This window comes from Anabrus simplex, chromosome 6, assembly GCF_040414725.1.
Source record: "Anabrus simplex isolate iqAnaSimp1 chromosome 6, ASM4041472v1, whole genome shotgun sequence".
In the NCBI taxonomy this organism is placed as follows: domain Eukaryota; kingdom Metazoa; phylum Arthropoda; class Insecta; order Orthoptera; family Tettigoniidae; genus Anabrus; species Anabrus simplex.
Window position 1 is genome coordinate 350,430,632 of NC_090270.1, and position 144,179 is coordinate 350,574,810.

Here is a 144,179-nt window from a genome sequence, read left to right on the forward strand (position 1 = left end):
GCATACCGTGGAGGCCACTGCGTAGGCTAACTGGAGCCACCGGCAGTGCCAATGCACCAAGAGACTCTGTCTCATCACTAAAAATTGATGCCTGCTTGGCCATCAGATGATATAGATGTTGATTCCCATAGGGAATCTGAAATATTTGTCCTGAATGAGCAAATTTATAATACCAATATAAATGGTCCGTTATTGGACATTATAAATTTTCCAGCTAGCTCATTCTTGGTTGCCAGCGTTTCGCCCTCGTGTGCTAGGGTGGGCTCATCAGTTGGTACCTAGCACACCTACCAATACGCTGGCTAGTGCATACCGTGGAGGCCACTGCGTAGGCTAACTGGAGCCACCGGCAGTGCCAATGCACCAAGAGACTCTGTCTCATCACTAAAAATTGATGCCTGCTTGGCCATCAGATGATATAGATGTTGATTCCCATAGGGAATCTGAAATATTTGTCCTGAATGAGCAAATTTATAATACCAATATAAATGGTCCGTTATTGGACATTATAAATTTTCCAGCTAGCTCATTCTTGGTTGCCAGCGTTTCGCCCTCGTGTGCTAGGGTGGGCTCATCAGTTGGTACCTAGCACACCTACCAATACGCTGGCTAGTGCATACCGTGGAGGCCACTGCGTAGGCTAACTGGAGCCACCGGCAGTGCCAATGCACCAAGAGACTCTGTCTCATCACTAAAAATTGATGCCTGCTTGGCCATCAGATGATATAGATGTTGATTCCCATAGGGAATCTGAAATATTTGTCCTGAATGAGCAAATTTATAATACCAATATAAATGGTCCGTTATTGGACATTATAAATTTTCCAGCTAGCTCATTCTTGGTTGCCAGCGTTTCGCCCTCGTGTGCTAGGGTGGGCTCATCAGTTGGTACCTAGCACACCTACCAATACGCTGGCTAGTGCATACCGTGGAGGCCACTGCGTAGGCTAACTGGAGCCACCGGCAGTGCCAATGCACCAAGAGACTCTGTCTCATCACTAAAAATTGATGCCTGCTTGGCCATCAGATGATATAGATGTTGATTCCCATAGGGAATCTGAAATATTTGTCCTGAATGAGCAAATTTATAATACCAATATAAATGGTCCGTTATTGGACATTATAAATTTTCCAGCTAGCTCATTCTTGGTTGCCAGCGTTTCGCCCTCGTGTGCTAGGGTGGGCTCATCAGTTGGTACCTAGCACACCTACCAATACGCTGGCTAGTGCATACCGTGGAGGCCACTGCGTAGGCTAACTGGAGCCACCGGCAGTGCCAATGCACCAAGAGACTCTGTCTCATCACTAAAAATTGATGCCTGCTTGGCCATCAGATGATATAGATGTTGATTCCCATAGGGAATCTGAAATATTTGTCCTGAATGAGCAAATTTATAATACCAATATAAATGGTCCGTTATTGGACATTATAAATTTTCCAGCTAGCTCATTCTTGGTTGCCAGCGTTTCGCCCTCGTGTGCTAGGGTGGGCTCATCAGTTGGTACCTAGCACACCTACCAATACGCTGGCTAGTGCATACCGTGGAGGCCAACTGATGAGCCCACCCTAGCACACGAGGGCGAAACGCTGGCAACCAAGAATGAGCTAGCTGGAAAATTTATAATGTCCAATAACGGACCATTTATATTGGTATTATAAATTTGCTCATTCAGGACAAATATTTCAGATTCCCTATGGGAATCAACATCTATATCATCTGATGGCCAAGCAGGCATCAATTTTTAGTGATGAGACAGAGTCTCTTGGTGCATTGGCACTGCCGGTGGCTCCAGTTAGCCTACGCAGTGGCCTCCACGGTATGCACTAGCCAGCGTATTGGTAGGTGTGCTAGGTACCAACTGATGAGCCCACCCTAGCACACGAGGGCGAAACGCTGGCAACCAAGAATGAGCTAGCTGGAAAATTTATAATGTCCAATAACGGACCATTTATATTGGTATTATAAATTTGCTCATTCAGGACAAATATTTCAGATTCCCTATGGGAATCAACATCTATATCATCTGATGGCCAAGCAGGCATCAATTTTTAGTGATGAGACAGAGTCTCTTGGTGCATTGGCACTGCCGGTGGCTCCAGTTAGCCTACGCAGTGGCCTCCACGGTATGCACTAGCCAGCGTATTGGTAGGTGTGCTAGGTACCAACTGATGAGCCCACCCTAGCACACGAGGGCGAAACGCTGGCAACCAAGAATGAGCTAGCTGGAAAATTTATAATGTCCAATAACGGACCATTTATATTGGTATTATAAATTTGCTCATTCAGGACAAATATTTCAGATTCCCTATGGGAATCAACATCTATATCATCTGATGGCCAAGCAGGCATCAATTTTTAGTGATGAGACAGAGTCTCTTGGTGCATTGGCACTGCCGGTGGCTCCAGTTAGCCTACGCAGTGGCCTCCACGGTATGCACTAGCCAGCGTATTGGTAGGTGTGCTAGGTACCAACTGATGAGCCCACCCTAGCACACGAGGGCGAAACGCTGGCAACCAAGAATGAGCTAGCTGGAAAATTTATAATGTCCAATAACGGACCATTTATATTGGTATTATAAATTTGCTCATTCAGGACAAATATTTCAGATTCCCTATGGGAATCAACATCTATATCATCTGATGGCCAAGCAGGCATCAATTTTTAGTGATGAGACAGAGTCTCTTGGTGCATTGGCACTGCCGGTGGCTCCAGTTAGCCTACGCAGTGGCCTCCACGGTATGCACTAGCCAGCGTATTGGTAGGTGTGCTAGGTACCAACTGATGAGCCCACCCTAGCACACGAGGGCGAAACGCTGGCAACCAAGAATGAGCTAGCTGGAAAATTTATAATGTCCAATAACGGACCATTTATATTGGTATTATAAATTTGCTCATTCAGGACAAATATTTCAGATTCCCTATGGGAATCAACATCTATATCATCTGATGGCCAAGCAGGCATCAATTTTTAGTGATGAGACAGAGTCTCTTGGTGCATTGGCACTGCCGGTGGCTCCAGTTAGCCTACGCAGTGGCCTCCACGGTATGCACTAGCCAGCGTATTGGTAGGTGTGCTAGGTACCAACTGATGAGCCCACCCTAGCACACGAGGGCGAAACGCTGGCAACCAAGAATGAGCTAGCTGGAAAATTTATAATGTCCAATAACGGACCATTTATATTGGTATTATAAATTTGCTCATTCAGGACAAATATTTCAGATTCCCTATGGGAATCAACATCTATATCATCTGATGGCCAAGCAGGCATCAATTTTTAGTGATGAGACAGAGTCTCTTGGTGCATTGGCACTGCCGGTGGCTCCAGTTAGCCTACGCAGTGGCCTCCACGGTATGCACTAGCCAGCGTATTGGTAGGTGTGCTAGGTACCAACTGATGAGCCCACCCTAGCACACGAGGGCGAAACGCTGGCAACCAAGAATGAGCTAGCTGGAAAATTTATAATGTCCAATAACGGACCATTTATACTGGAGTGTGTATCGTAGAGATTGGATAGAATGGTGGGAGGGGGAGTATTCATTCTGGTGAAAGAAGAATTTGTAAGCTACGAAAAAGTTAAAGATGAGACACATGAAATTCTAGGTGTAAGGCTCATTTCTAAAGATAATAGGCAACTTGATGTATTTGGAGAGTACAGACCGGGAAAGGGTAGCACTGACACAGATTCAGAATTATTTGATAGGATAGTCAGCTATGTGGGAAACGACATGGAAAGAAATGTGATTGTAGCGGGAGATCTGAATTTGCCAGACGTCAATTGGGAAGGAAATGCGAACGACAGGAAACATGACCAACAAATGGCAAATAAGTTAATATGGGAAGGACAGCTGATTCAGAAAGTGATGGAACCAACCAGAGGGAAAAATATCCTGGATGTGGTACTGATAAAACCAGATGAGCTCTATAGAGAAACTGAAGTAATAGATGGTATTAGTGATCATGAAGCTGTTTTTGTCATAGTTAAAAATAAATGTGATAGAAAGGAAGGTCTTAAATGTAGGACTGTTAGGCAGTACCATATGGCTGATAAAGCAAGCATGAGGCAGTTTCTAAAAAGTAACTATGATCGGTGGAAAACGGTAAATAAAAATGTAAACAGACTCTGGGATGGATTTAAAGAAATTGTTGAGGAATGCAAAAACAGGTTTGTAGCCTTAAGGGTGGTAAGGATTGGTAAAGACCCACCATATTATGATAGAGAAATAAAGAGACTAAGTAGGAGGTGCAGACTGGAAAGAAATAAAGTTAGAAATGGCTGTGGAAGTAAGAAGAAATTGAAGGAACTTACTAGAAAATTGAATTTAGCAAAGAAGTCAGCTAAGGATAACATGATGGCAAGCATAATTGGCAGTCATAAACATTTTTAGTGAAAAATGGAAGGGTATGTATAGGTATTTTAAGGCAGGAACAGGTTCCAAGAAGGACATTCCAGGAATAATTAATGAACAAGGGGAGTGTGTATGTGAGGATCTTCAAAAGGCAGAAGTATTCAGTCAGCAGTATGTAAAGATTGTTGGTTACAAGGAAAATGTCCAGGTAGAGGAGGAAACTAAGACTTAAAATTTACATATGATAAAATTCACATTTACAATAAGATACATGAGTTGAAAACTAGAAAAGTAGCTGGAATTGATAAGATTTCTGGGGATATACTAAAGACAATGGGTTGCGATATGTACCGTACCATATCTGAAGTACTTATTTGATTATTGTTTGGCCGAAGGAGCTATACCAGATGAATGGAGAGTTGCTATAGAAGCCCCTGTGTATAAAGGAAAGGGTGATAGACATAAAGCTGAAAATTACAGGCCAGTAAGTTTGACATGCATTGTATGTAAGCTTTGGGAAGGCATACTTTCTGATTATATTAGACATGTTTGTGAAATTAATAACTGGTTTGATAGCAAGTAGTTCAGTTTTACGAGAGGTTATTCCACTGAATCTCAACTTGTAAGTTTCCACCAAGATATAGCAGATATTTTGGATTCAGGAGGTCAAATGGACTGTATCGTGACTGACCTGTCTAAAGCATTTGATAGGGTGGATCATGGGAGACTACTGGCAAAAATAAGTGCAATTGGACTAGACAAAAGAGTGACTGAATGGGTTGCTATATTTTGAGAAAATAGATGTCAGAGAATTAGGGTAGGGGAAGCTTTATCTGACCCTGTAACAATTAAGAGAGGAATTCCTCAAGGCAGTATTATTGGACCTTTACGTTTTCTTATATATATAAATGAAATGAGTAAAGAAGTGGAATCAGAGGTAAGGCTTTTTGCAGATTATGTTATTCTCTATAGAGTACCGGTATTCATTTATAGGAAGGGGAGTTACCAAGGGAGATGTTCAATACGTTTCCGGTTTCTTAGAAATCATTTAGGAAAAGGCTAGGAATCTGCCACCTGGGCGACTGGTGTGTAGAGAAGAGAGAGTCATTGTGTCATCCTGAAATAAAACAGATTTATTGCGGATCATAGTTGCGACGAGTAGCCACCGCTCTGTGAGAAGTACACCTTGATGCAGGATCGGATACGAGGTGAGGCACATTTTTACGACCGGATGCCCTTCCTCACGCCACACTCATTGAAGATGAAATTTGGTATCACCTGTGGTCTGTGCATAGGACCTGTCCCGGCATTTGCCTGCAAGTGAAAATGGGAAATCACGCAAAACCCTTCTCAGGACAGCTGACGGCGGGGTTCGAACCCATCTCCACACAAGAAATACGAACGATGCTTCACATTCAAAGTAGGACGAACATCGCTAAATATTTCTTTGCTTTCAGTGTATACATTTCAGAGCATTTGGTAACCCTGAGTAGTATTTACAATAGCGGTAAATTGCACTTTTTGAATTGCTAATCACCTTCCTTGGCGAAATTCTGCGCAGGCTACCGTGCAGTTTAGTACTTTCTCTCAAACTGACACTAGAGTTTAGCTCACAGGTAGGATGTCTTCTTGATTATGGGCAAAATACTTGCTTAAAAAAAAAAAAAAAAAAAAAAAAAAGTCTGCGTCGAGTTCCCCTATTTGCTTTGTAACATGTGTTGGTGGCAGTGAATCACATTGACTGTTGATGCAGGTGTGATATACTCAACGTACTCAGCTGTACCTCAGGGTGAGGCAAGTCGTAAATATACTTCATATTACTAAGCTTAATGAGGGATTTCGAATACTTGTTCGGAAGTGAACGGGAATCTCCGCAAGCGTCGTTTTTCTCACATCAAAATGCCACAAAATACATTGCGAAGGAGAGTTGCCATGCCCGAATGAAGTAAGGCCTATGCTAATCCTGATGTATCGAGTGTATCAAGTTGTATTTATTTCCTTTCTTCCGCAAATTGTTATTCTCGTTTCCTATCGAGTGAAACATCCGAGACGTACGTGGATACCGTCATAAGTATTGCCCTGCTTTTGTAATTTTAGCGTTACAATTACGAGATATTGTTTGCGTTGTCTTTATTATGGACGAAAGTGCTGTAATTGTTTCTCCGGACTTCTTGCGCCATCTGAAAGAATATGCGAGTCGATATTGAAGTAGGCGTCCTGTAATATGGGAGTGAACTAGAGACTCGTGATCGTCAGGTCAGTGTACTAGCGTTACTGATCCCAGATGCTTTTCGCAGAATGCTCTAAAATGTAGGGCATCGAGAAATTGTACACTAAAAGTATACCAACACAACATTACAGTATCTCGTGGGGATAGACGAGGTGTGATCTTCGTTTGGATGATCAGTTTAACGAGGTCGTTACAGATCTCTGCACATGGTTATGATGGTATGTAGAAATTGTAGTAGGGATGTAAAGGAGAGGGCATATAAGTCTCTGGTAAGAGCCAAATTAGGGCATGGTCCGAGTTTATGCACCCATACAAGGACTACTTCATATCAGAACTGGACCCCCCCCCCCCCTCCCACTAAAAGCAGCTCACTTTGTTCTGGGTGATTTCCAACAAAGAGTAGCATTACAGAAATGTTGCAAATGTTTTGTTGGGAAGACTTGGGAGAAAGCGGACGAGCTACTCAACTAAGTGGTATGTTGTTACAGATGTTGATTCCCATAGGGAACCTGAAATATTTGTCCCAAATGAGTAAATTGATAATACCAATATAGTTGGCCCATTATTGTACGTTATAAATATTCCAGCTAACTCATTCCTGGGTGCCAGCGTTTTGCCCCAGTGTGCTAAGTTGGGCTCATTGGTTGGTAAATAGCACACCTACCAAGACGCATGGCTAGTGCATACCTAGTCTACTTGGAGCACCGGCAGTACTGATGCACTATGAGAGACTTCGTCTCATTTTCAAAAATTGATGCCTGTCTGGCCAGCAGATGATCCAGATAGACATGATATAGTCTTTTGGGCTTATGCCATGTCAAGAAAGTAAGCTGAAATTCTTAGAGTATAGATAAGAAATGTGTTTTTCCACCATTCAATACACAATTTATTTTAATATATTAAGCTAGTACCGGTTTCGGCCCTTTAACGGCCATCATCAGCTAGTACATGTTTTGTTTAGCCATTAGACAATACACAAGTTGTTATATTAGGCATCCGGATGTCTAATGGGGGATGGAAATGTATATAATAACATATAATTAAAATATCAGTGGTTAGGGTAAAAAGTTACAAATAGAGTATGAGTATGTAAAACATATTAAAAAACACACAGGCCACAATATACAACATTTAAAAAAGTTTCAACACATTAAAATGGTGCGTATGGGTAGACACTTGTTAAAATCTTCAGTTCATGCTATGTAGATTCCATTCTTCTGTCCTCTGTGCAGTTACTTCTAAGTTATGTTGATTATATTGCGTAAGGTAATCTTCAAGGACATTTTGAAACTAGTGTATGTCTTATTGATGTGGGCCTTTGTCGTGATGAAATTTTGTTGTGTTATATATCCCAACTTGTGATATGCTATGGCAGGTTTCAATATAGCAAACAGCAGGTCTCGAGCTTGTATTTAGAAGTGGTCGGTGGTAACACCTCTCTCGTCTATGTTTGTTCTTGTAGTCTGTAAAGATAAAGTGATGTGAGTATGCCGGTAGTGTGTGTATGAAGGAATGCCTAGTGTGTGTATGGATAGAGTACTTACTATGGTTGTTGTGGAGGTCTTGTGCCGATGTGTTTGAAGGCTTGTTGTGTGTGTGTGTGTTGTGTTGTAGGGCATCGGCACAAGACCTCCACAACAACCATAGTAAGTACTCTATCCATACACACACTAGGCATTCCTTCATACACACACTACCGGCATACTCACATCACTTTATCTTTACAGACTACAAGAACAAACATAGACGAGAGAGGTGTTACCACCGACCACTTCTAAATACAAGCTCGAGACCTGCTGTTTGCTATATTGAAACCTGCCATAGCATATCACAAGTTGGGATATATAACACAACAAAATTTCATCACGACAAAGGCCCACATCAATAAGACATACACTAGTTTCAAAATGTCCTTGAAGATTACCTTACGCAATATAATCAACATAACTTAGAAGTAACTGCACAGAGGACAGAAGAATGGAATCTACATAGCATGAACTGAAGATTTTAACAAGTGTCTACCCATACGCACCATTTTAATGTGTTGAAACTTTTTTAAATGTTGTATATTGTGGCCTGTGTGTTTTTTAATATGTTTTACATACTCATACTCTATTTGTAACTTTTTACCCTAACCACTGATATTTTAATTATATGTTATTATATACATTTCCATCCCCCATTAGACATCCGGATGCCTAATATAACAACTTGTGTATTGTCTAATGGCTAAACAAAACATGTACTAGCTGATGATGGCCGTTAAAGGGCCGAAACCGGTACTAGCTTAATATATTAAAATAAATTGTGTATTGAATGGTGGAAAAACACATTTCTTATCTATACTTTGAGTCTGTCAATACGGAAAATGAAATTTATAAATAATAATAAAAGCTGAAATTCTTTACGTTTTGCAGGGAACTTTGCTCTGCGTCCTCAGAAAAAAATCTTGACTGTACACGAGGAAGGCTTCTAAAACAATGAGGTTTGAATTTAGACGTTACCCAATAAAAGTGGAAATGGTACGTTCATTCATCACCAGATGGCTCCCCGGATGCGGTACAGCGCTAGCGTTCGAAGCGGAAGCTGACGGAACCATCAGAATCAGTCTGAGAGGGTCACATAACATAACGGGTATATGCACATATGTAGGTACGACATTGATACAAGCCTGGAATGAAACATCTGGTGATGAGGCATATATGAATTTGGAAAACACCGAAAAGAAATAACAATAGAGAAGGGAACTACCTATGTAAATCGTTAATGGCTGGACACCAGGTATTGCTTAATTAATAGCCAGTGTCCCTGTTGAAATTGTTAGAATTTTTACGTATTTCCACAGCTTCCCGTATAATCCTGGACCTGTAGTGTCTAGTGTGGGTAGGAGCTTGAGCATCTTGGAACATGACGTCACGACTCGACAATAGAGCGTGCTCAGCTATTGCTGATTTATCTCGCAGTTGAGATGAATATTCCATTCATGTTCCTTGATACGAGCATTAATGGACCGGCATGTTTGGCCAATGTCTAACTTACCGCAAATACAGGGAATTTCGTATTCCCCCAGGATATAAAAGTGGGGACAATTTGTCCTTGGTTTTACCCAGATTGTGAGCAGTTTTATTGATGGTGCCAAACACAGTTTTTATATTGTGTTTGCGGAGGACCTTGGCACTTCGATCTGTGGTGTTATGAATGTAGGGCAGGTAGGCACTTCTTCCTCCTGTGAGCTTTGCTTGGTTGTTTCTCTGGGATTCAGGGCTCTGTGAATCTGCAAATCACTGTAACCATTACCCTTGAATGTGACTTTGTGTGTATCCATCTCCACTTAGATGTTTGATGGCTCACAAATTCGTCTTGCCCTCTTGGTGAGTGTCGTGAGAATGCCTTGTTTTTGTGCTGGATGGTGGTGAGAATCTGCGATTAGTGTGGGTAGGCTTACGATAGATGGTATGTCCTAAGGAGCTGTCCGGTTTCTTTCTTACTACAACATCCAAGAAAATAAGGCATCTGCCTGACTCCATCTCCGTATTGAATTTTATTGACGGATGTTGCTGATTTAGGTGGTTTAGAAATAGATGAAGTTTCTCAGGACCTTCTGTCCAGACCACAAACTTGTCATCAACATACCTCCATCATATCATAGGTTTGACAGGCGCTGAAGCAATAGCCTCCTCAAAATGCTCCATAAAGGAATTAGCCACTACGGGCGAAAGTGGACTTCCCATAGCCAATCCGTCCGTCTGTTCGTAAAAATTCCCACCCCACAAGAAATAGCTCGAAGTCATGCAGTGGTAAAATAGCTTAGTAATGTCCTCAGGGAACAGGTGTTCAATGAGAGACATGAGCAATTCTGTCGACGTTTTCGTGTTTTAGTGAACAAGGACTCCACTTCGAAACTCACCAAACGTGCATTAGGTTGAAGGCTTATTGTTGACAGCTTGTTGATGAAATACCGAGAGACCGGGCGAGTTGGCCGTGCGCGTAGAGGCGCTCGGCTGTGAGCTTGCATCCGGGAGATAGTAGGTTCGAATCCCACTATCGGCAGCCCTGAAGATGGTTTTCTGTGGTTTCCCATTTTCATACCAGGCAAATGCTGGGGCTGTACCTGAAAAGAGGCCACGGCTGCTTCCTTCCATCTCCTAGGCCTTTCCTATCCCATCGTCGCCATAAGACCTATCTGTGTCGGTGCGACGTAAAGCCCCTAGCAAAAAAATGAAATAAAATAAATACACCCGAGAGTTCCTGACATATGATTCAGTACGTCCTATGTGTGGCTGAAGCAATTTGCTTAGGTATTTAGACAGAGCATATGTAGGAGAACCTATCACACTAACAACAGATCTGAGAGGAACATCTATTTTATGGATCTTAGGAAGTCCATATAATCTAGGTGGCACTGCTTCCCCCGGGGACAGATGTTCAGCCTCCTCTTTTGGAATTGAAGATTGCCTTAAGAGCTTCATACTGGCATTGGGCACACGAGTCTTAGGGTCATGTGAACTCAGTCTGTAAACAGGCTCTGACAATATAGCCGAGATCTTATTATACTCGTCAGTGTCCATAATCACTATCGCATTGTAACGGTTCAAATCCCGTTACAAGATGATATCTGTATTTTTATTATTGTATGATTTTATCTGTATTTTATTATTATTATTATTATTATTATTATTATTATTATTATTATTATTATTATTATTATTATTATTATGTTATTTGTGATATTGTTACTATTATTGTAATTATCAGTCTTATTTAATTCAATTTTGCAATGCCTGTTGCTTGCAAGATTGTACTTAGATGTATGCATATATACGTATATGTAGATTATCATTAAAAATTGTGACTTGCCTTACTGTCTGACAAACTTTTGAAACATATAAATCTGAATTTAATTTGAAAAATCTGAATATCTGCATTTAATATGAAAATTATGAAAATTAATATTCATTAAATAAAATACACACTCGTCGGACCTTGTACTCACACTTACTTGTTACCTGCTTACTTACACATACATTATTTGAAGGGCGCCAGCTACCACTCAGTGCAGCAATAATAGAATGACACTCTTGACTATTTCTAGGGTGTGGGGTAATAAGCTTACTTTTGACAACATACCATATAAGTTCTGGGAAAAGGAGATTGGCGTTCGGTTTCCCCATTAATTTTGAGGTTAAGATATTTTACTGTCAAAGAAATGAAACTATGAATTCGTTTGATAGAACAAAATATATTCTTTAAATAATATATAAAAAATAGTGAGTCTTGTTGCGATAAAACAGATGAGAATATGAAATTATGACATTGCAACTGAAAGAAACTAGGCATGAATTTGAATTCTTCTTGACCGGACATTTAACACTTTATACGAAATATTTCCCTCACTGATTCACTTGACTGTACCTTCAACACTTTGAGTGTAATTACGACGTATTCCTTTGATCTGGTGTTTACTGTAGATGTGTCACGCCTAACTTGGTGATACATCCTTGTGACTGCTTCTTCTCCGTATAATCTGACTTCTTTGTAAGTCAATATGGTATTACCTCTTGGCAGGTCCAGGGTTGCCCTCTCTGACTCCATGGTAAGCTCTTGCGTCCGTGTCTTCAACTAAGTGACCAACTAACTTTTGGCCTCACTCTCTCAATGACCAATTATTAATGGCTCACTAAGTCTTCACCATCTCTCGTTCACACTCGTTGACTGACCAACTAAGGCCTCTTGATCTAGTAGACTTGTTCACTGTACTGCTTCCGTTTAAATAATGACTGACGCTACAATATGCACCCACCTTTTATAGACGTTGGTTGACACAGCTACGTAATCTCCAGAAATAACAATGACATACTCTCACCTACGCGACAGATATTACATATAGTTGTGAAATAGCCCGGGGCGGCTGACTCTCTGAGCGCATATTCTAAAAGCTCACGATGACGTAGCCATGACTTGGCGATGACTTGGCAGAATCGCCACCAATCTTGCACAATGTACCAACGTCACATCCAATCTCTGATATATACAACAATTCTCACTGTACAGGTATTGAGTGTTATTCTACACATACGTATATATGCATACATCTAAGTACAATCTTGCAAGCAACAGGCATTGCAAAATCGAATTAAATAAGACTGATAATTACAATAATAGTAACAATATCACAGATGGAAGATAGGAAAAACTAGAAAGGTTCCACCTTTTCAATACAAAAATGTTATAGGTTTATTTATAACATGTATTTGCACTTGGGACTAGTTTCGACGCTGTGTTGGCGTCATCATCAGCCAAAAAATGGGAAAATAGGCCAGTGTGTAGGCATTCATATTACACAAGGTGTTACATTAAACAATACAAATCTTGCAAGGAGATAAAAACATGGATGAATATAGAAACAAATGAATCGTTGAGAAAGCAAAAGTTATACATGTTAAAAAATAACCTTAACCACACATCTTGCAGTGCGAAAATATTCTTCTTGAATGATTCCTGAGTGTAAAACACACGCGCACACATTTCTGAAGAGCCAGCAGGCAGGACAAAGTAAAGTGAAACCTTAAGGGATCTTCTGAGAAGAGTTCATCATTTTTCTATGTTCCGATTAAATAATGAAGTCTCCCTTGAGTTCCTGATAAACATACACAACAGGAAATTCTCCTTCACTCTCAACAATAGCTATAAAGACCAACGGTAAATTTCATTTTTCAAAGACGTGAAAGCATGATCTTGAACGTGATGTAACTCCTTTCATTTAACCCATTTTTTACACAAGGTGTTACATTAAATAATATATCTCACGAGGAGATAAAAACAGGGACGAATGTAGAAACACATGCACCGTTGAGAGAGCAAAAGTTGTACATATTAAAATAAGCTTAAGCACATAACTTGCAGTGCGAAAATATTTGAATTTGAAAGATTCTTGAATAAAAGACACACGCGCACACACTTCTAAAGAGCCAGCAGGCAGGAAAAAGTAAGGTGAAACCTTAAGAGTTCTTCTGAGAAGAGTTCATCATACTTTAAATGTTCCGACTAACTAATGAAGTCTCGTTTTGAGTTCCTGATAAACATACACAACAGGAAATTAAACAATATACATCTTACAAGGAGATAAAAACAGGGAAAGTTATACATATTAAAAATAGTCTTAACCACAAATCTTGCAGTGTGAAAATATTCGTCTTGAATGATTCCTGAATACAAAACACACGCGCATACAATTCCGAAGAGCCAGCAGGCAGGAAAAAGTAAAGTGAAACCTTAAGAGTTCTTCTGAGAAGAGTTCATCATTTTTTCTATGTTCCGACTAGCTAGTGAAGTCTCCCTTGAGTTCCTGATAAACATATACAACAGGAAATTCTCCTTCACTTTCAACAATAGCTATAAAGACCAACGGTAAATTTCATTTTAAATATTGTGCAGAGACGTGAAAGCATGATTATGAACATGATATAACTCCTTCATTTAACCCAATTTTTACACAAGGTGTTACATTAAACAATACACATCTTACGAGGAGATGAAAACAGGGCCGAATGTAGAAACAAATGCATCGTTATGCATATTAAAAAATGAGCTTAACCACACAACTTGCAGTGCGAAAATATTTGCCTTGAATGATACATGAATACAAAAACGCACGCGCACACATTTCTAAAGAGCCAGCAGGCAGGAAAGAGTAAGGTGAAACCTTAAGAATTCTTCTGAGAAGAGTTGTATTTTAAATACTGTGTAGAGATGTGAAAGGATGATCTTGAACATGATATAACTTCTTCATTTAACCACCTATGAAAGTCTCTCTCTATATTACATAGCTTCAATAACAACCATTCTGTAGATGCACAAAATAATCTTGTAATCTTCACAGGTCCGGTATTCAGCTCAACAAGAATATAAAATTGGTATTCAGGAATACGTATTCAGGAAAACGTATTCCTGAATACCAATTTTATATTCTTGTTGAGCTGAATACCGGACCTGTGAAGATTACAAGATTATTTTGTGCATCTACAGAATGGTTGTTATTGAAGCTATGTAATATAGAGAGAGACTTTCATAGGTGGTTAAATGAAGAAGTTATATCATGTTCAAGATCATCCTTTCACATCTCTACACAGTATTTAAAATACAACTCTTCTCAGAAGAATTCTTAAGGTTTCACCTTACTCTTTCCTGCCTGCTGGCTCTTTAGAAATGTGTGCGCGTGCGTTTTTGTATTCATGTATCATTCAAGGCAAATATTTTCGCACTGCAAGTTGTGTGGTTAAGCTCATTTTTTAATATGCATAACGATGCATTTGTTTCTACATTCGGCCCTGTTTTCATCTCCTCGTAAGATGTGTATTGTTTAATGTAACACCTTGTGTAAAAATTGGGTTAAATGAAGGAGTTATATCATGTTCATAATCATGCTTTCACGTCTCTGCACAATATTTAAAATGAAATTTACCGTTGGTCTTTATAGCTATTGTTGAAAGTGAAGGAGAATTTCCTGTTGTATATGTTTATCAGGAACTCAAGGGAGACTTCACTAGCTAGTCGGAACATAGAAAAAATGATGAACTCTTCTCAGAAGAACTCTTAAGGTTTCACTTTACTTTTTCCTGCCTGCTGGCTCTTCGGAATTGTATGCGCGTGTGTTTTGTATTCAGGAATCATTCAAGACGAATATTTTCACACTGCAAGATTTGTGGTTAAGCCTATTTTTAATATGTATAACTTTCCCTGTTTTTATCTCCTTGTAAGATGTATATTGTTTAATTTCCTGTTGTGTATGTTTATCAGGAACTCAAAACGAGACTTCATTAGTTAGTCGGAACATTTAAAGTATGATGAACTCTTCTCAGAAGAACTCTTAAGGTTTCACCTTACTTTTTCCTGCCTGCTGGCTCTTTAGAAGTGTGTGCGCGTGCGTCTTTTATTCAAGAATCTTTCAAATTCAAATATTTTCGCACTGCAAGTTATGTGCTTAAGCTTATTTTAATATGTACAACTTTTGCTCTCTCAACGGTGCATGTGTTTCTACATTCGTCCCTGTTTTTATCTCCTCGTGAGATATATTATTTAATGTAACACCTTGTGTAAAAAATGGGTTAAATGAAAGGAGTTACATCACGTTCAAGATCATGCTTTCACGTCTTTGAAAAATGAAATTTACCGTTGGTCTTTATAGCTATTGTTGAGAGTGAAGGAGAATTTCCTGTTGTGTATGTTTATCAGGAACTCAAGGGAGACTTCATTATTTAATCGGAACATAGAAAAATGATGAACTCTTCTCAGAAGATCCCTTAAGGTTTCACTTTACTTTGTCCTGCCTGCTGGCTCTTCAGAAATGTGTGCGCGTGTGTTTTACACTCAGGAATCATTCAAGAAGAATATTTTCGCACTGCAAGATGTGTGGTTAAGGTTATTTTTTAACATGTATAACTTTTGCTTTCTCAACGATTCATTTGTTTCTATATTCATCCATGTTTTTATCTCCTTGCAAGATTTGTATTGTTTAATGTAACACCTTGTGTAATATGAATGCCTACACACTGGCCTATTTTCCCATTTTTTGGCTGATGATGACGCCAACACAGCGTCGAAACTAGTCCCAAGTGCAAATACATGTTATAAATAAACCTATAACATTTTTGTATTGAAAAGGTGGAACCTTTCTAGTTTTTCCTATCTTCCATTCTCAGTTCAATACGGACCAAAAATGAAACTCTTATGTTTAAATATCACAGATAACATAATAATAATAATAATAATAATAATAATAATAATAATAATAAAAAAATACAGATAAAATCATACAATAATAAAAATACAGATATCATCTTGTAATGGGATTTGAACCGTTACAGCATTAACCTTATCAGCTGAGAAAATGGCCAGTTCAGAATCATCTCTAAGTTCCTTCAGAGCTTACCTCTCGTCTTTTGTTAAACTGGGCGTGGGTACAACAGCGGACCTAACGAGTCTTACACATTTCTGTCTTAACTCCTCAGCCTCATCCGTAGGTAGTTAGTAGATGGCTGCCTTTAGAGAAAAAAAAACAAACAAAAAAAAACAGAATTAACTCCTCAGTGGGAATTTTAGAGGGAGTGACAGCGAAATTAAGACCCCTAGCTAGAACTGCCGTTTGGTTCTCATCCAAGGATTTCTTGAAAAGATTGACTACAGTTTTACTAGCATCCAGGTTCATGAGAGAGACTGTCTGTTTATGAGCTAGTTGGAGGAACTTAAAAATTTCTGTCTGAATGACACCTGATTGAATTTGCGTTCAGCCTGTATAGTAGTAATGCAATTGAAAGACAACCACAATTCCTGCTAGAGAGTGTTACTTAACAGGAGGTGTAAACAAAACAACTGTCGGGAGACTGAGCCCTGTTCCTTACGAGTGTAATGCACTCTCTTGATCGCAAGAGCCTAAGTAGCACGTTGATATGTTTTCCTGGCCTTCGGAGTATTTAACGTGTGCTTCAGCTTCACACAGTTGGGAATGATGTTATGGTCCCTGCATCTCAGCTGAAAGCATAAAGAAGAAAGAAAAGTTGACTTCTTCCTCCTTAATTTACTGAATTTTGTAGCCTTCTTACAAGTATCCTCCCCATAGAGGTTTTTAATGTTGCCATTGATGCTATCCCTGTCCCTTCACTATTGTCACTTCATACATTCCTCATTGCCAGATGTTTCACTGCAGGCTTGTATCAATGTCATACCCTCATATGTGCGTACGCCTGTTATGTTATGTGACCCTCTCGGACTAATTCTGATGGTTCCGCCAGCTTCCACTTTGAACGCTAGCGTTGTACCGTGTCCAGGAATCCATCTGGTGATGAATGAACGTACCATTTCCAATTCTGTTGGGTAATGTCTAAATTCAAACTTAGTCTTTCTCATGGACAGTGAAGACTTTCTTGTGATGATGCAGAGCAAAGTTCTCTGCGAAACGTAAAGAATTTCACCTAATTTTCTTGACATGGCGTAAGCCCAAAAGCCTATATCATGTCTTACAAGTACGGGCTGTGAAAGCATCAATGGCAAGATGATACAGATATTGATTCCCATAGGGAACCTGAAATATGTCCATCTCACAACATTGTTGAGGTTATTTTGCAGTTGCTCACAATCTTGCAACTTATTTATAACTCTATACAGAATAACATCATCTGCAAAAAGCCTGGATCTCTAACTCCTCTTTTACTCATATAATATATATACGATATATATATAAGGAAACATGGTCTATTTAGGTCTCCAGATTTAGTTTCCTTATTCCCCCTCCATGTCCCGTAGTACGAGAATGAAGACCATATTCCATATTCCTTACTTCCGGCTTTCTCTCACACAAAGGTCCCTTTCTGTACGTATTCCAGCAACGTTTAATACTGGAATGGTTATAGTGTCTGCCATGCCAAGTCACTACACGCCGGGGGCGTCATCGTATCGGTCCCACCCCCCCTTACGCTCGAGCACGCCAATCATGAGCAACACTTGGTGCTAGGCTGGTCCTCTTGCCTCTGTCCGCGGTCCCACAGCAGAGGACGACGGAAATTACTTGACTTTTAATCTGGAGTCTTCTATCTCGCGAGGTTCCTGGGTACATCTAGCATCCGGACTGTTCTGGAAGGCCCGGAGCAGGTATATAAGGAGAGGAGTAAGTTGGGGTGACAGTCAGTGAGAATCAGTTAGAGAGTGAGTGAGCGAGAGCGAGATTGAGTTCGCTGGTGTGGGTTAGCGAAGAGCGCAGTCAGTGATATCTTGGGCTGAGATGTCAGCCCAATCAACAGTGTCGGTCTGTTGGAGCCGAGGACTCGTTCCTGTTTCCCTGATGTCGTGTGTGTGTTCCTTGAGGCCGGCTGTTGGAGAAGAATCTTGGGTGTTCTGGAGCAGAGCGAAGGGAACACTGGGTGCCGACATGCGAACGGGGTTTGACGGATCGAGTGAACAGCGGATACTATTCCGACCTGCGAGACTGACATGTAGGCTGTGGACTGTGACAGCGCTAACGAGTGTGACCGAGTGGCTGAGTGAGTGTAGTGTACATAATTGATGACTGTGTGTGTGTGTGTCATTGTAGATGGAACATGAGAAACTAAAAGAGAGAGCGCGAACCGTGTAAGTGTGTAACCGTGTACTTGTGTAAGTTGTGGCTCGGTTATCGTCTGTGTGTGTGTAAATCTGTAATTGTAGTGCGTAGTTAATAAATCTACCAGGTCCTGTTCTCACTATTTACCCTGCCAACACGTTACAGTACCTTACCTATCAACAAGAACCTAACGTTTCCTTCCTTCTGTCATGATATTTCTCATATAACTTAATTTTCCTTTTTGTTCGTTCCTGTTCTGCTCCTGTATTTACTGTAGATGTATTTCTCTTTGTTAATGTTGTTGTTCATGTAAATGTGTATTATGTATGATTATACGGTTTTTATTGTGTATATTTGTGTCCTTTGTAAATATTTATAAATCTTTCATTTTAGATTCATATCTATTGTACATAGCTCGGATCTTTGTAATTCGGCATTGTGCTGTTGCTGATTCTGAATAAATATGTAAATAAATAAAAATAAATAAAGGTCCAATAAACTGCCTTGAGGAATTTGCCTCTTAATTATTGCAGGGTCAAATAAAGCTTTACCTGCTCTAATATTCGGAGTTCTATTTTCTAGAAATATAGACACCCATTAAGTCACTCGTTTGTCTAGTCCAGTTATGTTCATTTTTGCCAGTAGTCTGCCATGATCTACCCTATGAAATGCCTTAGACAGGTCAATTGCAATAGAGTCCATTTGACCTCCTGAATCCAAGATATCTGCTATATCTTGCTGGAATCCTGTAAGTTGAGCTTCGGTGGAATAACCTTTTGAGGATGGTTGCCCAGTTGTACTTCCTCTTAAAACAATAATCACCACCACCGTCACCACCGAATAACTTTTCCTAAACCTGAACTGCCTTCTGTCCAACTGGTTATTAATTTTGCAAACATGTCTCATATAATCAGAAAGAATGCTTTTCAATTGCTTGCATGCAATGCGTGTCAAACTGACTGGTCTATAATTTTCAGCTTTATGTCTATCACCCTTTTCTTTATATACAGGGGCTACTATAGTAACTCTCTATTCATTTGGTATAGCTCCTTCATGCAAACAATACTTGAATAAGTATTTCAGATATTGTACTATATCTCAACGTATTGTCTCTAGGATGTCACACAGAAATCTTATCAATTCCAGCCGCCGTTCTAGTTTTCAACTTTTATATCTTATTGTCCATGTCCTTATCATATGTTAGTCACCTCCTCTCTCTGGACATTATGCTTGTAACCAACAATCTTTTCACTGTTACGTCTTTCCTGCAGAACCTCGTATGTGACATTTTTGTCCATTTTCAGGTAATTGCTTTGTTAAACAGCAGGAGTCATGACCCATCACATGGAAAATCTATGTGAAAATAAATATCTTACAAAAGAAATTTGAGGAAAAATTACTGATGTGCTAGTGTCGCATATTAGGCCTGCAGTATTTTCTGTGTGACATTGTATTCTAGGTCTGAGTGTCACGTAGGAGATTTTGCTTTACTCTAAGGCTTGAGTTGTGAACTGTCTGATGTGAGATTTGTGGTATTTTTATGCGTATTGTGGAATGTCAAACCTCAGTACCTTCCATTATCCATGTGTTTTGACTGCTTTATTGGGTAGAAATTCAGTAAGACTTACATTACTTTTATAGCACGATAAGGATGTAATATGTTGGAAATCTTAATTGGAATACCTTGTGGAGGAGCGATGTGTTCACTGCGACAGTTAAGAACCCACCCGCCGTCCCCCAGAAATAATTTTGTTTTTATAACCTAATAGAAGTTATTACGCGCCATAGTCCATCGCCTAACTACGTACCAGCATTTCCATTGGGTGAGACGCTACGGGATATGACGTCACGTTTCAAGAGAGAATAATAAGTTCATTTTTCAAATATTTAGAAAGCCTTCTTGTGCCCCCATCACTATAAGAAACGATTCCTTACATCCGCAATCTCATAAACAGGCTGCATTTTTTAGTCTTGTCTATAGAGCATTAAAAATCCCGCTGACAACTGAAAATCGCAAAAAAGAACTAAACTATATTAAGGATTTGGCCAGAATTAACGGCTATAACCCCTTAATGATTAATAAAATCATTAACAAGATAAAATTAAAAACCACAACGAATTTGATTCCGGACAAGCCTAAAAAAACGAAATATGCTCCCTTCACCTACACAAATCCAGGCCTATTTCAAGTTACTAACCCTTTAAAGAAATACGATATTAATATTGCTTATAGAACCCGATATACGAACCGTAATATATTCTTCAATTCAAATATAGTTAACATTCATCACAATAAATTCTCGAACTCTGGTATCTATAGGCTTAAATGCACCCATTGTGGATTCTCCTACATCGGACAGACTGGACGTAGCTTTTTGACCAGATACCTTGAACACTACAATGCTTCGAAACATAAAAAGTATTCCGCCATGAGCACCCATATGGAAGAGACTGGCCACAGTTTTACTACAATTGAAAAAGACCTTCAAATCTTGAAATACGTCAATAAAAGTAAACTTATGACAGAGTTTGAGAACATTTACATATTCCTAGACCAGCATTTTAACGGGCATCAAAATTTAAATGATACTTCAGAAATTAAAAGTCCAATAATCGAGAAAATTCCGGAACTACTCTCTCTTTTCAATATAAATAATAATAACTTTACGAGAATCTTTAATTATACAACTGTTAATAATACAACAACTACTACTCTACTGCCCTCTCATGCGACACCCCCTCCACGAATACCCGACCCGCCTAAGGAATCGGTCACCCCTCCTCCTCACATGACTCACTCCCCGCCGTTACGTATACATACATACAATACTAGAAGGAGCAATAAGGTTACTCGCCAGTTTGATTTGCGCAGCCAACGTTAGCGAACACCTCACACTAGTCCCAAGGGTAAGCCTCTTTTTTTTTTTTTTTTTTTTTTTTTTCATTATAACATAACTTTATTTTTCCTCCCTTTTCTTTCTTTCCAGATTTCTAACTCCAATTGTGCCATAATCTGCTCCATTCATCTCTGGTTTGCTGGAACTCTCCCTACTTTCAAGTTATAGTTACTTAACGAGTCCACATTGGTGTCCTACGTTGTATAAGATTAATTCTACTGCTAGCGTGTAAATACGGACTAGTTCAACTGGTATTTCCTTCTGGCATTGTGTTGGCTCTCCTACAGAATTCCTAACTACTGAAGTTCACGTCATTTTAACCTTAGTTTCATCGCCATACGCCTTTTAACTGACTCAGTTTGACTCGTAATATTCAATAAACTCTATTTCAACTTTTGTTTTGCTCAATTTAAGAACTCCATAGTCAATAATTAATCCATGCTTCACGCATTGACATATATTTTAAGATCCACTATATCTATATCTTTTTACTTTAACAACCTCATGTTTGTTTTAACTTTATAGACTACCATCATTCAAAGAATTTCTCTACATACTTGCGGTTAATCTGTACATATTGTTATAATTTCATGTCTAATGTTATCATCTTACTTTTTATTATGGCTTTGTCACTCTTTTAACAATTTTTATCATTCAGTTCAGGGCCCTGACCTAATCTTTGTAAATTAAGGCTGATGATGTTCGCTATGTCGAACGAAACATGTTCCTTTATTTAAGACACCTCATGATTATTTTATAATTCAATGAGTAATATAATGTATTGAGTAGGTGGTTGTTATTAAAAGGATTTTATAATTTTAATATATGACGTCACTCCTAGCAATGAAGTAAGTGAATTCCGTTACCAACCCGCGCACAAGAAATACACAACTGCCCAGACCAATGGAGGTGTCACGCGGGATACTAGAGGCCTAGGGCCGCTTCGCGGCTTCTAACCTGGACGCCCCCAGGCCCAATGGCTTTGTGACTGACCAATGGTCTAACCAATCGAGACCAATGGCTTTGTCACGCCGGATACTAGAGGCCTAGGGCCGCTTCGAGGCTTCTAACCTCCCCTTTGCTTGATCCAGACCAATGGTCTAACCAATCCAGACCAATGGCTTTGTCACGCCGGATACTAGAGGCCTAGGGCCACTTCGAGGCTTTTAACCTCCCCTTTGCTTGATCCAGACCAATGGTCTAACCAGTCCAGACCAATGGCTTTGTCACTGACCAATGGTCTAACCAATCCAGACCAATGGTCTAACCAATCCAGACCAATGGCTTTGTCACGCGGGACACTAGAGGCCTAAGGCCGCTTCGCAGCTTCTAACCTGGGGGCTTACGCCCCCAGACCCCCTTTGCTTGATCCAGACCAATGGTCTACCCAATCCAGACCAATGGCTTTGTCACGCGGGATATTAGAGGCCTAAGGCCGCTTCTAACCTGGGGGCTTACGCCCCCAGACCCCCTTTGCTTCATCCAGACCAATGGCCTAACCAATCCAGACCAATGGCTTTGTCACGAGACTTTACAATGGCGAAAAATGAAAGTATCCTCCTATTCAATACATCATATATTCCGTCATTAGACGGAGTAAACAAGTTCAGACATGTTTCGGCTCGTTTGAGCCATCTTCAGTGAAAAAATTAGGGGGGTTGGAATAATTATTTACATAATATGAGTTGAAAAAATCCTAAAAAACATAATGAAAGCGTAAATGAAAAAACAAACAAAAGAGAGCCTAGACGGAAACAAAATAGCACAAATATACAATATTTACATCAATATGCAGAGCAAAACAACTTATTGCGACAAAATTCAGTGAAACAGGTGTTAATTTGAAATAATAATTGATACTAAAAACTGCGTTAACCTAACCTCAAAATGTTAGTAATGTTGGGGATATAGGTGAGGACAACAATGTGGCTGGTAGCTGTGACATGGAATAAACTATTCAAACATCTGGCAATAATGAACTTGGTTTACAAGTTATTGGTGAACTGGATACCCAAACGCAGTTTTTAGTATCAATTATTATTTCAAATTAACACCTGTTTCACTGAATTTTGTCGCAATAAGTTGTTTTGCTCTGCATATTGATGTAAATATTGTATATTTGTGCTATTTTGTTTCCATCTAGGCTCTCTTTTGTTTGTTTTTTCATTTACGCTTTCATTATGTTTTTTAGCATTTTTTCAACTCATATTATGTAAATAATTATTCCAACCCCCCTAATTTTTTCACTGAAGATGGCTCAAACGAGCCGAAACATGTCTGAACTTGTTTACTCCGTCTAATGACGGAATATATGATGTATTGAATAGGAGGATACTTTCATTTTTCGCCATTGTAAAGTGAAAACCGTCAATACGGAATGATTCTAATATCTTGTAATGTAATTTGTCACGAGATTCGTAAATAAAAGTAGCGCCGCTGCACTAATCAGATTCGTAAATAAAAGTAGCGCCGCTGCACTAGGACTAGTTCTTTATATGAACAGTTGGCAGCTCTGTCCACCGCACGATCAAGTCCTTCGCGAGAAGCGAGCGAGAGAGAAACAAGTGACAGTGCAATCGCGCCTGGATGCGTAGCGCTGGAAAATGTAAGGTGTTTTGAACTTTTGCCCTTTATTGTTGTGAGCGAAACTGCCATATTTTGTCACTGTATGTGCTAAAGTGGCCCCTCAGCTGAGAGTGTGTGGGAAATTTAAGTCTTGGATCATTGTAATACAACATCAGAAGTCAATTATTACTGCTGCAATGTGATGCATAGCTAAACAATTCAGTCTAAATTGTATTTTTTTTTGCCAGAATACTTTCCCGAGGAAGTTAATGGTGCAGATGGTCCAGAAGCAGAATCAGCAAAGTACCAGTAACACAGTGACAGTCTATGACTTACAGCATTGACCCAATGAAAGTATTATTTTTGACCTCGGTCATGAGATTACTGAATTATTAAATATTCCACCTCAAAATGTTAGTGATGTAGGGGATATAGGTGAGGACAACAATGTGGCTGGTAGCTGTGACATGGAATAAACTATTCAAACATCTGGCAATAATGAACTTGGTTTACAAGTTATTGGTGAACTGGATACCCAAGTGAAGAGCGTGGCATAGAAGAAAGAAATACGCAGGATGCTATGGGGAAAGGCGAAAGAAGCCATTATATGAAGATGCAGAACTGTAAGGTATATATAGCATTATAAAATGTGATTCGAAGAGGAAGAAAAATGAAAATAAAAGACTCATGGGGCTAGAATACGTGGGATTTCAGAAGACTGTGGATAGAGGTGATTCAAAATCGTTTGAGGGAATCCAAGCAAGTTCTCCGTAGATACAAACACTACTAAGAAATCTGAGCGCAGTTTTTGGTGCACTGAAATAAGACATGAAGAGGGAAATAAAGTATTTAGCACATTCTGGAACTTAAATTCTTGGAGTGAAAAGAAAATATCCATTCGTGGTTTTGAAGGGAAGGAAATCAACAGAGTAAGAAACTAGGAAGAACACAGGCCATGATGTATTTTTAAGAAAACCATCAAGTGAAAAAGTTAGAGTATTTTTCGTATGCAGAACACACTAATGATTGGCAAGTTACATTTGAACGTTGGACAACTGTTCTCAGTTTAATGTCAGTGGGCATGCAGTAGACTCAAAGGAAACGGTTGCAAAGAGAAAACACTTTAGTGAGTGTTGCAAAGTGAAAGAGAGTCACTACTGCAGGGCCAGTTTCGAGAGTCCCCGTTCGGTTTGATCCTTCGCATGTACGAAGTGTAAGGGTAATAGTGTACAGCGTGTTGGAAGGACGTCTTTTTCCGAGCGATGCATTCTCCGAGGAAAGACCAATGCGACATATGCTGTGGTTATAAAACTAAAATGCTCAGTGAGGAAGATCATGAGGCACATATGAAGAGGAATAATGAAGCCAGAGAATCAGATGAGAGAAACTGGTGATCACAATAGACTAGCTGCTTCCAACGTCTGTTACAAAAAAAAACTGCAACTTCATAACTTTACTATTTCCGTTACACTCTGGACAGGGTCGGCATACGGTTCCTCGTTGAAATTCATGACAACAGTTTATCTTGCAAAACCTAGTCCCACCAATAGGTTGAATAGAAATGCGAGTTAAGAAATGAGGCTCTGGCAATGCTGTAACGGCGCGCAGCGTGGCCAAGTACAGGTTGCGTGAACTCGGCGCTCTGCCAGAGCTGTCTCATTAGCTCAGTGAGACGAGGTAATGTTCGAGTCACATTCATGCGAATTTTTTTTCAGTTGATGTATCAAATTGTATCCAATGTGCACCTCCACAATGCAATGTCTGACCGTTACAGTTACCTGTATTCAAACATTCAAACATTCCTACAGACGTAAACGACCACTTTGTTTCGTCCATGGCACAAATAAAGCTAGTAAGTAGAACATAATAGTGAATAGAGTAACATCGTCTCTATCCAGTGTGGTACAAGGAAACACAATACAGTACAGTAGGTAGGCTACAACTGGATTGCCCATTATGCTATGCACAATAATTCCATAGTGTACGTGTCACGTCCATTTACGAACAATGTTCACTTCACAGCAGATGTTCAAAGCGACCACCTTGCATTTGCAAACACTTCGCCACTCACTGAAGCATACTTTACCGGACCCTACACAACACACCTGCATCCACCATTGCCAATGCAGCATGCACATGCACTATTAGGTCTTCTACATCCATGGTTGGAGTACTATAAACATGTTCCTTTAAGTGTCCCCACAAATAAAAATCTAGTGGATTAAGGTCCGGGGAACGTGCAGGCCAGAACATTTTACCTCCATGACAATCCATTTCCCTGGAAATGCTTCATTTAACCAGTCAGGCACAGTCATTCCAAAGTGTGGCGGTGCACCATCATGGTGAAAGCATAGCTGTCGCCGAGCACCAAGTGGAACGTTTTCTAAAGCATCAGGCAATGTATTACCCAGAAACATACGATAATGGGGTGCATTCAGCTTGTCCGGCAATAGGTAAGGGCCTGAAAGCACTCCTCCCATGATTCCAGCCCACAGGTTTATGCCAAAGCGTGTCTGAAAGCCACGTTCACAGGTGACGTGGGTTGTAGTCAGACCAATAATGGCTGTTGTGTTGGTTGAAAATACCTTCCCGAGTGAAGCTACAGTCATCACTCCATATCACATTCTTTATAAAATGTTTGTTATCTTCAGCTTGTTGCAAAAACCATTCACAGAACTGTACTCATTGAATGTGGTCTTCTGGCCACTGGTGTTGAGCTAACGTGTAATGATATGGGTGCAGTTTTTCGTCATGCAACACGTCAAAAACTAGTGTTCGTTATACCTGGAACTGCCTTGCAATATCATGGGTACTTCACCGAGGTAATTGGTGAACGGCTTCAAGAATGTCGTCCTCTGTTTGTAGAGTACGTATAGTCCTTGGACAAACTCTGTCCACTACTTGTGGACGAAGATTACTGGTTTCACGCAGGCGTTGCTCAGGGCTACAAGAAACATTCTTATCGGGATGGCACCTTTGAGGCTACCGTGCTGCATACTCATGAGCAGCAGCAGAAGCTTGGTCATCGGATGCACCCAACACTAAAAGCCGTTTGTGTAATCCATCAGGAAGCCGTCCTGTATGCACTTGACAGGACCAGTTATGGTTGTGCACTGCGTGGTTAGTCAACTCATGCATTCAGTTGAATAAATCGCACTGTCATGTGTTCGACTATTGTCATGTGTCAACAGGTTGTCATGCTTACAAACACAGTTACATGGGGACTAGGGACCTGATGTCTCACACACAAAAGAAAAAACCCAACCTGACGTAGATTCAAGCTGTAGCTCCATGGTGCATGTGGATTTGATAACCCAGCCATCTAGTCAGTGAGCTGCGATGGCAGGTACGATAGAGCAGGATGTTGCACATTTCTCTATTACATTCCGATGCGCTGCAGGATGTAACAGTGTTGCCAGTTTTTCGTTTTCAACTTGTTTACCAACAGCACCAGATCTGATTTGGCTATAGAAACTTTTGTCTTGCACTGAGATGAGGAATCGCATGCCGAACTCCAAGTGTGGCATTTTTTGTTCACCTTGTATATGGCATGAAGGTAATGGGGATGTGTCATCAAATGAGTTTGTGTCTTGCGTAGTCCATTTCTTCGAAAATATACCGAAACAGTACAAGCATATTGTCTTAATTTCTGATGGATGCACCAGAACAGAACCCTGGCCAGTGCACTGAGCGATGTTTCCATTATCAAGCATGTCTTCCGTAGAAAGGGCCATACAATGGTGGAAGCAGGTAGTGTACATTCTACTCGAGAACAGAACTTCAAACCTCCAATATATTCAAATCAAATAAATCAACATTGATCTTTATTTAGGGCATTTGCCCAGGCAGCAGATGATCTATCTGTTGTTTTCCTAGTCTTTTCTTAAATAATTGCAAAGAATTTGGAAATCTATTGAACATCTCGCTTGATAAGTTATTCCAACCCTTAACTCCCCTTCATTTAAACAAATATTTTCCCTAATTTGTTCTCTTGAATTCCAACTTTATCTTCATATTTTGATCTTCCGTACTTTTAAAGACACCACTCAAACTTATTCTTCTACTAATGTCGTTCCAGCTGGGCTGAGTGGCTCAGATGGTTAAGGCGCTGGCCTTCTGACCCCAATTTGGCAGGTTTGATCCTGGTTCAGTCCGCTGGTATTTGAAGGTGCTCAAATACGTCCGCCTCGTGTCGGTAGATTTACTGGCACGTAAAAAGAACTCTTGCGGGACTAAATTCCAGCACCTCGGCGTCTTCGAAAACCGTAAAAGAGTACTTAGTGAGACGTAAAACAAATAACATTATTATTATTAATGTTGTTCCACATCATCCCTCCACCGACAGCTCGGAACATAAGTTGAGCAGCTCGTCCCCTTTCTCCTAAGCCTTCCCAGCCCAAACCCTGCAACATTTTTGTAACGCTACTCTTTTGTCAGAAATCACCCAGAATAAATCGTACTGCTTTACTTTGGATTTCTTCCAGTTCTTGAATCAAGTCAAGGACCCCATACCCTTGAACCATACTGTTGTTGGGGTCTTACCAGAGATGTATATGCCCTCTCCTGTACATCCTTACTACAACCCCTAAACACCCTCATAACCATGTGCAGAGATCTGTACACTTTATGTACAATCCCATTTATGTGATTACCCCAATGAAGGTCTTTCCTTATATTAACACCTAGATACTTATAATGATTCTCACAAGGAACTTTCACCCCATCAATGCAGTAATAAAAGTGAGAGGACTTTTCCTATTTCTGAAACTCACAACATGACTATTAACTCCGTTTATCATCGTACCATTGTGTACTGACCATCTCACAATATTGTAGAGGTCATTTTGCAGTTGCTCACAATCCTGTAACATATTTATTACTCCACACAGAATACCACCATCTTCAAACATAAAGGTCCAAGGTTTTCCGAATTCGCACGTTCCTCATTGCCAGTTGTTTCATTCCGGGCTTGTGTCAATGCCATCCGCCTGTCAATGTCATATGTTACGTACAGATATTATATGACCCCTTTAGACTGATTCTGATGGTTAGGTCACCTGTGCCATGTCCAGGGAACCATCTGGTGATGAATGAACGTACCATTTCTACTTCTGTTGTGACGTCTAAATCCCAAAATATCATTGTTTAAGAAGCCTTTTTCGTGGACAGTCAAGATTTTCCTCTGATGATGCAGAGCACAGTTCTCTGTGAAACATAAAGTATTTCACCTTATTTTCTTGACACATCCTAAGCCTAAAAGCCTATAGAGTATCATGTTTTAAATCTTATTTACCGATGTTAGGCCCCTTAAAACAATAAGCATCAAGCAATCTTATTTACCAGTTTCCATTGATCATAATTGCTTTTCAAAAATGTCCCCTTTGTGCTCTTATCAGCCACATGGTGTTGCCTAATAGGCTTCCTTTTACAACATTCCTTCCTAACACATTTATTTTTAACTCTGCCAAAAATTATATCCGCTCAAATTATCTCATTCATGTCCGTCTCCATGGCTAAATGGTTAGCATGCTGGCCTTTGGCCACAGGGGTCCCGGTTTCGATTCCCGGCAGGGTTGGGAATTTTAACCTTAATTGGTTAATTTCGCTGGCACGGGGGCTGGGTGTATGTGTCGTCTTCATTATCATTTCATCCTCATTATGACGCGCAGGTCACCTATGGGAGTCAATATGATATAGATGTTGATTCCCATAGGGAATCTGAAATATTTGTCCTGAATGAAACGCTGGCAACCAAGAATGAGTTAGCTGGAAAATTTATAATGTCCAATAACGGACCATTTATATTGGTATTACGGGAGTCAAATCAAAAAACCTGCATCTGGTGAGCCGAACTTGTCCCCGGACACTCCCGGCACTAAAAGCCACACGCCATTTTTTTATCTCATTCATTTCATTAAATAACATATATGCCTGTAATCTTTGATTTTAAAAAGAAGTTAAAGAGAATATATGTTATTTCACTGGAGAATTACTTAGCATTCTTTGGATTACACAAGTATGAAGGATGAGTTCTCCATCTAACCAATACGTTATTTTACACAGTGTCAATATTATTTACATAAAAGGACAGTACCGGTTTCGGCCTGTAAATAGGTCATCTTCAGCTGTTGAAGAACCTGCTTAATAGCGACTGTACAGAATAAATACTTCTGAAATGAAAATTAAACAAGAATGCCATTAAAATGAACATGAATGCCACTATCACTTAACGTTAAGATATATACACATTGTACAGTTTGGGGTTTAGAGGGCTTTTACCCTGGCCCTATGATTTCTACATATTACAAAAATTATATTTGTTGAGGTTGAAATTGGATACAATTCTTAGAGTTTTTCAAGAATCACTGACATTCTGGTGGCAGGCTTGGATATCTAATGTTAAATGCCAACACTATATCCAATGGATTTATGAGATGATTCAAAGTGCCTTGTTGGGCTGCAAATATGAGGAGACATCGTGTTCATTAGAATAAGAGGTTTAGTAACCTGTTTACAGATACATAGCTCATTCTCAGTCTATATCAATGCTGAAAATCATGCTAGTTTATATTATACTTCATTGTTGAGGTTTACGTTGCTCTGTGTGACATATTGAAATCAATGAAAGTTAGTTGTGGGTGCTCCCCTCTTCATACTTGCGTTTCCTCAGGTAAATTTAAAAAATCTGAGAAAGAAGGAAAGGAAGGTAAGTATTAGAATAACTGAGAGCTCTCAAATGTTTGAACTCTGTTTCTGGCTCAAAATCTAAATTGATGTGATGGGCTCTGTTAATCGCAGAATTTGATTTTGATGTATGTAACGTCCCAGAACCGATGAACATAGGAGCAGACATCTTACCTAGGCACCCGACGAGGGAGCCTCAAGCTAGGGACCCCATTGTTGAGAGGGAGTTCCTACAGAAACACCAGAGTGAGCCTAAGGAACTTGTTCTTATGACCATCAAGAAGGAACTTGATCTGGGAGTAATCAAACAGTGCCAGGAACAAGACAAGCCCTGTAGGATCATGATGCAGTGGATTAGGAGACAGAACACTGATGGTCGGCTCGTCCCGAGGGAACTCAAGATGTGCTACAAGATTTTTCGGGTTGATGGAGGTCTCTTAATATACAGATCGCACCTCTCTGACGTGCCTGCAGTAGTGGTGATCCCTAGACAACACACAACGGACACCCTCGAGAAGTTGCACGGCACCACTGAAGCCGGACGCCTAGGAGGTAAAAAGACATATCATTCTATCCGACGAAGATTCTTCTGGGTCAACATGCACAAAGACACCCTGGACTACGTGAAGGGGTGCTACTTCTGTGCCTGCACCAAAGCGAGCAACAGGAAGGCAGATTCCTGCCAACGAGGAAGATGCCCACAATGCCTGTGGGAGGTCATAGCCCTGGACTTGATGGGTCCTTACCATAGAACACCACGGTGTAAAACAGGACTCCTAGTAATCACTGACCTCTTTACAAGATGGATTAAGGCCTTTCCGATACCTGAAGCCATCACCAGTCTGCTACAAGACGAGGTGTTCAGGCGCTAAGGTAATGGGAGTCAGTTCACATCAAAGAAGCGGCAGCAAATTACGACAGAATAGGGTGTGGAGCACTGGACCACCCTATCTACAACCAGCAGAACGACAGAATAGGGTGTGGAGCACTGGACCACCCTATCTACAACCAGCAGAACGACAGAATGGGGTGTGGAGCACTGGACCACCGCTATCTACAACCAGCGGAACGACAGAATGGGGTGTGGAGCACTGGACCACCGCTATCTACAACCAGCGGAACGACAGAATGGGGTGTGGAGCACAGGATCACCCCTATCTACAACCAGTGTAATGACAGAATGGGGTGTGGAGCACTGGACCACCCCTATCTACAACCAGCGGAACAACAGAATGGGGTGTGGAGCACAGGACCACCCTATCTACAACCAGTGTAATGACAGAATGGGGTGTGGAGCACTGGACCACCCCTATCTACAACCAGCGGAACGACAGAATGGGGTGTGGACCACCCCTATCTACAACCAGCGGAACGACAGAATGGGGTGTGGAGCACTGGACCACCCCTATCTACAACCAGCAGAACGACAGAATGGGGTGTGGAGCACTGGACCACCCCTATCTACAACCAGCGGAACGACAGAATGGGGTGTGGAGCACTGGACCACCCCTATCTACAACCAGCGGAACGACAGAATGGGGTGTGGAGCACTGGACCACCCCTATCTACAACCAGCGGAATGACAGAATGGGGTGTGGAGCACTGGACCACCCTATCTACAACCAGCGGAACGACAGAATGGGGTGTGGAGCACTGGACCACCCTATCTACAACCAGCGGAACGACAGAATGGGGTGTGGAGCACTGGACCACCCCTATCTACAACCAGCGGAACGACAGAATGGGGTGTGGAGCACTGGACCACCCCTATCTACAACCAGCGGAATGACAGAATGGGGTGTGGAGCACTGGACCACCCCTATCTACAACCAGCGGAATGACAGAATGGGGTGTGGAGCACTGGACCACCCCTATCTACAACCAGCGGAATGACAGAGTGGGGTGTGGAGCACTGGACCACCCCTATCTACAACCAGCGGAATGACAGAGTGGGGTGTGGAGCACTGGAGCACCCTAGACAGAATGGGGTGTGGAGCACTGGACCACCCCTATCTACAACCAGCGGAATGACAGAATGGGGTGTGGAGCACTGGACCACCCCTATCTACAACCAGCGGAATGACAGAATGGGGTGTGGAGCACTGGACCACCCCTATCTACAACCAGCGGAATGACAGAATGGGGTGTGGAGCACTGGACCACCCCTATCTACAACCAGCGGAATGACAGAGTGGGGTGTGGAGCACTGGAGCACCCTATCTACAACTCAAGGGTCAATCCAGTGGAACGACAGAATGGGGTGTGGAGCACTGGACCACCCCTATCTACAACCCAAGGGTCAATCCAGCGGAACCACAGAATGGGGTGTGGAGCACTGGACCACCCCTATCTACAACCCAAGGGTCAATCCAGCGGAACGACAGAATGGGGTGTGGAGCACTGGACCACCCCTATCTACAACCCAAGGGTCAATCCAGCGGAAAGACCAAATTTTTTTTTTTTTTTTTTTTTGCTATTTGCTTTAAGTCACACCGACACAGATAAGTCTTATGGCGACAATGGGACAGGAAAGGCCTAGGAATGAGAAGGAAGCGGCCATGGCCTTAATTAAGGTACAGCCCCAGCATTTGCCTGGTGTGAAAATGGGAAATCACGGAAAACCATCTTCATGGCTGCCAGCAGTTGGGTTTGAAACCACTATCTCCCGGATGCAAGCTCACAGTTGCGCGCTTCTAACGGCACGGCCAACTCGCCCGGTAACGATTGAATCAGGAGCTGAAAAGGATGCTACGGGTCCACCTGATAGAAATGAACATTGACTGTGGGACCGTCAGATGCCGCAGTCACTCTTTACCCTGCAACGACACATCAACCGTGTCGCCGACTATTCCCCAGCAGAGCTGTTCCTTGCTTGACAGCTATACGGTACTGGATTTTGGGTGATTCGTCCACCACCCACTTCTGGTCAAGGTGATGCAGCTGTTTCCCTGGCAGAGTGGCAGCAGCAGCAGCAGGACATCAAGGAGAAACAAGCTTTGGCCGAAAAGAGATCCCTTACCCAGGCCAAGGCTCAAGATATAGAAGAGACCCAGATCTTCCTACCAGGCCAACAAGTACTGAGACGTAACCACCCAGCCAGTAATAAGATTGGAGGGTTTCATGCAGGTCTTGCACCTAAGTGGGTTGGTCCCATCGAGGTGGATGAACAGCTGGGCCATGGGGTCTACTTACTAAAGACCAACTCTCCTGTCGAGGTCCACGCATCAAAGTTGCGGCGAGTCACCCAACCGCTGCGCATACAGTGTAAGCCTGGAGGAGAGGCTACTAATGACACAGCACAGTCTGGTCATGAGGAGAATGCATCGACTATCATCGGGAAAGAGGCCGGCAGCATGGCAACCCTGACATCCGACACGGCACGAACCGGTCTAGAGGAGGAGAGCACATCCAGCAACGTCAAGGAAGAGAGAAGATACCGACTGAGTGTCACAGACTGTTTCAAGTTATAGGGGAATATTGACACAAGTGCGATGAATTGAAAACACTATTCTCTCACCTACAGGCAAGTATTGAGCTCAAATTATTATTATTATTATTATTATTATTATTATTATTATTATTATTATTATTATTATTATTATTATTATTATTATTTGTGTTGTACATCCATTTAGAATTAGTATTATTATTATTTACATAGTCGAATGATCGTATTATGTGTGAGGTTATGTCATGAAACATGTACTATATATAGACATTTATATGTTTAGTTAATGTAAGAACCTGTAATTAATTTATTCTTACCTATATATATAATTTGTAATCCACTGCAGAATTGTATAACACACTGTACAACCAGAATGGTAATAAGTAGACGAGAACGATGGAGAATATTCTGTACACTATATCTATGTATTGAGCACTCTAGAATTTACAAGAAGGTATTGTGTGATATATCTTCTAGAAGCCGGGCCAGACACTATATAAAGAGGCGATCGTGATGGTAAAAGAGTTATTGTTTAGTAGGAGTTTCACTGGTGAACACTTTTATGTGGTTGACATGCAGGGGTGCAGTCTCCATGTTGAAGTGATAGGCAGTTGTTAAAAATGATGGCTTCTTGATATTCTTGAAGTGAAGTGTTTTGTTTGTGATACATTGATTAAGGGTACATGTATTAATTGTGAATAGATTCGTGTACGCATCATTTTGTGTGCGTCATTGTGGACACATTAAGGAATACCCATATCGAAACTATGATCTCTTATCCATACAGATGAGCCGTACATCAAGAATTTCATATACCTCTTCCATGATGGTGTTCTTTAACTGTATGAAAAATAGACAAAATTGATATTCTTTTTGCACCATTTTTGTAAAATGCTCCACATTTCAGAAAGTTTTTAGCCCATATGTATGAATATAATTAGCCATTTTTATTTTGAATTATTATTATTATTATTATTATTATTATTATTATTATTATTATTATTATTATTATTATTATTATTATTATTATTATTATGTGAGTAGATCTTGGTTAATTTAAACATAAAGAATCATGAAAAATATTTGAATTAAGAACAAATTCAAATGGAACAATCTTTCCTTCTTTTCAGTGGTTCCTCGAATGCAATGGAATATGATGCAACACAGCATTTTGTCCTAAAGAATGTTACCTGCAATTAAAGGCAGAATTTTCCAAAGTATCTCCAGTCTCCACTTTCTAAGCCAGTGGAATGTCTCGTATTGTCAATCAACTCACATAGGGTACTTGGTTTACTGTTCTCAGCCTGCAAGCCTCTGTGAATCGTGTACTTGTGTGAAGCTCTTTGGTCCTGTCTTGTTCTACACCTCTTGTCTAACCATTGTCATCTCGGTCTGCCTCTACTCCTCTTACCCCTCATGACTGAGTCCATTATTCTCCTAACTAGCTGCCCCTGTGGATCAGAGTAGTCAGATTTTGAAGGGCGGAGTAAGTCCATGTCCTATGATGTTGGCATGTAAAAGATCTCTGGTGACACATTTGTTGTTTGCCCGGTAAAATTCATTAAATCTCAGCCACACACACGCAGCAGAGTTTTGGTTTACACTGTGTGCCATCTAGTGGGCCTAGAGGAAAATGGAACGTCAAAATTGATGAGCAGACAACCAGATTGCATAAAATTGAAATGTCTGCTCATGGTAGCTGAGGCCATTGTTCTGGGTAACCTATCCTCCTGCATGACCTCGACCATTCTAGCGGGTTTATATGTACCACTTCATCCGTCAAGTTCATTCCTTAGCTTTGATTTTATCCAGTCTGATAACCTCCCGCCATTGTTTCCACCTGTTTATACCAGTGATCATTCTCCTTACTTTCATTTCTGACACATCCAACTTCATAATAAGATCTCCTGAGATCACCTAACTTTCATTCCCATTCAGCAAGTAAATATAGTTTGGTCCGGGAGCTGAATACTTTTGATTGCAACGGCAAGGTCTCTGCATTCACTTTACTGCACCTTGATTCAATACTACCATCCTGGGAGAAAACACACCCCAACCTGACGTTCTCCCCTACTGATATCACTTTAGTCCTAGGAATGCTGATTTTTGTATCACACTTACACTGCACACTTACTGCAGTATTGATCATGGTGTGGGTTACTGTAGTCACGTCCTAGTTCGTGAACCATGGGCAACGGCTGAGTGGCCTAGTAAGTGGTCCTGAGACTTGGGATACCAGATGCGGAATGGGACTGGGCATCTCGGACATTTTCTGAGCCTTGGCCCTCCTTGTGCTCAGGCAGCTAGGACTATACAATTCACCGGTGGTCCTTAACCCGTTAGAGGAGAGATCCTCACTTGGACTATGTGCAAGTAGGGTAGCATCCTGCTTCATGAATTTACCGAGCTCAGAACATTTTAAGCAAGCCTTGGACCTATGGGAGTAATGGAGTCCCACTCCCATTTGACAGGCGAGGGACTCCTTGGAAACAACTTGGCAAACAAAATGGAATTCGATGGGGAACTATCAATATTAATGGGGCCTATGGAAGAAAGAAAGTAGAACTGGCTGAATCAGCAAAGAGGATGCATCTGGATGTGCTAGGAGTAAGTGATATTTGGGTAAGGGAAAATAACAAGGAAGAGATAGGATGTTAAAGTAGACTTGACGGGTGTCAGAAATGGGGTAGGCCTCTTTATCAGGAATACCATTGCACGCAACATAGTTTCTGTTAGGCACGTAAATGAGCAAATGATGTGGGTAGATTTGTCAGTTGGAGGAATTAGGACAAGAATTGTATCCGTGTATTCACCATGTGAGGGTTCAGATGAGGATGAAGGTGACAAGTTTTATGAAGCATTAAGTGACATCGTGGTCAGGATCAACAGCAAGGATAGAATAGTGCTAATGGGCGATTTCAATGCGAGAGTTGGGAATAGAACTGAAGGATACGAAAGAGTGATTGGTAAATGTGGGGAAGATATGGAAGCTAATGGGAATGGGAAGCATTTGCTGGACTTCTGTGCTAGTATGGGTTTAGCAGTTACGAATACATTCTTCAAGCATAAGGCTATTCACTGCTACACATGGGAGGCTAGGGGTACCAGATCCATAATAGACTATATCTTAACAGACTTTGAATTCAGGAAATCTGTTAGGAATGTGGGAGTTTTCTGGGGATTTTTTGATGATACAGACCACTATCTGATCTGTAATGAACTAAATATCTCTGGGCCTAGTGTAGAGAAAGTGAAATCTGCTGCAAACGAATAAGGGAAGAAAATATCCAGGACGAGGAAATGAGACAGAAGTACATGGATATGATTAGTGAGATGTTTTGAACAGTAGACAGTAAGCAGGTTCAGGATATAGAAAGTGAATAGGTGGCATACAGGGATGCTGTAGTAGAAACAGCAAGGGAATGCCTAGGAACAACTGTGTGTAAAGATGGGAAAGGGCGAATATCTTGGTGGAATGATGAAGCGAGAGCAGCTTGTAAACTTAAAAGGAAGGCTTATCAGAAGTGGCTCCAAACAAGGGCGGAGGCAGACAGGGATTTGTACGTAGATGAAAGAAACAGAGAGAAACAAATAGTCGTTGAATCCAAAAAGAAGTTGTGGGAAGATATTGGTAACAACCTGGAAAGGTTAGTTCAAGCAGCTGGGAAACCTTTCTGGACAGTAATAAAGAATCTTGGGAAGGGAGGGAAAAAGGAAATGAACAGTGTTTTGAGTAATTCAAGTGAACTCATAATAGATCCCAGGGAATAACTGGAGAGGTGGAGGGAATATTTTGAACATCTTCTCAATGTAAATGGATATCATCATGGTGGTGTTGCGAACAGCCAAGCTGATGGGGAGGAGGAAAGTGATGAATTTACGCTTGAGGAAGTGGAAGGGTTAGGAAATAAACTCCATTGTCATAAAGCAGCTGGAATAGATGAAATTAGACCTGAAATGGTTAAGTATAGTGGGAAAGCAGGGATGAAATGGCTTCATAGAATAGTAAAATTAGCGTGGAGTGTTGGTAATATACCTTCAGATTGGACAAAAGCAGTAATTGCACCTATCTATGAGCAAGGGAACAGGAAGGATTGCAACAACTATCGAGGTATCTCATTGATTAGTATACCAGGCAAAGTATTCACTGGCTTCTTGGAAGGGAGGGTGCGATCTGTCTTTGAGAGGAAGTTGGATGAAAACCAGTGTGGTTTCAGACCACAGAGGGGCTGTCAGGATCAGATTTTCAGTATGCGCCAGGTAATTGAAAAATGCTACGAGAGGAATAGGCAGTTCTGTTTATGTTTCGTAGTTCTAGGGAAAGCATATGACAGGGTACTGAGGGAAAAGATGTTCGCCATACTGGGGGACGATGGAATTAAATGTGGATTATTAAAAGCAATCAGAGGCATTTATGTTGACAATTGGGCTTCAGTGAGAATTGATGGTAGAATGAGTTCTTAGTTCAGGGTACTTACAGGAGTTAGACAAGGCTGTAATCTTTCACCTTTGCTGTTTGTAGTTTACATGGATCATCTGCTGAAAGGTATAAAATGGCAGGGAGGGATTCAGTTAGGGGGAAATGTAGTAAGTAAGGGAGATGTTCAATAAATTTCCAATTTCTTTTAAATCATTTCGGAAAAGGCTAGGAAAGCAACAGATAGGGAATCTGCCACCTGGGCAACTGCCCTAAATGCAGATCAGTATTGATTGATTGATTGATTCTGGCCTATGCTGACAATTTGGTCTTAATGACAGATTGTGCCAAAAGCCTGCAGTCTAATATCTTGGAACCTGAAAATAGGTGCAATAAGTACAGTATGAAAATTAGCCTTTCGGAGACTAAATTGATTTCAGTAGGTAAGAAATTAAACAGAATTGAATGTCAGATTGGTGATACAAAGCTAGAAGAGGTCGATAATTTCAAGTATTTAGGTTGTGTGTTCTCCGAGGATGGTAATATAGTAAGTGAGATTGAATCAAGGTGTCGTAAAGCTAATGCAGTGAGCTCGCACTTGCGATCAGTAGTATTCTGTAAGAAGGAAGTCACATCCCAGACGAAGCTATCTTTACATCGGTCTGTTTTCAGACCAACTTTGCTTTATGGGAGCAAAAGCTCGGTGGACTCAGGATATCTTATTCATAAGTTAGAAGTAACAGACATGAAAGTAGCAAGAATGATTGTTGATACAAACAGGTGGGTACAATGGCAGGAGGGTACTCAGAATGAGGAGATAGAAGCTAATTTAGGAATGAACTGTATGGATGAAGCTGTACGCATAAACCGTCTTTGGTGGAGGGATCATGTGAGGCAAATGGAGGAGGATAGGTTACCTAGGAGAATAATGGACTCTGTTATGGAGGTTAAGAGAAGTGGGGGTAGACCAAGACGACGATGGTTAGACTCAGTTTCTAACGATTTAAAGATAAGAGATATAGAACTGAATGAGGCCACAACACTAGTTGCAAATCGAGTATTGTGGTGACATTTAGTGAATTCACAGAGGCTTGCAGACTGAACGCTGAAAGGTATAACAGTCTATAATGATAATGTATGTATGTAGTTACTGCAGCTACGCTCGTTTGATTCACAAGCGATGTCCATCATTACACATGTCGCAGTAAAGGGTGCCCAAAGAGACTCATCAGTACACAGTGTGCCCCCCTCTGGTGCAGATACTTGCACCTCTTGATGGAATTCGGCAATGGTTTTTGGAGGCTCATGTCCCATACATGTTTCATCGGCGAGATGTCTGGTCACGTAGAGCATGTCGCATCACAGCAGGTGTCTGTGGACGTGCGAAGACCTGGCCACAGCCTGTGCAGTATAGGGTGGGACCGGGGTGTCATGGGCGAATGCTCACCGTGGCATTTGAAGGTTCTGAAATACGTCGGTTGATTTACTGCCACGTAAAAGAACTCCTGCGGGACTAAATGCCAACTTCTGTTAATCTTTGTGTAATTAGTCTACTATCCTTACATCTCTTGTGTGCACCATCTAGCCCCAACCCTCTGAGCCTTGTGTACTTGTTCTAAGGGTTGGTAGCCCTTCCAGAATTAGTAAGGTGGCACTAACTGAGTCCAATCAGCTGCCTATTAAAGGGCATCTCATGGTCTTCCCTGCACATGGAACAGAGTATCCCAGCTGGTGGACTCCTCTCCTGGTGGTGGTCATGATTATTATTTTTAAGAGAAAGTACAACAATAATCAGAGAAAAAAATGGAGGTGATTCGACAATTCAAAAAATGAAGGTATCGGCCAAAGGAAGAGAAGGGCGTGAAATTGAAAGGCCTTGGGAACCTAATAACGTTGGGGTGGAAAAGAATAAGAGTTGACCAAGGGAGGTAGATGAAGGTGAGGAGCCTGTCACAAGTAAGTGGAAGCAATGCCAGGACTTGGCTAAGGGCCCCACGTTTCACACGTTGAGAGCCGCTGGAGGCCCCGTTTCGTCACCTCTCACAATAGGCAAGGGATACCATGGGTGTTATTCTACCGCCCCCACTCAGAGATATTTTAGCTGTAAAATATGTATTTCAGATTTGGAATTTTTTTAATTTCCAATTTTTTTTTGGCGAAATTGACGTGTTGTTGTGTTTCTCTCTACTCCAGGTTCTTGTCCATTATGGATGAAACTCAGTCCATCAAGAAGGAACCATCTTGGCCTCCTGACGTAGAGGAATCTTCTAACTTGGTGAGTAAGCAGCAGGGCCTGTCCTCACTTCTGTCTTGAATGTGAAACTTGCTTGTTCTACCAACCTCTGCTCACCTGTCCATATTTCTGAGTTTGTAAATATGCATGCAAAGAGCAAAGAAATAATTTTTTGAACATTCGGATTTAGGTATAATTTTCACGTAAGATGCTTTGGTTCCCTTGTGCTTCGTATCTCTATCACTTTCTATCTGGTGCTTCTGTCATGGGGAGTCCTCTCTCCTGCAGTGCCTCGTTCACTATGTCCTTCTTGCGGGGTGTCGCTATTTGCTGGACAGGGACGCTCTCCAGCTCCTTAACACATAGTTCCACGAATTGACGTGTTTCTGATCCTCATCTTGTTCTGTATTTTGTGGAGGTGTTGCGTCTTTGCCACCTGTATATGCTCTTTGTTCTTCCATCCGATCTGCTGCAACGACTTTGGTGTAATCATTTACAGTGCACCTTGTGATAATCATGGTCTTTGTGTGTTCTGCATTCACTTCTCCACCGAGCTGCCTCTGTGGATCAGAGGTAGAGTGCCGGCCTTCAGATGCCAAGAAAGTGGGTTCAAACCCGGCAGAGGTAGTCGGATTTTTGAAGGGCAGACAAAGTCCATTTGATACTCCATGTCGTACAATGTCGGCATGTAAAAGATCTCTGCTGACACATTTGGTGTTTACCCAACAAAATTCATTAAATCTCAGCCAGAGACACCAGTGAGAGTTTTGGTTTACTCTGTCTGCCATCTAGTGGGCCTAGAGTAAAAGAGAACGTTGAAAATGATGAGCAGACAGCCAAATCACAATTATAATTAGTAAAATTATGTAATGGTTCCACAGTTTCAATACATGTTGTAAGGTTACATCACTAGTTGATCGTAAACCTTACCGGTTTTGACCCTGAGCATAAATTTGAAACAATTAAGTTTATTGAAGTGGTCCACTTATTCAATACAATACGTTCATGAGAATGCTTATAACTTAAGCATGACACTTAAATTGGGATGTTTCGCCCTTGCTCTTGGCATCATCAGCCTATCTCTCAGCCTCAAAATCAATTCAACTTAGAAAAATACGACTATGATTAGGTTTTATAACATCCTTTGAGTATGATTAATAGATGTTATCAGATATCAAACATTGTAATCAGCATCCAGACAACTTTCACTTAAATCTTTATCCTGTGACTGTACTTAGTGTCTTAACAGATGTTTATTCTATATCCGGTGTTAATGAATTGTACAGAGACTCTTATATTTTGTATCAAGTGTTAATGTAAACGTTAAACAAGACTGAGAGTGCCTGACCACTATTTTAATATTTGCCAACACCAGATATCTTACGAATTAAGACTCTTTCATGAACTCCACTAAATCTTCTTTACCTGTCAGTAAAGGACCGTCACATTGTATCTTTAACCCTTTCCGGCCCTTAGCGCCCGAAAGCGCCCGACTGTTCATTTAGCCTTCCGGTCCTTAGCGCCCGAAAGCGCCCGGCTGCATTATCTGCATTCGTCTGCGATCTGCGTGATAGTTTTTTTATTTTTCTCATCAGTGAAGTGTTTATAAGGCATTTATGAACACGCAGTGCAATCTACAAGTCTTAGGGAATAAAGGAAGAGAGATAATCTGTCTTGACGTTGCCTAGGCAACGGTCTTGAACTTCCGTGAGCGCGGGTCAGCTGTTTCGTCCGTAAACATGGCGGGATTGAATATCGCGTATATTGAAACTGAGCTGAATATGGGCGAAAAAAGTGACACAGAATCCTTGAGTAGGGGAGCAGGTGAATTTTTAATGAGTGAATAATGTATCAACGAAGATAATTTTAGTGATAACAGTGATATGAATGAAAACTAATATCGATAAATCGGACCTGATGGCGATGCCACGGCAATTCAAGTAACACAAATATTACGTTTCGTTGCTCCGAATGATTAAATGGATGATGTTGAACCTGCGCACAATTCGGAAAGAGTATTAGGGGAAAGAGATTGTTTTTACGTATGTTAGGAGGAGAAAAACTATTCAGTGGCATAGCCTATTGCGCATATAACAATGCAGCCTTCAAACAGTCGCATTCCGGTAAGATAAAAACAGAATAGGAAGACCCTTGCCAAGATGAAATAAAATCTTATATACATGGGCATCATTCCACTTCCAAAATCACGTGATTATTGGTTTTGAGGGATTCAGACAACATGGGAATGTGACAAATGCAGACTGTCTCTGTGTCGAGTATCACGAGGAGTGGGGGGGGGAACATATTATGACTCAATAAACAGAGAAATGGATGTGATGGTATATTTTCTAATGTTATTGAAAATTTGAATTCATTGTGACCAATAGTTTTTACTGCATTTAACTTTTTCTGAAACAATACGGTCTGTTTCAGTTTTTGCTAAATAATAGGTTGAAACCTGGGGATAAGCGGAGTGAAAATGCGGGCAGGAAAGGGTTAACTCATACTACTATTTTAGTTATATGATGGTTTAATACGAATGTATCGGGATGCCGATGACAATTGATTTTTAGGCTGAGAGATAGGCTGATGATGCCCACAACAAGGGTGAAACATGTCCCAATTTAAGTGTCATGCTTAAGTTATAAACATTCTCATGAATGTATCTTATTGAATAGGTTGACCACTTCCATAAACTTAATTGTTTCAAATTTATATATAGTTTTCAATACGGACCAACCATAAAGTTTATTAAAGGCAATTCGACCTTGAATTTCGAGTCATCATCATCCGATCACTTAAAAACGGAAAAAACAATGCACAGGTAAATAACCAGTAATGTAGAAGGTATAGTTTTTTCACCAGATGTAAGAACGTGTGGAGCAGTGCTGTAGCACTGTGTCTTAAAATCTTGAAGAGGAGAAGAGAAAGAGCTCGAGGATCAGTCTTGTAATGCTCAACAGTTGTCATTGAAGAACAAATGTGAAGAGAAATAAGTAAACAAGTGCAGTAATAGAACAACTGAGAATCACAATTGACAAACGAAGGTTTCCTGGAGATCAGTTCTCAGGAAGTTCTTGAGGTGGCGAAGAGAATAAATTAGAAGGTCATATTAATCTGAACCAAAAATTAAATTATATTTACCAGTTCAATGCATCTAAAGAAAGGAATTAAGAGGTTAATAGAAGCCAAAATAGGTAGAAGAAATCTGAAACCTTATGAGACCGCCTGTCACATGGCAAAAACCAGCGCTGCATGACTACCATATTCGTATCTTAAATCCTAAGAATAATCCTTTTTGAAAAAGGACAAGTCTGGAAAGAAAGAGATATCTAAGAGAGTTATCTAAGGATTTTAAACCAATTAATTTTTATATCTCTTTCTTTCCAGATCTTGTCCTTTTCAAAAAGGATTATTCTTAGGAATTAAGCCATAAATATGGTGGTCATGCAACGCTGGTTTTTGCCACACGACAGGCGGTCTCATAAGGCTTCAGATTTCTTCTACCAAATTAGCTAAATTTGAAAGAATATTCTACAAGTCAGTGGTTTTAATTGTTCTGATATGGATTTAGTTCCAGTCCGTTTCTGATATCTCCCCAGTCAACACACTGAAACTACCAGATTCTAACAATGCTTGCAACATTTTTCAAGTAAGATCATTCATATTTAACTTGGCTGAAAGATTGTTTGCAAGAAGTTTTAAGCTACCTCTCTAAATATATGTATATTTGTTCTGCTTTGTTTTCTCAATAGTTTAGAAAGGAACTTCCGTCTTAAATGCGGACAGCAACAATGGACATTGATTCCATACGAGACGTTATGGCAGGCTAGTCAATTTCAAGTTAATTTCATTTTTTAACATTGAAGTCAAAAGTTTCTGCAAGAAGTGGTCAATTTGTGTAAATAATGTACACATATTTATATCTTTTGCATTTCCCAAATGGTCCTCAACAAGGCATTGGCTTCTTCAATTTTTTTAATATATTTTTTTCAGTTTCCGATTTGAGTTTTGTAATCTACCACCTCATTTTATGGCTGATGAAGTCTCAAATAGAGACAAAACATGTCCCTAAATATTTTTGATACGGTACGTTTTTAATTAAATAATTCACTTGTAAAGTGATGTGTATTGATTGGGTGGACGAAAACCTAATATTGTTTCTTAGTTTTAAGTGTATCAATACGGATCTACACGTACATTGTACCATAGTCATTGCCTTTCTCATATTTGATGATGATAAGGTCATTGTCATTAATTTTCTTTTTAAGTTCAAAGATACGTTTATGGTCAGTGATTAAATCCTTTTTATTATTATTATTATTATTATTATTATTATTATTATTATGAGGGGTGTTTTTGTTATTAGTAGTGAAAATTTCTTCTAGTTTTCTTTTCATGTCATATATTATTTCGTCTTCTTGTTCTGATGGCATTTTATTGATGGCTATCTTTTATTTAATTACTCAATTGGTGACTATGTTGAGAGTGGTTAGATTTGGCCAATTGTGTTTGAGGCCTTTCGATAGAATCAACTTATCATCATCAGTCAAGATTGTTTTAGATAAATTAACAAGAGGGGGATGGAATTGTTCAGTTCTTGTGTCAGGTATCTTCTTCTTATTGACAAGAATTTTATGTGGAGAGGAATTGTTTTTGAGGTTTTAAGTTTTTCTTTAAAATTTGTTGTTTTATTCATAAAACAATCTATTGTCAACTTGGTTTTGGAAAAGGTTCTATTGTGCACTTGGAAGTACGTTAGCTGTTTCAAGGTGATTTTCATCTAATCGATTATTTTAGAAGGAATTTTTTCTTGTATAAACGATGGATTTCATTTCTCAACTGAATTCTGTTGGTTAATTTTTGGATTTTTAGGCAATGAGAAGAAGAATGATGTTCCTTGACACTGCCTTGAAGAAATTTAGGAGTTAGATTGTTTTAGAAAGTTAATGTCCTTTCCCAACTTAGCAATATTAATTCTTAAGCCCATATAATAGAAGGCTTTACGTTTTGCTTGGTTAGCAAGTTCATTGAAAGATAACAATTTCATTATGGTCCTATTGAACTGAGATCACTAATAAAATTATGTAATGTTTCCATCTTTTCAATACATGTAAACTTAGCATATATAAGATTACATCACTAGTTGATCAAAAAACGGTACCGGTTTTGACCCTGAATTCCGAGTCATCATCGGCCGATCACTTAAAACCAGAGAAAACAATGCACAGATAAATAACCAGTAATGTAGAAGGTATAGTTTTTTTCACCAGATGTAAGAACGTGTGGAGCAGTGCTGTAGCACTGTGTCTTAAAACCTTGAAGAGGAGAAGAGAAAGAGCTCGAGGATCAGTCTTGTACGGCTGTCATTGAAGAACAAATGTGAAGAGAAATAAGTAAACAAGAGCAACTGCGAATCACAATTGACAAACAAAGGTTTCTTGAAGATGAGTTCTCAGGAAGTTCTTGAGGTGGCGAAGAAAATAAATTAAAAGGTCATATTAATCTGAACCAAAGATTAAATTATATTTCCCAGTTCAGTGCGGAAAAAGAAAGAAATGAAGAGGTTAATAGAAGCCAAAATAGGTGGAGATAGACTTTTGAAAGGCAATGAAGTAAGCAGGTAAAAAATATAGTATATAATATGTACTGTATTCTATTATATATAGTAGGGCGTTGAATTTGGAAATGAATAACAGAGCGGAAAGTGTGATGGAGAGTGAAAAGAGGCAAGAGGGAAATAATGGAGGAGTAGTAGATTTAAGGCAGGGCAGGTGGGTGAGGTATTGGTGGTAAAAGATGTGGGTAGGAGCTATGCAAGGCATGAAAAATCGAATTCGATTTTAAAGATTTAACATTTTTTAAAAATTAGGATGAGAAAATCGAAGAGAATTTTAGGTTTCTCAGAAATGTCGTTTAAATTGAAATTAGGGTTAAAATACTGGTCAAGGTGAATGAAACAATTTTCGGTTGTGTTAAGTAGGGGGCCTTTCTTAATTATTTCAAGTATTTGCTTGTCCTGTTCTATTTTGGTGAACTTCATGTTAAATCTTTAAACTTGAACTCAATTTTTCATGCCTTGCATAGTTCCTGCCCACATGTTTTACCACCAGTACCCTGAAAGTTGCTACAAACCCTTCGAAAGGCTTATTTACTACAGGATTGGATCAACCATTTTAGAACTCATTCCTGTGGAGCATAACCGAAACTGCTGCAATCAGGTACATCTTACACTGAGGCCAGATACCAGCAAAAGCTTAAAACATCTGCTGCCTTTGATACCATATGGAAGGAAGGATTGGTTTATTGCAGAACGATTGCAACAACAGGCAACTCCCGGTCTGTTTATGTGAAAAGACAAGCTCAGTGGGATCAGTTGTGTTGCCACTACTGTTTAATCTGATCGTCCACAAACAATATCCAGAAAGTTCTGCTATGCTGATGACTTGACCCTGGCCACACAACACAAGATCTTTGAGAAAAATGAAGATATTTTGACTCAGGACTTATCCACATTGGCAGAATATTTCAGGAAATGGAGACTCAGATCCAGTACAGCCAAGACGGAGGTTTCTTGCTTCCATTTGAGCAACCGGCTTGCTAACTTAAAACTAAATATTACCTTCTCCAATCGAGTACTTAATCACAATAGGTATTCAAAATATCTCGGTGTTACCTTGGACTGGACTTTATCATTCAAGCAACATCTTTTGAACTTGTCGAAGAAATTGAAAACCCGAAACAATATTATTCAGAAGCTGACTGGTACTTCTTGGGGATCTACTGCAAACATCCTACGCTCTTCAGCCTTAGCACTGCTGACTACTGTGCTCCACTGTGGATTAATAGTCCGTATACAAAGTATATTGACCCACAATTGAATACCAGCATGCGTCTTATATCTGGCACCATCAGATCAACTCCAGTTCACTGGCTCCCTCTGTTGTCAGGAATAATGCCACCTGACTTACAAAGATCCAGAGCTCTTGTTCGAGAGTACAACAAGATCTGCAAGAATACTCCGCTACCTGTTCTAAATGACATACCAGCTCTTAGTCTCCAAAGACTGAAATCACGACATCCACCCCTTTGTGATGCTGCTCTGAAGACGTTCCCCAACTTCAGGAGTGGAAAGGCCGCTGGAATAACTCTCCTGACTTGCCCCTGCATAACATCTTTAGAGGGGAAAAAATCGCAAAAGGATTCCAACTGCCACGTGCAACTTGGTCCAGACTGAACAGGATCAGGACAGGTCATGGAAGGTGCAGGGATTCTCTCTACAGGTGGAACTATGTACCATCTTCGGAATGTGACAGTGCAGCCCCTCGCCAGACTATTCCCCACATTGTAAACAAGTGTCAACTACGGGTTTATCCAGGTAGATTTGAAGACTTCCTATCTCCAACAGCGGAATCACTACAGTGGATTCAAACATAACAGATTACACTAAAGCCTGTAGTGAAGCAATGTTTTTTGTTATTGTGTATTATGTATATAATTTCCTAGCCATATGCTAAAAATAATAATAATAACCACCAATACCTCACCCAACCTGCCCCCACCTTAAATCTACTACTGCTCCCTTATTTCCCTCTTGCCTCTTTTCCTCTTTTCACTCTCCATCACACTTTCCGCTCTGTTATTCATTTCCAAATTCAACGCCTTACTATATATAATAGAATACATATTATATACTTTTTTTTTTTTATCTGCTTACTTCATTGCCTTTCAAAAGTCTATCTCCACCTATTTTGGCTTCTATTAACCTCTGCATTTCTTTCTTTTTCCACACTGAACTCGGAAATATAATTTAATCTTTGGTTCAGATTAATATGACCTTCTAATTTATTTTCTTCGCCACCTCAAGAACTTCCTGAGAACTCATCTTCAAGAAACCTTTGTTTGTCAATTGTGATTCGCAGTTGCTCTTGTTTACTTATTTCTCTTCACATTTGTCCTTCAATGACAGCCGTACAAGACTGATCCTCGAGCTCTTTCTCTTCTCCTCTTCAAGGTTTTAAGACACAGTGCTACAGCACTGCTCCACACGTTCTTACATCTGGTGAAAAAACTATACCTTCTACATTACTGGTTATTTATCTGTGCATTGTTTTCTCTGTTTTTAAGTGATCGGCCGATGATGACTCGGAATTCAGGGTCAAAACCGGTACCGTTTGTTTACATGTATTGAGAAGGTGGAATCATTACATAATTGTGATGTCAATTCAATACGGACCATATCCTTCAACAGTCAGCCAGATGGCGTCAAATTGAAATGCCTGCATACGGTAGCTGAGGTCATATGATTATTATTATTACTTCTACACATCTCTTCTTCAGCTCCTCATCCCATTTGCTGGAGGCTAAAAGGTTCAGGTTATCAGCAAATGCTAGTTCAGTGAGTTCTTTCTTGTCTGAAAACATGATGAAGTACAGAGGAATCTCATCACAAACTCGACTGATCTGTTTGTACATAGTTTCAGGTCCAGGCTTTTTATAGAGCTGATCAGTGTTTTACTGACTTCACACTTTTCCAGAGATTTTCATAGTTGACCTCTTGAGACCCTGTCAAATGTATAACTAAGGTCTGTGAAAACAACAGTTTTTCACTTGCCGTTGTTATTGTGGAAGTGTAGTGCTGCTATTTCCGTGGAGTCTGTACTTGGCTCCTTGTTGGAGTGTGCTTTCCATCTCCTTCTTCAGTCCGGCTTCCAGGATTCCTGAAAGGATTTTTCTAGGTATGGATAACACGGAGATGCCTCAGTGGTTGATGAATTCAAATTGGGATAATGAGAGCTACTTCCCAGTCAAGGCTGCTTTCTTCCCCAAATTCTTGCCATGTGGGCTTTTTAACAGCTAGCTACAACTTCAGATCTCCCCCTTTTTTTTTGCCTTCCTGTGCTACGGCAGTTTCACTTTCGCACCCGCACGATAGTCTGTTATGCCGACCTTTTCTTTTAGAGTTAAAAACTTCCCCAGAGTCGTGTTATAATACACCAACTTACTAAATCACATCAAAAGCCTACGTGTCTATTAAAAGTAAAAAGTAGTGTCGAGCGTGTCGGATCACACGACTTCCTGCCATCTCTCCTTTCCTTCTGTTAATATTCTGTATGTTACGCTTTTAAAAGGGGCTCTCAGAAGGAAAGTGTTTATTGCGGTGGTTGGTGCTACACATACGGTAAAACCTGCCTTAACGGACATCTTTTTACCAGTGGACACCCCTCCTTAGCGGACGATTTTCTAGGTCCATAATCCCATGTTGTGTATGAGTAGTTTACCTCTCTTATACGGACACCCTCTATTACGGATGAGGACACACCATAGCCACTAGAAACTCCAATTAAACCTCTCCTAACAGACACTTTTTCAAAAAGTATTTGTGTCCTGTACAGTATTTGCTTACATTTTGCACAGGCGTACTTCCAAGAATTTCAGGCTCCATAACTTTGGTGCAGGCAGTACATATTCTTGGATGACGACACTAAGCTTTGTGTCACTCCCGGAACTCGTGTGATCCGACATGCTCTACAGTGCTGGAATTCTTAACTTTCACTGTCAGGTTACTGTTAATAGACTCGTAGGCTTTTGATGTGTTTTAGTAAGTTGGTGTATTTTAACACAACTCTGGGGCAGTTTTTAACTCTCAAAGAAAAGGTAGTCAGGCGCAGGATGTCCACATGCAGCAAACTCGTGTTCGTTCATCCAATTTCACCGTTAGGAAATAAAATAATCCAGGCCATCAAAGTAATCTGTATAACATTCACAGAACAACAGATAAGTTGAAATTCCTTTTTTGTTTACATAATGTGATACATCACCCTCACATTATTATTATTATTATTATTATTATTATTATTATTATTATTATTATTATTATTATTATTACGGAGCTCTCCGTGGTAGTTAGAGGTGAAAGAAGGTGCTGGTATGAACAGGTCTCAACTTACAAAATTAAAGTTAATTTAAAATTCAACACGGTTATATTTTCTTTTCAAGATCAAGAACTAACAAGTACAACAGGAACTTGGTTATATAGCAACAAAATAAGAATGTACAATTACAGTTTATTAATATATATTGGGCTTCGAGTTCCAAAACACAATCCCTGAGCAATGAGCCCAACTTTACTTATACACAAGGGTTAACAAAGGGGCAGAAAACCCCAATCATGTCAAGGAGCACTCGCTCCCTATTACTCAGTAAAGCCTGCTCGAGGCACACAGAAACCGATTTAAAAAAGAGCAACCCGCTCTCAAAGTTCAAGCCTATCAAAGGCCACACCAAACTCCACCTTCAAGTTGACCTCCAAGCACATGAAAACAGGGGTGAAAATACCCATCCTACTGAGGCCTACTCAATAAAGAAACAGGACAATTACATGGCCTCCAAAATACCAACTTGAGAGGAGGCGTACTTGCACTCCTAATACACTTTATTAAAACCTAATTTGGCCCTAGGCCGCTTATGCAAGGGCTAATCCCATACTACGGAGGTGACACGATAGAAAACTTTATGACATTACGAGTAGAAGGGAAACAGTTATGAAAACGTAGTCACCTCAAAACAAACTGAATGGGAGCTCGAGAGGGTTAGGCACTCTCTATCCCAATTTGTAGATTAAAGAGATAGAATTTATGCCAAGAGTCTATTACATTTTAGAGGAAAGTTACATGGTAAAAGGTATCGAACCTGCCCCGAGAGTTAAACTGCTGAGCTAGCAAGAAAAGAAGTTATTAAAAGGCCATTACCTTATTGATGAACCGCTGCCCAAAGAAAGAGGCGCTTCCCGCCCCCTGCTACATAATTTACACAATGATAGATATTACTGAAGTGGCGAGGAGACCAGAAAATCAGCAGTTTATATACCCTCGCGGAAGATTCGAGACGTTTCATGAATGATTACAACCCGCCCACAAAATTTTATTGGTTACCGAACACAGTTACAGAGTAGGTTGGGGAAGAAAGCCCCGATTGGTCGAAAACTAATTTAAGAAATTCGGGATTGGCTAATTTCAAAACTGGCGGAACGAACGGATTAAAATTGCCAACTCAAACAATGACAGAAAGAAATTTAACAAAGAGCAAACTTATGACTACAAAAATTCTTCAAAGAAAGGTTCCTTCACTTTGCACTAGGGTGCACAATTGTAGTTCTTAAGTGGTGCCATCTAGAAGAGAATGTTCACACTTCTTGCTACAGAGAAAACAAATATAAATCGAAAAGACACAGTTCAGAACTCTTCAAAATTTACAATAGCGACATCTTCTGAGAAACTTTAGAATTAACATGGTTGTTAAAGTTCAGGCTTCCTCCAGAAGAGGAATTTCAACAGGCGCAAATTTTGAATTACCGGCGTGGAGGTGTACCGCCCGGTACAGACCTCCCCGCCCCCCAAAGTCCCTCCAAGGGGTAACAGAGAAGAGCATAAACTTTTGTGTTAAAATAAGGTCCAAGTTATGATGTTGATATAGAAGTTAATTGCAGAAGTATTTACAACCAAATTTTCGTAAATGATTGGATCTAGTTTCAAAATTCTTTGTAGTTAGTTTTGATGTAATGTCTTTAAGCTTGTAGAAGTTGAATTCAGAAGGAAAAACTTTTAATCCTTGAAAGGGAAGAAAAATTTTCTACGTCCACCAAATATTGCAGTTGAATCCAAAAATGTAGTAATTGTTGATATTAAATGTCCATGTAGCTGATTAAGTACATTCAATGTTGATTAAGTTTGACGGCCAGACCAGCCGCCGTTGCTTGTGTCCAGAGGAGACCGCTCGTACCCCTCAAGTACCCTGAGATACCGCTTGTCCGCACTGTGAGAGGAGCCGTGGAGTTGAAGCACGCCGCGCCCGCGGCGAACATACAGGTCGCGGGCAAGTTGCAGGTTGTGCGCCGCACATCAGCCTTGGCCGGGAGGAGGACTCCGGCTCGCCGTACACTGGTTGGCCTCACTGGAGAGGGGCGGGCCCGTACCCCACCTCAGTGGCGGTACGGCGCCGCGCGGCTGCGGGGGCACTGAAACATTAAAATCTCGGCGGCAGAATTTTGTTGGACCAGATGATTTTATGGTACAGTCTTTGTGGTGAGGTTGAGGGGCCAGCGGCGTGGAGGTTTTGCTTTTCATTTCACTTAACCACTGTTTTATGTGAGCAGGAGACGGGAGCATGGTAATGACCATGGCAAGGACAGGATGGCAGTTTAACTGTTCCGGCAAGGTTTTACAATAAATACTTAAATACAAAGAACCAGATTCCAAGGGCAGAAGGCCTTAAAATGACCCCCCCCCCAAAAAAAATATAACCTTCTGAATACTTCCAAAATGTTAAAACAAATATACAGTCAGCTACCTTAGCGCGGAAGTTACACAGGTTTCACCTGCGACAGGTGAACCCTAAATATCCTCTCGGTGGCTGGATTGCTTAATAACAACGTAACCGGCGTAAGAAAATCTAGGATTATGCACGGCCCATGAAATCTGGGGGCAAGCTTGCCCGCGGGAACAAAATTTTTGACTATCACCTGGTCACCTACCTTCAAATTGGTGGGTCTCCGTCCACGATCATATCTTTCCTTAACCTTTTCATGAGACACAATAAGATTGGCTTTAGCCTTCTTCCAAAGATCGTTAATATTATCTGGATCTATTGTCTCGGGTAGAATGTCACTCAGAGACCAGAGGTTAGAGAGCGGCGTGTTGGGAACAAACTTGAACATCAAAGAAGCTGGAGTAAACTTATCAGATTCATGAACCGCCGAATTCAAAGCAAAAGCTAACCAATGCAGGGACGTGTCCCACCTAGAATGATCTTCATGATGATAGGCAATAAGCGCGGACCTGAGATTACGATTAACTCTTTCACCCAGAGATGGTTGAGGGTAATAAGCAGAAGTTGTCACATGAGATATGGACAGGTCAAAACAGAATTTACGAAAGAGATTGGAGGTGAATGCTTTAGCATTGTCGGACACGATATATTGACAAGGACCAAAAGACGCAAAGATAGAATTTAAACAAGTAATGGTGGACTGAGCGGTAGCCAGCTTAGTCGGAAATAACCAAGAAAATCTAGTAAAACCATCTACACATAAAAGGATGAACTTGTTGGCATTCCCCTTTGACTGGGGGAAGGGTCCTACGTAATCGACGTAGAGACGTTCCATGGGGCGCGACGCTTGATGAGAAGACAAAAGGCCTACCTTGGTGGACATGGTTGGTTTACTAAGCAAACAAGATTTACAAGCTTTAACTAGTTCACGAATTTCACCGTCCATACCCTTCCAGATAAACATTTCCCGGATCTTTTCCCGGGTTTTGAAGATGCCTAAATGCCCCCCTAATGGGGTCTCATGATAGTACTTGAAGATCATTGGCACAAGAACAGCTGGAACCACTACCTTCATCTTCTTATCATGCCTCGACGGGCAACATACAACACCATTCCTCAAGACATAAGGGACAACATGTTCCCCAGAAGAAAGGGTTTCCATGATCGGAGCCAGCGTCGGATCTTCACGTTGATATTTCTCAAGATCCCTAAAGAGCATGGGAGCATCTGTTAAGATGGCATTAACCTCCGATAGTATGCACTCGGGAGGTGATGAACTATCGACCGGTTCATGGGTCACGACGTCGTTGGAAAACATACGGCTGAGTCCGCCTGCGACAACATTTTCAGTACCTCTGATATGTCTAACGTCAAATTGGAAGGCAGAAATTCTGATGGCCCACCGGGCTATACGACCAGTACGACGCGGCCTACCTAAGACCCAGCTTACGGCTTGATTATCAGTCTCCAGGTCGAATTTGACATGTTCCAGATAGAGACGGAACTTTTCTAAGGCAAATAAGACTGCCAAACCTTCGAGCTCATAGATGGAATACTTGGCTTTTTGAGCCGATAGAGTCCTAGATGCATAGGCGATGGGTCGCCTCCCTAGTTCAGTCTCTTGAAGAAGGACTGCAGCTACCGCCGACGACGACGCGTCGGTTTGGACGATGAATTTCTTCGAGAAATCAGGCATAGCAAGGACAGGGGCATTACAGAGAGCTAATTTCAGGTCTTCAAAAGCGGCTTGTTGCGAAGGCCCCCACTCGAATTTTATGCCTTTCCTACGAAGAAGGTTCAAGGGCGCCGCTCTATTGGCGAAATTTTGAATAAATTTCCTGAAGAAATTCACCATACCAATGAACCTAGCAATACCTTTGATGTCCTTGGGAGGCTTGAAATCACGGATGGCCTGTGTTCTAGAGTGATCGACTGCAACACCATCGGGCGACACAATATGCCCTAGGAATGACATGGAGGGTTTTTCGAAGGCAACCTTGGACAACTTCACAGTTAACCCAGCCTTACGAAGGCGATTGAGAACTTCTCGCAGATGATCTAGGTGTTCTTCGAAAGTCTCCGAAATACGACATCATCAGGATAGTGGTACAAGTACTCGAATTTGATGTCGGAGAAGACCCTATCTAGCAGTCTAGTGAGTACAGCTGCTGCCGTGGGGAGCCCAAAAGGCACGCGGTTGTATTCATACAAATTCCAATCCGTGACAAACGCTGTAAGATGTTTCGATTCTTCAGCCTGATTCAGATCCAAGATGGTGAAGAACTTAGCTTTACGAAACCATGAAGAACAAGAATGAAGGTCAGGAAGGGGCACAGATTGTAACACTACCTTACGATTGAAAGCCCTATAATCAATGACAGGCCTGAAGCCACCTTGGGGTTTCGGGACTAGAAAAATAGGCGAAGAATACGCCGACTTAGAGGGCCGAATAATACCATCCTTTAACATTTGATCGATGATTTCTTTCAATGCCTTCATTTTAGGTGGAGATAGTCTATAAGGTGGAAAACGGACAGGAATCGAATCCGTGACCTCAATTTTGTATTCAATAAGGTCAGTAACACCAAGGGTATCAGAGAACACCTCTGGAAACGACTGACACAGCTTACGAATACTATCATCCTGCTCCTCAGGTAGATGTCTAAGGTCTAACAACATCTCATCCTGGGTAGGCGAAACAGATGCACATGATACAGAATTATATTTCAATAAGGGGATTTTACAATTAGAAGCAAATTTGAACGTGCACGACTTACTTTGAAGGTCGAGCACTAGACCCGTATGGGACATGAAGTCGGCTCCCAATATAATGGGGCAAGATAAGTGCTTTGCCACAAACAATTTAACTTTCCAAGTAAATTTAGAAATACGAATTTTGGCTTTTAAGGAACCTAAAATATCTAATAGAGAAGAATTAGCCGAAACATATTGAACAGAAGATGAGCAATAGTCAGGAAGTTTACAAATAGATTTCAATTTCGAATACCATTCAGCCGAAATAATAGAACAAACACTGCCAGAGTCTAATAGAGCTGTTACAGGTTCATTATTCACCTCAATTTTAAGAAAAGGTACAGGTGCGGGGGAATCCGCCGCAATCCTAAGACATTCCTTAGGGCCTTCAAAAGATAAATTTGAAGCGTGAGTTTTCCCTGAAATTTTGGTATGTTTACATAGGGCTGAGCCTCGAGAAGAAGCGTTCGCCGACTCAGCCGAAGCCACTAGTCACTAATTATTATTGGCATTGGTGGAAGTTGCACCAGAAGTTGAGCAGGAGGGGGTGCTATTAGAATTTGGGCAATTCTTGGCGATATGGGAAAACGCGCCGCATTTAAAACAGCCTGGAGATGAACTGGCTCCATTATTTGTCCTACTTGATTTGATCAATGGACATTTGTTGCGAAGATGGTCAGGCGACCCGCAAGCGTAACATTTACGGGCAGTGACGGTTCGGCGAGGAGGAAGCCGAAAACTACTAGAGGATGGAGGGCGTTCTTTCGCGACACGCAGTGGATCGGCGTATCTAACTCCTTCGGCTGAGACAGCCATAGCCTCAAGCTCAGCGAAGGTTTGCGGACGCGACGCAAAACACAAGTATGATCTGTAAGGTGGTGAAATACCTTCTACAATAGCCTGAACAATTTGATCTTCAGGAAAATGAAGAGCAAACACCCTTGTATAAAATTTGATGTCCTGGATGAAGTCGGCAAGACTTTCGTCCAGACGCTGTACCCGATGTAGTGTTTTAGAATAAGCGATGACCAAGCTCGAGCCGGAATGAAGTTTGCGAGAAGGTGTGCATGAAAGTCTTCAATAGATGACTGTTCAGCAATTGCCCTGACTATTTTGTCTGAGAGAACACCAATTGCATAGGGATAAATGATCTGCAAAATTTGACACGGAGAAAGAGAAAAAACAAGGGCATGATCCTGAAATGCAACTAAAAACCTTAAGAATGAAATAACTTCACTGGTAGAGTTAACCGAGAACTTAGAAATACCTCTGAGCAACATTGCTAATGGATGAGTCAAGCTGCTGAACCCGGGTGACATAGTAGGTAAAGGTTTAAGTGGCAAAGAAGCTAATTCAGAACGTACATTATTCACTGAGGTACGTCGTTCAGATTCATGGTCTAATGGGGCAGAGGTTTGTTGAACTCCTACCGATTTAGTACTTTCTTCCCCGGTGGGAGAACGGTCCTCGCTGACTACGTTTACCGTAGCGGGTTGGTTGGTTTTGGGAGGAACTTCCCCAGTTAACAATTGGGTAACCTTACTGGATAATTCAGAAAGGTTTTCAAGAACCATACTAGCTTCCTTCCTCTGAATGTCATTCAACTTCAGGGACAACAGATCGTTAACTCTATTAGAAAAATGAAATAACCTGGCTTGTACACGTTTAATTTGATTAGGAGAAGGGTCATTTTCTTCAAAAAAACTAACTACAGATGCTAGCTCAGTAGTATTGTCCGTGATCGTGGAGAGAGCGTCGTCAATTTCTTTCTCTCCCAAAGTGGGGATGGAAATGGGCAAATCAAGGGACTCTCTAAGCTTATTTGTGTCTACCGCAACCGTGCCTCCAGATTGCACATTTCTAATTGTTAATTCATAGATAAACTCCTCCTTGCGCAAATAGTTGAGATGGAGGACATCGCGAGGGCCGGGCATGATGACAAAAATTAATCAATTTTGAAAAATGAAAAGGAAAAGTCCAGCGACAGAAAATTGTTAGAGTTCGAGAGCAAAGTAATGTTTAGCCGTCAAAAGGGGCTAATTTGAGATCCATTCAACCACGCTCTGCTACCACTTGTTACGGAGCTCTCCGTGGTAGTTAAAGGTGAAAGAAGGTGCTGGGATGAACAGGTCTCAACTTACGAAATTAAAGTTAATTTAAAATTCAACACGGTTATATTTTCCTTTCAAGATCAAGAACTAACAAGTACAACAGGAACTTGGTTATATAGCAACAAAATAAGAATGTACAATTACAGTTTATTAATATATATTGGGCTTCGAGTTCCAAAACACAATCCCTGAGCAATGAGCCCAACTTTACTTATACACAAGGGTTAACAAAGGGGCAGAAAATCCCAATCATGCCCAGGAGCACTCGCTCCCTATTACTCAGTTAAGCCTGCTAGAGGCACACAGAAACCGATTTAAAAAAGAGCAACCCGCTCTCAAAGTTCAAGCCTATCAAAGGCCACACCAAACTCCACCTTCAAGCTGACCTCCAAGCACATGAAAACAGGGGTAAAAATACCCAACCTACTGAAGCCTACTATTATTATTATTATATTTCAGCCATCTATGGGCTGCAATTACGCAACTTCCATTGCTTTCTCAACTTCTTTCTCCTTCCTCTTTCGCCAGTATTCCTTCATCCGTTGGCTTGCTCGTGCTCGTTCTTCTGCCGAGAATACTCTATTCTTCCTTGTTTTCTCATCGGCTAGGTCCTTCACTTCCGCAACTCTCTGCCTGAAGATTTTTCTGTTTGTTATATCTTCTGCCGTGATCCCACATTTTTCTAAATCTCGGTGGACTTCTTTTACCCATGGGACTTGCGTCTTCGTGTTCTCCTGGAAGGTGAGGAACCTGTTGGCGATTCTCTCCGATCCCATCCTTTTAATATGTCCGTAGAATGTCAGTCTCCTCTTTTCATTGTGGTGGTGATGTTTTCAAATTGTTGGTATAGTTCTTGGTTTGGTCTCATGTGAAACGTAAACTTGTCTGATGATTTTCTGGGTCCAAGAATCTTTCTAAGGAACCTCCTTTCTTTCTTTCTTTCTTTCTTTCTTTCTTTCTTTTCCAAATCTGAGAGTCCCTTCGTGGCTATTGTCTCAGCTGCGTATAAACATTCAGGTTTTACTATCGTGCTGTAGTGCTTGAATTTGGCCTGGTAGGAGAGTGGCTTAGATTTGTAGGTGTTCTGACATAATTTAAACGCAGTTTCCATCTTTCTTGCACGTTCTTGAATTGCTGCTTTCTCATTCATGTTTGGAGTCAAAATATCTCCTAGATACTTGAATTTTGTAGCTCTTTTGATGTCACTGTACTTTGTTCTCATTGTCCAGCTTGGGTCAGTGGTATTTATGTTCATGTACTCCATCTTCTCAAAAGATATTTGCAATCCTGTTTTGTCTGCTGTTTCTTTGAGGACTTCAATCTGCTTAGTTGCAATTTGAAAATTTTCTGCAAAAAAGACTATATCATCTGCAAATGCGAGGTATTCAAATTTAAGCCCAGTTCTCTTGCGACCTAATCTAATTCCATTTGGAAATTCGAACTTGCTAATTTCTTTTTGCCATGCCCTGATAACTTTCTCTAAAACACAGTGGGACAAAATTGGAGAGAGGCCATCTTCTTGTCTCAAACCTGATTTGATTTCAAAGGGCTCTGACAGTTCTAAAAATTTTACCTGCGATCGTGTGTTTTTGAGTGTTTGATGAATCAGGGTTGTTGTCTTATTGTCTATTCCAAATTCCTTAAGCACTTCCATTAGTGTGTCCCGGTGTATGGAGTCGTATGCTTTTTTAAAATCCACGAATGTCATTATCACTTTCTTATCTGCTTCTAATATCTTAGTTTTGATTAAGGTCTTGATGGTAAAAATCTGTTCTGCACATGACCACCCCTTTCGAAAGCCAGCTTGATATTCTCCTAATTGTTTATCTAAATGTGCTTCTATCCTACGCTTGAGTGATATAGAAAGTATCTTGTAGGCTGCTGGCAAAAGTGATATCCCTCTATAGTTATTGACATTAGTTTTGTCTCCTTTCTTGTGCAGGGCGTGGATGATAGCCTCCCTCCATTCTGCTGGGGTTTCTCCTGTGGGCCAGATCTGTTGAAAGAGTGTTTCAAGTTGTTCCAGGAAGTTACCCCTGCATATTTCAGCAACAATTGAGTTCTTGCCACATGCTTTGTTATTTGTCAAGCTCTTTACTTCGTTCTTATCTGGAGGTCTTGATTCATGAAGTGTGCTTTCTGGTTTCTGGAACATCAGTTTTTCTTGAGGTGGATCACAGTTGAGCAGTTCTTTGAAATATTTACCCAAGTGTTCACAGTTCTGTGTGTTGCTCATAATCAGCTTGCTTTGATCATTTTTGAAACAAATGTTGGGTGACGAGTAACCTCAAAGTTTTGTCTTAAACATCTGATAGAAGTTCCTGGTGTTGTTTCTCTCTCTCTCAGCTGGTCTCTTTTGAACCTTCTTTCTGCATTCTTGAACACCGTTGCTGTCCTTAAATTCTTTGAAGTTCTGTTTGTTGGAGTTCCACTTGTCCCAGGCTTCTGATTGTCATCTTCACACTCATCATTCCACCATGGATGTTTCTTCTTCTTAGCAAGAAAATTTGTTTGTTTTACTGCTTCCTGAATCTTTCGAGCCATTTTGTCCCACTCATAGGACTCCAGCATGTCGGAATTCTTTCTGATACTTCACTACTGTTTCTTTGCTGACTTTGTCTTCTCCAATTCTGTACTTCTGTATTCTGAGGGGTTTCTCTCTACGGTTACAAGGTGTGGGCTTCACTTTTACCCTTGTTAGATAGTGTTCAAAATCAAAATTAGCACCTTTCTGCACTCTGACATTCGGGCTGGTGGTCGCTACATGGAGTTAGGTGATCGCCATGTCATCATCCGCTTGGGAGCTCTCTTCAACTGAGTGGACATTATTTTCATGCCAAATGACTCACAAACATCTATCAGTCTTTCACCATTTCTGTTAGACTTTTGTGAGCCGTGTACGTTCCAACGATGTTTCAAAATTTTCACTCTTTTCCAATCTGAGCATTAAAACCTCCCATCAAGATCTTGACATGTTTTTCTGTGGTTCTAAACAGTCGTTCCTCAAGTTATGACCAAAATTCTTCTACTTTCTCTGGATTCTTTCTGTTATCTTCATTAATTGGAGCATGAGCATTGAAGATGGAGTATAATTTGTTTCCATTTTTGAGAGTTGGTACAGACAGTCTGGGAGATGGAGATCTGAAGTCTACTATAGATTCTGTTATAGAGTTGTGAATAAAGAAGGCTGTCCTGAGTATTAATACTGGATTCTATGTTTTCTGTGACTTCTTAACTTTAATAGCTGGCTGTCCTTTAAGTATTTGGTAGTTTCAAATAGCGGGCACATCTGAAATAAATCTTGTTTCTTGGACCGCTAGAACTTTGATCTTATATTCATCGAGTACTTTGATCAGTTCCTTTTGTTTACCAACTTTCAAAAGGGTGTTCATAATGCTTCTCTTTCATTCTGAGTTTGCGGGCTGATGGATCCTCCGACTGACCCAACTATGTTGGTGTAGGGCCCCCAGAATCCTTTGCCCTATTTGAACCAGAACTCTGGCCCCGGATTAAACCGGCTGTGCTACTAGATTCCTTACGTTTTTCATCATGTTAGTTGCGTGGTTTCAGGTTTGGAGGATAGGGTAGAACCCCATCCAAAGGTAAAACTAAGTTGATGAGACCTGGAGTTATAGAACAGCCATCCCTAGCATGGAATCGGACACTGACCAGGAAGCTGCCCAATTCCGGAACAATCGCGCCTGGGTTTCTATTTAGGGTGTGCTCCGCTCTCTGTGCCCTTGGGAAATAGATAGATTCCTCTTTCACCACTGAGACCGTTGACCGGCTTCGCCTAGGCAGGGCTCCTATAACATGGTGCTACCATCCAGAGCCAGATAGACCCTGTTTTTTATGAGGTTCGTACTCCTCCTGCTCCTCCTTCCTCATCACTTGCAAACTGAGGCCCCGGGCTTGCAAGCGGCAATGGCGGAGTTATTATTCTTATTATTATTATTATTATTATTATTATTATTATTATTATTATTATTATTATTATTATTATTATTATTATTATTATTAATATACTATTATCTAAAGCTGGAAGGCCTCCACATTAGATACTAGTACTTTATCTTGTACAAGCATTTGGAAAACACAGAGCCATTTCCAGGTCCGGAAATATATCCCAGGAATATTTTTGGTGAGTCACAAGAATCCAAGTCATTATGTGAGCCCCGCAACTAACTACTGATCCAAAACAGATACTTCAAGGTGTTGTCATGAGACAGCAATTTTGGAACTTTAGGCCACAATATCTGTCGCTCTTAATTGGACAGACATGCCTGAACGAGCTTGGATATATCGAGGCAGAAGAAGAAAAATAGCCTATATGTGTGTGAAGAACATGGCCCAGCAAACAATTCACTGTTAACTATTTACTAAGTTATGAACTTAGCTTACTCACTGATACTCATCAGACTTTTGTATTTGTGTACTGATGTACTACATATTGTGGTCTCGTATGTCTGGTGTTAATTTTAAAGGACCCAAGGCAAGCAAAAGTATTTCTAAACCGAGGACATCAAGAGGTACAGTATCAGAGTGTGGGAGTCACCAACACAACAAGGTCATCAAGAGGTAGAGTATCAGAGAGTCTCCAACATGACAAGGTCATCAACAGGTAGAGTATCAGAGTGTGGGAGTCACCAACACGACAAGGTCATCAAGAGGTACAATATCAGAGTGTGGGAGTCACCAACTCAACAATGTCATCAAGAGGTAGAGTATCAGAGTGTGGGAGTCACCAACTCAACAATGTCATCAAGAGGTAGAGTATCACAGAGTCACCAACACGACAAGGTCATCAAGAGGTACAATAGCGGAGTGTGGGAGTCACCAACACAACAATGTCATCAAGAGGTACAGTATCAGAGAGTGGCCAACACAACAATGTCATCAAGAGGTAGAGTATCAGAGTGTGGGAGTCACCAACACAACAATGTCATCAAGAGGTAGAGTATCAGAGTGTGGGAGTCACCAACACAACAATGTCATCAAGAGGTAGAGTATCAGAGAGTGGCCAACACAACAATGTTATCAAGAGGTAGAGTATCAGAGAGTGGCCAACACAACAATGTTATCAAGAGGTACAGTATCAGAGTGTGGGAGTCACCAACACAACAAAGTCATCAAGAGGTAGAGTATCAGAGAGTGGCCAACACAACAATGTTATCAAGAGGTACAGTATCACAGAGTCACCAACACAACAATGTTATCAAGAGGTAGAGTATCAGAGAGTGGCCAACACAACAAAGTCATCAAGAGGTAGAGTATCAGAGAGTCACCAACACAACAATGTTATCAAGAGGTAGAGTATCAGAGAGTGGCCAACACAACAATGTCATCAAGAGGTAGAGTATCAGAGAGTCACCAACACAACAATGTTATCAAGAGGTAGAGTATCAGAGAGTGGCCAACACAACAATGTCATCATGAGATACAGTATCAGAGAGTCACCAACACAACAATGTCATCATGAGATACAGTATCAGAGAGTCACCAACACAACAATGTTATCAAGAGGTAGAGTATCAGAGAGTGGCCAACACAACAATGTCATCAAGAGGTACAGTATCAGAGTGTGGCCAACACAACAATGTTATCAAGAGGTACAGTATCAGAGTGTGGGAGTCACCAACACAACAAAGTCATCAAGAGGGAGAGTATCAGAGAGTGGCCAACACAACAAAGTCATCAAGAGGTACAGTATCAGAGAGTGGCCAACACAACAATGTTATCAAGAGGTACAGTATCAGAGTGTGGGAGTCACCAACACAACAAAGTCATCAAGAGGTACAGTATCAGAGAGTGGCCAACGCAACAATGTTTTCAAGAGGTAGAGTATCAGAGAGTGGCCAACACAACAATGTCATCAAGAGGTACAGTATCAGAGAGTGGGAGTCACCAACAGAACAAAGTCATCAAGAGGTACAGTATCAGAGAGTGGCCAACACAACAATGTTATCAAGAGGTAGAGTATCAGAGAGTGGCCAACACAACAATGTTATCAAGAGGTAGAGTATCAGAGAGTGGCCAACACAACAATGTTATCAAGAGGTAGACTATCAGAGAGTGGCCAACACAACAATGTTATCAAGAGGTACAGTATCAGAGTGTGGGAGTCACCAACACAACAAAGTCATCAAGAGGTAGAGTATCAGAGAGTGGCCAACGCAACAATGTTTTCAAGAGGTAGAGTATCAGAGAGTGGCCAACGCAACAATGTTTTCAAGAGGTAGACTATCAGAGAGTGGCCAACACAACAATGTTATCAAGAGGTAGAGTATCAGAGTGTGGGAGTCACCAACACAACAAAGTCATCAAGAGGTACAGTATCAGAGGGTGGCCAACACAACAATGTTATCAAGAGGTACAGTATCAGAGTGTGGGAGTCACCAACACAACAAAGTCATCAAGAGGTAGAGTATCAGAGAGTCACCAACACAACAATGTTATCAAGAGGTACAGTATCACAGAGTCACCAACACAACAATGTTATCAAGAGGTACAGTATCAGAGTGTGGGAGTCACCAACACAACAATGTTATCAAGAGGTACAGTATCACAGAGTCACCAACACAACAATGTTATCAAGAGGTACAGTATCACAGAGTCACCAACACAACAAGGTCATCAAGAGGTACAGTATCAGAGAGTGGATGGTGAGAGTCAGCAACAGTGAAGGGCAATACAGTTCAGCTCTCATTTGTATTTCCTGCTGCACATGCGGAGTCTTCCAGCACTGGTTAATGTTTGCTCGTGCACTGATACAAGGCAGATTATTTTAGATTCAGTGGAAAAGTGATTTGTGTACCTAGGTACAGTTTCTACCTGTTATCATTTTCAGAAAGTTAGGTAAGGGCCGTATGTGTATGCATGGCCATTTTAATAATAATGATAATTGCACCAAGGATTGGCAGCGATAATGGAAAGGAAGGTGCGGGCTGAATGGCAGTTACGTAATAGAGGGGCAGTAGTATAGCCAGCGAAAACCGAGCCGTATGTTATGCTAAACATTTATTACAGCAGGACATTCGAACAAGAATAAGGTTCGTATCCATGGGGGACCTGCCCTTTCACATTTCAAACTCTACTATTCTCAACTTCTTAACAATTTCAGGGGCCTCGGGCCACATACCAATTCGACTCTAATGAGGGCAACTCTAATTTATCAAGAAACCGAGGCTCAGCCTCGCGAACATTGTCCATAAAATACAACATACCGAATTACATTAAAACCAGGCTCACACATTAACATTTTCAGAAGGAGACCAATATATTAGATTCATAAGATTAAATGACTCCCTCCCTAGGCCAGAAGATAGTTCACAATCATCCTTCCTACCTCCACACTCACGGCTTGGTGACCAGGCGGCTTGCTCGCTCGGAGCGATCTGAACAACCTTCCCTAAGCAGCAGACAGCACTGCGCCCTCCCTCTCCACTGGAGAAGAGGGGCGAGGCGGGGAGGTAACGAGACAAGTGTGGAGGCCGGAAGAAGGCCGGCCAACGTAAAGTGGAAAACGCCACCAGGGCGGAAATAATTTCCCTTTTCCCTGGGGCCATAAGGGCGATGGGACGACATAAGTATATATATTTTATTAAGGGGAAAATATGCTGGGTTCAAAATATACAATACATACACAGATCGATCTGGGTAAATAAAAGATGTAAGCAAATACGGCGAGGGAGAATAACTCTTGGTACAATAATAATGATAATAATGATAATAATAATAATAATAATAATAATAATAATAATAATAATAATAATAATAATAATATTTGCTTTACGTCCCACTAACTATTTTTTCGGTCTTCGGAGATGCCGTGCTGCCGGAATTTAGTCCCGCAGGAGTTCTTTTACGTGCGAGTATATCTACCGACACGAGGCTGACGTATTTCAGCCAGGATCGAACCTGCCAAGTTGGGTGAGCGCAGTAAGAGGGATTAATTGAGTGCAAAATATGATCTAGGGCCTGAAAATGTTGAAAGTACAGGAGACTTCCCTTAAATTGAGATGTTTCACAGAAATAGACTGTTAGTGGAACTGAGGAGGAATAGCGTGCATGAACTTGAAGAAATTCAAAACGAAAATAGAGAAGTGTTCCCTTAAGGAAGAGTTGTATGAATATTTGTTTCTGTTGAGCACAGTGTTAAGTAGACCTTCTACATTTCTGTACAAAGTTGTGATAAAATGACACTAAGGTTGAAATGGACAAGATCCTAACAATGTGCTGCTAGTGGATGCCTGACAGAAATAAAAAGGGATAAAAGAAGAGCCGTGAAGGATGAAAAAACACAGTGACTAAATAAATACTTTTATAGAAACTAAAGTAAGTAATTCGTGGCGAAGTTAGGGCTGAAGGCCCTCTCTAACAACATTTAAAATAATTAACATACAAATCTGTTTTAAAATAACGTAGTACTAATAGCAAATATGGAGATAGTAATAAAATGTACAACATGACAATATAAATGATCATGATAACAATTTTAAAACTAACACTAGTACGAGGGCAGATCAGAAAGTAAGTTGCACTTCCCGGTTATGGCCATTTATTACACCACCTATACAACAGCAACACGACTGTAACGCCATTTTTCTACATAGTTTCCAAGAGACTGCAAACATTTCTGCGAACACACAACCAACTTGTCCATGCCGGATGCATAGAAATTTCCTGCAGCGGTCTGCAACTACTCGGAGACAGTGGCCTTCACCTCCTCTTCGGTCTGGAAATGTTGACCACCGAGCCCCGTTTTGAGCTTACCGAACAGATGGAAGTCACATGGTGCTAGGTCGGGACTGTAGGATGGATGTTGCCAGACCTCCCACTTGAAATGCTGCAGCAGTTCTCTAGTTTGGAGCTTCTCTTTAATCGCTTTATGCAACCGGTGCAACGTTTGACAATACGACGCCGTGTTGATCGTCGTTCCTTTCGGCATGAATTCCACGTGCAGCAAACCCTCCATGTCAAAGAACACTGTCGCCATAGCCTTACCGGCTGAAGGTTGAACCTTGGCCTTCTTTCGTTGTGGTGTTGAGGGGTGCACCCATTCCATTGATGTTCGCTTCATTTCGGGGGTGAAGTGGTGGACCCACGTTTCGTCGCCTGTGACGATTCGCCGCAGAAACCCGTTGCCGTCTGCGGCAATGCCAGGGAGGATTGGATACGTTGTCCCTTGTGCTCATCGGCGAGAAGACGTGGTAGGTCCTCGTGAACAACGTCGAACACACTGCCATACGACATGTTCAGCTGCGTCAGTTCTCTCTAGTGATCGCATTCACACCGGTTACCTTTGCACGGGGCCTGGCTTCGCGATCGTTGTCCGTAATATTCGTGCGTCCGGCTTCGAATTGCTGACACCACTTAGAATATAGAATAGAATATAATATATCTATTTATCACCTACAGGATGTCCCAATTACAGATGATGTAATAGAAAAATTAAATTAAAAAATAAATTAAAAAATTAAATTAAAAAATAAATTATATAGTATACATATATATATATAGAAGCAGATATAAATCTTCACATGTTTTATACAGATTATTCACATAATTTACAAAATTATCACGTTCCTTCCTTGAGAAGAACTTCACGAATTGCAGTGGAAGGGTGGTAAAAAATGTCGAGTGACCCTTCCAGCTGATTTATGGTCCTAAGGGCTTGCATGAGCCAAGAATTTTCATGCGCAACCGTCTTACATTTGGGCAGGTGGAATGTACATTTCTGCCTTGTTCGTCTGCTTGGAACATGAGGTGGCATCAACCCCAGTATAGCCGGACTGTCCACTTTACTCTTCAAGCATTTAATTGCTAACATTGCGTTCGCACACTTTCGGCGCATTGCCAGCGTATTCATACCAAGAATGTTTACAAACTCTTCAAAACTGCTTGAAGAGAGTGGCATGCCCAGGAATACGAAACTAATCCACTTCATGAACCTTATCTGTACTCTTTCGAGATAGTGTATGTGACCTTTCTGATATGGGAGCCAAACCTCACAACCATACCTTGCCGGGAAATGGCCCGCTCCCCATACACAGCACTAATTTCACAATGAATGTCCGTGCAATTCTTCCTTTTGGCCCGTAGGAATCGGATTGTCGCACGCACCTCATATTTGGAGTGAACGTCCAGTTGATGTGCCATTGCATTTGGCCGCTATTCACACAATACTAGACAAGACACCACAGCGAACTGCCTAACAGATGTGTGGGCAGTGTCTGTCCCTTTCTCCGCTGTGCCCAAGTTTGTGACACACAGCGCGCTTTTGCGGCGCGTTAGTGCAAGTAACCTTTTGATCCACCTACGTAATATTAAAAGAAGGAAGCACAGAAAAAACTGTAACTAGCAAATACATTTCTAATTTTTATGACAATAACCTCATTGGCGCACTCATTCGATGCAATTCTAACCAGGGAAACTAGCTTCGCACCAAAGCGATGGCCCACCGTTGGTGCCGAATAACTATCATAATCGTAAAATTTGGGGACTTCCTTCATCTTCACCCTGGGCCAAGGCTGTTTGCGGCTCACGCGCCATGTATGCTCTCTTAGACACCGGATCGTATAGTTCTTTCATCAATCAATCTTTTGTCGATAGTATGATATTAAAATACCTTCGTAATTCTGGTTGTACTGAAAATTATGTGCCTGCGGACGGTCGCCGCGTATTTCCTGTGAAACGCATCCGAACCCACGTGAAAATAAATTCATAACCTCTCTTGGGACTAGAATTTCAATGTTGTCCCAGACTTGGCCGTTCCTCTCATCCTAGGTACTGACTTCATGTCAGCTACTGGACTGTCGATTGACTTCATCAGTCGATCCTTCGCTTTCCGTTTTAGGTCGAACGAAAGTTTTCCCTTTGAGAGTCCCTTCAGAAACAAGCCCCTGTGTTCCTTGTCTGAAGACAAATCTTACATCGGCCTAAGTGATCTGTCTGAAAATCAAACTTTCATGCTAAATAGTCTCCTGGAAGAATTCCCTGATATACTGTCTGAAAAGCTAGGATGTGCTAAGGAGTTTTCATATCGTATCATCCCTCCTTTTCCTTGTTCTCCTCCTAAACTAGCCGCCATGAGGAAGTGCGTCAATGATTTGCTGGATAAGGGTGTCATAAGGCCGTCGAAGTCGCCTTACAGCAGTCCTGCCTTTCTAATCCCCAAGAAAGACGGTCAAGCGCGTCTAATCATTGATTACAGGGTCCTGAACCGTAAGGTGATCTTCGACAGTTTCCCTCTTCCTACGATAGAGTCCGCCTTGCAGTCCTTCGGGAAAGCCAAGTTTTACTCAGTCTTCGACTTCAGCTTACTTTCAGATTCCCTTGGATCATAGTTGTCGCGAATTTACTGCTTTTGCAACTCCTTTCGGCCTGTATCAGTTTAATAAGATGCCTATGGGCATCTCCATTGGTGGTCAAGCTCTAAGCCGCATACTTGACACGGTCTTCAGTGACTTAAAGTTCTCCTGTCTGTTTTCGTACCTCGATGATGTCGTGATCTTTTCTAACAACTTTGAAGAACACATTGCCCATCTCCGCGAATTTCTCACAAGGCTAAAAGGCATGGTTTTACGGTTAACCCGGAGAAAGTATCCTTATGTAATAGACGGATCAAGTTCTTGGGACACATCATCTCCGATTCTGGTAACTCTGTAAACCCCGACAGGGTGAAATGTATCCGCGAGTTTCCTAGACCTAAGAATGTCCGTAGTATCCGTAGATTTCTTGGTATGGTTGGGTTCTATTCTAGGTTCATCCCAAACTTCTCTGACATTTCTGCCCCTTTGAATCTGTTGAAAAGAAAGAATACTCGTTTCTGTTGGGGCGATGCTCAAGAACAAGCTTTCAGCAAACTCAAGGATGCCCTCTGTCAGGCTCCGGTCCTGCACAGTCCCGATTTCGACAATGACTTCGTCCTTCAATGCGATGCTAATGACATTGCAGTCTCTGCCGTCTTGAACCAGAGGTTAGAGAATGATAGTCTGGCCCCTATTGCATACTTCAGTAAGATGCTACATGGTTCAGAATTAAGCTATTCTATTTATGAGAAAGAATGCTTGGCTGTCGTTCTCCGTGTTGAAAAGTTTCACTCCTACCTAGAACACCGTCATTTCTGGATTCACACCGATAATCAGGCCTTATCTTGGATGAGCGCTAACGTAAAAATGTTAGGGAGAACTGCCCGCTGGATACTTCGCTTGTCGTCTTATAAATTTACTGTTGTGCATGTGAGAGGCAAAGACAACGTCGTAGCTGACTGTCTGTCGCGCATGTTTGATGGCGTGGAAAATCCCAACGATAACGCTGAATGTAGTTCTGGTTCTAATCTTTCAGTCAACGTTCTTCAAAATTACCCCTGGAGCTTGACGAATATAGGTGAATTCCAAAAGCAAGACGATGAGTGTGTTAAGATAATGGACGGAATTTCCAAGAACGACCACAGCTACGAGTCTTTCGAAATTAAGAAGGGTCTCTTGTGTCATAAGTGTCCTCGAAACAAGTCCTCGAAAGTGTTCATTCCCTGTGCCTTGAGGACTATGATTCTGAATTGTTACCATGACTCATATTTGGGAGTGCACCTTGGGCAGCTTAAAACATTTCATAAAATCGCTCGAAATTACTATTGGCCGAGCCTAAACAAAGATGTCTGTGAGTTTGTCAGAACCTGCGACGTTTGTCAAAAGTGCAAGCCCGCTCAAAATATTCAAGTCGAATTTCATTCTGCCGATGTGGCTAACGCTCCTGGAGAGGAACTATTTATTGATTTCTTTGGACCTTTAGTAAGATCCTGGAACGGACATATGGGCATCCTATCTGTCATTGATGGTTTTTCTAACTTCGTGTGGCTATGCCCTGTCTGGAAAATTAACTCTGCCGTCACCACTAAATTGTTATCCAATCAAATCTTCGCTATTTTTGGGCCTCCTGTCACCTGTTCTAGTTTTCAGAATACGTGTTTTTCGTGGGGTATTAAGCATATCCGTCTTAGCCCTCACCACCCCCAACCGTCCCTAATCGAGAGATTCCATCGTAACCTCAAAACATGTTTAACTGCCTTTCACCGTAATAATCAGTCCCATTGGGACGCCTGTTTGTCTTTTTTCAGCCTAGGTTTCAACACCGCGGTGCATGAATCCAGCCAATTCACGCCAGCCGAACTGTTTCTGGGCAGAATCCCTAACGATCCACTTACGTTACAGTGGAATATCGACTATCTCTCCGCTCCTTCCCGTCACCTGAGTGTGGAAGAAAAATGGAAATTAGCTTCCGATCATCTGATAAAAGCGAAGAACAAGGTGGCTCGGAGGTATAACAAGGGGAGGAAACCGGTCCCCTTTAGCGTTGGAGACCTAGTTTAAATAAGAAATGTCCTGTCAGTTCCGCCTCGGACCATGTCAGCCGGAAACTGTCAGAAATGGTCCGAGCCAAAACGAATCGTCAAATTCCTGGAACCTGTAACAGTCGAGCTGGAGGACATCGCTACGCATGAGCTCTCCAAAGCCCATGTATCCTTGTTAAAACCATATTACCCGAGGAAACCGTAACATACATTTCACTTCATTTTTACTGAGTAATCATATTGCTTTCTGCATCTACCGTGTAAACCTGAGAAAACGGTATACTCAGACGTCTTTCTGTTTCAGGAATAGAAAACTGTTATCTTCTTTATGAAATCAGATGAATAACGCAGATTAATAACGACAAAAGGAAAACCAGCAGTCGAATCGTAATATATGGAGAAAATGTATGATCGTATTCGACATGCACATGTTTATACGCTTTACTGGACTGCGACACACTTAAGGTCTTAAAAGACTCTGATCTTCATCGTTTCCTTGTGTTGACCTTAGTGATAGGACACTTACGTCTACACGTGTTTCTGTAGGAAAACGTACATTCTTAAATATGTACCCACCTTTGTATTGTACTCATGTATTACCTTAGCTTTACGTTTAGTTGTAGTCGTGCGCGCACGTTTAGTTTAAGTTACAGCCTTCGAGTAAAATGAATTCTTCTTGTCTGATCAGCAAAACAGAATTCATTTTCGAGGGGGCACTTAGAATATTTCAACCGCACCATATCATTTTATGGTACGTTTGCCTTTTGTGAAGTCTTCACATTCCTAGCGAACTCTAATATCTATGAACTATTACTCTCTCCCATCATGTGTTGTTACCACTATGTAATCTTTCCTCATTCCGGTAGATGAAATCTCAACGTTAGCACAGGTCAAAGCATTTCTTTTCTAATCCGTCTTGTTGGGTTATCTTTCTGGGTGGGTAGTGTAGAGTTTTGACTTGAGAAGATGGAAGGATTGGATTTCCAAGTCGCCTTTGTGGCATATAAAAGATATTTTAATAAATTCAAGATGTGTTTGTACATATCTCGGCCTTTCGAGAATGTGAATTGCTTATATAATTGAGGTATTTAGTTTTATTTAATCTTCTCTTGGTTTTATTATTGCTTCGTTTTTTGCTCACCATGGTTGGGTTAGAAAGGTTTTTCTCATTCCTTTTTTTTCTAATTTATTCGTGTGTTAACTTTGATTCTCCTTTACCGATTCACTATGTTTGTTTTGAGAACTGAAGGTGACACGGATTTATGTGTGTGTGTAGGAGATTGTTTGCTGTGTGCCAGCCGATACCTTTCACTAATGTCGCTTCATTAACATACCGCTTGAGCTCATATTGTATTATTTTATCGCGTGTTCTGTATATTTCGTGTCCACCAACTATAGGTGTTGTATGAATACAAGCTAACTGTGTGTTTTGGTGTTGGAGACACTCCGTCTCTTTAAGATGGACCACTTTCTGGTCCATACTGTCTGAGCTCGTGAGCGGTTGTTTATTTTGTTATGTGCTGTGTGTTGACGTTCTTATATGTCCCTTTATTCGGCGACCTAACCTCTTGGTCTATGTGTGAGCGTGGGTGGTTCTGACGCTTGAGTCCGTGAAACATTTTGTGTCCAATTTATTTATTGTTCGTTTCACATTGCCGTCATTGGCTTTCTTTACCTATTTTCTTGTTTAATATGTTATATTCTTTGCGGGTTGCCTTTCCATATTTTTGTTGTTTGGCGTGAAACCCTGGTAACTTCACCTTTTCTCTTTGCATTTATTTTATGAGTATAAATGAGCTCGGTGCACCCTTCCCTCTTCTCCCGTTTTAAGCTCTTTTACTTAATGATATTGTATTCTCGGGGGACATGATTTTTATTGTTGGGAGTTTTGTCTTCTCTGGGGAATTGAAATGGAGAATGTTATGATTGGGTGCTGTTACTCCCTAAACTTAGACCAGATGTTTTGTACCCACCTGAATTCCTATTCAAGTAATTAATATAGATGCCAAGTCCTAATTCCAAACTTTTCGTCACGTCTTTTATGAAGGTAAGTGTGTGTGAAGGTGCTGTAATCAATGAGTCTGGTGTATTTTGATTATGGACCACATATTATTAATATTAGCTATTTGATTTTTGGCCCCCTTGTTTTACCTATGCAACCTTTTTTGATATCCTCTCCATAATAAATTTAAGTTCTTGCCCTTATTACTGGTATATTTTTATTTCTTAGCGTCTCTTATATGTTTGTTGTCTGTAAGAGGCCTGGGTCCAGTTCCTGCATTTTTTTCTAGTTTTGACCAAATCCACCGCACTGGGTCTTCGTCGTGTTCCTAGTGTCAGTTCAAGTAGAGGGAGACCAAGACGACGATGGTTAGACTCAGTTTCTAATGATTTAAAGATAAGAGGTATAGAACTAAATGAGGCCACAACACTAGTTGCAAATCGAGGATTGTGGCGACAGAGGCTTGCAGACTGAACGCTGAAGGACATAACAGTCTATAATGATAATGTGATGTTTTTGCTCCGTCATCCCTGCTGGAATCAGTTGATTGGGAAAACCCACAGGTCCATTGTTCTGAGGAAAGATGCTTCATTTCCATCCAAGTCCATTTCACAGTGTACACTAACATCGATGTGAGGTGATTTGTTAACATTACTGTTCTTCAGGAAATTTAGCCGGTCATACACATTCGCAGAAACTTGACCTTTTTCATTTCCAATACCTACAGCTGAGTTAACATGCCTTGTAGGTGTAGAATTCTCAATGCAATCAACAAATTCTTGCATAGAAGAGACAAGTATTCCTAAATTTTTTCTTCAGATGTTCAAATGCCCAGTCATATGCAAATTTTGTGTGTTGTACTGGCATGAACGACAAAGTTGTTATTGCAGATTGATACGTGGCTAGGTATACCGCTCCCAAGCGAAGCCCAATAAATTACCAAGACAAGACAAGTTATTACAGATTCTCCAAGTAAGATATTGCTCTGGTTCTGTCCAACACAATTGTCAGCATGAATGAACATTGTATCTTCTGCATGGCCATAATTTTCCAAATAATTGTGGAAAATACGACTAACAACAACGTTGGAGATAGTTAACTTGTTTGTTTACAGTTTCACACATACCACCAAATATTCCAAGTCTGAATGCAACCAAGAAATAAATAGGCCCAGGCTGTAACAGAAGTATGTAAACCTGCTGGGCCATGTTGTAGCTGTAGTGTGAACAAGTTTTATCACCGTGTTCAAAATTTTCCTTAAACGTTTTGATAGTTCCCTTATAAAAACCCCCTTTCTTTTGAAACAAGTTGTAGATGGGATTTCATTTTTTCACTAGTTTCCATTTTCAAATTCTTCATATAATAAAGCCATTGCAGTTCCAGATATGAAATGCCTCTGGCAAAATGCACAAAGATCTGATTTGGGCTTGATAAGAACTATTTCTGGGCAGACTTGGTTCCAAATGTTAGAAAACACCCTACTTTATACACATTTCTGGGGCATATCATTTGTGAATGTGCAAACTCTGTATCCTAGGAACTCATTACCGTGTTGGTCTGGATCATTACATATTTTTGTTAGTCATTGCAGTCCCTTACATTTAATATGATGGGCAAACATGTAAGTGGTTTTTACAAACTTTCCGGCCTTTTGCAAAATAACTGGTACGTGGCTCTTTCCTCTCACTTTTGACTTGATGATTACGAGATGTCAAAGTAGAATCTAAGGTTAAACACTGAAGTTGAGTTAAAATTACTTGATCTGATGTGTTAACATTGCTTTCATAATGATCAATCTCAGCACATTCATGGCGCAATTATATATTTGACCAACAGAAAAGTTATTATCACATTTTTTCTTACATCCACAAACTGTTTCTAAAAACTTCAAATACCCCAGTGTCGGCAACCTTGAAGATGGTTTTCCGTGGTTTCCCCATTTCCACACCAAGCAAATGCTGGGGCTGTACCTTAATTAATGCCACGGCTGCTTCCTTTCCACTCCTAGCCCTTTCCTGTCTCATCATCGCCATAAGACCTATCTGTGTCGGTGCGACGTAAAGCAACTTGCAAAACAAAAAAAAAAGTTGAAAACTAAAGCATGATCTCCAGGATCAAAAGTGTTGACTAAATTTGTGCAGTCATCAGTTATGAGAAGGTCTTTCCCGGCATCATTCTCATCTATTACTTTCTCATTATTACCACATTGTTTAGCTGCGTGTGTGGATCCGTGGTAGAGTGTTGGCCTCCGGATCCCAAGATAGCGGGTTCAAACCCGGCAGAGGTAGTCGGATTTTTGAAGGGCGAAAAAAGTCCATTCGACACTCCATGTCGTACGATGTCGGCATGTAAAAGATCTCTGGTGATACATTTGGTATTTACCCGACAAAATTAATTAAATCTCAGCCATAGACGCCCAAGAGAGATCCGGTTTACTCTGTCTGCCATCTGACGGACCTAGAGTAAAACGGAACGTCGAAATTGACGAGCAGACAGCCAGATGGCGTCAAATCGAAATGTCTGCACACGGTAGCTGAGGCCATACGATTATTATTATTATTATTATTATTACCACATTGTTCTATTTATTTGTACACAAGAGCCTCGTTTATCCGGATTAAGTCGGACCGGAGCTGATTGGGATTATCAGAAGTCCAAAACTAAAAACAAGTACTGTACATATTATATAATCTAATAACGTAACTTGTACATCAGTTGTACAAGAAAATACGGGAACTTTTCTCTTACATTTATGACTTTTTATGCTCCAAAATAATGTGTAAGTTTTTTCTGTTTTACATTTGTATAGTCTTTGCATGCAGCACGTTTTACTGTCGGTGTGGCTTCAGCCAAGGATTCTAAATAGGCCATAATTTTGTCCAGCTGCATTGTTGCCTCTCCATGAGTCATTGTTTCTCCTCGTGCTGTGCCGGTTTCATTTTCGAATTTACCATCAATGAATTAATACTTCATTGCGTTCAGAATAGCATGGGTTCAAATCCTACCTCGGCCATCCTGGGACTGGTATTCCACGGTTTTCCATTCTCGGTTCCAAGAAATCGCCTGAATGGTACCTGTGATAGACCATGGCCAAATTACTTCCAATTCCTGTCCTTAACTATCCTTGGCGGAAAAGGCATTCAAGAAGAATCAACACCGTAAAAGGAATATTGTACAAATAAAAATAAATTTTTATTACCTTCGATCCAGGTAAAGTGGAGATGAGGAGTGGGTTCTTGTGTATTTCAACAATAACATTCTCCTAGCGGCGTCATCACACTCTCGCGATAAAGTGGAGATGAGGAGTGGGTTCTTGTGTATTTCAACAATAACATTCTCCTAGCGGCGTCATCACACTCCGGAAGATCTCTCAATAAAGAGTAATTGGAGAGGTTACCCCACTCTTCTCTATGAGGTTCCAGTTCATCACCACTGGATTCATCACTACTACTTGCCTTCTTCCAGTAAAATCATCTTCAAACACTGGATAGTCATTGTCACTGATAATGCCGCAAATGCCAGTACTTTTTAATAATTTCACAACTTCATATTCACTCATTTTCAACTTCAAACTCTGCGACAAGTAAACACGTTTTTGCTGTTGATCAACATTCAACGAGGGTAACGTCCCGTCAGCTGTCACCAGTTTTAGAGATGCACAATTCACAACAGCCATCTATAGACACTGGAAACGTTTCCTGTCGTTCTGAATGGGAATGGGAATGCTGAATGGGAGAAAGAGAACTACAGCTTGGTAATGCCCATCAGCATTTATGTAAACCTCTCAAACGAAAAGGGACATCTTGTTGTGGCAGGTATTGTTTACTGTATACCTCTCACATCTTGTTGTGGCAGGTATTGTTTACTGTATACCTCTCACATCTTGTTGTGGCAGGTATTGTTTACTGTATACCTCTCACATCTTGTTATGGCAGGTATTGTTTACTGTATACCTCTCACATCTTGTTATAGCAGGTATTGTTTACTGTATACCTCTCACATCTTGTTGTGGCAGGCATTGTTTACTGTATACCTCTCACATCTTGTTGTGTCAGGTATTGTTTACTGTATACCTCTCACATCTTGTTGTGGCAGGCATTGTTTACTGTATACCTCTCACATCTTGTTGTGGCAGGTATTGTTTACTGTATACCTCTCACATCTTGGTGTGGCAGGTATTGTTTACTGTATACCTCTCACATCTTGTTGTGGCAGGTATTGTTTACTGTATACCTCTCACATCTTGTTGTGGCAGGTATTGTTTACTGTACACCTCTCACATCTTGTTGTGGCAGGTATTGTTTACTGTATACCTCTCACATCTTGTTATGGCAGGTATTGTTTACTGTATACCTCTCACATCTCGTTGTGGCAGGTATTGTTTACTGTATACCTCTCACATCTTGTTGTGGCAGGTATTGTTTACTGTATACCTCTCACATCTTGTTATAGCAGGTATTGTTTACTGTATACCTCTCACATCTTGTTGTGTCAGGCATTGTTTACTGTATACCTCTCACATCTTGTTGTGTCAGGCATTGTTTACTGTATACCTCTCACATCTTGTTGTGGCGGGTATTGTTTACTGTATACCTCTCACATCTTGTTGTGGCAGGTATTGTTTACTGTATACCTCTCACATCTTGTTGTGGCAGGTATTGTTTACTGTATACCTCTCACATCTTGTTGTGGCAGGTATTGTTTACTGTATACCTCTCACATCTTGTTATGGCAGGTATTGTTTACTGTATACCTCTCACATCATGTTGTGGCAGGTATTGTTTACTGTATACCTCTCACATCTTGTTGTGGCAGGTATTGTTTACTGTATACCTCTCACATCTTGTTGTGGCAGGTATTGTTTACTGTATACCTCTCACATCTTGTTGTGGCAGGTATTGTTTACTGTATACCTCTCACATCTTGTTATGGCAGGTATTGTTTACTGTATACCTCTCACATCTTGTTGTGGCAGGTATTGTTTACTGTATACCTCTCACATCTCGTTGTGGCAGGTATTGTTTACTGTATACCTCTCACATCTTGTTGTGGCGGGTATTGTTTACTGTATACCTCTCACATCATGTTGTGGCAGGCATTATTTACTGTATACCTCTCACATCTTGTTGTGGCGGGTATTGTTTACTGTATACCTCTCACATCTCGTTGTGGCAGGTATTGTTTACTGTATACCTCTCAGACGAAAAGGGATATCTTGTTATGGCAGGTATTGTTTACTGTATACCTCTCACATCTCGTTGTGGCAGGTATTGTTTACTGTATACCTCTCACATCTTGTTGTGGCAGGTATTGTTTACTGTATACCTCTCACATCTTGTTGTGGCAGGTATTGTTTACTGTATACCTCTCACATCTTGTTGTGGCAGGTATTGTTTACTGTATACCTCTCACATCTCGTTGTGGCAGGTATTGTTTACTGTATACCTCTCACATCTTGTTATGGCAGGTATTGTTTACTGTATACCTCTCACATCTCGTTGTGGCAGGTATTGTTTACTGTATACCTCTCAGACGAAAAGGGATATCTTGTTATGGCAGGTATTGTTTACTGTATACCTCTCACATCTCGTTGTGGCAGGTATTGTTTACTGTATACCTCTCACATCTTGTTGTGGCAGGTATTGTTTACTGTATACCTCTCACATCTCGTTGTGGCAGGTATTGTTTACTGTATACCTCTCACATCTTGTTGTGGCAGGTATTGTTTACTGTATACCTCTCACATCTTGTTGTGGCAGGTATTGTTTACTGTATACCTCTCACATCTTGTTGTGGCGGGTATTGTTTACTGTATACCTCTCACATCATGTTGTGGCAGGCATTATTTACTGTATACCTCTCACATCTTGTTGTGGCGGGTATTGTTTACTGTATACCTCTCACATCTCGTTGTGGCAGGTATTGTTTACTGTATACCTCTCAGACGAAAAGGGATATCTTGTTATGGCAGGTATTGTTTACTGTATACCTCTCACATCTCGTTGTGGCAGGTATTGTTTACTGTATACCTCTCACATCTTGTTGTGGCAGGTATTGTTTACTGTATACCTCTCACATCTTGTTGTGGCAGGTATTGTTTACTGTATACCTCTCACATCTTGTTGTGGCAGGTATTGTTTACTGTATACCTCTCACATCTTGTTATGGCAGGTATTGTTTACTGTATACCTCTCACATCTCGTTGTGGCAGGTATTGTTTACTGTATACCTCTCAGACGAAAAGGGATATCTTGTTATGGCAGGTATTGTTTACTGTATACCTCTCACATCTCGTTGTGGCAGGTATTGTTTACTGTATACCTCTCACATCTTGTTGTGGCAGGTATTGTTTACTGTATACCTCTCACATCTTGTTATGGCAGCTATTGTTTACTGTATACCTCTCACATCTTGTTATGGCAGGTATTGTTTACTGTATACCTCTCACATCTTGTTATGGCAGGTATTGTTTACTGTATACCTCTCACATCTGGTTATGGCAGGTATTGTTTACTGTATACCTCTCACATCTTGTTATGGCAGGTATTGTTTACTGTATACCTCTCACATCTTGTTGTGGCAGGCATTATTTACTGTATACCTCTCACATCTTGTTGTGGCGGGTATTGTTTACTGTATACCTCTCACATCTTGTTGTGGCAGGTATTGTTTACTGTATACCTCTCACATCTCGTTGTGGCAGGTATTGTTTACTGTATACCTCTCACATCTGGTTATGGCAGGTATTGTTTACTGTATACCTCTCACATCTTGTTATGGCAGGTATTGTTTACTGTATACCTCTCACATCTTGTTATGGCAGGCATTATTTACTGTATACCTCTCACATCTCGTTGTGGCAGGTATTATTTACTTTATACCTCTCACATCTTGTTGTGGCAGGCATTGTTTACTGTATACCTCTCACATCTTGTTGTGGCAGGTATTGTTTACTGTATACCTCTCACATCATGTTGTGGCAGGTATTGTTTACTGTATACCTCTCACATCTCGTTGTGGCAGGTATTGTTTACTGTATACCTCTCACATCTTGTTATGGCAGGTATTGTTTACTGTATACCTCTCACATCTCGTTGTGGCAGGTATTGTTTACTGTATACCTCTCACATCTCGTTGTGGCAGGTATTATTTACTTTATACCTCTCACATCTTGTTGTGGCAGGCATTGTTTACTGTATACCTCTCACATCTTGTTGTGGCAGGTATTGTTTACTGTATACCTCTCACATCATGTTGTGGCAGGTATTGTTTACTGTATACCTCTCACATCTCGTTGTGGCAGGTATTGTTTACTGTATACCTCTCACATCTCGTTGTGGCAGGTATTGTTTACTGTATACCTCTCACATCTTGTTATGGCAGGTATTGTTTACTGTATACCTCTCACATCTCGTTGTGGCAGGTATTGTTTACTGTATACCTCTCACATCTCGTTGTGGCAGGTATTGTTTACTGTATACCTCTCACATCTGGTTGTGGCAGGTATTGTTTACTGTATACCTCTCACATCTCGTTGTGGCAGGTATTGTTTACTGTATACCTCTCACATCTTGTTGTGGCAGGTATTGTTTACTGTATACCTCTCACATCTCGTTGTGGCAGGTATTGTTTACTGTATACCTCTCACATCTTGTTATGGCAGGTATTGTTTACTGTATACCTCTCACATCTCGTTGTGGCAGGTATTGTTTACTGTATACCTCTCAGACGAAAAGGGATATCTTGTTATGGCAGGTATTGTTTACTGTATACCTCTCACATCTCGTTGTGGCAGGTATTGTTTACTGTATACCTCTCACATCTTGTTGTGGCAGGTATTGTTTACTGTATACCTCTCACATCTTGTTATGGCAGCTATTGTTTACTGTATACCTCTCACATCTTGTTATGGCAGGTATTGTTTACTGTATACCTCTCACATCTTGTTATGGCAGGTATTGTTTACTGTATACCTCTCACATCTTGTTATGGCAGGTATTGTTTACTGTATACCTCTCACATCTTGTTGTGGCAGGTATTATTTACTTTATACCTCTCACATCTTGTTGTGGCAGGCATTGTTTACTGTATACCTCTCACATCTTGTTATGGCAGGTATTGTTTACTGTATACCTCTCACATCTTGTTATGGCAGGCATTATTTACTGTATACCTCTCACATCTTGTTATGGCAGGTATTGTTTACTGTATACCTCTCACATCTTGTTGTGGCAGGTATTGTTTACTGTATACCTCTCACATCTTGTTGTGGCAGGTATTGTTTACTGTATACCTCTCACATCTTGTTATGGCAGGTATTGTTTACTGTATACCTCTCACATCTTGTTGTGGCAGGTATTGTTTACTGTATACCTCTCACATCTCGTTGTGGCAGGTATTGTTTACTGTATACCTCTCACATCTTGTTGTGGCAGGTATTGTTTACTGTATACCTCTCACATCTCGTTGTGGCAGGTATTGTTTACTGTATACCTCTCACATCTTGTTATGGCAGGCATTATTTACTGTATACCTCTCACATCTTGTTATGGCAGGTATTGTTTACTGTATACCTCTCACATCTCGTTGTGGCAGGTATTGTTTACTGTATACCTCTCAGACGAAAAGGGATATCTTGTTATGGCAGGCATTGTTTACTGTATACCTCTCACATCTTGTTGTGGCAGGTATTGTTTACTGTATACCTCTCACATCATGTTGTGGCAGGCATTATTTACTGTATACCTCTCACATCTTGTTGTGGCAGGCATGATTTACTGTATACCTCTCAGACGAAAAGGGATATCTTGCTGTGCCAGGCATTACTCTAATCAGGAAACCTTCGTCTTTCATACAACGCTCTTCCGAGATCCCTAATATGCCGGTAGAACTCAGGAGAGGCTATTTTGTGAAGCAATGCATATGCAGCAGCGAGGTTTAGAAAGGGGTAATTTTATTTTCCCATAACGACAAGTTGTCTCTTTTTCAGAAGCCGACATTCATTGCTTTTAACATTTTTATCAAGTTCATTTCGGTTCCAATCACTTTTGAAATCAATATCAGCTGCAGAGAAAGAAGCAGACTATTATAATCCAATATGTATTTAATTTGCTCGTACTGAAAGTGTTACTTCTCCGACAAGAGGTCCCTCTTCGCTTTCTGCCTCACACAATAAGTGTAAGTGCTGTTAGGAATAGCAATAGGGCCACACCTGCAGTGTCAGTGGGTTGGAGGAAATGTTGCAAGCAGCTTGGCCTATGACAAAACTGAGCATGATGGCTAATGAAGGATTATGAAGTTAACACTTAATTTGCAAAGGCTTGCAGACTGAATATTGAAATTTATAGCATTCTATTATGAATTTGTATGTAATGTATCCTTCTACCTGTCATGAATTATGCCTGATTAAGCCCTTCTTTGCGTCAGGTTCATGGCCCATCTGAATGGCCCTCTGAATCTAACTAAAACTTATTCTGCAAGGACAAGAATCAGTGCACATAACTGTGAATGAGAACTATATTGCAGTAAGGGATCACATCTATTTTATTAATCTAAGATAAGGAACTCAAATGCAAGTAATAAAAGAAATATGAATCACTTTGAAATAGCCACACAGCCATCTGTCATTGACTCTCGGGATAAGGAGACTATTAATGAACAATGTGTTTTACATAACACAGAGAAACTTCTCCTGGTTTATACAGGCATGGACAATTATTGACACAAGTAAGTTCACTACAGATATGGGATTGTCCCTGTAACCCCCCAAAAAGACACAGATTCTCAACGTTGTGGTCGCGGCCATAACAGCACGGATGGGAGTGAACCCACACCCTTCAAGTGCCAGCAACCGAACAACAAAATGAGTCGAACAAGTCAACAAATACAAGAACGCAAACAGTTCCATAAATTACTTGGAAATCTGTGCAAGTACATTGCAATAAGAATGGAAATCTCATCTTGAGAATAGGCACACCAGTAACAAACCCTCGGATCGTCAACTGGGCTTCGTCTTTAGTCGAAGTGATGACTATCATAGTTATGACATCCCTTCCTAATTGTACAAGGTGCTCTTTGGTTCAGAACCCAGATTTCCTCTTGCTTGCTGACAGGACAAGGTCAGGCTAAATTCCACACAATGTCCCTCTAAATGATTCGACAACAGCTGGAGTTTCTTCCCTCAGCCAGACGCAAACAACAAAAACACTGTTAAATTGCCACCAGCGGGCGTATTTCAACGTGCACATATTTTACTTCCTCGACTGTTTCTCAGTCACTGCATTAATCCCATTATCTATATTCATGACCAGTGTCTCAATACTTTCTTAGCTCTCTCGGCATGGCCTTCTATTTTCTAGCTTCCCGATTTGATCTTTAACATGGGAGCTAAGCCCCTTATACAAGATATACACAAGTAAGTTAGTATGTACGATAAATTAAAACGTAGTGATCTCTCCTATAAGACAAACCATAAAAAACATGCATTTCCAGGCCTGTTTTAGTTAATAATAAAACTAACTTTGCCATGATGCAGCATGAACAATTTATATTTACAAAACTGACTGCGACAACAAATCTCTTACATATTCCGTTCATTAAAAGTCGTCTGTTTGCTTGTCAGCCCATCATCGTGCTGGTGACGACCGTTGGAACATCACACTAGTGACGCCGTTGATCAGTCTGCCACTGCAGGAGAAAGAACATTTTAAATGATTATCATCTCTCGACACACATGTGTGGTAAGAAGTACTGAGGTTTGCCCCCTCACTCCACTAAAATAGCCTCTTCTGTAGTTTTTTGTTTGTTTTGCCTCACTACTTCCCTTAGGTACAAAATATTCTGCTTGTTATTCCTCAAAATGTGGACAGACATGAACAAGGGTTGCCTAGCACCAAGGTAGCTAATTCAAGTAGCTTGCACTTCACCTTTGATTACTGTATTTTATGGTTTGCTTCTACTTAATAATTTATTTCTTAATCCAATAAATACTTGAGATATTACACTTACCCATGATGCTATCTGCCCAGCATCTGCTCAGATTTTCTGTTTAACAGTTATCTTCCTTTCTCTGCTACACAGACAAAAAAAGAGACTCTCATAGTTTGCCATCAGGGGAGTATCTGTAGTAAAATTCAGTCCTGGGATCACTGCTTCATCAGATGAAACCAGTTTTCTAACTGGTTAAACCTGTACAAATGTGTCCAAATAATTTAGGAGACAACAGTGAAAATCTGATAGCTATAAAACATTTGTTTTCTTTTTAATAACCTGCTACAACTTGTACATTAAGTGAATTACATTTTTGTGTTTCATTTTCAGGAAGCAGTTGTTCAGTTAACCACTGATAAACCAGAGGAGATAGAGGTTGAACCTGACCATGTGTTTCCTGACCCAAGCTTGGAGGAGGACGAAAGAACTCAGGTTCCTTGACTTCCGTTTTGGTTTGAAATAGTTCTATGGCATTTGTCAAAACAGTTCGTTGTAATATTTTACCAAAGATAATGGAAAGATATATCTGCTTATCAGAGTTTGAAAGCAAAATTAATCAAATTAATTACAATGAATACTTAATGAGTAATTATTGTGTATCCAACTCTTCTCCCATTTCTTTACGGGGTCTGATATGAAGTGAGATAAATTTTCATAGTGAGTATTTATGATTGGATGCCCTTCCTGACATCAAGCTCATCAGTCGAGTTAATGAAACAAAATGAATGACATATGATAGCAGAAAGGGAGAGTGTTAAAGCTTAACATCTCCATCAGACAGAACATTCTGGAAAGGTTTGGATTTGAACTCAGGCTTTTGACCCGCCAATGTTTTGATAGTGAATATTTTCTTAACCAACGAGCCTCAAACCAGGGTGTCAGTCTGTACACGCTTGACAATCATGGGCACTGGGGGGGGGGCTTGTATTTGTAATCATTACTTCTCCCAAAAAAGTTATCTTTACTCGTAATGCACTTCTTGAAATATGCTGTACATTGCATCGAGCGCTCGCAAGGTTGGCAATATTCCAGCTCCATGCGAAAGAAATGTCAGTGTAGCAGTGGGTGCCACCCCTTTCCACGACGTGGTTGACTAGACACCACTACAAGCCTCCTTTCTCCGACAGTGCACCACCTCCAGTTCTACAAACGCCTTCTGTTGGCATTAATATCAAATTTTAAGGTCCCGGAAGAGAGACATAATTTAATGTTTTGAATATGAAAGTGTTCAAGTTGTAAAATTACCTCTGTCACCATAGCGTGATTATTTCACGATTGAAGAAGCCTAAACAGTTTGAATAATTAAATATTTGCAATTGGTGCAATTAAATTTTGCCTCCCTCTTTGGAACTAAATTTTAGATTGTCATCAGCTGTTACTCCTATCCGAGTATACGTTTTTCACCTAAAGTTCGTATTTAGTCTGCTTTGTGCAGGTGACATTGATGGCTCAACAAGTCAATCCTTGCATAGAACTTGCAGCCAAATTTGGTACACCTGAGAGTCGTGGGGGGTGAACGTGTTTGAAACTGCTGGAGGGCAGTGGAAGTGAGTGCCAAGTACTGGTGTCCTTGTTTGTGCTCTTCATGAGCTGATCCTTGTAGCGTTTCAGAGGGGCACTGCACCCACTGTGTGAATCTATTTAAAATAGTTTATGGTGGGTCCACTTTGTCAACACACTTTACTTATCATACATGATTCAGGGAAAATATCCATTCCCTTCCTCAGTGATGTCAATTCAGGGAATGAACAATATGACACTATCTTTAGTTTTCATACATTTTAAAGGAGGATTCAGCATATCATGAATAAAGAAACCAATTATGAAAATGATCATTACATAAAGTTTATTATTTTAATGAATTGAAATGAGAATACCTAAATAAATTGAAGATCTTCACGTTTTTTGTTCACAAGGTGGATCCAACATAAACAGTTTCTTGTCACTCATGCGTTCGACCTGTCCAATCCATCTGAGCCGGTGACTGATGACGGAGGCTTCTATATTGTTCATCTGTGCCCTTTCAAGAACTGCAACATTGGTTACATAATCCTCCCATTTGATATTCATGATGATCTCAAACATTCCAGTTTCTTGATGTGACGGTGGTTAGAGCCCATGTTTCATATCAGTTCAGTAATGCAGAGACAACAGCAGCTTCGTACACCATCGTTTTATTGGATATTTTAGAACTTTATTTGAAAAGGCTTAACAGGAATGATGTTGGAATAAATAAACAAAGGACTGCTTACTAATGGGAACCAGCCCAGTCGTCTAGGCTCCTTCTATAGGCCTACAGAACACTGGGATGAGAATTTTCTCAGCTGGAATTCAAATGAAATTCAATCAAATGAAAGTTGACTTGGTGGGAATATACAATCATTTTTTAAAGTGGAGGCCATTTTCTTTTCAGGTTTTACTTAGTTAATACATAATCTTTAATTTTCCGGTATGTTAAAAATAATGCAAGATTGAAAACTAGTAGAAAATAGCTTGCATAACAGCATCCAGACTTGACAATTGACCAGGGTCACCCTTGACATTGAACACTCTGAATTGCTTGGAAACACGATAAGAATATGGATCATTCATCACAATAACTGTACTGTGAGTCATTCCGATGTAAAATGGTGCATTCTACCCCTGGAGATATGTTGTAGGAGAAGAGCTTTGTTTGGCTAATCTCAGGAACTAATTCTATAGCTATAGGCTATATTTTTCTTTCAAAACAATTTGAGGGGGGGGGGGAGGGGCAATGCAGGGAGTTATAAAAATACCAGACTAACATAGGCGAAATATCGAATTTGTCGTACAAGTACAAAACAAAGCTTAATTTAAGCCTCTTGATGTGAAGAAGAAAATTTGGTTAGCCCTATGGGCCTGAAAACTATGTATTAAGGCCCTAAAGCCAACCATTATGGAGATATTGGCACCACACCACCCCTGCTCTAGGAATCGGATAAAGAAATGAACTGCCGTAGCCATGGCAACGTCAGCTCCAGGATCCTTACAGCAGCAAGATTACCTACAATATATCACAAAAACCAAACATGTTACAGACATGAAAATTGGTACTTCGAATCTCCTTTCAAAATAAAGAAACCCTATTTTTTTACTTAAAAGAGAACTGTTTGTCACATGTAGAGTTCCATGCCAGCTGTCCCAAAAGGCAAAGCCAGAAACGTGGTTTACAAACAGGTTCTGGGGTGAATGAAATGCAAGTTTTCAGTGAAGGTCTTAGTGCAGTACCGAGGAACAAGTAACAGCTAGTGTCTGTATAATATGATGGAAAACACAGTGTGTTGCTATATTTTCCATCAACAAAGTTACGAACCCTCTGCTTGACTCCGGTTGTGTTGAGCACGCATTCTCATCAGAATAGCGCTGCGCAGCCACACTCCAAGAGATGCACTCGTATTGCTATTGGCACTACAGTAGTGTGGTGAGGAAACGTTGCACGGTCTATATTCAAAGTCAAGTATCTCTGCTGTGAGAAGAATAGGCAGTGTGCAGTAAGTTCACAAAATATTGTAAAGACATTGAAGACAGAAGTTTTACGTAAGATTGTTTATTCTTGGTCATTATAATCACCCATTCTCAGTCAATAACATGTCCACACATTGAAATTGTACATGTGTAATAAAAATTACTTGATGGAATGTGATGTTCACTCGGGAATAAAACGTCATTCTGTTATTAATTTAATGTTTTCTTTTCTTAATGTTTCATTAGTTTTGATGACAGATTAGAAAACTTTTAAGTCTGTAATGTTCATCAGTTGCTTCAATAAAAACTTTTAACCTTACGAGGGAGTGTTTGTTGGTGTGTGTACCAAGCTAACGACTAGTTAGGTAGGATGAAACTAACTAGAACCTGCTTGTTCAGATACAACACACAGAGAGCCGCATTTCCACAGTAGAACCTCCATAATTCAAAATTGGTTAATTCAAAATTCTGCCTAATACAAAGAAGCTCTTGTTCCCAGAAACATGAGATACGGTTCTGCATATTATTTAAATTGTTTAATTCAAAATACAGATAATTTGTAATTTGAAGTACAATGTCGGCCCCATTACCGAAAATCAGACTTTTAATTAGAAATTGCCTTTACAGTAAAAAAATAGTATGTTACAGAGTAATTTAAATTCAAAATTTATCCGCATCATGATAGAACGCGTCTTGCAGAATGTGCAGGGGTAGCTTTCTGCACTTTCACACAGTTCGGTGTGTCTGCAGTGTGCTTCATAATTGTTAAGTTAGAGTGAAATCAGAATTCTTTTGTATTCAACATTTTTAAGGATATCAGCCAGCAGGCATTGACACTGGCAATGCCGACAGTTGACGATATTGTCATTGCCGATGAAACTGCACAGTCTTATAGGAGAAAGTGGCAGCCGGTCATTGTACTCTCCCATCGTAGAGCCACAATGTTGTAAGGGCGTCGGGCACATTCCGTGCATGTACAAAGCATCTAAAAATGCAAACAGTAAAGTAATCCATAATAAAATGCATTTGCACAGGGGAACCAGCATAATTTATCCTCGTCTTTGAATCGTGTGGTTTTTTTCTTTCGTTGTGTGAGGTTACGTTTGTCAATGGTTTATCCAAGTGCATTATTTGAACATTGTAAATGCACCTTGTTGGATACATTTCGGAAATAGTTTTTTCCATGGCATTTTAAACTGTGAATGAAGGTGATTACATGCATTAATGGATCTGTGGGTACTTTGTGACACGGCAACTGTTTACATCTCCCAAGTACGAGAGAAGTGCCATGGTGCAATAGAGTGGCTGTATTGTGTTATCATGCAGAAGGATGCGAGACACTTTCTCCCCTCGTCATAGGAAAGTTCGATTAGCCACAATGTTTTAAGGGCATTGAGGACTTTCTTTGTAAGTTCATGGCATCTAAAATGCATACAGTACAATAATCCAATGAATAAAGCACTTGCACATCTGAGCCAGCACAGATTTCTCCTCGTTATTGAATCGTGCTTGTTTTCTTTTTCTTTCTTTCTTTCATTCATTCTTTCTTTCTTTCTTTCTTTCTTTCTTTCTTTCTTTCTTTCTTTCTTTCTTTGTTTCTTTCTTTCTTTCATTGCCTTAGAATATTTTGTAACATGGCAAGGGTTGGCACTTCTTAATTACGAATTGGCGGTTAATTCGAAATCGCGTAATCAGAAGTCTAATCTTTTAGTCCCAACAACTTCGAATTAATGAGGTTTTACTGTATATATTTTTCATTAATCTATTTTTGCATCTTATATACTGATAGGACAAATAATAATAGAACACATTGCAAACAGTTATGCCCAGAGTTGATACTTGAGGAAAGAGTCGGCAAAAAGTAATTTTTACTTGCATGTTTGTGTCATTTCTTTGTTAAATAAGAATGTGATTTCTTATAGACTGTTTACATTTGCTTGTTCTAGTGTCAGAATTAAAGCCATTGTTTGTATGGTTGATAGAGTAATGTGCAGAATGTTGGCTTGCATTATATTTATTTACTGATAACAATTTTTTATGGTAAGGAACTGACAAAATTATAGATAAAATGCTTTGTATAGCATCAGAAGTTAGATAAGAGTTATAACCTTGTAAATGAGCATGGAGCTTTAATGTTTAGTATTATTAATATAATTTAGTTTTTCTGAAACTGTAAATTCCAGTAATTAGAGTGTAGTCTAATGTTTTTGTTCTTCCCTTTCCATGTAACGAACATCCAGGTAGCACTCATTTCAGAATTCGAAGGCGATAATCAGATTACATAGTTTATTTTTGTGTTGAGAGATCCCAGGCAATATAAAAGTCCCTCTTCTTCTTGCAGGATGACAAGAATGAAACTGACAATGAAGAGCATGATGACATCACTCTTTCAAATGAGTAAGTGACAGGCCATTAAATCTCATTGTTTTAATAACTCCTCTGATAATTGCTGCGTTTCTTGTATCCAAAACTCTCACTTGTTTTGATTGTTCTTTCCAAATCTGTATCTTCAAGTAAGCCCACCTGGTTGTCATAATTGTTGAGGCATTATGGTTTTATGGTCAGGCATTTTAGTTAGCCAGTTTGAGTCCATTGGAGAAAAAATCTTAACCTTGAATGATAATTATGAAACCTTATCAATACTTGTATTACTTATGATGAGTTACAATTGGTCAGTATGTGTCTTGGCTTGTTTAAAGCTGATGAACAGTGGTAAAGAATAATCATTCTGTTATGAACTAAAAGACATATATAAAATGTATATTAAAAACATATGAACCTTCATGAGAATGACTCAAAATTAATGTCCCTAGAAAAGACTTGAATGACATGTATGTACATACATAAAATGATTGATCCTTGTTAAAATCACAGCCAGTTTTCTTGGTACCATTTTCAAAGAAGCAGTGTTATGTTAAAACATTGCACATAAATGAGGTGATGTTGTGTTAGAAAATATGTTTTTCATGAAATGGGGCTAGAAACCTAGTAGAACACTGGAGATCTTAGAAAATTCTTAAAAAAAGGCCCAATTGCATGCACAATTTTGGAGATGGAATTGCCCATTTGTATGGCCCTGAATTTGGCCGTGATTGAACGTGCCATCATGTGCGTGCCTTTACGGGGCATTCGCCAGGCCAACCTCGGTGCTATTTTGCTAAGCATGCACCTATTTCTGATTCATTTCATTATGTGTATACTTATACCGCCTTCTGCAAAGAAGACCAAAAGTATTATCAATTCACTTGATATTTTATCTTGTTAGAACATACTTATTTCATATTTAAATGACAGACAACAGCCTCTAGGTTGCAATATATTTCTGGTAGTGTCATAAGAGTGTATGCAGCTATGTGTTTTCAAATAACGTACCAATTGTACGTTTCAAACCTGACATTGACTTATCTCTAGAAGACTGCATCATATAGTGCTCATATTTATGTACTTGCCATATATGTTGAAACTTGTGATATCAAACCATGCCACATTTAATATATTTCAATCATTTTAAATTGAAGAAATCCAAGTTAGTGGTTTTGCTCCTTTGTCTTCTGAAACTGTGAAACATTATTTTTATTAGAAGTAAATCTAGAAACATTCAGTTTCTTGTTTTGAAGTAGGCCACAACTTCTCAAGTAACAATATTGTACCTATGCCTGTTTTTCAATACAGTTGATGGCTGAAAGGGTTGCATTTCGAAATTTGTACTTTTTTGGAGAAGAGTTTAAGTTTTACCAACTGCTCCTCAAAAATACACTTATTATAAACCTGTGAAAATTGGTATGTGCATGGTTTTTATATCATTGAATACAAACTGACAAGGAATTAAAACTAAAGATGTTAACCTTTTGAAGTAATTAAAACTACAAATGTCAGATCGTTGAAAATTTTGAAAGTGCTTCCCGGCATGAATACATTAGATTTTGAGTTCTAACAATGTTGGAGATTGTAGAGTTCCAAATAGATTAAACCTTAATGATGAAAATTTCCAAAATGCCCTTCTTTGAGTCGTAGCCTTTTTATTCTCAGCTGTCAAGTTGTATACATGGGCCTCATGGAATATTACTTCTTCTTTTTCAATCTGTTGTAGGGATGACATTACATCGTGTTCGGATTCCATTGAAAAGCAATTTTCATGCTCATGTCGTGAAGAGACTTGCGATCTTCATAAGCACGTGTTGAAGCATACTGCCGATAGGCCGTACCTCTGTGAAATTTGCAACAGGACATTTACTCAAAGACACCACCTAAGAGACCATAGTCTAACTCACACCGGTGTCAAACCATTTGGCTGTAAAACATGTGGGAAGTCCTTCACACGTTCAAGTAGGTTAAAAACCCACATGTTTATACACTCCGGAGAGAAACCCTTTTCTTGTGAAACATGTGGAAAGACCTTCAGGGAAGGTGGTGAACTTAGCCTACACAGGAAAATTCACACTGGTGTGAAGGCACCACATGCATGTACTTGGTGTGACAAGACGTTCTTCAAACGTAGTAATTTGAATTCCCATATGCTTACACATTCAAAGGAGAAACCGCATATCTGTGCTACGTGTGGCAAGGCTTTCAGCCAAAGTGGAAGCTTGAATGTCCATATGCTGGTTCATTCAGGAGAGAAACGACATGCCTGCACGATCTGCGGTAAGAGGTTTACATTGCGCAGTAGTCTCAATGATCACATACTTTTACATTCTGGGGAGAAACCGCATGTTTGTAATGTCTGTGGCAAATCCTTCACACAACGTAGCCAACTTAAGCCGCATATGGTGCTCCACACTGGTGAAAAAGAACATGAATGTACTGTATGTGGAAAGACCTTCGCACTACGTAGTTATCTGAGAAATCACATGTCGGTGCACTCTGGGCAACGGCGACACACTTGCTCATCGTGCGGAAAGGTATTTGCTAGTCGTAAATCACATGCTGATCATATGTCGCAGCATACAGATAATGAAGTTGAGTCTCCCTCATTACTTTTTGTGGGGCATCAACTTACTGATCACATTTGAGGACTATATTTGATTCTCTCATAACTGTCACTTTGGGACCGATATACAGAGAAATTTACTATCGCACAGAACACAGTATCAGCTAGTTGACATTGACTAAAGGAAGTATCTCTCATTAACGTGGTGACTGCAATAGAGTAAAGATATGTTGTTTGATAATGAAATAAGTACAGTTCTATAGACCTATGGTATAGCCGGTTAATGCCATTTTTTTCAGTCTTGATAAAATTGATTTTGCTGATGCATCTTGTTCGTTTCTGTAGTCACATCACAATTATGTGGGTTGCTCTGTAGACTGTCGCCTTGATGTTTATCAGTTGTGCTCTTCATCAGTTTGCAATATCATAATGGTGATTTCATCATGTTTAACTCCTTTGTTGGTGACCTAGGCAATCTCTCTGTCAGTTAGCTCCTCTTATTGTTTAGTCAAAAGATAGACTGATGTCTCGTAATTTATGTTATATATATATGTATTAAAAATGATAGTTTGAGAGTCTACATTTAATCACCCCACCATTGGAACCTCTTGTTATAGTGTGAAATGTATCCTCCTTGGGGCTTCATAAGCCAACCAAGGACATAACTGTCACAAGCGAAGAGATCCTGATCCTTCAGAAGTGCAAAAACTGGGCCAAATTTCCATTGATCTGTAAGCACCATATCGATGTCTGATATCATAGAGCATAAGCACTCTTTGTGGTAGTTTTCCTGGCTGAAACTCCACTTTCAGAAGAATTGTATCAGGCCTTGTTTTCATTTGAATGTAAACTTAAATGGGAATGTTGTCTGAAATTTTTCAACAACTTAATAGACTCTTCTGTTTCTACAAACACTTGACCCTGCTGTACTGTGAGCCCTTGGCTGTCTTGTCAGAACTGTGCTTAAGTCATTTTATGCAGTGTCCAGTTATATGCCCCACTGAAAAGTACGTAAATCGTTGGCGATTTCTGTTATTTCAGTATTGGGACAGGTGATCAGATATACCAAGGAGTGGGATGCAGAACGGTATGTTACGTTCTTCAGTCTGTTGAGACTAATTCATGATTAAATAAAATTTAGAAGAAACTGAGAAAAGAAAACATGTAACGAGATTTACATACATTTTGATTTATTATTGTAAAACTTACAGCCTCCATGGCTTGGGCGGAAGTACGTCGGCCTCCTACAACTGGGTTCTGTGATTCAAATCGTGGTCACTCTGCATAAGATTTCTGCGGGTCAAAGCGGAGGTTGCATAGGTTTTTCTCCAGTTTTTCCCATTATTTTTCATTCTAGCAACACACTCCAGTATTCTTTCATGTATCAGCTATTAATCATTGCCCCAGGGGATTGTGACAGCCTTCAGCAGCCAGCACAGTTCCTATCCTTGCCACTAGATGATGATGGCATTTTGGCAAATATGAGTTATTGGCAGGACTGGAAACAGGCTCTAGGTTTGTATATTTTAAATTGTATTTGCTCATAAATTAATGAGCCTAAATCAAAAATGGAAAAAGAATGGCTTTCACTATAAGATAAAAAAAGGTCTAGTCTATTTGGAGTGAAGTTTCTTAAATCAGGACTCGTTTTCTTTTGGAAGAAGCCATGATTGTAGCAAAGCTACCAGCCCCTGGATCACGTCATATACATTATTAAAGAGGTAATATCTATTTGTTTTTCATTAATGCATTTCAGCACTTTTTGAAATGTATATTGAACTGTCAGGAACATAATAAAATTTTTAGTATCAACTGCACACTATGAAAATGTGAAGAATTTCTAGATGTAGTTGGAAATAGGAAACATTTTTTGTAACGCTTGAAAAATTCTGTTTTGCATGAGTATTTTCAAAGTTCAAAATTTTTGTACACTATATTCAATAAATTTTATGATCTAGGACTCAAGATAAGACATCATGATCAAGTCTCTGAGTAGAACAAAAGGTAAGTTAAAATGAAGCACTTTACATGGAAAAACCACTGAAGTGATATGCAAGATTGAAGAACACAAGCTTATCCCTCATAATCTGATCAAATATTTCGGCATATATAGAGCTTTGATATATAAGCCTGAGTAAGGCAAGTTATGTTCTGATCGTGGACTGTTCATGAATATCTTGCGGAATACTTTCTATGCATTAGTAGCTCTGAAGGAAATATTATTCAGGTTTGATTATCTTTTCTTTATAATCCTTTAGTGAGTGTCAAGCAGACCTTATGATCTTCAATGCCATACACTGTGAACATATCATGTAGCATGATATACTTGCATTTATCTTTTGAAAGTTGGTCCTATTCAACAATGTTATTAGTTAAACTGCACTAATGTGAGGTGAGTTTGTCTAATGCAGAATGTGAAGAATGATTGGCTACTAAGCATCTCTGTAATGTGTGCTCCTTACTGATGTAACTGTAGTCACTCCATTGCTCTAACAACAGTATCCTGATATAGAACTTGGTTAGTTTGTATGCTTTCAACAAATATAGTTGAGTGGTTATTTTTCTAAGTAACATGATAGCAAACTATTCCTGCCCTCATAGGTGGTTCTCTGGTCATGGTAGGAGTCAGTCAATGAGTTGGTTGGTTGTACTTTTCCTGCAATAATAGACCTAAAGTTCATTGTATTTCTAATGTAGTCCATAAGTTACACAAATAAATTAAAATATATTTCTGTCCTGGACTTGAATAGTGATTATTTGCTGGTAACCTGAGAGCAAGCCTTTCAAAAATACAGCATGATTACACTTTAATCTGTTCGCGTAAACGCTAGAACACAAAACCTCATAATATTGACCGGTAATTCGGCGAAAATGAGTTATTTGTATTGTCTTCACACACCATATTGCTGTCCATTGTAGTACTTTCCTAACTCGTTAAAAATGTTGTGGTGAGTTCTATTCCATGATGACGAGCAAAAAAATTCAATATCGAGTTGTAAATTTTACAAGGTTTCGTATTTACATGGTGCAGGTTAAGTATTGAATTTAGAATGATCAGCAATTTACGTTTGTGATAAATGTATGCAAGGCATGGAAGTGGGCCTACTAGTTTTTTTCCATTTTAATTGTTTTTAATGAGTATCTTCAGAGACACACTCCAGAGTTTTGTGCAGGAGGCTGAGTGGCCGGCCTTCTGATTGCAATGTAGCAGGTTCGATAATGGCTCAGTCCGGTGGTATTTGAAGGTGCTCAAATACATCAGCCTCTTGCCAGTACTTTTACTGGCACATAAAAGAACTCCTACGGGACAAAATTCTGGCACCTCGGTCTCTCCAAAAACTGTAAAAGTAGTTACTGGCATGTAAAGCAAATAACATTAATGAATTAGAGTTCTGTGCGAAAATTGTATTAATACTTCAAGATACAGGGGAGGGAAGTGATGGTAATGAGTGGAAAGCTGACAAAGAAGAGGACAGTACAGTATAGAACTAGACAATACTGATGACAAGTGTGTAGAGCAGTGAAGATACAGGGGAGGGAAGTGATGGTAATGAGTGGAATAGTGACAAAGAAGAGGACAGTACAGTATAGAACTAGACAATACTGATGACAAGTGTGTAGAGCAGTGAAGATACAGAGGAGGGAAGTGATGGTAATGAGTGGAAAGCTGACAAAGAAGAGGACAGTACAGTATAGAACTAGACAATACTGATGACAAGTGTGTAGAGCAGTGAAGATACAGGGGAGGGAAGTGATGGTAATGAGTGGAATAGTGACAAAGAAGAGGACAGTACAGTATAGAACTAGACAATACTGATGACAAGTGTGTAGAGCAGTGAAGATACAGAGGAGGGAAGTGATGGTAATGAGTGGAATAGTGACAAAGAAGAGGACAGTACATAATAGAACTAGACAATACTGATGACAAGTGTGTAGAGCAGTGAAGATACAGGGGAGGGAAGTGATGGTAATGAGTGGAATAGTGACAAAGAAGAGGACAGTACGGTATAGAACTAGACAATACTGATGACAAGTGTGTAGAGCAGTGAAGATACAGAGGAGGGAAGTGATGGTAATGAGTGGAATAGTGACAAAGAAGAGGACAGTACAGTATAGAACTAGACAATACTGATGACAAGTGTGTAGAGCAGTGAAGTGAGCAATTCTGTGAAGATCCAGAAGCCAGTGAAAATGAGTGTATAGAATCCTTTCTGAGAATCCAAATAATATTGTCCAATGAGTGAAGCACAAGCAAGACCGCTGAAATCTCGAGCTTGGATTCTGATCTACAGATAATTATATGGGGAGCTTTAGAAGTTGAGAGTGGACCCTCCCAAGTGGAAGTGGGATCCAGCAACATGAGCAGGACAGTTTGCGACATATGTCCTTCTAGACTGAGGTGAATGGTCACTTCATTTTGCATTCAGTGTTCGCGGGTATACTGCAAAGAACACTGTGCTATTATGTATGCAAATTGCTCCCGATGAATGAAACAGTTATGTGCGACCTTCACAAGCATAAGGAAGTCCTAGTGGCCTGAGGAGGGCTAACATGCTACTACGAAGAGGTCAGTTAGTCTTGGAAGGAGGCCAGTGCACATAATATGATGACAAACATTGGATAGATTATTCTCCATTGAGGAAAAAGCTGCTATGTGTAAGTGTAATCACAAAAATGATGTCTTGTTTTTTATGTCTTATGTAGGTTTTGTGTTCTAGACTGAATGAAAATGCTGTTTTACAATTTTTGCCATATTTGCAATTAAATCAATTGATGGTAAATGAGTTTTATAAAAATCAAATCAAATCAAAATCTCTTTATTTGGAAATGAGGTGTCTACCTCGGTGGCTAATGGTACACTAAAATACATTATTGTCAAGCACTAAATATTAAATTAACAAGAGAAGAAAATTTTCCTATAACACAATATTGTATCATTTATGCTAACAATTTTTTCTATTAAACACACAGCTCATTCTTAATAAATTGACATTGTTTACAAAATTCTACTTATAATATCTTCTGTACTACTTACAAATATAGTCATCTGATATACAGTATGTGGAATTACTTCAAATGATACTGTACAACTGGTATAAGATTAAAATTTACATTGCATTTATTTACTTTTTCTTTTCTTTACCCATTCTGGAACCTTAGTAGCATAACGACCTGCTGCGTCTTAACCAGAGCCCCTTTTACCATCACTTTTCAGAGTTCCTGAAGGGCCTTCACAGCTACCGTAGCGGTCCCAGGGCCCTCGAAGTCCCCACTGTACTTCACCCCTACAGGCAGTCCCCTACTTTGGCTGCCCAAACTCCTTAGACCAGGGGATGGAATTAATTTATTCACACACATTCTTTATTTACATTAACCTGCACTGGTCGAATGCCCTCTAACATTTCATTTATTTTTTTCTGTTGCTGTTTATTCTCTTCTTGAATATCTGTACAGATTTTGGAAAAGGATCAAACACTACCCCTGGTAAACTGTTCCACTCCTTCACACCCTTCCCAATGAATGAAAATTTACCCCAATCGCTTCTGCTAAAATTCCTTCTAATTTTATACTTGTGGTCACTCCTGCCGATATAATTATTTTCCAACTGAAGCCTCTCACGGATATCTCCCCATGCTGCTTCTCCTGTATAGGCTCTATATAAACCTATAAGTCTAGTTTTCTCCCTTCTCTTACTTAAAGTTTCCCACCCTAGTTTCTTTAATATTTCTGATACACTACTCTTTCTCCTGAAATCCCCTGTAACAAAACTTGCTGCTTTCCTCTGCACACTATCTATTTCTTTTATTAGGTATTCTTGGTGAGGATCCCAAACACTGTTTGCATATTCCAATAATGGACGAACCATACGTAAGTAACTTTTCTATTTTAATTCTTTGTTGCATCCTTTAAGTAGCCTCATTATGACATGTAACGATCTGTATGCTTTCCCAAAAATGTCATCCACATGACCCTTACAGTGCAAATTACTTTCAAATCTTACACCTAAGTATTTGCACTTGCCATCTTTTGGGATAACTACCCCATCCAAAGTATATTCAAATTCAGTTTTAAAACTCCTGTTTGTAAATGTTGTAACAGTTGATTTGCCTCCATTAACCTTCATGTTATTCTCTTCAACCCATTGTTGGATACTCTCAAGGTCCCTTTGTAATTCTGAACAATCCTCAATGGTATTTATTTCCCTATAAACAATTATGTCATCTGCATACAATGTTATTTTTGATGTTATATTGTTCCCTAAATCATTTACGTATATTAAGAAAAGTAACGGACCGATTATACTACCCTGTGCAATTCCCTTCCAAACTTTCTCTTCCTGCGATGCGTTAATTCCTACTTTCATTTTCTGAACCCTTGAATTTAGAAATGTTTTTACCCAAAGTGTAACCCTTACGTCCAATCCTATTCCCTCCAATTTCTTTAATAATATTCCATGTTCCACTCTATCAAAGGCTTTGGAAAGATCTATGGCTATGCAATCTAACTGGCCTCCTGAATCCAACTGATCTGATATGTCCTGCTGAAATCCCACCAGTTGTGCCTCACAAGAAAATTTCTTTCTAAATCCATACTGGCTCCTCATGAACCAATTTTAATCATCACATATCCCTCTGATGTACTTTGATATTAAACTCTCCAGTATTTTACAAACTATACTGGTCAGGCTGATTGGTCTGTAGTTCTCTGGTTTCCTTTATCACCCTTTCCTTTATAAATTGGTATTATTATAGATTCCTTCCATTCCTTTGGTATTACACTATTATTTATGACATAGTCAAAGAGAAATCTTAAATAAGGCACAATGTACCACCCCATTGACTTTATCACCTCCCCTGTAATTTGATCACTTCCTGCTGCTTTTCCTTGCTGAAGCAATTGGATTTCTCTGAAAATATCTTCATTTGTGAATGAGAAGCTTCTTGTTTCCCTCTGTGTCTGTCCCTCTGTAACTTCTGTTTCAGTGTCTAACTCTTGACAATCATTTACTAAACTCTAAATTCCCTACTAAATAGGTTTGCTTTCTCAGTATCTGTTAAATAGTGTTCACCCCCTTCTCCCACCATTGTAGGAATTTGGATTCCTTTTCCTGTTTGATTCCTGATATATGAATACAGCTTTTTCCATTTCCCTTTGTGGTCATTACGCTCTTGAAGAATTCTATTCATATAATTCTCTTTTGCTTCCTTTTTCACTCTATTCAGTTCCCTCATTAGCTGTTTTCTACTTTCTCTACTCTCCCTACCTTCTTTGATTTTCCTGTTTACTATTCTACATTTTCTTTTTAATTTTCTTATTTCCCTTGTATAATAAACAGGGTCTGAGGTCATTTTATCCTTCTTAACAGGTACAAATCTCTTTTCTCCTTCCCAAATTATTCCTTTGAATTTAGCCCAAAGTGTATCCACATTACTCCCTTCACTTATCCAACAACTGAATTGTGATTTAAGGTAAGTCCCAAATTCATCAACTTTAGTTTTTCTGTACAATTTCTTTTCTTGTGTGGCCCTCTTATTAAGCCTTTTTGGTACCAGTCCTACATCCATTATTACAGCCTTATGGTCACCTATTCCTTCAATTACCTCAGTTTTATCAAAAATTTCCCATGGTTTAACCAAGAATACATCTAGTAAGTTATTGAGACGAGTCAGTTCTTGTATTACTTGTGTAAATCCTCCCTCCCAAATTAACTTATTTCCCAGTTTCTGTTCATGGGCTTCACTTGCAGCTCCATTCCATTCAACCTCAGGCAAGTTTAGATCTCCCCCAACTATTACCACATCATTATTATTGTTTTTATGAGTATAATCTATTATTTTCCCAAATATTTCCATGTCTCTTTCCTCTCTTCCAGGCCTGTATGTTCCTATAATTCCCACCTCCTTCATATTATCACACATTTATTTTATCCCTAATATTTCATCCCTTTCATCGGTAAACCATTCATGTGAACAATATGTTTCCTTCACCAGAATAAACACCCCCCCTCCCTTTTTATCTCCTTGGTCTCTACGATAGTCTGTGTACCCTTCTGGAAATACTTCTCTATTACCCACCCCTTCTCTCAACCACGATTCCACTCCTATCACCACATCAGTCTCATAAGATTCCATCAATGTACCGAATTTTAATTGTTTATTTACTACACTCTGACAGTTTACCAAAAGCAATCTCAGACCCTCTTCCTCCCTAAAAATTGACTGTTGCAATTGGGTAACTTGAAATTCCTTAATTTCCTGAGTTTCATTTTCTAGTTGGCTGAGCCAGCTTGAAGTACAGCTGGCTCTTTCTACTAGTTTTCCTGGTCAGTATTATAACTCAAGGGAGTTGCCTTTTTTACGGTACATATCTTATGATTAATAAAATCTAGAACAATATTTGCTCTCTTTCGTTTACCTGAATTGTTTAGATGAAGGCCATGCTTTGTGTAACAGTGTCTCTCGAAACTGCTGCTATCAATTACCTGTGTATTACGAAAATGTTTACAAATTTTAACCATATCTGCATTAACTTTGTCCACTTCAATGTTCACACACGAGTCTCTAATCAAATCATGCCTGTGGGGCATGTTCACTTCAAAGATGTTAGTGTGAGGGATACTGTCGATGACATGACTGTGTGATGATTGGCTTCATAACATAATGCTTGGTCATGCTTTAAATGAACTTGCAAGTCTTACTGTTTCCTCCGTGTTCATTTAAATATGGCCAAATCCATTTTGCTGCTTGTCACACGAAGTCAGAGAGGCCTCATGGTGACAATGGGACAGAAAAGAGTGGGAGTGGGAATGAACCAACCATGGCCTTAATTAAGGTACAGCGTCAGTATTTGCCTGTTGTGAAAATGGAAATACGTTTTCAGGTTTGCTGACAGTGGGGTTCGATGCAAGCTCACGGATGCGTGGCCCTAACCACATGGCCAACACGCCCAGTCTGTTATTATTCTTCTACCATTTTTCCTTCTTTAATTCCTGGGTTTATCTTCCTATTCATTTCCTTTCTGAAGAATTCTTCCTTCTTTTATTCTTCTGTTTTTCTTTCCCTTGGTCTTGTGTTGCTGTCTTCTTGTGCTCTATATTTCCATTACATCTCATGAACCTGCTGACTTCCTTTCGAGAGGCACAATCCATTAATATTCAGCCATTAACTCTTAGAGGACGGAATTTCATATATTAAACCATCAGAGATCCAGTGTCCCCAGAGCATGTAGTAATAAAAAACTCAACAGATGGCAAGAAACGGCACTTATATGTCTAGCTGAAGGGGGAATTCTTGAATATAGTTGGCTTGCCTTTTACGAGCTGTGAGATGCTATCGTGTTCAGTTGATCATCCGTCATGAGTTTTGAAACTAAGAAACAATGTTAGGTTCTTGTTCACCTAATCAATACACATCACTGTACAAGTGTCTGGCTCCATGGCTAAATAGTTAGTATGCTGGCCTTTGTCACAGGGGTCCTGGGTTCGATTCCCGGTAGGGTTTGGAATTTTAACCAATATTGGTCAATTTCTCTGGCACAGGGACTGGGCGTATGTGTTGTCTTCATCATCATTTCATCTTCATCATGTCGCGCAAGTCGCCTACGGGTGTCAAATCAAAAGACCTGCACTTGGCGAGTCGAACATGTCCTCGGACACTCCCAGCTCTAAAAGCCAAGCGCCACTGTGAGACTTCATCATGAGGTAGATCACAAAACTCACCGTTTGGAAATTGAACCCAATGCCTTCTTAAGGACTATTTGAGATACGCGAAGATATATATACACATTATTTACAAAAAATTATCCTCACTTCTTCCAAAAAATGTTGTTATCTTCAATGTTGAAATTGAAATATGACAAGCCAGCCATAATGTCTTCTATGGAATACGATTTGAACTGTTGATAAAACACCGGTACATTATTTAATAAGTTACTTTAAGACTTCTTTCTTCGATGTTAAATATGATCGACCGTACTTAAAAATGTTGCAAGCATTGTTGGATTCTGGTAGTCCCAGTGTATTGACTGGCGAGATTGAACGTTTGGCCCAGGGGCGAAGCGTCAGGGGAGACAGGGTAGACAGCGTGTACCCTTAACCTTTTATGAACGAAACATTGTCTAGTTAATTCAATTACTTTTTAGAACATTAATTATTTCCACATTCATGATATTATAGTATTCCTCGCTTTACTTATTTTCGTCTCACTCGCAATGCTAGAACTCGCGTCAGTTACACGAAGTACGTAGGCGGAGTAGACGCTGTCCATTCTGTGTACGTTCCCTTTGATTTTCAAAGCTTTCAGATAGAGCAACACTAACGCTATCTGTAGGTGCTGACTGTGGAACTAGGACTTTCCTATAGCGAGATTTCTCCGCCCAGTAGACAGACTTACCAGCGTCTCCTCTTGCTCTCATTGGCTCGTATTTGGATCTCAGTTATTAAAGGTGCTCTTATTGGCTACCATCTCAAACATGCTTTTAATGCAATTATTTGAATGTACTGAATTAGGAGACACATCTAAAAATAAAATAATAATATTCAAATCGAAGTATAGCTAACTTACACCTAATCAATGAATGACAGCATCCAAACCCTTCAAGTACATGCATTTTCTTGCCCGCCAATATGAGTTACGGTATTATAACCCCAACAACTATTGGCTTACATTCTTAATAATGAACTCCAGAATGTGCATACGGAAACAACAAAATTGCTTAACTTGATGCTGTATATTCCGTTAACGCCAGTTTCTAGTGAACGCGATGTGACTGTCTTCAAACGAATTAAAACATATTTAAGGAATACGATGACCAACCAGGGACTGTCTAACTTGGGAACTCTAGCTGTAGAGAATGAACTGCTGTGGTATCTTAGCAAGACGCCTGACTTCAAAACAAGAGTAATAGATATATTTGCTGAAATGAAGGACAGGCGGATTGAACTCACTGACAAGAATATTGTTTAAGGTGACTGGTACGAAAATCTATTTATTTCTTATTTCTCCTATTTAATCTACATAACAATGAAATATATTGCTATTTTTAATTCTAAAAGTATGTTGTTATTTGACAACTCTCGCTGCCTGTTTAGTCTATATTTAAAAATAAAACGAGTGCACGTCGGGCTATAGGTTGCTATAGGGTTTGTCTTAGTTTCAGGGTCATTAATATTATATTGAATATAGTGCTATCTCCTATACGTTGAAAACAAAATTCCAATATGATTAAAATAGTTTAAGTAAATAAAAACTCTGTCTACCCCCTTACTTAGTTCACGCTTCGCCACTGGTTTGGCCTTAGTTTTATCTGTATCAATACGGATCTATACGATGAAGTTTGTAAATTGTCCTAATGAAGCCAACCAGGGCAGGATAATTTTAAATAATTTATGAATCTCAAAATTAGAATACCGTAGCAAAAATTCCAAAAGACATAGCACATTTAAGAGATTTTCTAGTAAACAAAGTAATTCCCAAATTCTTAAAACCTTCCAAAAGAAAAAATATATCAACTCAGTTTCATCTTTCAAGTCAAAACAAGGTCAACCACTTGTGGTTAAGGAAAAAGATTAAATTTCTTTACAGAAGGAAATTATTTTAAAATGAAAAGTTATATTTAGCTCATCTTGAGGCCCTCCTATGGCTGGTCCCTCTAGAATGAAATTCATTCCAATGTCATGTTGCAAAACAAATGAAATGAAACAGGCCACATTGGACAAGAAATAGATAATTCCGGAGGGGCAAAATATAATATGGAGGTTCTTAATAATAACATTTTCAATAGAAAATCTTGAGTAAATCAGTTAACGGTTCAAGACCAGTTAAGTTCAGGCAATTCAGTGAAAAACCTCTGTAGTATCCTTTTCACAGACCAAGAATTAGACACACTCAATAGAGGACCTAAATTTAATTGGCCAAGTTTTAACAAAGACAGCTATCACCGAAGCAGAATCTCTCCGTGTAGATTCTCAAGACGATCTTAGGTACGGAATAAAGAAAAACTCCCTCAGTTAGTTGGTCAGCTTAAGTGTAACAAGGATCTTAGGAATAAAAGAAAAGACACTGACGGTATTGTGACTAAGGCAGGGAAAGGTTATGGTTATATGGGATAGAAAAGATTACACTGATAAAACAAAGAAGTTTTTCTCTGACAAGTCATTTTCTAGAGTCAGCAAAGACCTCACAGCTAGGATACAAAAAAGTTTAAAATCTTTATTGAAAAATTCCACGTTAATGCTCAATGAAGACGAAATTCAGAAGATGATAAATATGAACCGCAGGTTACCTACGGCAAGAGCGTTGCCTGAAATCCATAAAGACTGCAAGAACAGCCCAACATATAATATCTCAGGTTTCTTTCTAACAACTGCAGGTTTCACAATAAGTCAATAATACGAAATTCAGTAGATTTTTGTAAAAGTTCAAATGGTTTCAAACTTCTGCCACATCATTGCTTGTGTTCATATGACATAACTAATATGTATGCAAATATTCCGGTCACTAAAACAATAAATATTATTAGAGCGAATTTAATTAGTCAAGGTCGTCTAGGGAAGTTAGAGATAGAACAGTTCACGAAAAGTCTGGAGTTTGTAACAAAAACTATTTTACCTTCAACAACACCATTTATTGTCAAGAGGGATTACCAATGGGTATCTTAGCCAATATTTATTTAAACCATCTAGAACACCGCAAAATAATTGGACATATTCAAGGTTTGGATTTTTCGACACGATTCATGGATCATACCTTTGTAATAATAGATAAGCGTAACAATAGTAACATCTTACAGTTTTTAAATTCGTTAGATGAAAGAATAAAATTGACACTTGAAAACGAGAAGGACACTGCTTTGAATGTCTTGGATGTGACCATTAAGGGGGAACCAGGTAAGTTCTCTTATAAAGTATATAGAAAGGATACGTGTACTTCAGTGACCATTAAAATGATTCTTTACATCCTGGGATTCATAAGAGGGCTGCCTATTTCAGTATGGTTTATCAAGCCCTCAGGTAACTTTATCTCATACAGAAGGAGAATTATGATACATACAGAAGATAGCCATTACGAATGGGTTCTGTGTTAATGTCATCAAAAAACAATAGGTAAAGTAAAAGAAAGAACAACATAGGATTAGCACCAGAGAATCCCAAGAGTTCAAAATATGTGAATTTTACTTTTTCAAATCCAGGGATTTTTCAATTCGCAAAATTATTTCAGAAACACGACTGTCAAGTCTCATTTTCAACTAAGAACAATAACGGTCGTTTATTTTAACTTTAAGTACGATCAATGCTTCGTAATGTACGTGGGGCAAACAGGTAGTAGTTTTCAAACTAGATATCTCGAGCACATCATTGCCAACAGACACAAGAAGTATTCTGTAATGAGTGCGCGTATGTGAGATACTGCTCACCAATATACTGACATAAATAAAGACGACCATTTTAAAAAAGTGAGCAAAGTGAACCTGATGAGCAATTACAAAAATATTTATACAGGTTTGGACCACAGCATTAACGCAAACAAAAATTAGAATGACGTACATGAGAAAAAAAATCTGTTATATGAACAAATACCATAGCTTTTATCACCACGGAAAGTTAATAATTTGAAGTCGCCTCTAATACAAACTTCCCGCCCTCCCACTCCAACTATAGGCCGAGTTATTTCTCCTTCCCCCACTAACAGCACCGTTCCCACCCTATGGCCCCTAGCCAAGTTCCGCTGGGCGAAAGAAAACACAACTATAACACGCGCAGTAGCATGGCGAGAAACGAGTCATAGCGAGTTGCAGTCATAAACCAGTTGAAGGGAGTTTGAGCTTTTACTTCATGATTCAGGGTGGAATCTCTTTTCTTAGATATCCGAGAGTTTTTAAACCCATATCTCTTTCTTTCCGGACCTCTTTTTTTAAAAGGAATATTCATAAAATTTAAGCCACGAATGTGGTGGTCATGCAGTGCTGATCTTTGCCATATCGAAGTTTTTAAATGTTCTAATGTAGATTTAGTATCAATCCTATTTCCGAGGCCAGAATTTCAATCTCCCCAGTCAACACACTGGGACTACCAGATTCCAACAATGCTTGCAACATTTTCAAGTAAGGTCGATCAAATATAACATTGAAGAATGATTGTCTGCACGACGTGTTGAACTACCTTATTAAATAATATACAGTTTGTAACGAAACTTCTGTTTTAAATTACAGACAGTAGAATGGAAATTGTATTCCGTACGAGACGTTATGGCTGGCGTGTCATATTTCAGTTTATAATTAAATTTTAACATTGAAGATAACAAAAGTTTTTGCAAGAAGTGAGTTCAATTTTGTGTAAGTAATGTACATATTGCTACCTTTCCACTCCACACCATTTGCCCCATAGAACCAAATGACTGCATGATAATCCCTAAAATATCGGGATACCGCCATATAGCACCATACGCCAAGGCGCTTGATGGAAAGGGACCTTTTTAGTCTAGAGTCAAATGCCAACTCATCTGGAAAAAACGAAAAAGAAAATTTTCAGAATGATGGGTGAGCAAAAGCTCTTCCGACCGTGCAAGGATCTACTGCACCCTTCCGTTCCATATAATCAAACCACCGACCTCCCAGGGCCATGGTGCGTTCGCGGGAAAAGATCAACGAAAATAACACATAACTAGTTTAAAGGTATAAATGAACGGAAGGAAACTTGGGATACAATGTTTTCCGGAAAAATGACAGGGCAACAAAAGTTTAATTACCTTTTTATTAATCCTTGATAAATCAAATTAAAATTGGCCCTGAATACTTATCATATAATCATAATTTATTATGCAATATCCGATGGAGTAAATACAAAATTGTAAAATGTCAAAGTTGATTTCTCCTTTCCCTCTTTCCTCTTCCCAACATGACGATAAATATTACATTAAAATTTGTATAACATATTTTTTTAAATCAGAAATATCCTTATAAATGCGACGGTTACCATTAAGAACTTTCTTCACTATCAGAAGAAACAATTATCTATAGAACAAAAAAATTGAAGATAACTTGAAGTGGTCACCTAGCTAAATTAATTATATTACAAATAAGTAAACAAAAGAATAAGTGAATACTAGTCGATGAGATCATAATCATAAAATAAATAACAATGACCGACGTCGGGTCCAGAAATCGAACCCACATCCCAAAGAATCTAATGACAAAATAAGAAAATAGAGCTCGTTTTGTCATGTAAATAAAAATGTAAAACACAATTAAAAGAACGTATAAAAGAGGAAAATATGTACACACAATTTAAAAAGGACAATAAACAATATACGCATGCAATTGGCTGTATAATGAAAAAGAAAAAAAGAAATCATGTGGCAACAAAAATCCATGGTTGCCTCAGAACTCGAACCGATGTTATCCAGGATGGCATCGACAAGCGGGTCTATAAAAACTCCCTTTCTTAATTAATCATAGGGTCAACAAATAAATAATAAGACTGGCGTTCCGGTTATGTTATTCCTTTAATAAAAAAATTAAACATGAAAAAGTTAAAATAATCTTTTAAACTATAATCGGTTTTGTGCAGACTCCCCTGCCTTCATTCTAAGTGGAACAGCTCGAAAAATAGAGTAGACAGTAACCCTTTTACAAGGGACAAGCTCTCTCGTCCCCCTTTAAGTTGTAAATCACTCGATGTCATACTATAACAAGTAATGGCCTGGTGTGGCAGAAAATATTTTGTTAACAACTCAAGGCGAGACCAAATCGTCTCCCTTAGAATCCATCATTGTCAAATAATCTCATTTCAATACATATTCTTATATCATATTTCCAAAGCTCCACTGGCCTATTAGTTCACTGCCTTATCACAATTCTTTAACTCAATATCAGGCCACCTTTTATCTTATCATATTCACATCCTTAGAATTAGAATGACCGGGTTCATAACCATCCGATTACAGAGGTACACAGCCTAGGTTTTCCTACATTTTAAACTCAGACAAATAAAATCAAATATGGATTTTAAACATATCCATAATGTTATTCTCATATACAGAAAGGGAAAATATTCGACATTAAAGGAAAACGCTAATCTCAATGGGAGGGCGTTTGTTCGTTGTCCAGGCTTGTCACAAGTTACGCAAATAATTAATACAGCCATTTACAAATTTTATCATGCAAATTACGTGGAAATAAGAGTGCCTTCCTATCTTGATATAATGAACCGATAGTCCATTTTTAAAGAGATACACACCATGCATTATCACAATAATCTAGGATATCTCGTAAATAAATTATACATATCTCGGTATGGGATCAGTACAAATACAAATCTGCATTTTTAGTATTGTGTTATCTAATCTAAGCACTCTCAGACTAACTAATATTTTTCATGAAGTCATGGACATGCATTACGTTAAATATATATTGAAGCCTATGTAGTAGACTATTAATTCCATTTAGATGAATATAAATGATATGAAGACCACAAGAATATATGCAATTTACATTTCGAATCTAATTTATGTGATCTATATGTTAAATAACCGCGCATTTATTTAGAAAAGTTATTTTATTTTAGTACTTATCATCATGTCGTTAAATCCAAGGCTAGAGCCCAGGGAAAGGCCCTCATTTTCTTTTTAAGCTTCCATGGCACTGTGGTTGGTCACTGGTTCGTGTCCATTGCTACTCCTGCTGAGCGCGTTCATAATCCATGGTCCTCTTCTACACTGATCACAATTTTGATGATATCATATGTTGCATCACTTAAACAAAAATAATTACTTCAACACTTTAATGATATTAACATATATTGCGTCACTCTTTTTTAAAAAACTAGTATAACACTGTTCTTGCGGTCAGATTAGTTCAACCCTTTTAATACCATCATTTGTATATAATTATAATAGTCTCGAAGATGTAAAATGTATATTTCCAGTCTGAAATATTAATAAAATCAGAACACCAGCAAACCGTGGTTCTGCCTTGAATCCTTCGCGTCAAGTGGATACTGGTGTCATCACCGCCATTTCCCCCACTCACGCAACAGACAGAGACAAATCCGCACTACTTTTTTAAATTAATAGTTCGACGTGTCGTATGGCATCGGTAATGCAGTCAAACGTGTGACTCCTAGTTATGTGCGGAAACTGCGTTGATCGGCCGTTTATTTACAATTAATTATTCAAATATTTCCCCTACAGAGTCTTCCATGGTAGTTCTGCGTACTGACGCTTAGCTATGAAATGGCGTATGGCTTTTAGTGCCGGGAGTGTCCGAGGACATGTTCGGCTCGCCACGTGCAGGTCTTTTGACTTGACCCCCGTAGGCGACCTGCGCGTCCTGATGAGGATGAAATGAAGATGAAGACGACACATACACCCAGTCCCCGTGCCAGAGAAATTAACCAATGATGGTTAAAATTCCCGACCCTGCCGGGAATCGAACCCTGGACCCCTGTGGCCAAAGGCCAGCACGCTAACCATTTAGCCATGGAGCCGGACTATATAATGCAAATGATCGCGTATTTTTCCAAAAGTTAATATATTTTAAAAAATTGGAAATTTGGCAGATGTCTATAATGAAATCATATAATGTCCCGAGGTTTCCCATACTAATTGTTATCCATATCTCGAAATCTTATCACACAAATGAAGCTCGCAGGCTGGCATCACTGCGTTCGGCCATTTTTTCAACGGGTGGAGGTACCATTATCGATTTTTCTGGCTTAACATGTTTCATCTCTCTCTCTCTATCTGGGGATTCTTTTAGTTAAGACGGAGTGGTGTTTACCAAGTCAGAAGGTTGTGTAAGCATGTGCAACCTAATGCAACTTTCTGTAACATGTACGAGGGAGCTTAACAAAGATTTTTCACTGCCTAAAATAATAAATAAATATGCACTTGACAGATACGGTCACAACATATATCTTTTGTGTATCTCAAATATTCCTTAAAAAGGCTACGTTCCTTTTTTGGGGTATGTAAACGACGTTGTGCTATGAATTAGTTACGTCACCAAGGAGGTAACGCTAAACGCTAATGTAGACAATCAATCACTGATCTGCATTTAGGGCAGTCGCCCAGGTGGCAGATTCCCTATCTGTTCCTTTCCTAGCCTTTTCCGAAATGATTTCAAAGAAATTGGAAATTTATTGAACATCTCCCTTGGTAAGTTATTCCAATCCCTAACTCCCCTTCCTATAAATGAATATTTGCCCCAGTTTGTCCTCTTGAATTACAACTTTATCTTCATATCGTGATCTTTCCTACTTTTATAAACGCCATTCAAACCTATTCGTCTACTAATGTCATTCCACGCCATCTCTCCGCTGACAGCTTGGAACATACCACTTAGTCGAGCAGCTCTTCTTCTTTCTCTCAATTCTTCCCAACCCAAACATTGCAACATTTTTGTAACGCTACTCTTTTGTCGGAAATCACCCAGAACAAATCGAGCTGCTCTTCTTTGGATTTTTTCCAGTTCTTGAATCAGGTAATCCTGGTGAGGGTCCCATACACTGGAACCATACTCTAGTTGGGGTCTTACCAGAGACTTATATGCACTCTCCTTTACATCCTTACTACAACCGCTAAACACCCTCATAACCATGTGTAGAGATCGGTACCCTTTATTTACAATCCCATTTATGTGATTACCCCAGTGAAGATCTTTCCTTATATTAACACCTAGATACTTACAATGATCCCCAAAAGGAACTTTCACCCCATCAACGCAGGAATTAAAAATGAGAGGAATTTTCCTATTTGTGAAACTCACAACCTGACTTTTAGCCCCGTTTATCAACATACCATTGCCTGCTGTCCATCTCACAATATTTTCGAGGTCACGTTGCAGTTGCTGACAATCTTGTAACTTATTTATCACTCTATAGAGAATAACATCATCCGCAAAAAGCCTTAGCTCCGATTCCACTCCTTTACTCATATCATTTATATATATAAGAAAACATAAAGGTCCGATAACACTGCCCTGAGGAACTCCCCTCTCAACTATTACAGGGTCAGACAAAGCTTCACCTACTCTCACTCTCTGAGATCTATTTTCTAGAAATATAGCAACCCATTCAGTCACTCTTTTGTCTAGTCCAATTGCACTCATTTTTGCCAGTAGTCTCCCATGATCCACCCTATCAAATGCTTTAGACATGTCAATCGCAATACAGTCCATTTGACCTCCAGAATCCAAGATATCTGCTATATCTTGCTGGAATCCTACAAGCTGAGCTTCAGGGGAATAACCTTTCCTAAAACCGAATTGCCTTCTATCGAACCAGTTATTAATTTCACAAACATTTCTAATATAATCAGAAAGAATGTCTTCCCAAAGCTTACATACAATGCATGTCAAACTTACTAGCCTGTAATTTTCAGCTTTATGTCTATTACCCTTTCCTTTATACACAGGAGCTACTATAGCAACTCTCCATTCATCTGGTAGAGCTCCTTCGGTCAAAAAATAATCAAATAAGTACTTCAGATATGGTTCTATATCCCAACCCATTGTCTTTAGTATATCCCCAGAAATCTGATCAATTCCAGCCGCTTTTCTAGTTTTCAACTTTTGTATCTTATTGTAAATGTCATTGTTATCATATGTAAATTTTATTACTTCTTTGGCCTTAGTCTCTTCCTCTATCTCGACATTATCCTTGTAACCAACAATCTTTACATACTGCTGACTGAATACTTCTGCCTTTTGAAGATCCTCACATACACACTCCCCTTGTTCATTAATTATTCCTGGAATGTCCTCCTTGGGACCTGTTTCTGCCTTAAAATACCTATACATACCCTTCCATTTTTCACTAAAATTTGTATGACTGCCAATTATGCTTGCCATCATGTTATCCTTAGCTGCCTTCTTTGCTAGATTCATTTTTCTAGTAAGTTCCTTCAATTTCTCCTTACTTCCACAGCCATTTCTAACTCTATTTCTTTTCAGTCTGCACCTCCTTCTTAGTCTCTTTATTTCTCGGTGGAATAACCTTTCCTAAAACCGAATTGCTTTCTATCGAACCAGTTATTAATTTCACAAACATGTCTAATATAATCAGAAAGAATGCCTTCCCAAAGCTTACATACAATGCATGTCAAACTTACTGGCCTGTAATTTTCAGCTTTATGTCTATCACCCTTTCCTTTATACACAGGGGCTACTATAGCAACTCTCCATTCATCTGGTATAGCTCCTTTGACCAAACAATAATCAAATAAGTACTTCAGATATGGTACTATATCCCAACCCATTGTCTTTAGTATATCCCCAGAAATCTGGAAGACGAAGACGAATTATCAATAAAGTCCCAGTAAATGTATATCAGTGCACAGTGGAATAGTAAGAGGGGCTCAGAAATAGAGGACCATCAGGACCGATAAGCATAAATGTAAGGGCGAAACAAGATAATAGGGTTTCAAATAACATGTATATATATATATATATTTTCTTTATGAACCAGCGGAATGATAACAATATATACCACTGTCGGCAGCCGTGAAGATGGTTTTCCGTGGTTTCCCATTTTCACACCGGGCAAATGCTGGGGATGTACCTTAATTACGGCCACGGCTGCTTCCTTCCCACTCCTAGCCCTTCCCTGTCCCATCGTCGCCATAAGAGCTATCTGTGTTGGTGCGACGCAAAGCAACTAGCAAGAAAACAATATATACCGTAGGAAGAACAATTTAGCAGGACTATTTTTTTATAAATAGAAAAAGTATACAGAATATAAAGGAAGAGTAGAAATAGAGATGAATTAAAGTTTGGCAAGATTAAGAAAATGGAATGTGCAAATAAATATAAATTATTTTCGATCATAACAATTAAAGAGGAATAGACTACAAATTAAAACACTGTATAAAAAGAATGGAATGTACAAGTAAGTTAATATATTTAAAATTTGTTGATGAATAATAGATTTTCCTAATATAATAAGTAAACCTCACAGCGATGCTAAATAAAAGCACTGATGGACAAATACGTGATATAGACAACAAGTCAAGTACATTTTTGGAAGAAATAAGTTATAAGAAAATTTGTTAACATAAGACGTGAGAAAAAGTTGATCATAGCACGTACTTTGAATGTATGATGACTACAACAAGTTCCATAGTAATATAAGAAAGTAGTTCCAGAGGATCCTAATACATGCTTAGGATTTGTAGTGATAGTCACACGTTCCATAATAATACAAGTACGCATAAAAATGTGAAATACATCTTATACGAGGTACAGCGCTACCGTATAAAGGGTCGTGATGGGAGAAATAGGATACCAGAAGTGTACCTCAGATAGAGGTTATGGTAGACGGCCATCCAGTTATTTGACACGAATAAAGGTAAGTTCTAAGCATAAGTGTCTGGATTTCCACCAAACATAGACCACTTCCCCAACTCCCATCAAGAATAGGAAGGTCTCTGTATTTCTCACCTCAGGGTAGCAGCAGCGACCTCGACGAGGTCTTGTGCTCTCTTCAGTTCTCGACTCCACCCGCCAAAATAGGCAGGATGGCACGAATATAATAAGTTTGAGTCGCGTCTTTAAAAGTAGGAAACATCACAATATGAAGGTAATGGTGGAATTCAAGAGGACAAATTGGGGAAAATATTCATTTATAGGAAGTGGTGTTAAGGTTTGGAATGACTTACCAAGGGAGATGTTCAATAAATTTCTAATGTCACTGAAATTATTTAAGAAAAGGCTAGGAAAACAAAATATAAGGAATATGCCACCTGGGCGACTGCTCTAAATGCAGATCAGTATTGACTGATTTTTTTAGCTATTTGTTTTACGTCGCACCGTTACAGGCAGGTCTTATAGCGACGATGAGATGGAGCCCTGAAACGAAGCAGACGTGTTTGCGGAGTGCTGAGTGTTGTGGCGTAAGCATAATGGGAATAAGCATAGAACTCTACCGAGCGGTCATCGGCCGATGGAACAATCGAATAACGTACCAGGTATGAGGTTTAAAATGTAATATATAATACTTTGAAATCGTGCTGGCAGCGTTAGTGATTGCTGCGTTATTAGTAATTGGAGGAGTGGAAAGCAACCCTGGGCCACTGAATTGGGAAGATATAGCAAAGGTTAAGGAGGTGATAAAAGAGGTCAGCCAAACAGACACAACGAGGGAGCTCATCATGGCACAGAATGAAGTTATCCAGGATATGAAAGATAGTCTACAGGGTGATATGGCAGGTACCAGAAAATCTGGATAAATACCAGGAAGAAAAGGATATTGCTAAGGAACACCGATTGGTGTTGGAGAAGCGCACACGGGAGCTTGAGATGCAGGTCCGGAGATCAGTATTTGCCCAACGTAGCAGATGCCTGGTCATACATGGGATTAAGGAGAACAGAAGCGAGGACAAACTGGCATTACTAGATGAAGTGTTCACGCTAGGAGTGAAAGTAAATTGCACGGAATCCGATGTGGACGACGTGCAGAGAATAGGAAGGACCCAACGGAACAGGCCGATTAAAGTACAATTGGTGTCTGGAATGAAAACCCACCAAATTCTTCGGAATGCCAGGAATTTAAAAGGGGCGGAAGTTTGGATCCAGAGAGACCTGAGAATTGAAGACAGGAAGGAGGTAAGTAACCTACGATTTCACATGGGAAGAGCAAGAAGGGAGGGCCTTACACTGTTTATTAGAGGCAAGAGACTATTCATCACAGGCGATGGTTGGAGAAAGAACTGCACGCCATCCCAGCTGGAAGCCTTGACGCGAGAAGGAAGTGCGGCACCAGTACAACACGGAAGAAGGGATGATGATGACGTGCAGAAAACAGGAGCGGAGCTCGTGTCGACACAGTGAGGGCGTTGCCACTAGTACGGACCTGTAAGTAAATGTTTAACACCTGATGATGGCGTGCAGGAAACAGGAGCGGAGCTCGTGTCGACACTGAGAGTGAGGGCGTTGCCACTAGTACGGACCTGTAAGTAAATGTTTAACAGCTGATGATGACGTGCAGGAAACAGGAGCGGAGCTCGTGTCGACACAGTGAGGGCGTTGCCACTAGTACGGACCTGTAAGTAAATGTTTAACACCTGATGATGACGTGCAGGAAACAGGAGCGGAGCTCGTGTCGACACAGTGAGGGCGTTGCCACTAGTACGGACCTGTAAGTAAATGTTTAACACCTGATGATGACGTGCAGGAAACAGGAGCGGAGCTCGTGTCGACACAGTGAGGGCGTTGCCACCAGTACGGACCTGTAAGTAAATGTTTAACACCTGATGATGACGTGCAGGAAACAGGAGCGGTGCTCGTGTCGACACAGTGAGGGCGTTGCCACTAGTACGGACCTGTAAGTAAATGTTTAACACCTGATGATGACGTGCAGCAAACAGGAGCAGAGCTCGTGTCGACACAGTGAGGGCGTTGCCACTAGTACGGACCTGTAAGTAAATGTTTAACACCTGATGATGACGTGCAGGAAACAGGAGCGGAGCTCGTGTCGTCACTGAGAGTGAGGGCGTTGCCACTAGTACGGACCTGTAAGTAAATGTTTAACACCTGATGATGACGTGCAGCAAACAGGAGCGGAGCTCCTGTCGACACAGTGAGGGCGTTGCCACTAGTACGGACCTGTAAGTAAATGTTTAACACCTGATGATGACGTACAGGAAACAGGAGCAGAGCTCGTGTCGACACAGTGAGGGCGTTGCCACCAGTACGGAGAGACGACCTGTAAGTAAATGTTTAACACCTGATGATGACGTGCAGGAAACAGGAGCGGAGCTCCTGTCGACACAGTGAGGGCGTTGCCACTAGTACGGACCTGTAAGTAAATGTTTAACACCTGATGATGACGTGCAGGAAACAGGAGCGGAGCTCGTGTCGTCACTGAGAGTGAGGGCGTTGCCACTAGTACGGACCTGTAAGTAAATGTTTAACACCTGATGATGACGTGCAGGAAACAGGAGCAGAGCTCGTGTCGACACAGTGAGGGCGTTGCCACTAGTACGGACCTGTAAGTAAATGTTTAACACCTGATGATGACAGAACAGGAAGTGTCTCTGAAGACAGGAAAGCGAAATAACTAGCATTGAGAATTGGTTTTGTTAATATAGAAGGCTTATTGAGTAAACTGGGGAATGATGGAGTGTCTGAGCTTGTGGAAAATTTTGAGGTATTTGCTTCTTTAGAAACATGGATGCCCGATGGAAAGATTTTAACATGGAAAGGATATGTTACGAGAAGTGCAATAAAAAGAAAACGAGGGACTCGAGGGAGAATTCCGGGAGGAATATCTCTTCTGATAAAGGAAGAGTTTAGTGGTCAGAGAGAAGAATTGCCTAACGATATGGAAGATGTAATTTGGATAAAATTTAAACTGGAAGGGAGTAAACAGAGAGATATATGCTTAGCCTTTATATACAACCATCCTATGGGGTCACCATATACGAATGTGAATTTTTTTGAGGATTTAATAGAGGAGATTAACTTAATGAGAGGTAACTATGAAGAAGCAGAAATCATTGGGTTGGGAGACTGGAACGCACGAATTGGAGAGTCATTTCCACATACAGCAAAGAAGGAATGGAGCCAATAATAGGTAGCAGAAAAGTCGGGATAAACAACGTAATATATGGGGATAAACTCCCAGAGGAATGTGCCGCGGAGAATTTATATATTCTAAATGAATGGTGGCGGGGAGATGAAATGGAAAGATAACGTATATCACAGCGCAGGGAGGTAGTGTAACAGATTTGGTTGTGTGTATGGGAGATATTTTAGAGATAGTAAAGGAAATAGAGATCTTAGAATGGGCCGAAACACATCATTCCCCGGTATCTGTTACCCCATAAGTATATGGAAAAGAGAAGCAGGTACGTAATACTGTAAGTTAAAGAGAATAATAGGATAATTAATAAATATAAGTGATGCAAGAATATCCAAAAAGTATCAGTCATATTTAATGGGAGAAGAATTGCAGATAATTAAGAGTGGAATAGAGGTAGCGTTTTTGACTAGTAATGTGGACTTAGCGGTAGAGCTAGTAGAGAAACCCTTTAAAACTGTAGTCCGCGTGAAAAGAAAGCAGAATAATAATAAAGATAAAAGGAAAGGATGGAACAATGATGTGCGTAAAACAAAGAAGATAGAGGTGATTAGAGCCCTAAAGGCATATAGAAAAGAGGGGGAGCCCGAGGTTCGAGCACGCTATTGTAAACCAAGAAAAGAATATAAATTGTTGTTAGTAGAGCAAAAGAGGACATAGCAACATGAGGAGGAAAAATTAATAAACATAGACTGTAAGAATAATCAAAGTGATAAGGTATGGGATAGAATTAACAAAATAAGTAGAGGCGAGAGAGGATATGCCAATGTTAAAATTGCTAATGGAGTCTGGATTGATTATTTTAACAAATTGCTAGGACAAGATACTTGGATAAATAATAAAACATGTATGAATATATTGGGACCTTTCCCACCGTCCCCCATGACTCATGGGACCATGTGACAACAAACCAACCCTTTCGGGTCACGAACACATGGGACCATGCTCCACGGAAGTCGATAGTCAAGGGACCTATTCGGCCTGTGCCGATTTCCCCTCATTGGGATTGTATCGTTAATCCACTCACATGAGAAGTTATCGGCCATACAGCACAGCCAGGTCAAAGCTACTCTCCCGTTCCTGAGGTCTGAACACGGACTCCTCGGGGTCACAGACCGTTCGCGGCATGTAGAGGCTATTAAACTTAAACTAACTGAAAGGCCTACAATGAACGGAAGAGGTTCTTGGATGCTTGTTTTTCGGAAAAGATAGGCATAAATAAGTTTCTCCCATTTACTAAAACGCTCGTTGAAATCTATACAAACACTATGACATTCTTGGTACAATAAAATAAATTGACAAAATAAGACAATTATTTAGCCACGGTAAAATCCGTGCCATCATCCATCAGCTATCTTCATCCACATTCCATTAGAATATCTATGTGGATGACCGCAGCTTCTAATAATATTTCAGATGGAGAAAAATCTTCCATCCGAACCAACAACCTGATGGATACCTAATTTTACATAAAAACAAAAAAATACACATCCCCAAAGGATGATCGTACTCGTAGACATACTACGTTTCTACCTCTGGTTTTTGTTTGTCTGTCTATCACCTGATGAACATTAAACTGTTGAGTGTTACACAAAACAAAATATAACACATATTACCTATTTACAGTTACAATTACGAACCATTTTCCTCCAAATACCAGTATCCCCTGGGACCGAATCCCACATCATTAAGTTAAAATTTACTTACACTAACTCAACTACCCCAGAGTGGTCATTTAGCCTACATCTACCGCCACCAAATATCTATACGTGAATAAAAGTATACTGGAGAAATAATCAAAACTTTACTTAAATCAATGGGAAAGAAATAAGGTTACGCGTCTCCACTAATTAGAAGACAAATGAAATAAAAAATCAAACGAACACAGGCTCGACACCGAACTCGTCACTTCCAACAACTATCAGTGAAATTTCACGAAGTCTAAATTCGCGCAGAACAGTACTTATCACAAAACAAGATTACACCCTGAAAAAGGAACACATTATACAACAACACAAAATATAAATGGCTGTATTTCATCTCGTAGCACCCGCTACTTGTGCGAGTAGTCGTCTTGTCAATGTGCAGTCGAGGTTCGAACTTGAGACAATGTCCGTCTCCATCAAAGATCCTGCAATCACGCCCTAATTTACCCTAATCATGTGAACACTGTCATACAACGGGAACATCAATATTGCTATGTGGTTCGTGGCTTACGGCATATGTGGCAATTACAGAACTCTACTGCCATTATTTCTCCAAGGGAAAGGCAGCCTGTTAGCACGACCAGCTACTCCACCCGTGACCCTCGCAAGTCGATCCCTTCCTCTTGACTCGTAAATTAAAGCGTTCATTCTTTCCACTGTCTGGAAGCTAAAAACACCCACCAGCCGGCTCACGCTACGGCCTGGTGTCTATAAAATTCAATTCGTTAGAAACTGGCGCAATCTATTCATTGCTCAAGCCAGCCCACATACTTTCAATACATGAGAATCATTTCTCAAATTTCATCGTTAACGCACATCAAATTCTCTCATATCTCTGGAGGTCTGGAGTTCGACTCGTATCTACTCTCCTTCCTAATATTCATCATACGTCAGCCGCTGACCACAGCAATATTCCCAGTTCTCTGCCTTCTGAGGCGAGATTGTGTACCTGTCATATCGGTATAAAATCACCGATCGAATTACTTTAAGAAAATAATAATAATAATAATAAGAAGAAGAAGAAGAATCCTCTAACCTGTTGCTTGAAATGTATCGGTATAAAAAACACCGATCAAATTACACTAAGAAAATCATATTAATAATAATAATAATAATAATAATAATAATAATAATAATTTAATAATAATAATTATTATTTAATTATTATTATTATTATTATTATTTAATAATTTAATTTAATTTAATTTAATTTAATAATTAATTTATTATTTAATAATAATTTATTATTATTATTATTATAATATTCAGACATGATCAAACTCAACTAGTAAATTTCTACTTTATTAGCCTAACTAATGTGTAGGGGGCCGGGTTTGAACCTTCGCACATATCTTCTCGAACATCTTCAGTTACAGCCAAACTTATACACTAGCATGCAAAACAAACTACTGCCTCTACTTTTATGAATTTAGTGCTGTCACTATTCCCCATTAACTTCTGTGTAGGCACATGTTAATGATCCTGACACCTACTAATCCCTGCTCGTCTTATGCAGTCACGCAGATGCAATTTACGGCATTAACCTGTTAAATTTTCTACTTATTTCCCCCCTCAAATCTTTCTCAGCACTCATAACAAAAATATATAATATAGCATGCGCATGCAGCTTCTAAAAGGGGTCCCAAACTCTATACATCCTTCCTGGTTCACTTCCTTCCCATATCTACTTACATAAATCAAATTAAACAAGGGTCATCCGACCACTCCAGGTAATTAACCTATCAATTACATCATCATTAACTCTATCTTTACATTAACTCTATTTACAAGGGGAAATACTAACATTGGAAGAAAATAGCTCATTACTCAACAGTTTTGGTGTTTTTCTGGCCCCCGCCCGAAGTTTTCAGGGGCCTGCCATTGGTGCTCACTCCATGTCGCTGGCTCGTGCAGTCCTGGGTTCTAGGAGTTCGATGACTTTGCTGGAGTAATCCATCTTCCTGGTAAACAAATCACTGCAATTATATTTACACAATCTTGCACACTTGTTGATCACTCGACACCATCCAACTTCCCCTCTACCGTTCTAGACCGATGCAAGTTACGTGATGCTAATTATTATGGACATCTCAGCTAGTCTATCTCGTTTAAATTAGGCGAGTTGAAAATTCATGATCTCCTCCTTCCCAAGTCTATCGCCTCCTACATTCGTGACTTATATCAACCGTCCTTCTCCTAATTTCTTGTCTAGATCATTCAGATCCTGTACTTATCATTCCCCGTTACTTAGTGTGATAATCTGTTCCGGAAATCCTGCTCTCAGTTTTACTTGGATTTATTTTATAGTACTTCTTTACAGGACGAATGCCTTTCTTTAGAAAAACAGAGTTTCCCAAATCCCAAAGTTATATTCCTCGGAAAATGAGCTCCCTCACTGCTACAGACCTCAACCTCGCTATGAGCGTTCTCCGTCAGGAGTTTGATTCCCCACGGCGTACTCAACTTTTCACAGTCACTACCTACAAATATGACAAGTATTCAGAGTTTACTTCGCGATCGGATGTCGCACAAATATCTTTATCATATAGTTACATTTCCTACTATCACTGCACACTGGAAAACATTTTAGAACTTCACTCGCGTTTCTTTGTGTCAGTTATTCAGACAAAGAAGAGGTAAATATCGCTCGCGTACCGACCGTAGTTTCACCTCTGAAGCTCGATCTCGACTACTGATTCCCCCGAGAAACTGCAACAACTTATAGCCAAACCGGGAATAGGGGTGGCTAGCGTGTCCTTCCCTCTCTCTTATTCTGATCTCTCCTGGATAAACCAGCCTGTCGAAATCAGCAATACGCTAGATTGTGTGACTATGTTATGCACAAGTGCGCTATGTCATGCGGAGTTGATTATGTTCGGCGGATCTGCCGTAATTAATTAACAAGATCGAAAAGGAAATGGTGAATCCCCAAAGACATCTGGTTTCACCCATCGCGTCCGTACGCTAGGCCAAACCCATCTATTGTTCTCAAGGGCTTTTACCTTGGAGAATCTCTTCTACTATAACTCCTGATTTTAGATTTTTGCCAATATTATTTCTACCGCTCTGACGGATGCAATTTTGATAACCAAGCCTTATTTACGCCGAAAATACATTAAAACTGGCCCGATCGCTTTGGCATCGCTGTACGCTGGCATTTGTTTTCCAATATGGAGTCGCTAAAATAGTGTTCTTCTGCTGCTTCTTCTATGACGTGTGCCTAGTTCGGGGATTCTTTAAGCCACCCAGTGGGTGTGTAAGGCGCCGCGCTGGCGGGCGTCCTATTGCACAATCTGATGCTTCTCCCAAAATCTACACAAAGAAAGCTTGCTGCCTGCTTCCTTACCAAGCATATCATTTGAAATAAATATTAATTGTGTCGATACGGTCACAATATCGAGGGGTTTAGAGATTTGTATCCCCTGCTTAGATGAAGAAATAACAGAATGTGAGGTTTTAGAAATGACCGTACACCGAAAGTTCACTGAGTGAAGACTGAATGCTGTAGACTGAGAACGGTGGACTGCAGACTGTTAGACTGAATTTTTGGCGGCTCTGACGTCTACTTTTGTAATTTTCATGCCACGCCCTCACAAAATCCAGAGTAGGGGTAGCGGAAGAATACGAAGTACCCCCCCCCAGGAATTTTCCTTTTCGGATGTCAATCACTGAATTTACCACTGGTTTGCACTAATTAATTCCATTAATTGGTGCCATTCATCCTATGATGCTGATTCTGTAAAACGATCACAGGGTTTTATTAGGTGTCAACAGCGTCACTCGGGGTAGACACACTGTTGGTCGCTTTTCACGCCTTCTCGTTCGGATAAGCCCACTTCTTTTCGATATAAGACGTAGATACTCGTATTTAAATAATTTGAAACTAATTAATGAAAAAACTCAGGAAATTTTTGAATCACACGTTGAAAATACGAGCACACTTAATCTTCATTAACACTGTCTAAGATCCTGAAATTGACTGATTTTCAGTATTGCTTCAAATGGGCGGTTACCTACAGTAGTGCAATTTTCTGTTTGGCTGAATTTTGCCTTAAGCAGTTAAAATGTCTTCCTTAACAAGGTTATTCCAAGTTGGTGAGGGGTGACAGGTATCGTTCTGTTCCAACTCCCACACAGCTCTCCGTCTAACATTTAAGGAGTGGCCGTGCTTTGTTCGACAAACTTTCTTTTCTCACGAGAAAGTAGCACACAAAATCTTCCAAGCGGGCCAATAGTGCAAAATCGGAGACTGTTATGACCTCTTGTTGTTGCTTGTACGTGCCTTAACAGGAGTAATAAGGAAATGAGCTGACGCCAGGAGTGTCTGGGCAGTAACAAATATTAAATGCGATGTTCTACAGATTTTTAGACCATATTCCCTGTATGAAATTAATAAATTCAATAAAATCATAGCTTGGGCAATTGCATTATGGGTGCAATATGAGTTGACTATGTTTGGAAGTACAGGAGATATTATAAGTAGAATTTTCTAAACAATATATATTCATCAAGGATGAGCTGTGTGTTTAATAGAAAAAATTGTTAGTGTAAATTGTATAATATTGTATTCTAGGAAAATTTTCTTCTTCTCTTGTTAATTTAAAATTTAGTGCTTGAAAATGGTATACTTTAGTGTACCATTTACCACCGAGGTAGACACCTCATTTGCAAATAAAGATATTTTTATTTGATTTGAACCCTGTGCATCCACACTTATCACACCATAGCATATATTACATAGAAAACACAACAATCATATCTCCTAGCCTTGCTTATCGAGTCCACACTCAATTGGACTATATTTGTTCATCGTGGCTTACATCTCAACGAAGACCTCTCGTGCCGTAATCCTTCACTCATTGTGAGTTACGTCTCAGCTTTTGCACATAATGTTACCATTCTTAATGTGGCATAGCCTCGACATTATTTTCCATTTTACTGGTGCACAACATGTCAAAACTATCTTCGTTTGAGTGACTTAAGCCCGACGTTTGGCGCCATATTACTGAACCATTTGAGGTCCTTAAGGAATACGTACCTTCCTTACCTATTAGCAAATCGGCATGAGATCTTTCTCTTGGGTCCCCTGGGTTCTTCGCCACTTGCTTTGTTAAGAGACGGGTTTCAGTAACTTAATATATCTACTAAATGAGAGGAATCGAGTCAAAGAGATTGATGTTTATTTTAGTTATATCAAACAAAGTCGAAGAGACACATGACATTTTAACAACGAACTCAGCATTCAATACACTGATGACATGCTGGCTTCGGAGACCTTAACTCAACTGCCCGAGGTACATCCTTACTAGACACCACTGTCTTAAGTTAAGAGTGAAATAAAGAAAGTCTGGAGATCCCCAAGATCGGTTTCCACGTGAGACTGCATGTACCATCAAAATGTTTCACGATGATCCAACCCCCGTAGCACGAACTCTGGCCTCTTGGTATAATTAAGGCAGTCCAATCGGTGTGTGCCACACAGTGGTTGTACGGCATGGACCCTTAATTGAATCGATGTGACCTGCGACCTTGTCATGGACAGACATCTAAATATGTAATTTACGTTAAATTCATTGTGGATGATGACTGCAAGGAAAATGATACTATATTGGCAGATGACCCTAACTTTAATCACTTAGGTTGATGACCCCATGACCATCTATATTCTAAGCTGAAGGCTGAACAAAATTTCGTTACAGTAGTTGATGACCAAGGTTTCCACATTAATAAAATCCCAGCACATCTGATGATCAAAAACTAAACAATAAAAATGATAACAACAACAACAACAAACGCTCTCAACACCCGTAGCAGTAAAGTCTTCTTGCCTTTGGACATGTCCCCTTACTCGTTGTAATTTCGCAGCAAAATGAACTAAGATTTCCACAATACATTTCTAAGATAAATCACTTGGTTTTAAGCTAATTCTCAAATACGATTTCACGGAATTTAATAATTTAACAACTGAAATAATCTCATAATCCTAATTAACAACAAATTATATCTGTCCGGACGAATGGTTTCTTTAAAAAACCCTAATTATTTCAATTACAGTGTTTGTTTATTTATAGCTTGTACTCTTCATCGCTGCTGAAAACGGAATACATTGTAATTACCAGTGCTATATATTTATTTCATTCCTTCACTCATCAGGCTTACATTAACACTAACAATTATCAAGAAAATATGTTGGAGAATCCTAACATCAAAACCTGTACAACGTATAATAACAAGTCACCGTCAAAATAAGACTCTGTACAACCCTTGAATGACGTCACACAACAATCATTTACCAATTCTAAAATTTTAACATCCCTTAAAACGGTTAAATGTATCCTAATCGTCTCATTTCCATCGCTTCGAAAATGAAATCAAAACTTGATTAAACTTCATTAAACGAGTCTATTCTAAAGAATGAAATCTGATTCTAAACCTTTCACTATCATGACAAATAGAAGTTACAATTAGGTGATTCTAGTAGCAAGCTCTCTCGACTTCGTAACAGCTGGCTTACACACATGGCTACTAATCGTTTTAATTGGTATTAAAATGAAACAACAATCAAGATTTCGCCGGCAATTCTCATAAAATATAATTCTTAACCCATATATGTTATGCAAAGAGATTTAATTTAAGACGTCACTCAAATGTTCTTATCCGTCACGGACCTGCGGTTTCACGTAGAATCGTAATTATGGACTGGCCCTATTCTCATCTCAATAAATTACACAAAAAATGACTCTTTGGGCTTCTTACACTGAACATCCCGGCATCAACACTTCAGGATTTCAACAACCTGATGCACAATCCTTCCTTACTTTGAACTGACACTAAGGATACGATGAAGACCCAGTGCAGTGGATTTGGTCAAAACTAGCGAAAAGAAAACTGCCAGGAACTGGACTCGGGCCTCTTATAGGTAAAAGAAACATATAAGAGACGCAAAGAAAATAAAACATAACAGTGACAAGGGAAAAGAAAAATGTATTATGAAAATAAAATCAAAAGAAAATAGCATAAGTAAAACGGGGGCGGAAAATCAAATGGGCAATATTAATAATATGTGGCCCGTGATTCAAATACACCAGACACAATGATAATAATACCTTCGCAAACGCTTACCTTCGAAAAGGACGTGAAGAAAAGTTTAGCATAAAGATATGGCATCTATACCAATTAGCTGAAGCATATGAGTTTAGACGGTACAAAACATTTCAGGTCAAGACAATCATAAGATTAGAGAGTAATAGCCTCACATCATAGATTCTACCGTCAAGGCATCAAGACTCTCAACAATAATCCTCACATCCCCCGAGAATACAATAACATTAAGTAAAAAGAGCATAAATAGAGAAGAGGGGATGGTGCACCGAGCTCTTAAAATTCAACCAGAGAGAAAAAGCTAAAGGGGCGGTTACCATAGTTTCACGCAACACAACAAGAAAATATGGAAAGGCAACCCTCAAGGAATAAAACATATTAAACTAGAAAATAAGTAACTTAAAGAAAGCCAATGACGGCGATATGAAACGATCAATAAACAGGTAAATTAAGCACAAAAGGTAGCACGAATCAAGAGTCGGAACCACCCACGCTCACACAGAGACCAAGAGGGACATATAAGAGCGTCGACATACAGCACATAATAAATAAACAACCGCTCTCAAGCTCAGACAATATGAAACAGAAATTGGTCCATCAAAAGGGACGGAGTGTCTTCAACACCAAAACACACAAAAGCAGGCAAATCGCGCAGTTAGCTTGAATTCATACCAGATCAATGAAATGGATATGAATTATACAGAACACGCGATAAAATAATACGACATGAGCTCAAGCGGAATGTTAATAAAGCGACATGGGTAAAAGGTCTCGGTCGCACACAGCAGACAATCTCATACATACACATGAATCCGTGTTACCTTCTATTCTCAAAATAAACATAGTGAATCAGTAAAAGAAATCAAGTTTAACACACGAATAAATCAGAAAAACACGTAATGAGGGAAGCCTTTATAACCCAACTAAAAGAAGATTAAAGAAAAATAAATACCTCGACTACATAAGCAAACAGCATACTCAAAAGTTTGAGATGTGTCCAAAGACATCTTGAATTTCTTAAAATATCTTTTATAAGCCATAAAGGCGACTTGAAAATCGAATCCCTCCATCTTCTCAAGTCGAAAAGATCTCCAAAAAATCCATCAGAAAGATAATCCGACAAGACGGGGCAGAAAGAAATGCTTTGACCTATCCTATCGTATAAGACGCCATCTGTCGGAATAGAGAAGGATTAGATAGTGGTAACGACACATGATGGGAAAGAGTAATAGTTGATAGATACTAGAGTTCGCTAGGAACGTGAAGACATCAGAAAAGTAAACGTACCACAAAATGATATGGTGCGGTAGAACTTCCATTCACAAGACTTGACACACTTGCTCAACACACACGACACTAATACGGAATATATATATCTTCCGTCGTCTACACAAACACTCCGTGACAATAACCATCTGCCCGGCATATCTGAGCTAATATTTCCAAAATCGATATTCACAATCTTGACTGTCATTTCCTCTCATCAACTCTACACATATTTCAACTCGTAACTTCCCTTCAATATGATGTTACATCGGCTAACACAACGGTGTGCCTTCAAGTCAGCTTGAAATGAATAACTACGGATTACACTTACACGAATTTGGTCATTACGTCGAAAATAAATTTTACGATAAATTAATATCTTAATTTTGACAAACCTCGAATATAGAAAGTAAATGTAAGGAAATGACGCTTTACTTTACACATAAAAATCGCTTCTCATCCATCAAAATCTACTGTTCTACAACACTTCACACGCTAGTTTCGCGAGTTTCCCGATTATCCAAGAAAATAATGCAAATGACCTTAGGTCATATTTCTCCGACATTTTAACGAAATGAAGAGGGTGACCAAAATGCGTCACAGACGCACACACAAGAAAATATATGGTGACGTCATGAAACAATTCAAGGCAATTTTAACAAAGTGGTAAGTGACATACGTTTTGGACGTACGTCTTCTCCCATCTTTACGGATTCACCAGTTTCTTAATCGTTTCATTTAGCCATTTCAACAGACAGAGGCTTTACAGACATTATTTTCATTTTATTTTATTCACCTGAAAATTATTCCATAAACAGAAAATACCCTTCACACGCTTTCTTCCTTGCAGCGACCGAACACGGGTGTCGAATTCCGACACGCACTCGAAATTACCTTACTACACGACAGTTTATTATTTATAGCTTCAATTGCAGGATCGCACCATTAGAATGACCGTCTGTTACCTGTCCGTGAAAATAACCTAAGGTTTAAAACCTATCTTCACTTGGAGATTATATTACAGCCACCTTCGGCCAAAACCTATCTTCGCTTTGGACTTAGTATTTCAAACTCTAGTTTATAAAGTTACTATGAAATACGTGGAATCGCCTCGAATTCAACTGACACAATGCGTGAATCAAGATGGCGCATCTTCTCCCGCTCTCATGTCGTTTTCATTTACCGCCAAGAATATCACAGACACTTTTCCTACTCCATAAAAATGCATTGAAGGCAGGTGTGACTGTAACACATTGTTAATTTAGTATCAACGTTTTTGATGGGCATTTACGAATTTCTCTCAACGAATTGAATTGTTAAATTACCTCATAAGATAGGCGCTTTATTTTACCGAGTTCGAACAAACAGGCACGTCTTTTGGCAAATCTCCTTCTGGTCTGTATCATTAATGACTAAATTGTGTAATATTGATTACATCAGTTTCTCTGCCAATTCTTTTTAAAAGTACTTTTTATTAGAACAAATAGCCTGCTGTATCCATACTCCTTTTCCACGCTGACGACTACCACGTGCCGTCTCTGGCCAGAGATAGGTACAATTCCCGACTGGTAATTTATATGGGACTTTAGGACGCTGGTTCCTTATGCCTGTGCGAACAATGACCTGTTGGGACGTGACCGACTCCAAATATGCAGTTACTGTCGCATGGACCTTCATTCACTGACTGCAGGTTACTCTCATTCCAGATCTTTTTTCCGACCACAATTCTGACGTCGTGTTTCGTGACCCCGTGTAGTACAGTCAAAGACTCTCGCCACTGCACCATCTGTAGAGGCTGGGCGTGGCAGTAAGGTGACGGTGAACCTGCAGTATTTTCCAAACAGCCAAAAAAAACTCTGCTTATGAAGTTTGCCCCTCATCCTGACACAATTCATTAAAATGATTTTTCACTTTTCAAATTCTTTTATTTTCAAATTGTAATGAAATCTGTGTCTTGTACTGTAATGTTCTATGTCGCTGCGAGAGGGACACGGCCTCTTATTGTTGCTAGAACTAAGAAGGAAAACACTTTTCACTCATTTGTTTGTTACCTCGTCTAACTCTCCCTTCTCCTTCGATTTTTGTGCACCCCTATGGACGCCCGCAACGAGGGGAATTCTTGAAAGGCTGATGTTCAATATTGTTTAACGTCATACCAGATTAGTTCATAATTTGAAGTTACTGGCACAGTCATTTGCGTAACCGGAACTTTTTGGAATCAGTGTAATGTTCGTGACGTTATATAGGTTTTTATATTAAAGAAAAATATTCTAATAATGGCATAAATTAGGCCACTGGCAGAAAGATTGCTTCAGTTTCCAATATGGTTACGCCTACCCAAGTGTTAGGTACTATCACGAGTGGTGAGAAGTGATTTAGTGATTTTTATCCATTTAACTTAGCCGTTACAAATTACTACTAATTATCAAACGATTTAGTTACATTTATGCATTAATGATGGGTATATGACGGTTTTTCAAAAAGTCTATACTTAATAACTTAAGTGAACGGCTGGAAGTTGTTAAGAAATAATTGCATCCAGTGACACTCTTGAACAGAAAAAAGAGTCTAACTGGAATCTTCGCAAGATATAGAACAATGCTGTAATAGAGCGGAACTTCAAGGGGGATTGTTTCTGTAAGATGATAGTGACACTCGTAAATACGAATTATTGCTTAAGCCAAGGGCTCCACAAGTGATGTACGATTTTAAAGGTGATTTGCAAGCTGGCGCCAGCCACGCTCTCAGACACCAGTGGTTATGTATTCTATTCTCCTGAACTGGAGAGTGCTTTATGCCAAACGTGTGTTCTATTTAAACGGAGCGTTAAGGATGTTCTTCAAGGGTAATTTATTGCGAAACCTTTCACAAAATATAAGGATTTCAAATGCCAGCGCCAAACAGCACATAAAATCAAATTACATAGAGAATCATAGAGAAAAAGAAAAAACTTTATGGATATATCCGAAGGAAGGAATCTCACAGTAGCTGAACAGATCAATAGTAGTCTCCACCACCAGGCTGAACAAAGTAAAAAGAAGCAGGAACCAATTTTGTCAAACTATTGTTGTCTGTGGCACCCATTTTATATCACTTTGAGGGAAAATGCCAGACAGTCGAGTTTGATTGGAGGCGGGAGATGTTCTACTACAAGAACACCTCTCAAATAGTGCTAAGAATGCCAAGTTCACTTCTCATGGAATTTTAAAAGAAATAATAGGAATTTGTGAACAGGAATTACGGGAGGTACTGGTTAGGGAAGCAAATTCATGCAATGCCTTCTCTGTTACCGCTGACAACCCAGGTGACATCCGAGCGGCTGGAAAAAATGAATGCCAAGTCAGTCGCAACCTCAGCTTTAACTAGTTCTGGTCTGGATTTATCCAAACTATATGGTCAACCATATGATGATTGTACTACGATGGCAGGATGTGTAGGTGGTGTGGCAAAATTAATACAAGATAGCTACAAAAAGGCTATTTTCTGTCAATATCCCTTATCATGATAATAAACTCTCTGTTGTTAATAAAGCAGAAGGTACAATAAAGGAAATTTTACCGGGAGGTACATCTCAACCCCACATATTTCAATGAAGCGCCTTGAGGAATACCGTCTATAGAACAAAACTTGAAACTGCTAATGCATCTAGTTGGGACATTGATCAGAAGATGTCACTACTGAATAACTGAGTAATATGTTATGTTAAAGTTTTGTAAACTGACTGGATTTATTTGTATTGTTTATACACCAAAACTGAGCTCATGCAAACTGGTGTAATGTGGAAGAATAAGCGCTTTAAAGACATTTTGTGTTTATAGGTTTTCTCAAGTAAATTAACTTTCATTTATTTTGCTACTTCAAGGTTTGCAACACTTCCCTCTTTTGAGTTATTGAGCCTCGCCAATAACAAATTATCTGTAATTATTTTTGAGCCAATCATAGGCTTAGTGTAGCTTCTTGTTTAGCCAATAAAAACGAGAAGGTGTGTCCGGATTTCGTCCAGAGCCTTCTCGAAACCTCCGCTCGGGTATATCAGCCGCGGCTCTTTCAAGTTACCTTGGCTTATAATCGTCGAATTACTGAGCGTGTGTGTTAAGACCGGAGGCGGGGCGGCTCATTCTTCGGCAGGCAGAACATCAGCCCAGGCAATGGCCACCAGTTTTACATCTCTGCAGCCATCTCCGCAAACTTACCCGAGGGAAAGCTTCTAATTCCTAACTATGTAACCATCCGTTTCCTACTTCTTGCTAATGTAAAACTTCATAAAGTCTTAGACTGTAAATTGGGTAAAGAGAGTGCGTTACCCTCTCGAGTTCCCCTTCAATTTATCTTGAGGTGACTACGATTTTGTAACCGTTTTTCTCCTGTAAACTACCAAGTAACTCGTCCTTCTATTCACCTCAGTAGTGTGGGATTGGCCACAAGCTCAAGTAGGGTTTTAAAACTTGCTTTTCAAGGAGCGCAAGTGTGCGCCTCCATATATTTTGAGTTTGGGCCAGTAATATTTACCTGTTCTTTATTTTCACGAAGGCCCGGTTATCCCTGTGTAAATCACAGAGAGGCCGAGTATTGTAGAACATGTAAGCCCTTATCTCCGTGTACTATTGAATGTGCTCTTGACTTGTGTCTTGGGAGATTTCCCTCTTTATCTAACTAAACGCAACATTTGGGACGCTGTAAGCTTGTAAATTGGAGCTGGAAGCTCAAAACTTGTATTTCCAACACTTGAGTTGCTACTCTTGTCTGCTATTTTGTACCTGACATTTTGTTCCTTTACATAGTAAAGATTTTCTTTAGTTTCAGATCTGAAAAGAAATATAACCTGTATTTTAACGTTTTATACTAATATTTGATATCGTAGATAGACCCATTCAAGCCCACCTCTCTGCGTTCCACGGATAACCCCGGAACAGGAATAATTAACTTTTTCGTAAAAATGTGCTCCGAAGGAAGATGTATCACCTACGGTACCTATTTTCCATTAAACAAAATGCTATTCAAAGAACAAAAGCACCAGGCTCTTTGCATAAAACCATTCCGGTATTATGAAGGCTCATGAAAACTGACGAAATTCTAATTCCAAGACTTGCAAATGATCACATAACCTTCACTGTTGAGCAACGCATTCGGGCTCCATTGTTGCGATGGCAGAATACTATGGCGTTGTAGAACTCGTACCCGGTAGCGGAGCACAAACAACAAGTTCTCGCGCGCTCTCAGAGCGAACTCCCTACTTAAGTACTTTCACCAGACGAACTACAATTACGCTCAAATCGAAATATGACCTGATTATACAATTAAAATGTAATTTAGTATTTGAATAGAAACTAACATATTGGCTGAGTGGGACTGCCAGAATATGCTACACATTGCTCCGCGAGTCTCCATTACTTGCCGCAACGAACGATATACTGTGCGTATTTCCGCTAACATATTTCTTAAATAAATTTTAAAGAAATGAAAGGATAGAATTAGCTGAGAAGATAAAAGGGTTTTCGCTATTTTTTTAATACGGGGAGTGTTTTTTTAAGTAAGGGCCCTTTGAAAATAATTACACAAGGAAAGACGGTTTTCAAACAACACACTTTACTGTATTTTACACACTAGAAACTTGCCGTCCGCTACGATAACCAAGAGTTATGAGTCTGTTTGGCCTTCACCTTTACATGCGAATGTGTATGTCTCCACTCCATGCTCCCTTGCTTCGATTCGGGCGTGCTATGCGAAACTCACGTTTCGTCTTCCGTTACGATCTAACTCAACATGTGCTCACCTGCGTCGACACAACGAGTCAAAAACTTCGTCGAACACTGAAATCTCAAGCTGAAAAGTAGAGAAAAGTGTGTAGAATCAGGAAATAAATGTGGTGTTTGGAAATATTCTTTCGTTGTGTAATTATTTTCAATCGGCCCTCAGCCTACTTTAAAACGCCCCTCGTAATTCCCACTTCCACATGGCTAAAATGGAGTAATTTTCTAATTTTCTCGACAAAATGGTGTGGGGCGTTGCTGCTGCTCATAACAAACTCCCTTCAAGCGGAGCTCTTCAAAGTTATTGAACCCATGCCCTTCGTGTCCCAAGAAAATTAGAGTCTTAAATTGACCATGTGAAGCCCCTTGAAATTGCTATGAGAAGCTTCAGTTAGTTTTAACACGCAGAAGCGGCACGCGGCGGGAACGTTGCAGTAGTATAATACAGGGATTCGGCTGCCACCACCTCCTCCGGCTCTCGGGAGAGGCCTCCGCCACCACCACCGGGCTCCCAGGGGCTTCCTCCGCCACCACCACCCGAGGGGCCCTCACAGGGGCCCGCTCCGCCACCCGCGGGAAATTTGAATTTGTAAACAAAGCCACGTGCTTTTTGACAGCTGTCATCGACAACAACGCATCGCTAACCTCACTGCTGCCATCTCAACGAGCCTAAACCTTAGTGGTACCAGCATGACCTCACAAGCGCGAGATATGAATTGGTAAACAAATCCACGTGCTTTTTGACAGACAACAACGCATCGCAAACCTCAGTACTGCCATCTTGACGGGCCTAAACATTAGTGGTACCAACTTAACCTAACTAGCGCAAGATTTGAATCGGCAAACAAATCTGCATGCTTTTTTGACAGCTGTCATCCGTCATCTTTAATCAACAGAGCACCATGCTGCCCTCTTTAGTTGAAATGTGGTGGCGGATAATTTGAAAAATGCTTTTTTGATAGCAGCCATCTTTAGTCGACAGAGCACCGTTGCTGCACTCTGGTGGCAGGCAATTCCACGTCACAGCAGCCATCTTTAATAAGGAGAGCACAGTGCTGCACTCTATGTGGTGGCGGCAAATTCCCACATGCTTTTGTTTCGAAACAAAGCCACGTGCTTTTTTGACAGCTGTCATCCGCCATCTTTAATCAAGAGAGCGCCGTGCTGCACTCCATGTGGTGGCGACAAATTCGAAGTGCTTTACATACTCACGTGCTTTTGTCATCCGCCATCTTTAATCAAGAGAGGACCGTGCTGCCCTTTTTGGCTGAAATATGGTGGCGGAAAATTCGAAGTGCTTTACAAACTCACGGGCTTTTTTGACAGCAGTCACCTTTAATCAACAGAGCACCGTGCTGCTATCATGCGAGCAATTTCGTTATCAGTCATCCGCCATCTTTAAACTAGAGAACACCGTGCTGCCCTCATGCGGGCAATTTCATCAGCTGTCATCCGCCATCTTTAATCTACAGAGCACCGTGCTGCCCTCTTGCGGGTAATTCTGTTAGCTGTCATCCGCCATCTTTAATCTACAGAGCACCGTGCTGTACTCTGTGGTGGCGGACAAATTGAAAAGCTGCCATCTTTAATCAAGAGAGCATCGTGTTGGCATCTTTATTCTTTGACATGTGGTGTCGGCAAATTCCACCGTGCTGCGCTCTTGGTCGTAGTAGCGGACAATTTAAAAGAAATTATAAGAGAAGCGATTAAGAATATAATCGAACACTATACTCGATACAACATATGATCAGAACATCGATTGGGGGTATACCTTTTTTGTAAGAGAAAACAAGACTACAGTTTTGAATAGCTTGCGTAAGATAGCGATTATTTGCTTAGCATGACTTGCACCTAACATGCTTGTTGTTACATCAGGAAAGGTAACTGGCTAAATCCTGGTCTTTCAGGGTTAGGAAGGGCATCGAGCCGTAAAACAAAAGTTCAAGAAACTGTGATTAAAATCCGGCTGTAAAAACATATTCTTGCGTCCGGAAGGGTATCCGACCGTAAAATAGGTTCTTACAACTTAAAATCTCATGTTAGGGAGGGGCAACCGGTCATAAAACAGGACTATGAGTAGGAGAGCAGCAGCTAGCTGCTTCCTAGTGCATTTCAGGTGTTATGCTTTACGAGTAGCTACGTACTAGCACGGGGTTTCGAATAAGCAGACTCCAGAACGAGCAAAAATATCTGGGATGTGTTTTTGAAGCATGCCTACACACACCCGCGCAAGCTACATCCAGCTAGCGATCTCCTACCGGAATGTGTTTGCCTCAGCGGAGTACGAAGTCTACTGCACGCGTACAGTTCGCGTTAAAATTATCAGCAGCTTGTAGAGCTGACCTCAAACCTTCTCGTTTAATCGTAGTACAAATACGTCTGCTTGTAGAACTTGTATACTTCGGTACCTCAGCGTTTCGTGTTGTTTTCAAAGGTCGCTAACAGGTGGGGGATACTGTGGATGTAGGGTTAGCTTAGTAAAACTCACGACAATGTCTGACCTCTATAGGTTCAAACTTGGTTTCTTCCGAACATTGCAACTTTAGTGTATTGATGAATAGTTGTTCTCTTAAATCCTCATGCTATAGAAGAGGTTAATCTAATAATTACAAACTCACAACAATGTCTGACCTCAATAGGTTGAAACTTTTTTCTTTTGAACATCGCAACTCTAGGCTAGCTGACTTGTCCTTTCGTATCGTATTATTACATCTGCGTTTACGCTAGGTAATAAAGGTCTTTGATTTAAAAATAGCTAGGTTACCTGTTAACGAACCAAGTAAATTTTACAACCATCATTGTATTTAGCATTTTACGATAGGAGAATTAGAAGGTGTACACAAGGAAGAGGATAATCTCATGATTTCAAACTCACAACCATGTCTGACCTCTATAGCTTGAAACTTGGTTTCTTCTGAACATCTTAACTCTAGGCTAGCTGACTCGCGCTTTGGTTTTTAGCACTCTAGGAGTAGAAGGCGTATACATGGAAGAGGATAATTTTGTAACTTCAAACTTACAACCATGTCTGACCTCTATAGGTGGAAACTTGGTTTTCCCAAACATTGCAATCGCGCGCCGACCTTCCCAGTTTCGATCCGCTGCAGAACTCCTAAATTCTAGCACCTCGGCATCAGCAGCAGGTTCGATCCCGGCTTAGTGCTTAAATACGTCAGCCTGCAGAACTCTGCGTAAGGCACTCAGGAGAGCTCTTGTTGCATAAACATTTAGTTCCAACTGTACTGCAGATGTCAGCATCTCTGATATTCGCTTGGTGACAAGCAGCATGTTTACTCGCTGCAGTCTGCGTGAAGCGCTTACAGTCCTTTGTGTGTGTTTATTGCGTGCACATCCTCACTTACCGTCTAAGTACTGTCTGCTGTGAATATTATTCTTCAGTTTGCGGCCTTTAACTTAAGGTAAGCCTGAACTGTTGGTTAGTGTTTGCAAAGCAACTTCTACGGTAGGTAATAAACATCTACATTCGTATACTTTTGTTCTTTTTAGGCACAAATAGAATATTATCGTTCGAGTTACAGGCTTGAAGGTACGCATTTTATTCATCCGAGTAACAGTCTGCAGGGCGTGCATTTTAAGGTATGTTTCGAACTTTGAGTTGCATGTTTGTAGAGATAGCTAGGCTAGCTGACGTGCCCTTTCATATCCCTACACTTCATCCATATATGATTGTTCTTTTTAGGTACGACCAGAATATTATCGTTCGAGTTACAGGCTTGAACGCACGCATTTTATTCATCCGAGTAACAGTCTGCAGCGCGAACATTTTAAGGTATGTTTCGAACTTTGAGTTTTACGTTTATAAAGTTAGCTAGGCTAGCTGACGTATCCTTTATATTCCTACACTACATTCATATATGATTGTTCTTTTATAGGTACAACCAGAATATTATCGTTCGAGTTACAGGCTTGAAAGTACGCATTTTATTCATCCGAGTAACAGTCTGCAGCGCGTGCATTTTAAGGTATGTATCGAACTTTGAGTTGCATGTTTGTAGAGATAGCTAGGCTAGCTGACGTACCCTTTCATATCCCTACACTTCATCCATATATGATTGCTCATTTTAGGTACGACCAGAATATTATCGTTCGAGTTACAGGCTTGAACGCACGCATTTTATTCATCCGAGTAACAGTCTGCAGGGCGTGCATTTTAAGGTATGTTTCGAACTTTTTCTATCGCAACTTTAGTCTAATCTTTATTGATAAATAGTTGTTTTCTTCAATCCGCATGCTATAGAAGAGGTTAATCTTATAATTTGGAGTGTACAGATCGGGAAAGGGTAGCACTGACGCGGATTCGGAATTATTTGATAGGATAGTCGGCTATGTGGGAAAAGACATGGAAAGAAATGTGATTGTAGCGGGAGATCTGAATTTGCCAAATGTCAATTGGGAAGGAAATGAGAACGACAGGAAGCATGACCAACAAATGGCAAATAGGTTAACATGGGAAGGACAGCTGATTCAGAAAGTGATGGAACCAACCAGAGGGAAAAATATCCTGGATGTCGTGCTGATAAAACCATATGAGCTCTATAGGGAAACTGAAGTAATAGATGGTATTAGTGATCATGAAGCTGTTTTTGTGGTAGTTAAAAATAAATGTGATAGAAAGGAACGTCTTAAAAATAGGACTGTTAAGCAGTACCATATGGCTGATAAAGCAGGCATGAGGCAGTTTCTAAAAAGTAATTATGATCGGTGGAAAACGGTAAATAAAAATGTAAACAGACTCTGGGATGGGTTTAAAGAAATTGTTGAGGAATGCGAAAACAGGTTTGTACCATTAAGGGCGGTAAGGAATGGTAAAGACCCACCTTATTATAATAGAGAAATAAAGAGACTAAGAAGGAGGTGCAGACTGGAAAGAAATAGAGTTAGAAATGGCTGTGGAAGTAAGGAGAAATTGAAGGAACTTAATAGAAAATTGAATCTAGCAAAGAAGGCAGCTAAGGATAACATGATGGCAAGCATAATTGGCAGTCATACGAATCTTAGTGAAAAATGGAAGGGTATGTATAGGTATTTTAAGGCAGAAACAGGTTCCAAGAAGGACATTCCAGGAATAATTAATGAACAAGGGGAGTGTCTATGTGAGGATCTTCAAAAGGCAGTAGTATTCAGTCAGCAGTATGTAAAGATTGTTGGTTACAAGGAAAATGTCGAGATAGAGGAGGAGAATAAGGCCAAAGCGAGATTGAGGAGGAGAATAATGTGAAAGAAGTAATAAAATTTGCATATGATTACAATGATATTTACAATAAGATACCAAAGTTGAAAACTAGAAAAGCGGCTGGAATTGATCAGGTTTCTGGGGATATATTAAAGACAATGGGTTGGGATATAGTACCATATCTGAAGTACTTATATGATTATTGTTTGGTCGGAGGAGCTATACCAGATGAATGGAGAGTTGCTATAGTAGCCCTGTGCATAAAGGAAAGGGTGATAGACATAAAGCTGAAAATTACAGGCCAGTAAGTTTGACTTGCATTGCATGTAAGCTTTGGGAAGGCATTCTTTCAGATTATATTAGACATGTTTGCGAAATTAATAACTGGGTCGATAGAAGGCAATTCGGTTTTAGGAAAGGTTGTTCCACTGAAGCTCAACTTGTAGGATTCCAGCAAGATATAGCAGATATCTTGGATTCTGGAGGTCAAATGGACTGTATCGCGATTGACCTGTCTAAAGCATTTGATAGGGTGGATCATGGGAGACTTCTGGCAAAAGTGAGTGCAGTTGGACTAGACAAAAGAGTGACTGAATGGGTTGCTATATTTCTAGAAAATAGATCTCAGAGAATTAGGGTAGGTGAAGCTTTATCTGACCCTGTAATAATTAAGAGGGGAATTCCTCAAGGCAGTATTATCGGACCTTTATGTTTTCTTATATATATAAATGATGTGAGTAAAGGAGTGGGATCGGAGGTAAGGCTTTTTGCGGATGATGTTATTCTCTATAGAGTGATAAATAAGTTACAAATTGTGAGCAACTGCAGCGTGACCTCGAAAATGTTGTGAGATGGACAGCAGGCAATGGTATGTTGATAAACGGGGTTAAAAGTCAGGTTGTGAGTTTCAGAAATAGGAAAAGTCCTCTCAGTTTTAATTACTGTGATGATGGGGTGAATGTTCTTTTTGGGGATCATTATAGGTATCTAGGTGTTAATATAAGGGAAGATCTTCATTGGGGTAATCACATAAATGGGATTGTAAATAAAGGGTACAGATCTCTGCACATGGTTATGAGGGTGTTTAGGGGTTGTAGTACGGATGTAAAGGAGAGGGCACATAAGTCTCTGGTAAGACCCCAACTAGAGTATGGTTCCATTCAATGGGACCCTCACCAGGATAACCAGATTCAAGAACTGGAAAAAATCCAAAAAAGCAGCTCGATTTGTTCTGGGTGATTTCCGACAAAAGAGTAGCGTTACAAAAATGTTGCAATGTTTGGGTTGGGAAGAATTGAGAGAAAGAAGAAGAGCTGCTCGACTAAGTGGTATGCTCCGAGCTGTCAGCGGAGAGTTGGCGTGGAATGACATTAGTAGACGAATAAGTTTGAGCGGCATTTATAAAAGTAGGAAAGATCACAATATGAAGATAACGTTGGAATTCAAGAGGACAAACTGGGGCAAAAATTAATTTATAGGAAGGGGAGTTAGGGATTGGAATAACTTACCAAGGGAGCCGTTCAATGAATTTCCAATTTCTTTGAAATCATTTAGGAAAAGGCTAGGAAAGCAACAGATAGAGAATCTGCCACCTGGGCGACTGCCGTAAATGCAGATCAGTATTGATTGATTGATTGATATTGATTTGAATTTCAAACTTACAGCAATATCTGACCTCTATAGGTTGAAACTTGGTTTCTTCCGAACATCGCAACTTTAGTCTATTGATAAATAGTTATGCTCTTTAATCCGATTGCTATAGAAGAGGTTAATCTTATAATTTCAAACTTACAGCAATGTCTGACCTCTATAGGTTGAAACTTGGTTTCTTCCGAACATCGCAACTTAAGTCTATTAATAAATATTTATTCTCTTTAATCCGTATGCTATAGAAGAGGTTAATCTAATAATTTCAAACTCACAGCAATGTCTGACCTCTATAGGTTGAAACTTGGTTTCTTTCGAACATAGCAACTTTCGCCTAATTTCTATTGGTTGTTCTCTTTTCAGATGTTCCCCTGCTGTGAGGAATGCAATGTAACGTTTAAAGGCGAGATAACTTCATGCGCCATATGAAATCAAAGCACCCTAGCATAACATCTGCTTTATGTAAAGTTTGTGGTGTGTATTTCGCTAATGTAGAGCGATACGAGACTCACGTAGTAGAAACGCATTAGATATCTAGTTGCAACTATAACCCTCAGGTAGTAGGAAAAAAGCGTGTAAATACAGATGTAGCTGTAGAAATTAGTTGTAGTAAAAAACCTAGAAAAAAATCATGAACTTCAAACTATTCACTGCGAGGACTGTAATACTGATGTACCATCTTCACATTTTCAGGGTCACTTACGGAGTAATGCGCATAAAAATAATTCCTGTAGAAGTGGTAGTAACATAAACACCGAGGAAATTATTACTGCACTTAAAAGTAGGATTTCTAGTTGCAGAATTCGTGCTGTTCAGAAGTTTCAAAGTACTGAACACTTTTTAAATTGCATTCAACCGGATGTACAACAGCTTCTTGCTAAAACTTTGTCCAATCATAATTTATTTAAAGTTAATTTCGAACTTTTTGCGTTGTATGTTAAGAGCAGAGATGAATCCGAAATAACTGACATTAAATCATTTAATACGAAGAATTTTGTAGTAAGTGAGTCGACTAATTTTGGTGATGTACTTAGGGATGTCTCGAACATTATTTCAACTAAGAGTGAGGAATTTCAGGAAAAGGAATCAGGGTGGGGTTTAGTTGAAATTTTGTATCTAGAAGTTAACATCAATAAGTACACTCCCATGCGAGGTTCATCGTACATCGAGCTGCCGACATGGATTCGGCGAAAAGAAGCTGTTGTAAACATCCAATACGATGACGAGGCATGTTTTGCATGGGCGGTAGTATCGGCTTTAAATCCTGCGAAATCGAATGTAGCGAATAGAACATCATCGTATCCACACTATTCCACGCAACTAAATTTCGATGGCATTAAATTTGCTATGCAGTTAAAGGACATTAAGCGCTTTGAAGAACTAAATAATATTAGCATTAATGTGTATGGTGTAGACAAGAAGTCTGTAGTAGGTCCTCTGTATTATACAAGTCATAAGAAGAGTACGCATGTTAACTTTCTCTATATGGAAAACAGTGAGAATAGCCACTTTTGCTGGATTAAAAATCTGAGTAGAGTTGTTGGTAGTCAGTTGTCCAAAGAAAGGTGTAAAAAGTGGCTATGTGATGGATGCCTGCAGTATTTTAGAACTGAAGATCAGTTAACGAACCATTCCAAGAATGACTGCAATCATGTACGTACAGAGATACCTACAACAGGCAATAATGTTTTAAAATTTACAAATTATGACAAGCAGATGTGGGTACCTTTCGTGATTTACGCAGGCTTTGAAGCCATCCTCAGCCATGCAGCACATGCTCACCTAATCCTGACAACTCTTTCACTAATACTACGCACATGCATGTCCCGTATAGCTTCGCGTATTACATCAAGTGTAGTTATGATAGTACGCTTAACAAGTTAGAGCTATATCGAGGACCTGATGCTGCTAAAGTATTTTTAGAAATACTTGAAAGTGATGCAGTACGTCTTGGCGGTATTCTAAATAGTAATATTCCCATGAAACCACTCACCGAAATTCAGTTAAATGATCATGAACATGCTATAAAATGTGGCATTTGTGATGGGGAATTTCCGAAAATGACCCTAAAGTTTTTGACCATGATCATTTAACTGGTTTGTACAGATGCGCCGCTCATAATAGCTGTAATCTTAAGTACAGAGTTCCAAAATTTATCCCTGTAATTTTCCATAACTTATCTGGTTACGACTCTCATTTCATCATTTCACAATTTGGAGCTTCAGATGAAAAAGTAGATATAATCCCTCAGAATAAAGAGCGGTACATTGCGTTTGCAAAGTCTGTAAAAGTAGATGCTGAGCATTCTATAAAACTGAGATTCCTTGACTCGTTTCGTTTTATGGCGAGTAGCCTCGATAAACTTTCTGGTAATTTCCAGCCAGAACAATTTAGGGAAATTCAACCCGTTTTTCCTGAAGAAGCGCAGTTTAATTTAATTCGGCGTAAGGGTGTTTTTTATGAATATCTTGACTGCTTAGAACGCCTCGAAGAACGTGCTTTACCATCGAAACAATCCTTTTACAGCTCGCTAAATTCAGCGGATATTAGTGATGATGACTATTTACATGCACAACATGTCTGGGAGCAGTTCCACATTCAAACGCTAGGTGAATACTCCGACTTATATTTGAAGTCGGATGTACTTTTGTTAGCTGATGTTTTCGAAAATTTTCGCTGTGTTTGCAAGAAAACGTACAGCCTTGACCCATGTCAGTATTTTACAGCGCCTGGTTTAAGTTGGGATGCCATGTTAAAATACACGCTGGTGAATTTGGAACTGCTAACCGATACTGATATGGTGTACTTTATAAAATCGTCTATTCGAGGCGGTCTAAGTCAGTGCAGTGGGCGGTATTCCAAGGCAAATAATAAGTACATGCCGAGTTTCGATTCTAGTCAGGAATCTCAGTATATTGTTTATCTCGATGCTAATAATCAGTATGGGTGGGCGATGAGTCAGCATCTACCGGTGAGTGGTTTCCGCTGGCTAACGCAGTGCGAAATTGATGCTTTACAGCTGCACGCCCTAGGCGATGAAGCTGATAAAGGCTATTTCCTCGAAGTTGACTTACAGTATCCTAAAGAGTTACACACTTCTCATAATGACTTACGCGTTGATGTAAATTGATTACAAACTGGGAAAATATTAAGAAAATTTATGGTGCTAACTATTTAATAAATAACCAAATTTGCACAGCTGTACCATCATACATGAGAATTTAGTTATTATACAGATGAATCGTGTTAAGTTTAAGTATGATAAACCTACCTACGTTGGATTTGCAGTACTTGAATTGGCTAAAACACTCATGTATGAATTCCATTACGATTATATGATGAAGAAATACGCTCATAATGCGCAATTGCTCTACACATATACCGATTCGTTAATGTATCAAATCAAAACTGATGACTATTACAATGATATAAAGCCGGACTTGAGTAGGTTTGATACAAGTAAGTATCCTGTAAATAATCAACATCATCTACCGCTAGTGAACAAAAAGGTTCTAGGTAAAATGAAAGATGAATGTGCTGGAAATATTATCGATTCATTTGTAGGTACTAAATCCAAGTCATGTTGCATAAAACTCTTAAATGAACTACAAATAAAGAGATTGAAGGGGATTAAAAAGAATGTCGTTCAGAATCAGCTAAGTTTTGAAAACTATAACAATTGAATTAAAAGTAATCCACCTGTTTTGCATAAGCAAATGTCTGTCATTAGAAGCAAGAAGCACCAGTTGTACACTCATTTAATTAGTAAGGTAGCCCTTAATAATGATGATTGCAAACGGTTTGTAATTCCAAATTCTACCAACACTCTAGCCTGGGGGCATAGTAGTATTGATAGGTACTACTTTACATAAGGCAGATGTGTGTGTGTAAACATTATGCTAGAGGTCTGTACTTTGTAATATATGCGTTAAGCTGTCTTACATCACAGTTCACTGTACATATTGTATAAAGATAGGGAGAGGTACGCTGGGAGCGTAGTACAGCGAGTTTAAACTAGTACATACAAGAATTGCATCGAGAATAGGAGAAGTACGCAAACATCACTAGGGTAAAATGA

At 39.8% G+C, this 144,179-nt stretch overlaps 1 protein-coding gene across 4 annotated transcripts; it reads left to right on the forward strand.

Annotated features, from left to right (window-relative positions):
* The first annotated feature begins 6,082 nt into the window (after positions 1-6,082).
* Positions 6,083-94,870, forward strand: LOC136875821 (zinc finger protein OZF). Of its 4 annotated transcripts, none has more exons than XM_067149443.2 (5): positions 6,083-6,140; positions 40,877-40,958; positions 84,781-84,882; positions 90,278-90,333; positions 92,027-94,678. In XM_067149443.2, exons 2-5 carry the CDS (start codon positions 40,890-40,892, stop codon positions 92,946-92,948), a joined length of 1,149 nt encoding a protein of 382 aa, XP_067005544.2. In that variant the 5' UTR covers positions 6,083-6,140; positions 40,877-40,889; the 3' UTR covers positions 92,949-94,678. The 4 variants fall into 4 exon arrangements, with proteins under 4 accessions (XP_067005544.2, XP_067005545.2, XP_067005543.2 ...); XM_067149444.2 differs by lacking the exons at positions 6,083-6,140; positions 92,027-94,678 and adding exons at positions 6,193-6,296; positions 94,825-94,870; XM_067149442.2 differs by lacking the exon at positions 6,083-6,140 and adding an exon at positions 6,193-6,296.
* Positions 94,871-144,179: the final 49,309 nt, after the last annotated feature.

Excerpts from the sequence above, each read along its gene's own strand:
- LOC136875821 (XM_067149442.2), top strand. Across the intron at positions 84,883-90,277 it reads AGGAGGACGAAAGAACTCAG|GATGACAAGAATGAAACTGA; the intron begins GTTCCTTGACTT and ends TTCTTCTTGCAG. Across the intron at positions 90,334-92,026 it reads GACATCACTCTTTCAAATGA|GGATGACATTACATCGTGTT; the intron begins GTAAGTGACAGG and ends AATCTGTTGTAG.